The sequence below is a fragment of the Glycine soja genome, chromosome 6 (genome assembly GCF_004193775.1).
Source record: "Glycine soja cultivar W05 chromosome 6, ASM419377v2, whole genome shotgun sequence".
Taxonomy (NCBI): domain Eukaryota; kingdom Viridiplantae; phylum Streptophyta; class Magnoliopsida; order Fabales; family Fabaceae; genus Glycine; species Glycine soja.
Genome location: NC_041007.1, coordinates 9,440,000 through 9,545,309, shown reverse-complemented (window position 1 = coordinate 9,545,309; position 105,310 = coordinate 9,440,000). Strand labels below are relative to the sequence as shown.

General features: G+C 33.3%; 13 protein-coding genes across 16 annotated transcripts; 5 read left to right on the top strand and 8 right to left on the bottom strand.

The window, feature by feature from the left end:
* Positions 1 to 2,804: 2,804 nt before the first annotated feature.
* Positions 2,805 to 6,995, bottom strand: LOC114415443 (amino acid permease 3-like). Its single transcript, XM_028380117.1, has 7 exons — positions 6,849 to 6,995; positions 5,249 to 5,369; positions 4,930 to 5,163; positions 4,648 to 4,747; positions 4,328 to 4,542; positions 4,096 to 4,235; positions 2,805 to 3,876 (listed from the first exon to the last, which is right to left on the bottom strand). The coding sequence occupies exons 2-7, from the start codon at positions 5,367 to 5,369 to the stop codon at positions 3,223 to 3,225; spliced, it is 1,464 nt and encodes a 487-aa protein (XP_028235918.1). The 5' UTR covers positions 6,849 to 6,995; the 3' UTR covers positions 2,805 to 3,222.
* An 8,424-nt stretch (positions 6,996 to 15,419) lies between these two features.
* On the bottom strand, positions 15,420 to 20,532 carry LOC114415442 (chloroplast processing peptidase-like). 2 transcript variants are annotated; one of them, XM_028380115.1, is made up of 7 exons: positions 20,387 to 20,532; positions 20,021 to 20,256; positions 18,717 to 18,779; positions 18,578 to 18,646; positions 16,961 to 17,047; positions 16,260 to 16,327; positions 15,420 to 15,920 (listed from the first exon to the last, which is right to left on the bottom strand). In XM_028380115.1, the coding sequence occupies exons 2-7, from the start codon at positions 20,246 to 20,248 to the stop codon at positions 15,851 to 15,853; spliced, it is 585 nt and encodes a 194-aa protein (XP_028235916.1). In that variant the 5' UTR covers positions 20,249 to 20,256; positions 20,387 to 20,532; the 3' UTR covers positions 15,420 to 15,850. The 2 variants fall into 2 exon arrangements, with proteins under 2 accessions (XP_028235916.1, XP_028235917.1); XM_028380116.1 differs by lacking the exon at positions 16,260 to 16,327.
* Positions 20,533 to 23,859: 3,327 nt separating this feature from the next.
* On the top strand, positions 23,860 to 26,328 carry LOC114415441. Its single transcript, XM_028380114.1, has one exon. The coding sequence runs from the start codon at positions 24,122 to 24,124 to the stop codon at positions 26,189 to 26,191; it is 2,070 nt and encodes a 689-aa protein (XP_028235915.1). The 5' UTR covers positions 23,860 to 24,121; the 3' UTR covers positions 26,192 to 26,328.
* A 4,775-nt stretch (positions 26,329 to 31,103) lies between these two features.
* On the bottom strand, positions 31,104 to 34,244 carry LOC114415440 (cyclin-A1-1-like). Its single transcript, XM_028380113.1, has 11 exons — positions 33,939 to 34,244; positions 33,472 to 33,835; positions 33,228 to 33,364; positions 32,989 to 33,081; positions 32,673 to 32,806; positions 32,470 to 32,545; positions 32,302 to 32,378; positions 32,174 to 32,207; positions 31,816 to 31,965; positions 31,586 to 31,720; positions 31,104 to 31,479 (listed from the first exon to the last, which is right to left on the bottom strand). Exons 1-11 carry the CDS (start codon positions 34,116 to 34,118, stop codon positions 31,417 to 31,419), a joined length of 1,443 nt encoding a protein of 480 aa, XP_028235914.1. The 5' UTR covers positions 34,119 to 34,244; the 3' UTR covers positions 31,104 to 31,416.
* A 5,190-nt stretch (positions 34,245 to 39,434) lies between these two features.
* On the top strand, positions 39,435 to 45,300 carry LOC114415439 (replication factor C subunit 2-like). The gene is made up of 13 exons (XM_028380112.1): positions 39,435 to 39,662; positions 40,952 to 41,008; positions 41,092 to 41,170; positions 41,250 to 41,329; positions 42,081 to 42,203; positions 42,322 to 42,391; positions 42,475 to 42,548; positions 42,955 to 43,075; positions 43,190 to 43,252; positions 43,876 to 43,935; positions 44,472 to 44,597; positions 44,680 to 44,763; positions 44,905 to 45,300. The coding sequence occupies exons 2-13, from the start codon at positions 40,965 to 40,967 to the stop codon at positions 45,007 to 45,009; spliced, it is 1,029 nt and encodes a 342-aa protein (XP_028235913.1). The 5' UTR covers positions 39,435 to 39,662; positions 40,952 to 40,964; the 3' UTR covers positions 45,010 to 45,300.
* Positions 45,301 to 48,311: 3,011 nt separating this feature from the next.
* LOC114415438 lies at positions 48,312 to 49,213 on the top strand. Its single transcript, XM_028380111.1, has one exon. The coding sequence runs from the start codon at positions 48,563 to 48,565 to the stop codon at positions 49,082 to 49,084; it is 522 nt and encodes a 173-aa protein (XP_028235912.1). The 5' UTR covers positions 48,312 to 48,562; the 3' UTR covers positions 49,085 to 49,213.
* A 6,901-nt stretch (positions 49,214 to 56,114) lies between these two features.
* On the top strand, positions 56,115 to 60,773 carry LOC114415436 (metal transporter Nramp5-like). The gene is made up of 14 exons (XM_028380110.1): positions 56,115 to 56,223; positions 56,318 to 56,457; positions 56,780 to 56,858; positions 56,947 to 56,987; positions 57,160 to 57,238; positions 57,579 to 57,683; positions 58,117 to 58,226; positions 58,495 to 58,676; positions 58,962 to 59,031; positions 59,121 to 59,294; positions 59,374 to 59,478; positions 59,566 to 59,697; positions 59,812 to 59,907; positions 60,049 to 60,773. The coding sequence occupies exons 2-14, from the start codon at positions 56,329 to 56,331 to the stop codon at positions 60,379 to 60,381; spliced, it is 1,635 nt and encodes a 544-aa protein (XP_028235911.1). The 5' UTR covers positions 56,115 to 56,223; positions 56,318 to 56,328; the 3' UTR covers positions 60,382 to 60,773.
* A 1,692-nt stretch (positions 60,774 to 62,465) lies between these two features.
* On the bottom strand, positions 62,466 to 65,256 carry LOC114415435. The gene is made up of 7 exons (XM_028380109.1): positions 65,062 to 65,256; positions 64,796 to 64,843; positions 64,675 to 64,721; positions 63,341 to 63,407; positions 63,210 to 63,253; positions 62,928 to 62,985; positions 62,466 to 62,841 (listed from the first exon to the last, which is right to left on the bottom strand). The coding sequence occupies exons 1-7, from the start codon at positions 65,125 to 65,127 to the stop codon at positions 62,791 to 62,793; spliced, it is 381 nt and encodes a 126-aa protein (XP_028235910.1). The 5' UTR covers positions 65,128 to 65,256; the 3' UTR covers positions 62,466 to 62,790.
* Positions 65,257 to 66,926: 1,670 nt separating this feature from the next.
* LOC114415434 (SWI/SNF complex subunit SWI3C-like) lies at positions 66,927 to 73,237 on the bottom strand. Of its 2 annotated transcripts, none has more exons than XM_028380108.1 (9): positions 72,997 to 73,237; positions 72,360 to 72,878; positions 71,719 to 72,254; positions 69,523 to 69,886; positions 69,382 to 69,455; positions 68,835 to 68,962; positions 68,209 to 68,279; positions 67,888 to 68,072; positions 66,927 to 67,674 (listed from the first exon to the last, which is right to left on the bottom strand). In XM_028380108.1, the coding sequence occupies exons 1-9, from the start codon at positions 73,013 to 73,015 to the stop codon at positions 67,651 to 67,653; spliced, it is 1,920 nt and encodes a 639-aa protein (XP_028235909.1). In that variant the 5' UTR covers positions 73,016 to 73,237; the 3' UTR covers positions 66,927 to 67,650. The 2 variants fall into 2 exon arrangements, with proteins under 2 accessions (XP_028235909.1, XP_028235908.1); XM_028380107.1 differs by having other exon boundaries at positions 66,927 to 67,654; positions 72,997 to 73,236.
* Positions 73,238 to 76,261: 3,024 nt separating this feature from the next.
* LOC114415431 (N-glycosylase/DNA lyase OGG1) lies at positions 76,262 to 78,213 on the top strand. The gene is made up of 4 exons (XM_028380105.1): positions 76,262 to 77,065; positions 77,144 to 77,354; positions 77,468 to 77,696; positions 77,796 to 78,213. Exons 1-4 carry the CDS (start codon positions 76,383 to 76,385, stop codon positions 77,798 to 77,800), a joined length of 1,128 nt encoding a protein of 375 aa, XP_028235906.1. The 5' UTR covers positions 76,262 to 76,382; the 3' UTR covers positions 77,801 to 78,213.
* Positions 78,214 to 79,104: 891 nt separating this feature from the next.
* Positions 79,105 to 88,053, bottom strand: LOC114415430 (beta-galactosidase 16-like). Its single transcript, XM_028380104.1, has 18 exons — positions 87,815 to 88,053; positions 84,112 to 84,207; positions 83,879 to 83,991; positions 83,615 to 83,681; positions 83,320 to 83,412; positions 83,075 to 83,218; positions 82,708 to 82,802; positions 82,490 to 82,595; positions 82,291 to 82,375; positions 82,092 to 82,210; positions 81,739 to 81,900; positions 81,394 to 81,572; positions 81,200 to 81,291; positions 80,906 to 81,015; positions 80,703 to 80,795; positions 80,285 to 80,389; positions 79,911 to 80,056; positions 79,105 to 79,636 (listed from the first exon to the last, which is right to left on the bottom strand). The coding sequence occupies exons 1-18, from the start codon at positions 87,983 to 87,985 to the stop codon at positions 79,519 to 79,521; spliced, it is 2,094 nt and encodes a 697-aa protein (XP_028235905.1). The 5' UTR covers positions 87,986 to 88,053; the 3' UTR covers positions 79,105 to 79,518.
* A 3,118-nt stretch (positions 88,054 to 91,171) lies between these two features.
* On the bottom strand, positions 91,172 to 93,906 carry LOC114415432 (BTB/POZ domain-containing protein At1g21780-like). The gene is made up of 4 exons (XM_028380106.1): positions 93,703 to 93,906; positions 93,480 to 93,625; positions 92,362 to 92,477; positions 91,172 to 91,942 (listed from the first exon to the last, which is right to left on the bottom strand). The coding sequence occupies exons 1-4, from the start codon at positions 93,810 to 93,812 to the stop codon at positions 91,331 to 91,333; spliced, it is 984 nt and encodes a 327-aa protein (XP_028235907.1). The 5' UTR covers positions 93,813 to 93,906; the 3' UTR covers positions 91,172 to 91,330.
* Positions 93,907 to 95,789: 1,883 nt separating this feature from the next.
* Positions 95,790 to 103,138, bottom strand: LOC114415429 (F-box protein 7). Of its 2 annotated transcripts, none has more exons than XM_028380102.1 (11): positions 102,895 to 103,138; positions 102,493 to 102,579; positions 102,279 to 102,391; positions 101,594 to 101,710; positions 101,415 to 101,511; positions 100,714 to 100,787; positions 99,382 to 99,435; positions 99,194 to 99,295; positions 98,956 to 99,014; positions 96,736 to 96,946; positions 95,790 to 96,137 (listed from the first exon to the last, which is right to left on the bottom strand). In XM_028380102.1, exons 1-11 carry the CDS (start codon positions 102,914 to 102,916, stop codon positions 96,078 to 96,080), a joined length of 996 nt encoding a protein of 331 aa, XP_028235903.1. In that variant the 5' UTR covers positions 102,917 to 103,138; the 3' UTR covers positions 95,790 to 96,077. The 2 variants fall into 2 exon arrangements, with proteins under 2 accessions (XP_028235903.1, XP_028235904.1); XM_028380103.1 differs by having other exon boundaries at positions 102,901 to 103,138.
* Positions 103,139 to 105,310: the final 2,172 nt, after the last annotated feature.

The following is a 105,310-nucleotide window of genomic DNA, read 5'->3' as shown; positions in this document are numbered from 1 at the left end:
AAATAGAACCACTTATATGTTAATGTTGTTTTTTAAATGTGGAGTTTTTCATAATTAAGCTCATGTAGATAGAGCTTAACGAAGAAAACATAAAATAAAATCTTAAGTATCTTATTTGAAAAATAAACAAGTCTCTCAACTGAACATGCATGTGGATGATAAAATTAAAGATAAACCAAATGTAACTTCCACTAAATATATTTTCTTTCCACTTGTTAGTCGTTACCTTTGACCATTTTTTTTCCATCAAATCAAATAGAAACACTTATATGTTAATGTTTCTTTTTAAATGTGGAGTTTTTCATAATTAAGCTCACACACAAATAGAACTTAAAGAAAAAAACATAAAATAAAACATTGAGTACCTTGTTTGAAAAATGGACTGGTCTCTCAACAATATAAGCATACGTGTGGATGGTAAGATTAAAGGTAAATCAATGTGGCTCCCACTATATATACTTTCTTTGAACTTATAATCTTTAATTAGTGGAAAATCTCAAATTAAAATTTTAGATCATTTTTTGATGAACCTCATTTTAAAATCTTACATAATTTTTAATAAATCATAAGTGAATTTTACTTTTAAATATTTTATTTAAATATTTATTAAATTAAATATAATTAATTTTGTAGCCAGCTTTCTTTTTTTTTTCCCTCACCAAATCTCTCTCTTGTCATATCATCTCACCCACCCACCACCCACTCCTCATTTTCCCCACTTTTCTTCTTCCCCCCTTCCCTTCCACCGCCCCCTGTTTCCCTCCTTCTCCTCCTCCGCGCCCCCCTTCTTCTTCCCTCCTTCCCCGATATTCCCCCCTTCACTTTCTCTGTGATATATTTTTTTATTTATTTTTGTTCTGTGATTCTTTCTGTTGCAAAGAAGATCTGGTGTTTTTTTTTTCATGGATCTTTTGTTGGTTTGTTTTTTTGTTCTTCATCCCCTTCATTTATGCATTCCAACTGTTTTTTCTCTCATTTTCCTCCCTGTGTTTTACTGTGACAGCTTGAGCAATAGCTTTTTAAAAATGTGCGAATCTTCAGAATTCTTTCCCAAGAATTGGATCTCTAACATGAAAACCTTGAGGGATACTTTATTGTTGGATCTGAGGAAGATCAGATCTTCAGAATGAGATCTATCCCCAAAATCCAGCATTAAATATGCTCTTAGATGATTTTTTTATAACATTTTTTCACTCAGATGAAACATCTTCCATTTCTGTTATAAATGAGAGAAAATCTGTTTTTTACCTTTGTAGCTAAAAATTTACTTGTGTACAGTAATGGTTTGTAAGGTAGTATCTTCTTGGATGATATTATGTGATATCTATCACACAATAATAAACCTAAACCTGCTGGCGTATGTAACACACAAAAGCGCATTGACTTCCTGAACATTGATCTGCTTGTAGGGGCAACTGTTATTTTTCTTTTTTATCCGTGAAAATCAACGATAATGTCAAAGATAATGTCAATAGGTTTATAATGTATTAATGCTCAATTGTCAGTTCATTTTCTTATAGGAAGATATTCAATTTCTATTAGAGTTTTTAAAAGTAAGTTATGACCATATTAAATGTTTTCAATAGTACATATTAAATGCTTTGCTTTAAAAGGATTAGAGTACAGAGGAGTACTGAAAATTTTTCTCAAGAAATGAATATACATGTTTGCGCAAAATTGTAAATAGGCAGCGTTATTTATTTACATGCATTCTAGTTAGGCAATTACACATTGAATTGAATTGAATTGAATGGTTACTCTAGACTCAACTTTAACAGGTGGTGGGGCTACAGAATTTAATGAACATATGGCCCAAAGTTCAAACTCCATGGTCAGATAACAAAATTGCTTAACATGAGCCACTTTATTGCTTTTAAAACACTAGTTCATACAAGTTGGATTCTGCATGGAAAATAAAGGCACTAGTCATGACCGGAATGCAATGCACGTATGATTATACCATAGTAGCTAATCAGTATCAGTTATCATCCATCACTCCTCTCTCCTACCTAGTTTCAGATCACTGTATTAGTGATTAATGATCCATCACTTTCAAGTTGATCATAACGTAGTGAAAGCGGTTCAGCGAATCAGCGCTGTGCAATGGATGGTCGAGAATAATGAACCACATTCTCTTTATTTTATATGATCAATGATGCGGTTAGCGGTAGTGTTCCACTTTGCATTTTCACTGCTTCACGGCAGATTTTTTTACATTATATCATAAATTGTCATCATATATATATATATATATATATATATATATATATATATATATATATATATATAAAATATTTTAATCATTTAATTTGTTAAACTTAAGATAAAATAGGATTTAGGTCCTGTTAGAATAATTTTTTTCATAAGAATTTATAAAAGAAAAAGTAAGAAAAATAAAATAAAATAAAATAAAATAAACTTCTTTCATAAAATAAAAATAATTTAACTAAAAATAATTTATGAAGTAATCTAATTCAATTAATTTGGAAAGAGAGAAGATGGGTGTTCGTTATATATGAGATAGTGATGACATGACATGTAACAAAACTTAACTCCAATGCCCCCACAATCTGAGTGAATTTTACTTGAAAGGGACTAATACAAAATTTATTAGAAATTAAAATTAATATTTGTTAATTTATTAAATATTAAAATAGACTAAAATTAAAATTATTATTTTATTAAATTTTAACTTTAAAAAAATTATTAGGCAGAAAATATAAAAATTGAATATTTATTAAAAATAAAAAATATAGTTTTTTATAAAAAAATAAAAAAAATAGGTGAATTAAATGTCGAGAATGTACTACCTCAGGACAGATTTCATTCAAAGAACACAAATGACTCCTAATAAGATTCCTACATGGATAGTGGGAACCAAACTCATAATTTTGGAACATGAATTTGTTCCTTACCAACTAGACCTATATTGGTATGAAAAAAACATATTTTATTCTTAAATAAAAGTAAAACAGAAGGGAAAAAATGAAAATATGATTATAATTACACTAGATTTATATGCTTTTACTTCATTTCTTCCATTTTGAATTAGGTTGCAGAACGAGCTAGAGAGTAACAGATACACAGTAGAAAGAAGTGGAACACACAGGGCTGCTAGGCCATAAACAAACAAGATCACCATATATCCTTGGCTTCATAAGAATATGACCAAGAAATGAAATTTGGTTTCTGAAATCTCTATCAATGGCAATCATAGTTTAATCAATAGTTGGTCTTGAATGGCTTGTAAGTTCGAAGATCAATGGCAATCCCAGCAATAGAGCCAGCTGCAGCTCCTATAGTCATCAAAAGGCAAGTCATGCTAAGTATTTGGAGGCAGATCCACTTTGTGCTCCACTTTGGTATTCTCTTTTGAATAATGTACATCTCCACTGGGAAATACACTGTAAGGGGCCAAAATCCAAATGCTCCAAGAAGTCCACCTATGTCATTGAAGAATGGGAGGAGCATTGATATTACAGTGCTCAACATTACATATATTGTCCTCCAAACCAACCTGAAGAGGTTGAGCCTGTAGGGATGGAAACCAGGGATTGGAATTTCAATTTCTTTGTTCAGAAAATCACTATCTGGGAACATTTGCGCCGCGTGTTTCTCGACGAAGGCGAAGAGGGGCTGGCAGTAAACTTGGTATGAACCAACAAGGTGGATCACTATGGCAGCATTAGCTATGTCAAGGAGCCAGTATGGGTTGTAGAAGCCAAAACCAGTGAGAAGGTTTCCAGGGCTTGCATCTCCAAAAGCAGCATAACCAAAGCAACCACAAAGCATGTAGAAAATGCTAGTTACTGCAACACTGATGAAACTAGCCTTCTTCATTGTTTTTGACTCTGATGGAGGGGATTTCACTGTGTCCTGTTTCATCACATTTTACATTATTTCATACCTCAATTTATTTTTCATTTTTTAATAAAATAAAGTAAAGTCTGAGTCTCATACAAAACAACAAAGTCTTATTCAACTAGGTGAGGTTGGCTACATAAATCACACGGTATCATTGACACAGTTAAAAACAAGAGTTTCAGGAGTGTTATTAAACCTGAGTCTCATATAATTTAGCAAAATAAATTATACCTGAATTTCTATAAGGATGAGGGAGTATGAATAAGCAAAGGCTATGTCACCAAGAGCTTGCATGGTTCTCCAAACTTTATCAGTTTGGGTCACGGTACCAATTGTTATCCCGGTTAGGCTTCCTCCAACTCCTCCATTTTCTGTTACATGGTCAATCCAAGTCAGATTTCTGACCAGTGTTTAAAGATGAACAAATCATCACGATGGATATGTGAATAGAATCAATTCATACCAATAACTTTCCCAATACCAAGGCCTAGCCCAATAGTGGAGTATGTGAAGGACATGACAGCAGCTACAATGGAGAGCCACCACAGTTGATCGAAGCCCGGAATTTGTGAGAAAAGAATTTCCACTATACCAAATGAAATCATGTACATGTTGCTGTTAATGTGGCACGGATCTTTCCCTCCACTCTTGTGGAAACAATTAGATCTTTCAATTGCCCTGTTTGATACACAAGCCAAAAACAGCCCAATTATGCTATTTAATTTATTTTCCTTGGATAGTAATTAACTAGACATTTCAATATCACTACAATCTGAAACTTACATCATGCTAGTGGAAGCCGCTATAGTGTAACCAATGGCCACTCCGAAAAGGTTAACATACTGAACTAGCCCACACAGCTTGACCTTAAAGCCATTTCCACCTGAACAACCACAACCACATAACCAAGATTAAAAATTCTGCAAGAAAGAATTTTTTTTTTTATTATCGGGCAAATGTTAATTTTGTTAAAAATGTTAGTTGTCCCCTTTCCCTTCTCCCTTCAGTATTCCCCAACCACTAAAAAAAGAATTTAATTGAGTGAGTTAGGTGGGTGAATTTTACCAAAGTTAGACTGAATAGCGTCCATGTAAGTGTAGTTTCTCTTGCCAGTTACAGGATCACCGGTGCGGTAACAATCAGCGAGAAGAGTGGAAGTGTAGTAAGTGATGGCAGAAAAGATAACCATGACAATAGGACCAGCAATCCATCCAAGCTGAGCTATAGCCCAAGCCAGAGATAGCACCCCAGACCCAATCACTGCAGTTATTATGTGTGCACTTGAAGTCCACACCGTCCCTGTGCATGTCAAACACACCATACATGAGAGGAATTATAAACACAACATAAAGGCCAAAAAAAATATGAAGCTTGCTTTTAATACCGGTTCTTTTCGGGCGACCATCGTCGTCGAAACACTTAGAGATTCCGTGTTGATGCATGTCGATGGAGACGTTAAGTGTTTGTTGAAGATACTTGCTGCCAACGCCATCCTTCTCAACCATCTTTGTTATGACAAAGGACAACAAGCCAAGGAGTAAATGTTAAGATTCTAATAATGATGTGCAAAATGTCAAATTTTGTGCACACTGCAGAGTATATATTCAAGACTCAAATTGACAAACAGTTTATAAAATGAAAGGTTTTGAAGTTGTGGTAAAGAAAGACGGGTCGGTGGTTGGCTATATTATATGTGAGCTAGTGGAATGATACGTAAGAAACTATGTTTAACTCCAATGCCCCCACAATCTGAGTGAGTTCAATACACCTCCCAATTAGAGTTAGGAGGTTCAGGCAAAAATGGTGATCTTGGGAGTCTAAGAGTGAGGAAGAGAGACAAAGAGGGTGTGTGCTTATGCGTTGGAGTCGGAAGGACACTCTTCCAATTCAGAAGATTTGATTTGAAGAGTGTATGTTTATGCAACCAAGAAAGATGGTGTGGGGGATACATAACTGATGGGAGTGTGAGGATGGTGCTAGAATTAACATTTACTTGATGCAAAGTGATGAGATATTGAGATTCAAGGAGTTTATCACACTACTAGAATAATGGTTTTGGCATTTTTGTAAGAAAAATGTTATGTGTACAAAATTAATGTAATAAATTACATAAATAAGAGAGAAATAAGTATAAACATAATAAATAATATATTTGAAAGAAAAAAAAAACATAAAATGTTGTGATATAAAATATTGTATAAATTGTTATATCAACATCATAATTCTTTTGGCAATGGATGTAGAAGAGAGTTATGAAGTTGAAAGAATGATAGGATGTCAACGACCCTACACCACGCAATCATGTCTGTGTTAGCAGCTTCTGCAGTTTTAGACTGCTTTGACTCGAACCCTCCACTCTAACCCCACAGGTAATTTTTTGGTCACTAACTTATTTTCCCACTCAAATACTCTCGTTTCCTTCACAATTTATTTTTTTGGTCGCTCATTGACTCGCTATTTTTTAATCATCTTTCCCAGCTAAACGTGGCTGATTTTTCCAAGACAGTGGGCAAATATGAATATGGAATCTATATGATTCATTTAGATTCTTCAACATTTATGACAGCCAACCCAACTCCTCTGTTTTGCTTTCATTTTCATCTGCTAGATTAATATACCCTGTTCCTTTCTAAATCAATAGGAATAGGAGTATATATTTTTTATGCTATTTTTAGTAACATTATTTTTCTCTCATTTTCTCTTAATTACGTTACGGTAAAATTATACGGAAAGGACTGATTAAAACTCTTTTAAAAACAATGTGAATAGTGTAACAAAAATTGAACAAAATATACATGACCATTGGGAACAAATAAATAGTGAGACTGAAAATATAATTAAGCTTATCTTTAATGATCTATTTATGTTAAAATTAAAGATGTTGTCAACCAAAAACTTCTTCCTAACGCAAAGAAGACAATGGAACAGTTAGTGCAAGCCATTACCTAATTAGAAACAAACTAATTGAAACTTTCACTTTTTACCTTGTCTTGGAGGCTTTCTTTCTTTAATAAGCTGCAGCAGCAGCTTCTGCTACAAGCAATGCAAAAGAGCTGGAGTAGCTGTTGTGCCTCGCTTGAATTAATAGGTCCACATTATATATATAGGGGAACTCATACTCAGAGTTTCATTTCGTGCAATATCATAATCTTAATCTATCTCTTTAAAGGAGCACCCTAGAACCAAAAAAAAAATCTACTATTCAGTGCCTCCTCTCATCCACCCGTATTGAAACAGAATTAGGTTCCCTGTATTATTAATAATTATAATAATAGCCAAAATGTCACACTAAAAGCATTCTTGGCATGAGACTCTCCAATAAACTAATTCCAAAAGACAAGTTGCATCTTAATTATTTTTCTTAGATTTTGGTGTCCCTGATAATAAACAAGAAAATGATATAAAGGTCATTCGCCACATTCTCTTCGCGACTCTTCAACGGAATTGGATCCCCTGACATTTACCATTAATAATACGAAAAAAAATGCTCGAGTTTTATTTTTTTCAATGTTTTATCATAAGAGAAATTATTTTTAAGGGCTATATATAATTGTTACATTTGTTTTTAAACGACGGGTAGAGGAGAGGTAGTTAAACAAGTTGCATGATTACGATAAATTCCTGATATTTATTTTTTATTTTTACAGATAAAAAAAAACTACGAACAATCATCCTCATACATCTTATATAAATTGCAGGATTAAAAAAATATAATTTAAATAATTAAAAGAAGATCTGTCGTTACGAAAAGAAGAGAAACAAATCTTCTCAGGCGCAATGACTGGGAAACAATTAACTGCAATAAATTAATGAAGTTTTGGCCTTGTTTTCATGGTGTAGAATCATTTTTGTAAGAAGTTATGCGTAGAATCTAGCATACCTGGGCAAAGTGCCTAAGTCAATTTTGGTTTTGCTTTATTAATTATTGCGGTTACAAAAGATGAAGAAAGACTTATAGTTATGATGGTATATATGTAAGTGGAACCCTGTCAACAAGTCAGTTTTGTATTCCCAAGCCCAACAAATTATCTCCAATATCTTAAAGTTTCTGCGTTTTACAATTAAAGGAGGAAAACGGTTCGATTCGAAAGACAGCATTTTACAATGAAATTTCTGCCAACTAAAGCCATTGATTTGGGGAAGAACATCGGTTTCACTACTTTTAGTTATTAATTACAAGTTTTATCATCAAATTTTTGTTATTTTATAAATTTTATCAACTGTTTTTTGCCATAAATTTTATCATCCAACTTTGATAATTTCACAAATTTTATTATTATTTTTTTTACCAACTTTATCATCTAACTTTTAATATTTTATAAATTTTATTATTCAATTTTTAATTTTTTTTATATTTTATTATTATATTGATAACAAAAGGAAGTAAAAATAATTTTTCTAGATTTTTGTATATCGTTTTACTTCAATTGTAATTATAATTGACACCAAAAGTTAAAATTATTTATTTTTAATAAATAGTTTTTGAAACTGAATAATTTAGTATGCAGTTTTATAAAATCACCCAATTTAAAAAAAAAAATAAAGTTTGTCAACATGATAAAATGTGCAAAATTTAAATATTTGAGTGACAAAATTTATAAAAAAAAGCAAAAGAATTGGATGTTAAATTTTGTAAAATAATAAAAATTGAGTGATAAAATTTATAATTAAGTCAGCTATATATATAATTAAAAACTGATAAGACGCAGTTCGGTGGTTTACTGTTTTTACTTTTTACATACAAGAACAAAAATCCCATTTGTATTATTAGTGTTTTTACTTTAGTTATGTTCGCAGATTTCTCACGTCAATGAAGTGTAATCAACGCATGCTGTCTTTTCTAATTTAAAGTTTAATGGAATTAAATTTTGATGAGAGTAACTTTAAATTTTTAAATATTGTTATTACTATAGAAAAATATTACCCAATTTATTAGGACTGAGAAAAGTAATTAATTTGAGTTTTATAATAAAAAAATTAATACTTTTAATTTGATTCTGAGTAAAAATATATAAGAACAAAAATAATACTACTTATAAGTAGTCAGAGTAGTAGATATATAACTTCAAATAGGATCACAAACCTTTCAAAACTTGGAAGGACACAGATATAGCCGCCCTCAACAATCAAGCATACTCGGGGCCGAAAGCACTATAAAGCATCTAAGATGTTCTTTTGTAAGATAACATATCATATGTCAAATTATATAGGTGGGTTATACTAGCAAGTTTAAGTATTTTAATTATTTGTATATTTTTAAATTTAAATAAAATAAAATAATTATAAAATAACTCTCTAGAATATAGTGTATTCATAGCAAGTTTTAGCATTTTAATTATTTGGTTTTTTTAAATTTGGATTTAATATCACTTTTGATTTATTATATTTTATAATTATTTCACTTTAATATATTAAATTTTAAAATTTTTATTATCATCTTTTAAGTTTTTAAAATGTATCATTTTGTTTTTTTTTTCAGTTTCCGTCATAATCATAAACATTTTATTAATTTTAAAATTTTGAAATAATTGATTTAAGGATGAATAGTCATTTTTATCCTTAAATATGTACAAAGCTAACAAATTCGTTTCCGAAAGATAAAAATTCAAATTTTAATATTCAAAGGTGAAAAAATACGACAAATTCATTCATGGACGAAAATAACTATTTATCTTTATAATATAATGGGGACTAAAACCCACTACTATTAAAAAAAAACAAATCTCATTCAAGCGCCTTGCTCCCTTCCTTCTCTCTCTCCCTCACTCTCACCATGAAGGCGCAACCACCAAGCCCCTCAACCGCGCTGCCGCACCTCAGCTACCCCAACTCCCCAGAATCCTTGTTGTGCTCCCGCAACATCGACTCTTAGGATGAGCTCTTCGCATCGACATCGACCAAGCTCTGTCTCATGTGCAGCTACAATGACCACATCATCCCGCGTCCCCAAGACAAGTCCCTCTGCTATGTCGGAGTACATTGTGCTGGCGTAGCAGAGGAAACTATAGTGCGGACAAGAGACAATGTGGTTGTCGTAGCTGCACATAAGGCGAAGCTTGGTCGAGGGGGTTGGGGTAGCTGAAGTGCGGCAACACGGTCAAGGGGATTGGTGGTTGTGCCTCCAGGTGAGAGTGGGGGAGAGAGAAGGAAGGGAGCAAAGCACTTGAGGGACATTTAGTTTTTTATTATTTTAAAATAAAATAAAGATATTGACAATTTTTAAGAATCATTCTATCAAATTAATTATTTCAAAATTTTAAAATTAACCATAACATTTTTATGACGAAAATTGGAAGAAAAGAATCAAATGAGACATTTTAAAAATTTAAAAAAGGATTAAAGTAAAAATTTTAAAATTTAATGTATTAAAATAAAATAATTTAAAAATATAATGAATAAAAAATAATCTTAAATTTAAATAAATTAACTCTCTAAAATATAGTGTATACATCTTAATTTCTGTATAGTTTATACCAATGTAAAAGTGTTGGGTTTTTTTTTCAAACATAGTGATAATTACAATTATCAAACTCTTCTTTTTTCTTTTTTTCTCTGCATGCATTTTGCACTTTATTGGTAGTATATTATCAAAAACTCATATATATGTAAGGGACTAGTTCCCACCATTTTGTGATGTTTAGAGTTTGAACTTTATCCTTCTTTGTCAATAGCATAAAAGGTAAGAAGAGGTCATGTGAAATTTATTTCTGCATTTGTCTATTCTTTAAGTACCATGTGATATTATTGTGGCGGAGAAAACTAACCTTAATTAATATTGAAGATTTTTTTGGTCAAAAGTAAAATTAGGGAGAAAGAATTATAAGATGCATAAGGCCAATGCAATTAAGTTTGGTCATTATTGGTTTTTTTTTATTTGATAATGTTACACTAACATTATTGATATTATTTAGGGTTGAATTGGGTGGAGCCTCCCGCCATATTCCATAATTCAAATAAAAGTGTTGTAGCCACTAAGCTGAGGAATAAAATTGATGTGCGTTAACTCATTGGTAAGTACATCAAATTGTTAAGTAGTCGAAAGTCTGAGTGTCGAATTCACATGAACTTTGTACTTAGATTGATGCAAATCCAATTTACTAGCAAAAGATAAGAAATTTAAATGTAAAATTTAAAGAAAGTAAGAGAGAAAAGATAAGAAATTTAAAATAAAAGATTAGGAGATAAGATAAAAATTAAAGAGATAAAATATTAAAATAAAAGATAAGAAACTTAGAAGATAAAATAGATAAGATAAGAAAAGTAAAAGATAAAGATAGTGATAAAAGAGTGAATTCATAATGTGATAATGTTGGGACCTATCATGCCTTATTTTCCTAAAATGTATTATTTTAGATTTTTTTTCTATCAATTAGGTCAATTTTTCCTTTCCACGTCTACTAGAATATTTGCTCTTGATTCTCACGATGACAAGCCTATCTTATCTATCTCTCAAATGTTTTTGCAAAGACTCAATAGATAAAACAAAGTTCTAATTTTAGATGTTTGCTTTGATGCATGGACATAATGCAATCACTTTATGTCTAGCAATTATTTTATTAAGATATCATTTCCTTTGAGTTCTATTAGAAATTACCTTGTCAGACCCTAACTAATGGGGTTTAGCATCTCATTGTCATGAGAAACTTTACAATTTAGGGGCTGATGTAGATAGAAGAAGAGGAATGGATAGAGGAGGAGAAGAGAATAATGGACATAAATAGAGGGTTCCCTCTATTAGAAATACTCAGGCTTAAGATGTATTCATTAGAGAGCTCTGAGTCTTCGGGGTGGTCTAGGGATTGGTATCCCGATATATTTTTCTCCTTTGCTTCCTACTCCTTTTATAGGCATAAGATAGCTTAATTTTCACGCGATCTCGCGCTGAGCGCGGGCTTCCGCGCTAAGCGTGCATTTAGGCTTTCTCGTGGGTCTTCTTCGTGCTAAATCTAAGCTTTCCCGCTTAGTGAGGGTGCGTGCTAAGCCTGGATTGCGCACTAAGAATACTATTCAATTCTTCCAATTTTTCTTCAAGGTTTTTTTTTCCAATTTTTGTATCAATTTTTCTCCAAAGTATCTGAAATTTTCTTCTTTTAACTTTTGTTAATCAAAACTGTAAAGATATTAATTTCTTTATTATTTCATTAAAAAAAATAATAAAGTAAAGAAATTGTAATCATGCTTAACTAAAATTGACTATCAAATTAATTCAAATTTTACGATTATCGATGCAAACTAAAAGGAATTTGAACTTATCCTTTGGCGGAAAGGAAAAATAGAGTCAGAAAAAAATCATTTTTAGAAAAGACTCATAATAAAAAATAATAATCTTATTATAACATGTAATAATTGGTGTTTGATGTTAGATTATTTTAATTCAAGAGTGACTCGTTGTAATTATGGAATGATATTAATGAAAATATGTAGTTATTCTCTTCTGACTTTATTAATGATAACAGAAAAGGAAATTAAAAAGGGATTATATAAGTTATAAAATAAAGAGGGGGATTATTTCTTACTAAAAGATAACTTCTCTCTCTTTAATTCAGGTATTGATAATTCTTAATTTTCGTGTAAAAAAAGGTAAAGAAAGTAAGAGAGAGACACCCAATAACAACTAAATTAGTCAAGTTTAATATACAGAAAAGGTTATTAAAGAGGGTTTATAAAAAATTATTTAAAATATATTTTTGAAAATATAAAATTATCACAATAACCGAAGATAAAACACTTTTTTTTTATATTATGAATAAGTATATGTTTTAGTCTTTATAAATAAAATAATTTTTATTTTTAAATCGTCACAAATAAATTCTCATTTTGATTCATTATTTATAAAAATGTATGACATACAGTTATTGTCCTTTACAAAAAATTGTTTCTTTTTATCGCTTGTTTACGAAAATAAAAGTCATATATAATATATTTTTATAAATAAGAGACAAAAAGAAATACAATCTCCTTTATAGTATGCTATACAACATGTTAATTTACTGGAAAAATAAATAACAGCGATAATTTGTGAAAAAATAAAAGGATTATTTTAACACTTCTTTACAAATGAAAATGGTGATAAAAGTAATAATTGTTGTCCTTCTTAAAATAATATTGACCACCCAACTCCCCAATTCCAGTAGAATAATTCTCTGACGGAACATCTAGTATTATTCCATTTGGCATTGAACAATGAACATCTTTCACAGCTCCAATGATGACCAATGAAGTGAGTGGTAAAAGAAATTGTTCAGATTTACATCTGATGTTTGATTTGAACTTAGACTGGAAATATTATAGAATTAGTTTGACTCGTTGTGATTGGGTCATTTTTTCCAAGTGAATCATCAATGGTTCTAATTAACCAACTTGCATTACTACTTTTTCTTCTTCTGAATTACTAGTAATTTCAATTATTTTTTGCTGATGGACTTTTATTACCATGTCGATGGTTTTCACTTCGGCTGGAGGCGTGTTAATTTAGATGTACAGGTAACCAAGAATGAGGCCATCGTCCTATGCTATGATATTGCACCATGACTATGCGATACACTTTGCAATTTCATTACCTAAATTTAACAAATCACGCTAGCCATTCCAGAGGAACAATGTAATCAATGGTGATGTATAAGAACAATATTAATACAATCTATTCCACTGGTGTGGTCCATGTTAGCTATAGAAACCAGAGAAGATTTATAGACTTCAACTCATTTCGGCCTGCACTATGTCACTATGGTGCATTACTACAGAGGCATGTCTTCTATTCCAAGTAATAAGCTGCTTGATTTTTGTTGATTTGGGATATATAGGATTTTGACTCTTGTAGAAATAACATCAGATTTATGTGGGGTAGGGTCATAGGTGGATCAAAGGGGTAGGAGTATTTGACTTTTTTTTTACTAGGAGTTGATATCATGCTCTGCCCTTCCTCTCTATTTTAGGGGGACAGAGTACTTCTTTTCTCTTTGTAATTTGGATATTTCCTTATTACCAACTTGGACATGCCTCATGCTAACTTTGGTAGCAATAATATACTTCTTCACCTTTAAAAAAATAAAAATAAAACAAAACTAACTAAGCATATTTAAAGTAGAATGATTTCTTGTGGAGGATACACATAATCTATAAAAAAAACAAAAAAAAAACTTTTCCTCCCTTTTATTATGAGTAAATAGTCACTCTAATTCTTAAAACTGAAAAGCATTATCACATTAGTGTTTGAATCACAGGAAATTAAAAAAGAAAAAAAGAAAATCCTGAAAATGCAAATCAACAATCACACTGTCCAAAAAAAAATTGAAAAAAATAATCACTTAAATGATATTATTAGCATATGTTTAATGACTAAAATAACAGTAAATAAATAGGTTTAAAAACTTAACTGACACTTTAGAAACTTATTTGATATGTGGTTTGTTTCTAAGACTAACATGTTAATTCTAATTTCAAAGACTAAAGTGGTTTTTTTTAAAGCAGTAAAGTGGTTGTTTACTCTTCTGATCTTCTCATACCGTATCTTTCACATAATGGAGGAAAACTTTTATGGTCCCACCATAATTTTTTTTTCCTCTCCACATTTTCTGTCGGCAATCTCTTCTCAAGTATTTTCCTTTCAGTTTTCATCCATTCAAACAATGAGCGGAGGAAGGGTGAGTGCTTGGAGGGAATAATAGACTAATGGAGGGCTCTCACTCTTAATATCGAGAAAGAATAGTCTTTAACTATTGGCTGAAAAATAGTATGAATTAAAAAAAAAAAAAACAAAAACGGAGTACTTGTTGTTGCATGTAAAACCACAGGAACACTGCCACTAACCAAAGAAGTATATAATAGAAATGAGATTATTGAGACAGCAGTCAACTATGTTTGTCGCTGTTACGGACGGTACCTTAAGCACGTGGATTATGAGAGTTTTGCGAGAAACATACGTACTAGTATTCTATTCGCATTTTCCAGCAATATACGTACTGTCTTTAAGATAGCACCTTGCATAGGTTGGATGGCTGTGCGTCTTGTGACCCTGTCATGTTAACTGTTAAAGCCACCTTCACTCGTAAGTCATTCCTCAAGATTTAAGAAAGAATGTTGCTGACAGATTGGCCTTGTCTTTGTTTTATGCTCCAAATGAATTCAATGGAAATAGCAGAGTGTGTGAGTTTTTAGTCTTGATGTTGCAAAAACTGTCAGATTCCTAGGATAAATACTTTCCAACCCGAACACTTTGTGAATCAATTACTTGTAAAAAATATTTTGGCAAGTATTTAATTTATTATTTTTGTTAAATCCATTCTAGCAACTTATCGGATTTTCACAGCTCAGAATCATGCATGAGATCGAGAATAGTATTTGCTTTTATGAAAATTCTCACCTGGACATAAAAATAATTTAAATATAAAATTATTGATTTAATATCTATGCATTGTCATAATAAAAAAAATGGATTTACTACCCTAATTTTTTTAAGATTTCTACTTTTAACCCTTCAATTTTTATTTTTTGAGTGGTCAACTCCCTAATACTTTTCATTTAAAGTTGCCCTCTAGTTTTTGGTAGCAAATTCATGCAACAAAAAAGAACACAAAATTTAACAAAGAAGCAAAGCTTTCAGAGCACCCGTTTAGTAAGCGGGAGGTCTTGAGTTCAACTCTCAATGAAAGCAATGTTATTTCAATACTGCTAAAGAAACTTGGATACCTACACGAATATTTATTGGCAAAGGGCATGCATCGTTACTCAACTAACAGTGAACCCTTCAGAAATCACATGACATTTTTTCAGTAGATTCATTTCATGCTCTGAACGAGGGAAACCTCACTACATGCATATGAGAATCCAATCCCATAAAGAATGGCTAAATGATGTGCATCATTTATGGAACAGCTGGAGGGAACTCTTCATGGAAATCACATGACATGGCCTAGTATGCCGTCCCACTGGTCAGACCATAGTAAAAGAACACCAGTTCCTTCAATACATCTCAATGATATCTCTGTCAAATGTTTCTTGGTCTATGATAGCACGTGACATATCTTCCAACTATGTTCTTCACAGGAAGCGGTCCCCTATTCATCATCAGAGACAGTAAGGTTAAAGATGAGCAAGAGGTAAAAGATAATAATACTAAGTTTTAATTAAGATAAGCACACAGGATAGAGATTAATGCTTCACATTACAAAAAATGCTTCTATAAAACCATATTCTCTTATTTCACTTTATAAAAAACTCGTAGTTCCTCAAAACTAAACAGAGTCACTGATGTAAAAATTCATCTAGAAAACAGATCAACATATTATACATCAAAACACTCAGAAAATCACCCCTCTCCCAGAAGGTTAAAATTAATGGGAAAAGAAAAATGGAAGTCATTATTCAGTAACATGTAGGTAGCAGTAGTTACTTACCACACATGGGAGTCATAACTATTGTTACGATTATCCCCCAACACATAAACATGACCATTGGGCACATGCTGCAAGGACACGAGTAATATGAGGAATAGAAAATTATGAATCAATAAACAAATAAGCAAAGAATTAAATAATTCATTTGAATTCGAAGAACATAAAAGAGATGGACAGAAAGGGTGAAGGTAAAGGGGCGACCATCCTTAATCAGATATCATGGAGCTTTTTCAGTTAAACTGGAAAGCCTTCATGCTGACAACAGTGTATACCACATTATCTATTGGAATAGTGCACAAAGGGAAAGGAGCACAGTTGGCTATTAAGCAAAGCCATTTATCCTGGCAACTAGGGCAGTATACGAATTCAGACAAGCCAAACACTTGAAGTTCAAGCTTGACTCCTAAAAGAAAGATGTTCAAGATTGGCTCCCTTGTTTAAATGAACCAAATTTAAAGCTTGAGCTTTCCTTGCTTAAAAAATATGAAGCTTGAGCTTGACTCATATGGATCAATTATTTTCTTTTTTTATCAAATTTTTGTTTGTCGAGCTAGAATAATTAACCAATAACTTAACTCGTTGCAGTCCCTATTGGCAATTTCTATCCCCATCATGTTCATTAATGTGATCCGTGATCACATCATAATTATTGAATGACAAGTAAAATGAAAAAGGACAATAACAATTAACAAGAATCTCACAGTTAATTGCATTGCGTATGCTGGTGGCTCGGCTATGAAATCTTCCTGCTGAGCAACACCATTGATGTAGAGTGCCCCATGATTAACCTGCATTGGAAAATTCAAGTGAGAAAAACCAGATGCATGTGGTATTTGCCTATGCCATCAAACAAATTATTACTCATTGTCAGGACATGACAACAAATCATTTGAATTAATTTATTACCCGTGCTTGTCATCGTAGCACATGAAACAGTGACTAGTCTGTAAGGTTGACTAAATCACTAAAACAAAGAATAAGGATCAAAACATTGCCTCAGTTTCAAAGATATTATATTGATAAATGCTTTATATGCTTACATATTTTAGCGTTTATCTTACATTTGTCATCACTCAGAACCTTGTTTTAATCACTTTTTATGCTAACATTACTATTAATTAGGAGAAAGTATAGTGTCTTTAACTTTTAAGAAGTATTATTAGCTTTTGATGTTTTACTGTAGGAAAAGAAGAAGAATTGAAGATTTTGGAAAAATAGCTTTGGAAGTTCAAATCACACATCTTTGGAAGCACATTTTGAAGGCCTAAAGCCATCATTTTCTTCTTTGCTAGCTGAGGCCGGGATTGAAAGATTTGAGACTGGCCCGAGAGTGTTAGAAAAGCACATTTGCTTGCTGTCCACTTGAGGCCGGGCGCAAGAAAGCTGAAACTAGGCATGTGAGTGCTGATGTGACTTAAATGAGGCTGAAACAAAGGATAAAAGGCCCAATTGAAAGGGATTTCGATAGTTTTGGTTTGGGGAACTATCTAGGGCAGTGTGAGGGGCCAGGAAGCTCTCACTTATATTGGGATTTCTCAATTAAAATGGAAGCACATCTTCTTCTTGTTGTAGTTATGTAGTTAGGTTTACTCTTTGTTTTGGGGATTGATGTAACTGAACCCATCTTTATGTAGACATTATAATTATTAATCTATATTTATTTTTCATTAAGTATTCTCTTCTACTCTTAATGCTTGCCTTGGCTTGATCACCCATTGCAAGATTTTGTGGTTTGAATATGATTGGAAAATATATTTGAATCTAGAAATAGGGAAGAATACCTAATGGGTTTTGTTGCTAGAAGTAGAACAAGGTTTGTTAGTCATCTTTTAACTCTTGTTCCTAAAACAAGTCACTTGGCTAGGCTAGGCAAGGAATTGTTAGTTTAGTTAAGGGCCTTAGGCTCTTTCTATCCAAGGAATTGGGGTTTGAGTAATTTTATGTTGATGATAATAATTGAACCTTTGTGTGCATGAGGGGATGATTTGGTAAAGTCAACCCCAACACTTTTATGTAAAAATTAACCAAAAAAATTTCTTGTTATTTTGCTCTTTAATTTTCAATTTATTCATGTTCTCGTTTTATATTATTATCTTTGTTTTATTATGCGAGTCCCTATAAATATAATACTCGAACTTTCATTTTATATTATTTGTGAGACTTGGTATGCTTGCCAAGAAGCTAACATATATTTAGGAATTATTTCATGCCCCTGAATCTTGTGGACATATTCGTGTGCAATTTTGGCTTTATCAAATTCCCGAGTAGATACATAACATATAATGCCAAATGAAAGGGAGTATTAGAGACATTTATACCTCAACAGTGTCTCCTGCTTTTGCAACAATTCTCTTGATAAAAACAGCATCTGTGTTTTCCCCAGAGGACTACATAGAAAACCAATCAAATAACTGAACTGGAGATCTGCAAGTATCTATATATACCATTGCAGCATACCTGTGTTGGATCCTTAAATGTTACAATATCATGTATAGCTGGACTCCTGATGTAATATGAAGCCTGGTAAAAATTCCCAGAAAAGATAATTAAAATTCAAATATTAAAAAATGAGGAAAGAAGTAGAAAAATAGAGATAAGACCAGAAGATATCCATTGATCTAATTTCTGAAAGTTTAGCGACTAAAATATTTTTGAGAAAGTTTGTTGCTCAAAACATCTCTATTTGATGAAACGTGACTGAGTCAATTTCAAGCAGTTTTCTTTATCCTGTGCACTACTTAATTAAAACTCAAGAATGAGGTTAGAAAGAAAAACAAGTAAGGACAAGGCTAGCTAAGATGGGGTCAATCACTTTATCCAGAGACCTCTGTGCAAACTTAAAATGTTAAACAAATGGATAATGAAAAGATCAACTCACTATGACACTTAATGTAAAATATCTTGAAGGCTTTACCTTTCAATATGATAGTATCAACTGCCAAAATAACATTGAAAGCCTCAATAATATTACAAGTGCTAGTCATTTTAAACATCAAACTAAGGAAAAACAATCCATTTAACTGTTTTAAGATATTCGACCATAGTTGTATCACTTCAAAACATACAATCTTAATGGAGCAAACATCTGGCTCTTCTGGTTCTCGCATCAACTCATTGGCTGCAGTTTATTATATTCCAATCAGAAAGAGAACATTTCATTATTTCAACATCTCTATGCACAGATAAAGCACGACTTCATATGACTTGTTCCATCAGAGTGTATATTAATTACTCTCAGGCTTCATAAGAAAAGAGAATTTCCTCCATATGCAAGCTAAAGAGCACAATTTATTTTAGGGTATACAGTGCCTTGGAAATTGGAATGATTGCGATAATAGATATAGATATCAATATATACACGAAAACTAACACTTAAATAAAGGGTAATTTAAAAAAATTCATACATTAAATTAGGGCTAAAACAACCAAAAAAGATATAAAGGGAAGCAATATTGGATTTAATTCTAGAAATATAGCGACAGTAACATAAAGGAAGGAAGAGGCAGAGAAGCAAAAGACAAAAGTAGCAACAAAGGTATTCCCCTTAGATAATTCCATCTTGCATCTTCCTATTAGATGGGAATCTGGATGCAATTGTAAATTCAACTTGGCAGTTGGCACATCAAATTGTTCTAGTTCTAATTTCAAAGAACAACCAAAACCAGGATAGCATTCATTCCAAATGCTATTCCTACGTGACATCAAGCATAAAGGTAGATCGCGAGCCAAGGAAAGACACAGAAAAGCAGAATATTGTGCACCTTTTCGACAATAATTCGGTCGCCAACACGAAGGGTGGGGTACATAGAAGATGAGGGTATGAAGCGAAGCTCGGATAGTGTAGACCACAGAAGCACAACCACGAAAAGCCTGAAGAACCCATCAAGGCCGGGCCATCGAAGGAAGCCCCAACTCTGACATGGCAGCCATCGCAGCGCAGGATAACTGATCAGAAAGTTGTACAACGCAGAAGGCCTCAAGAAGCTCATGTTGCTAACTGCACACATATTATTCCAGGAAAATAATAAATGAAGAGAAATTCAACTCATGCTTCAATTAAACTAAAACTCAAAAGTCAAAACTTGGATTCAATTCAAAGAGGTGCAGAGTGTGAAATGAGTTTTCACCTTTGGATGAAATCACACGATGAGTAAACTGAATTGAAGTGAAGATGATGATCTCCGTGGAAGAACTCCCCAGCTTGTGTCTTTAGAGTGAGAGAGAGAAAGAGATATATAAATGGTGGAACAGTTGAAACTTAGGGAGTAAGTTTCCACGACAAGCTAGCTAGCCCACGCGCTTTCTTGCAAGCAAGGCCAATACTACTAATGTTTTTCCTCTATCGTTATGCCAGTCAAACGTCAAAATACAAATGCACTTTCAACGCAAAAACGGATTATGTAATACCAAAAAGGTCCAAAACAAACATGTTTTCCTTTTTTTAACAGAAAAAGAGGAAGTAAATAATTCAATTTTCAACATTTTCATAGAGGAAAAAAAAATTAGAACAACATCTTTGGTTTGGTCACGATAAATAAATAAGAATAATCTTGTAAGACTGAAATTCCTAGCATGTAATTATATATAATTATGTGTGTGTGCAACTGTGTATCCTTTGCACTGTAATCAGGTGCATTGCTACTGAGTAATCTTTCTAACATTTTATTAAAATATATTAACTAAAAACAGATACTGTCGTTACCTTTATTAAAAAAATGAAGTTTCTCTCTGCATGTAGTTGAACATTTGGGCAGGATACAGTTGCATTTTGGTTTTTAGTCAGTAATCTAGTTGCATTTGACTCTTGCGGTTGTCATTATTATTGGCTCTTGCTATTTGCACCCCCTTTTGGCTAAGTACATCCCCATACCCCCTTTCTACCTCCCAACTACCCATTATATCATTTTCCCCTTAAAATGCAAACCCCTTTTGCTTTCTGAAAATGTATTTCTGGAATTAAATATACCTATTCTAGAAATATATCTCCAAAATTATAATTTATAATTCCGAAGATATACTTCTAAAATAGGTATATGTTTTTTTTAATAAAATATCATATAGCAATTAAGATCATACAAAAAAAAATCATTGACAAGATAAACACTTATTTTACACCTGTGTTTGTTAGTTTTATTTTTATCATATTATTGAAATTCTTTAAATCCTATATAAAATCTTATTTTATTTTATCTTTATTATTCTTTAAACCTAATTTTAAACCATTCTCACCATATATTCATCATATAATATTGTTTTTTCATCAATAACATACAATATTTTGTGTTTTCCTTCATGTGACATTATGTTTCAAGTATGTTCATGACTAACTTCATCTATTATACACCTTAATTGTAAAGCAAAACTTTTGACGATGTTTTTTTTCCCTTTAAGTGAGTTCATTCATTTTCTAATCCAAGTCTATGTTAATGATTTAGACCTCAACCCCAACTACTTTAAAGTACTTTGATTGAGGTATGATTTATTATTACCGAAATATCTTTTTGGAAAAACATACACCATTTTAGAAGTGTGTCTCCAAAATTATAAATTATAGTTTCAAATATATATTTCTAGAATATGTATATTTAATTGTGGAAATACATTTCCAGAAAGCAAAAGGGGTGTGAATATTTAAGGGAAAAGGGTGTAATGGGTAGTTGGGAAGTTGAAGGGGGGAGTTGAGGGTTTACTTAGCAAAAATGGGATGTGTAAATAGTAAGAGTCTTATTATTGAGCTAGTTAAAATCTTACAGCCGAAGTCATGTACTATCACAACCCAACTAATTAACAAGGACCAGCAACCTACAAGGCGTAATAACATTTTTTTTGTTTGGTGAAATAGGCTTAATAGCATGATAATGAAGCTGAAAATGTTTGTACCATAAAATGTGGATCAAGAGCATATACACAGAAAATGCCAGAGTTAGACCTCCTCGCTTCACATTGGTGTTGAGTTCACACAATCACACTTTCAGCTCCGATATCATAGTGGGAAAACTGGCTGAATTATTATTAATTTGATACATCTTGAGAGTATACATACTTATTCAAGGAAATTAAATTTTTTGATCAATCTTGATTCTAATACATTAATTCCTGGAGATTGACGGGATTGAAACGGAAGGAGGAGATTGGCATGAAATGAGAGGATAATAGTGAATTGTTGGAAAGCATTTGTCGTTGAATGCATGTAGAATACTAGGTTTTTTTTTTTTTTACTGTACTACATCTTCTCTCTCCAAAAAATATGTCTGATATACATTAGTTTAGAAATTTTTTCCCCAACTACACCACCAGTTTCATGCTTTTCAGGGAAGTTGGGTTCTGGCACCCCGACTTTCCTTCTTCATTTTTTTTTATAAATAAGTTTATATATTATTAAAATTAAATATTATATTATATAAAATTATTTTTAATTGATTTTAAAATTATTTATTTATTAAATTAATTTATGTAATATTATTTTATAATTTAATTTTGTTATTAAGAAAATGATATTATTAAATTTAAGTATTTTTGTTATATTATTTAAATTATTTAAGATATTTTTTGAGTGAATATATGTTTTAAAATCTGAATTTTGTATAATAATATATTTATTTTAGTAAATATTTATTTTGTATAATAATCTGAATTTTAAAATTTTTAATTTAACTATTTTATTAAATATAATTATTTTGTTTATGTTATTAGATTTAACTACACAATTACATATAACAAATAAAAAATTATACTCTAATTTTATTCAATTTTTATATTTTTCTTTATATGTATATTTCTTTTTACAAAAAAAATTATAAAATAATATTACATAAATTAATTTAATAAATAAATAATTTATTTAAAAATCAATTAAAAATTATTTTATATAATATAATATTTAATTTTAACAATATATAAATTTATTTATTAAAAAAAAAGAAGAAGAAGGAAAATTTGGGTGCCAAAACTCGACTTCCCTATAAGTGGTATAATTTGGAAATTAATTCTCATATATCAAACATATTTTAGAGAGAAGGTGTAATACGGTAAAAAAAAACCTAGAATACTACCCCGCGGAGAGTATTGTCCATCAAAATGTTTTTGGTAGCACATTTCACACGTGAGTTTGTGAGTATTTTTATAAGTGTGTTTGAATTGCCGACAAAGTTACTGCCACACAAATGAAAGTTGTCATCGATAATCTAAACACGCACTCCATCAATTTCTGAATTTACCTAGATACTATAATACACAGCTTCTATCCTAACATGTGTAACTCTTATTATGTTATTTATCTAACAGGAACCAAATACCCTAAAGTACTTACTGAGAGTGTTAGATTCTCCTTATTTTTAACAGCACTAGAGAAAAAACACTTGAAAGAAAGATTCTCTCTTTTCACTTTATAAGATAATAAAGTAATTAATCTCCATCCTAAATAAATAAATAAAAAGTCAATAATTAATAGTATTACGTAGTAATTATTAATTTATTCCATCTTACTTTATTAAATATCTTCAGCTGACGTCACTGCACACGAAAACTAATTGAGAAAAAATAGTAGCTTAACAAATAACATCAATAAATAGACAAATCTTGATTGATAGAAGAAAAGAAAAGGACTCGTCCTTGAAATATGCTCACAACTGCTATACTTAACAAGTAACAACATACTAGAGCATCCTGGATTAATAAATAATACGATTTTTTTGTGATGAGCAAAAATTGCAAAAGGATATAGGATGGGCCCACTTCTATCATCTTGAAAAAAGCACCAAGATGCCCTGGTTGTCTAATAACCATTCAGCAGACGATGCCCTCTTCTTGCTATTTTTCCAGATAGTTGCAGAGAAACACTTGCTCACTCAGCCCCAGCAAGGATGAAGACACGCCACTTACTTAATGATCTGTGTCTAGTAGTGCTAGTGTTAGCCCTAGGTTGTGCAGCGGAGGAGGATTCCACTTCCACCGCCAGCATCATCTTCACCACACTCGGCAGAGCCTCCTACGCCTTCGACATCTATTCCCTCCCAGTCCCAGTTCAGCAACAACAACAACAACCTCTCTCCCCAAGCCAAGAACTTCTACTCACCGATGGCCACTCCGTTAATTTCAACGGCCACTTCCTTTCCAATAGTTCCGCTATTCAACTACCCAAACACTCCCCTCCTCTCCAACTCGTTTACGTCACCGAGAGAAACGGCTACCCCACCATATTCTACGACGCCATTTATAGTTCTTCTATGGTCTCAAACAGAATCCAAATCCCTCTCTTATCCAACCACCTCAGCGACGCTTCCATCAAAGACAAGCCCAGCGTCACCCCCGATGGACAATATTTACTATACGTGTCCAGCCACGAGAACCCGGGCGTTCCACGGGCCAGTTGGACCGCGGTTTACTCCACTCAGCTCGAGTCAGGCCTCACCCAAAGACTCACCCCTTACGGTGTCGCTGATTTCAGCCCATCCCTCTCTCCCTCTGGTCTCTGGACCGCTGTCGCTTCCTACGGGCCTCACGGTTGGGCCGGTGAAGTAGAAGATCTCACCACTGACATCTACGTCTTCCTCACTCACGACGGAACTCACCGATTCAAAATCGTTGAGCACGGTGGCTGGCCCACCTGGGTCGATGATCGCACTCTTTACTTCCACCGTCGAGGCCAAGACCACTGGTGGAGTATTTACCGAGCCATTCTCCCCTCCAACGCTCCTTTTTCAGTTGACTCGGTCTTCGTCGAACGAGTCACCCCACCGGGTCTCCACGCGTTCACACCCGCCACTTCCCCCGGCAACAACAACTTCATCGCCGTCGCAACCAGAAGGCCAGGCTCCAATTTTCGTCACATCGAGCTATTCGACCTCGCTAGTAACGAATTCACTGAGCTGACTCGGTTGGTCTCGCCTAATTCTCACCACCTCAACCCGTTCATCTCGCCCGATTCAACCCGGGTCGGTTACCATAAATGCAGAGGAGAACCCAACGCTCACAGTACCCCACAGTTTTTCCTCGAGAATGTTCGGAGCCCCGTCCCCGGTCTAACTCTCTTCCGCTTCGTCGGTTCTTTCCCGGTTTTCTCCCCCTCCGGCGACCGAATCGCGTACGTCGAGATGCCCGGAGTTTATGTCGTGAACCGGGACGGTTCGAACCTGCGTAAGGTTTCCAACGCGATGGCGTTTTCAACCGCTTGGGACCGGGTTCGACCCGGTGTCATCTACACCGCAATTGGAGAAACATTTGCTCCGGAGAGCTCGCAGGTTGACATCGTGTCCATCGACGTTGACCATGAAAACAGTGTGAAGAGGTTGACCCTGGACGGAAAAAACAACGCGTTTCCGTCACCCTCGCCAGACGGTAAATGGATCGTGTTTCGGTCGGGTCGATCGGGGCATAAGAACCTTTACATAATGGACGCAGTTGATGGTGAGAAGAAGGAGCTTCGAAGATTAACGGAGGGTCCGTGGACTGATACCATGTGCAACTGGTCACCGGATGGAGAATGGATCGCTTTTGCGTCGGACCGGCATGACCCGGGTAGTGGGAGCTTCGAGATCTACCTGATCCACCCGAACGGAACCGGGTTGAGGAAACTGATTCAAAGCGGGTCGGGTGGAAGAACAAACCACCCGTATTTCAGCCCCGATGGGAAGAGCTTAACGTTCACTTCGGATTATGCGGGAATTTCGGCTGAGCCAATCTCGAACCCGCACCACTACCAGCCGTATGGTGAAATATTCACCGTTAGATTGGATGGTTCCGGGATCAAGAGGTTGACTCATAACTCGTATGAGGATGGAACACCTGCTTGGTCCCCCAAGTATATGCCGCCGGTGAATGTGCCAAAGGGAGGACCCTATTGCTCTTTTGATGATTGTCATTGGCTCAACAATATGCCCATTTCTACTGCTTTCGGTGTGTCTAAGGCTAAGCCTCAGTGTGCTGCTCTGTAATCATTTTCTATGATACTACGTCGCTAAATGTGTGTTTAATAGGTCTCCAGAGACAGAGGACATAGGTTCAGAATTTGATTGACTTACAATATTATGTAAGGCAATATATAAATAAAAGGGTGAGTTCAAATGTCCAATAAGAGACTTAATCACAGTATGCAAACATCAAGGGTAACGACTAAGAAGAAACCTAAGAAATATAAATAAATAAAAACCCCAAGTCCAACGGCCCACACAATCTAAGAATGAAATACAGCCGTGAAAATGTCAAGAAACAGGGAAGGCAAAGATACTTTTGAGACTAAGTAAAAGAGAGATGTACACTACCAAAGAAGGTACCTAATCCAGTGGGTGATAAGAGGTAGACCATGCATGCTCTTAAGTGAAAAATCATAATTGATTCACTGAAATTTAATAAACACAATACCATTGATAACTGATAAGGAAGATGCTGTTAAGAAGAAGGGTGAGACAACAAATGAGGAGCAATGTCGAAAAACTCATCAAAAGACTCTTATCCTTCCTTTGTAAGCCATTTTGCTGTAAGCCATCCCCCAAAAACTATTGCTAGTTGCTCCAGCAGCATTGGTTTCCATTGCAGGAAACTAGTGACAGCTCTCTAAACTAGAGTTTATTTTTTGGCTTAAATATGTTTTTCATGTTTAAAAAATAGGTTATTTTTAGATTATCATCTCAAATCCACTTTTGGTTAATTACGTATCTTGAAAATTTTTATGTTTCAACGTAGTATATGTTGTTCGTCTCATTTTATTGATTGATGACTTAACAATCAGAGTGTCACATTATCAAGCCTAATAACTAACATATGTCCCATCATTTTTTATTATTTAAATTATTTAAAAAATTCAATTATCCTTCTTTCCCTTCTCTAAGAGAAAACAACCCCACGCCGCCACAACTGACTGCGCCATCGACTCTGCCCTCAGCGTTGAACTCGGCCTCGACCTCCCTTTCTCCTTCTTCCCCTTTAGATCTGAAGTTTTTGTTGATGGAAACGATGGCAAAGTCGGTAATCCTGGTGGAGGATCTAGATCAGTTTATGGAACCAGAGTCGGGAGCAACAACAACAGTTACCGCGTTGGGAATCCAAAGCTTCATGGACGGGATCATTAGCGTGTGTTGCAGAGAGGAGAGGGTGATGGTGTTCACGATGAACAACAAGGAGTGCGTGAACCCGAACCTATTGCAACCAAGTCGGGTTGATGTGCACATTCACTTTTCGGTGTGCGATTTCTCGACGATCAAGACACTGGTGAGTAGCTACCTTGGCATGAGGGTTGGATGGCAGTGGTGGTGCGGGGTTGGATGACAGTGGTGGCATGGGATTGTTTTCAGTTGGAGAAGGAAAAAAAGGATAATTGAATTTTTTTTAAATAATAAAAAGTGGTGACATTGATGTGTTAATAATTAGATTTGATGATGTGATACTCGTCTGTCACATCATTAATTGACAGAATGAGACTAACAGCAGGTACTACATTAAAATATAAAAATAATTTAGGTATGTAATTTATCAAAAGTAAATTTAAGATAATAATCTGAAAACAACCTATTTTTCATATATAAAAAACATATTTAAGCTTTCTTTCTTTATTGCCAAAAGTTATTGTTATGGAAGGTATATCCGACAACATCCAACTTGACTCAGCTAACTCAATGCCGGATTCCAACTTCCTTTATCATCGGATAAAGTGAGTTAATGAGGTAAAGTATCTTAAGTTGGTAGCTTCTACAAAGAAACAACCGACTTAGGGGCAACTATTCTGGAAGGTATATCTAGCAACATCCAATCGGGCTCGGCTAGCCCAGAGCCAGATTACCGACTTCCATTATGAGCTCTCACCGAGAAAGAATGGGTAAATCGAGTTTAGGATAATAATCTGCTTGATAATCACGAGAAAGACCATGTTGCTAGGTATCTTGTTCAAAAGTGTGCACCTCATGCAATGACAATTGGATACCATGTGATGCATGACAGCTGGATAAATGCTTTTCCCGCCACAGGCATGGTATAAAACACGTCAACTACTGGTGTGCTGAGTAACTTGATTCATTTTCCTTCACTTCACCTAAAATTAACACTTCAGCGTCGGAGTGTATGTAGGCATTCCAACGTCACTGTGTGAATCGCTCGGCACCACCATGCTCTGCCACTGTGAATCGCTGACCTTTCGGATCTAGATCAGGATCTTCCCTGAACTAGATCCATCTCCTTAACCGAACAGTTATAATGATGGATTGAATGAATGAAAGAAATGTGAATTAACTAACATCTTATTCAAATACAGTATTGCATGCAAATTAGATTTTTGTGATAAGTTATAATGGGATTTCCATGGTTTAATTTTCCTCTTGGTTGAGAATTCTGTAACGGGATTTTTGTGAATAGGCTTGCTTGCTTCAATTACAGAAAACTGTGCTTTTATTTCTTTTCCCATCTTGATTTCGTTTTTGTTTCTTCAAACTTTTGATTCCTTTTTGCACAACTTAGTTATACCGTGCATGTTTCATGTTTTACTCAAAAACAGCTGGGATGGGTGACTTCCCTTGGAAAATAAAAAAGACTTGCGAATGGCTTTCTAAGCTGATATTTCATCTCTCATCTATCACATTCGAACAAACTTTCCTCAATTAATACAGGAAGAGACACATTGATAGCTTTGCTATAGCTTTAATTCTCTATTGATTAGTGTAAAGGAAAACCCAAGTGTGAAGTCTTCCTAATTTTAAGCTTATCCACCACGTTAAAATAGAATTTTGGTTACTTTAATTTTGTCAAAAAAAGAAGAAGTTTTACTTTAATTGGGTTCTTGCAATATCACTGTTTAGATTAAAAAAAAATCTTCGCATTAAGAGTGTTAATTTTAATGGATGTGCTAATAGTTTGTCACATATTATAAGTTGATAAAATTAATATGATAAATTAACAAAAGAGCTAATTAAGTACAACGAAGAAACTTTAATTGGTTAGCCTAGCCACATTTATGTCCTCTTCCTTTCCTTCCCTCCCTATCGCTCACATCCAAACAATATGAAGACACGAGGCCACTTACCTTTTCTGTGGGTAGTAATAGTAGTAATGTTACTGTAACCCTTCGTTGTAGTGCAGCAGAGGAGAAGGAGGCTTCAACTTCCACCACTAGCATCATCTTCAACACAGTTGGCAGAGCTCATTACGCCTTCGATATTTATTCCCTCCCAATTCAACAACCACCCACCCCTGACCGAGAACTTCGACTCACCGATGGCCACTTCGTAAATTTCAACGGCCACTTCCTCTCCAACTTCCCCCCACACACTCCCCTCCTCTCCAACTCGTTCACGTCACCGAGAGAAATGACGTCGTTTATACTTCCACCACCACAAGGAGAAAAAGATCGGTTTTGGAATCCGTTACCGCAAACAGAATCCAAATCCCTCTCCTCAGCGACACTACTAGTACTAGTCAAGTTTCCATCAAAGGCAAGCCCAATGTCACCCCCGATGGAGAATATTTAATATACGTATCCACCCGGATTGATTCACCGAGCTGACTCGGTTGGTTTCACCTAATTCTCACCACTTCAACCAGTTCATCTCGCCCGATTCAACCCGGATTGGTTACCACAGATGTAGAGGAGAACCCGATAATCACAGTAGCCCTCAGCTTTTACTCGAGAGTGTTAAGAGCCTCGTCCCCGGTCTATCGCTATTCCGGTTCGTCGGTGAGTTCCCAGCTTTCTCCCCCTCAGGGGATCGATTCGCGTACAACGACATGCCGTAAGTCTCGTGGTGAACCGGGACGGTTTGAACCTGCGAAAGGTTTCCATTGCGAAGAGGCATTCTCGACCGCTTAGGACCCAGTTCGACCCGAAGTCATATACACTGCCATGGGAGAATCATTTGCTACCGGTACTTCACAGGTTGGTATCGTGTACATCAACGTCGACGATGAGGAAAACAGTGTGAAGAGGTTGACCGCGGAACGACGCCATGTGCAACTGGTCACCGGATGCATACTGGATTGTTTTTTCGTCGAACCGGCATGACCCGTGCACTGCAAACTTTGATTTGTACTTGATCCACCCGAACGAAACCGGGTTGAGGAAGCTGTTTGGAAACGAGTCGGGTGGAAGGGCAAACCACCCGTGTTCAAAGGCCCAATGGTGGACCCTATTGCTCTTTTGATGATTGTTTTTATCTCAACGAAATGCTCAATGCCACACGTGTCAGTGTGTCCAACAAGGCTCAGTGTTCTCTGTAACGGGACTTTGCAATTTGCATCATTTATTTTGTATTATCTAGGAAGCCAATAAACATCTGCTCTTGTAAGCCTTTACCTTAGCCTTATTGCACTGCATGGCTTGAGCGGGCTTAAATTATAGATTATATATTCATATCTTGGATTACTCAGGGAGAAGTAGAATTTGCTTAGGTGGGTTTTAAGGTAAGCAGTGCTGCTAATTATATTACATAATTCAAACATATTCACTAGCCCAGAATACCATGCTTACCATTGCACCAGCCCAAAATACCATATGCCACTCACTTTATGTACAAAAATTTGATAAGGCGTGTTATTAAATGCTTTGTTTGATGGGAGAGAGTTTAGGAAACTCATTGGGGCAAAGGAAAGTAAGTTTGATAATTACAAATTTCTTACCAATAAAGTCCACACATCAGTGATTGAGTTTGAACCCACATCCATATAAAATACAAGGCTTGTCTTTTCTTATCAATTGGACCAAACTTTAACAAAGCACTCCCATGTCAAATAAAGGTTGGTGATGATTACAGAGGCGCTTTTAATATTATTTTCCAATTTCCAATCAAGGTTTGCCTCATAATTTGTGTTAATAAGGTTGGTGATGATTATAAGTGGAGAACCACCCAAAATGCATACTAGGGTAATACACCAAGAAACTATTGCTGGAGTAGATAAATTGGAAAAAAAAATTAGGCGTTGGCTCCTTTTAGCCATTAATGATGCTACTGAAGCAGTAGCTTAGCTAATAATACAAGTTGCTTCTTGAAGCGTTATTTTTTTGTGAATTTGTGGGCATAAGAGTATGCACGTCAATAAAAGCAGATACAAGAATTCTAATTGAGATGGAAGGGTTGGTTGGCCACTACATTGTACAGTGTAAGAGAAGCATCTTCTCTGGAGACAAGAAGTTATATCAATCTAAGCCTATCCCAACCAAAAATTAGACTGTCATCTCTGCTCAATTCTGGAAAAATTCTGGGGGTATTGAAGGAGGGCAGTACTTCTTGGCCACATATTTGTACTGAAACACAAATAACTTATATGAGAAACAAATATTGGCAATTACGGGAGGAGGAGTAAAGGTAGAGTCCCCTCTTGTATAAGAGGCAATGAGGGCAAGTGTTTACCTTGTGCTGACTGTATTTCTCCCTAATTGCAGGCAAATTAGAATTGGGGCTGTTACAACAAAGACGGTGAAGATCCCTCACGCAAACACACAGATCAGAAGGCTTGTACAACGTGTAATGCTGTAATGTGGAAGTCTGTTGCAAAAAATAAAAATACTCAAGTCAAGTTTACCGAAACATAAAATACCAACAAGTTGGTGCCACATAATTCTTTGTTATTAGCAACATACCCATGGTTTCTTTGAAGGGAAAAGTATGAATTTGGCCAGGAAAATTGCAGAAGCGGCTATAAGTGATGGAGCATAACCAAGCATACTGTACTCCATGAGAGACAATTCGGCAATATAGTTTGTCAAGCACTCTAGTTGTAGGGAAGGGACCTGAAAAACCACGGAAAAAATGGGGGCAATACTTCAGAAATGGAATTCTTAGTAATAATAATTATGTGCAGTCACAATATAAATAAATGCAGTACAAGAACAAACAACAAAATGGTCAATATACGTGTTTGGACAAAATGGTCCAACATTGTTTGAACATTTCCTATTACACAGATGCATAAAAATCCAACTGAAGAGAGGATAATACCTCATCGACTCCTTGAGCTGCACGTACAAATCTTCTGTAAAGCATATCAACAAAGAAAAAAGTTTTGCATTAGAATTGTTTCAAAGAACTTCAGACGGTCAATCTCATAGTTATTTGTTAACTACTACCTCAAGAAACATTTTACTGTTGGGGCTGTCATTTCAAACTTGAGAAAATTCAAGACAGCAGATTCCATCTGCAAAACCTGCATCGAATGATTTTGCTTGAGATATGTGCACCTCAAATACATACATAAACAAATATAACTTGAAGCCGCAAGAGAATTCAACCCAAACCTCTTCTTTGAAGTATGTGTTATCAGTTATGTAACAAAATTCCTCCACCTGAGGCGCACAAATTTCCTCGTATTTACTGCCAACAAGAACATAAAACCAAATATCGTTACTGCATTCATGCATTTATAAATCAATGCTAGAAAGAAAAATGGTAAAAAACCCATCAATTAGAAAAATCAAGAGGGGCTTGTTAGCTTCCTTACGAGGCAATCATCATGGAGGCAACACCAAGTAATTGTAACCTTTGTCTGTTCATCACATTCCCTGAAAGATACCGATCAATGTAGTTTACTGTCAAATACAATGTATCAGGTACTAGTCTATACTCTTCAGCCACCTGCAATTAGAAATTGAGATTAGCATATAGCCATATACACACAATGAGGTGTAATACTGAACTATAATTTGAACAATGATGTTCCCAACAATAAAATATTACTTGGATGTCCCCATTTGCAATATAATAATGTTAACACTTCTGAATTTAACATGTGTTAGCTATCAACAAACATTAGTTACCTCCACAAGCCAGTCAATCAATATAGCACGCATGCTGGGGTTTATCTCCTTCTGAATTCTCTCCATGAAGTCTGTGGAAGGCCTTTTCTTTGCCTAAGATTTCAAAAATTGGAAACGATAAGACTACTTAAAACAATAATTATACTAATACTAATAGCTACGTTTGGCATGTTTTCTGGTCATGAAAAAATTATAACAACAGATAACACTTTAATAGTTCAAATGTAGCTTAGCTTTACCTCAGATGCACGAAGGTGCTTGTAGATATCACAAGCAAAGGTTGCACAGAGCTGAGGATCCGCGTAATTATTATCAACATTGACAAAATTTTCTCCCTTCTCCAACTCAACAAGTATGTCTCTACTACAAATGTTCCCTGCAAACATATCAATCAATATCACTACATTAGAAGACATTAATTTATTTTATAGATATGACCAAATAATTATTATTTTCTAGCAAATGTGGGGGAAAAAAAGAAACCTTCTGTAGAATCAGAGATGTTGAGATTGCTGAATGTTTTCCTCTCAATTGAATCAACGGCTGCAACATCGATGTTGTCCACATATTCAATGTCAGGGCTCTTGAAGGAGTCACAAGAAGACATTGACTCATCCATAGAAACCGACATTGCATCTGATTTACTAGGTGAAACATCCACCACCGGAGCCGGAACAGTAACGGTGGCAACCGGAGGAGGAGCTTCATCCCTTACAGGGAAAGAATTAGCCTTCGGAAAAATAGCTGCGCCAGTGGGTTTAACATTCGCCAATGTTGGTCTTTTGTTCCCTGAACACGCCGGAACAACCTCTTTCTTGGTCTTGGCAAATTTAGCTGCGCATGGAACCTAGCAATGCAAAATTCGCAAGAACAGTTAGTTACTGATTTTGAGATTTTTCTTTGTTATGCATTTTGTGAAATCGCAATTAAAAGGGTGAATGAATTAATACCAAAGAGGAAGAGTTGCGGTGAGCAACGGTGTTGGTGAGGTTGGAGAGAGGAGGACGCTTCTTGGCCATGTTTGCAGGAGCGGCCAAAGACGACGACGTCGTTGAGGCGGATACATGGCGTTTGGCCAAGGACGACGTCGTTGAGGACGAAAACGACGAACGACGATTCTGGGTCGACATTTTGAATTCTCTCTTATTCAAGAACGAAGCAAGGAAGACAGCGTTACTGTCTTTTGTGCTTTAGTTTCGTTTGCTTCTTTGTTTTCGAGACTTCTTTAGCAGAGAAAAGGGAGAGAGAGAAATGAATGCGAGTGTAATAAACTGAGTTTAATATATATAATTAAATAATGAGGCGGGGAAAAGGAAAGGTTTGAAATGGGGGAAGGGAGCATATCTGGGCCGTAGGATTGGGCTTGGGTAAGGAGCGGGGGACGCACGTGTGGGCCCCACTGCTGCCTATGTTTTCAAAATTGGTTTTAACAGCGCCCCTGCGCTTGAGGGATCTGATTGGCTGCTGCGACCACGTCAGCAGGGAATTCGAAGCTTTTGGGTTTTGATTGTTTGAATTTGAATTCAAACGGTCACTTGGATCTGTCGTTTGCTGCTTGCGGAGCTAAACGAGTCCCAATTCCCAACCATGATCGTGCCAATTGTTGTTAATATCCCCGATGGGATGGCAATTGAAAATATTTCCAATTCTGCACATTTCAAATTTGTGCTTCAACAGGCTGGGAGATTTAAAACTTCCCTTGTTTAAGGGAAGGAAATATTGAACATAATAATAACTTGTATCTTTTCTACGTAAAAAAGGTTAGTAAATCACAACGCGGACAGCTATTGAATTTGTTAATGTAACGATGGGAGTACAACAAATTTCAAATTGGATGTTCATTATTTCGAAACAATATGACTAGTTAAACAATTTTCAAATGCGAGTACTGATGTTCATGATTTGGAGGATTGTGTGAGAAAATCAACTTGGATGCCTCTTGAAAAAAATGTTAGTTTAATTGTGTAAATTCCCAATTTGTATTGTTTTATTTTTTGCACATGAAAAATTTAGTGTATCACAAGTTCACAACACAAAGTTGTTGCTCAGCATTTTTGGTGACTTAACCACAAGCAAACAAGAAAATTGATGACAATGTTCATGATTTTGAGGATTGTGTTTGAAAAAAATCAAACATATGCTCTCGAAAAAATTGTTAATTTAATTCGGCAACTTTTAAATGTGTGCTTCAAAAAGTTATCCGTCTTTAAATGCGATATAACAACAGCGTAAATAATTTTAATTTTATATTGTTATCTAATTAACGAATAAACATGTAGAATAAGTTTATTAATATTTACTATAAATTGATAATATAAAAAAATCACGCATTTCAAGAGAAGAGAGTATTTACCAATTGATATTTTTTGCACTTGAAAAATATTATGACACAACAAACAATCGTTAAACCAGAAACTTGTGTTTGAAAAAAGATCAAATTTATTGAGACACATCTTAAATTTATACTTGAGAGGATGCCTAAGTTTAAACCTTTGTTGTTTTTAGAGATGCTCGAATAATAAACTAAGGACATGTTCATGATTTGGAAGTTTGCTTTTGAAATCCAGCTTGCACATGCTAATCTATCGATACCTCTTGAAAAAAATATCAATTAATTTGGGTACATTTCAAATTTACACTAAGAGAGTTTGTTTATTTATTTTTTATCTATAAAAATTAAAGACAGATATTAAAAATATGAATCCTCTCATGCAAATTTCATATTTTTAGTAAGGAAAACACGTGCCTAGATAGATTAATCTCTTATAGATCACAGTACATAACTTTTATTTGTGAAAAATTATCCCATAATTAAGTTGATTTTTTGCTATCTCATGGATTTGTTTTTTTGTCCCCCCATGATCCTCTTGTATCTTTTTTCTTTTATAATTTAAGGAATTTGGCATTTGTTGCTCTTGGATGTTATTTGTTGTAATGTCAGCTTAGTTGGAATCACAATAAACATAGGTTTGTTGTAATGTCAACTTAGTTAAATATGTTTGTGTGTAACAATTTTTTCAAACCTAAGATCCACTAAGGAAGAAAGTTATTTATATTATTTTATATTTTTAGTGTTGGCAAATAATACAATGATATTTCACTTAGGAAATTAAGTAATCATTTGACTACATTAAATTATCTAATTTAATTAATCATCAAATATTAAAATAATTTTTTTAATAGATATCAAAATACTCGTTTGGGTGTGATCATATATGTTAAATACTAAGTCGACAATATATTAATCAATATACTAATCGAGATAAACATCGAGTAATACTCCTTAACACCCAACTAATATGAAGTAGTGTTTTATTTTCAATAAATATTAGAAGAATAGTATAATAATTTATTCCTCTAGGTTAACTCTAAAGTATTGTCGAGTTAACTTACAATTATTTAAGAAAATTATTTCTTCTTTCATCTAATTTTCTTGGTCGGGATATAAATTTTCATAGAACCCAAAATCATTATCAAGAGTTAATGGATTCCTTTTTGATTGATCATTAATTCTACATATATTTAATCATGTCTAATATCCATTTAACAAGTGCTCTAAATCATTAAGTGTCCAAAATTAAAACATAACAAATAACTAGTTAATTACTATGACAATCTTGGACCAAAGAAAACTATTAAACCTCTTTTTGAGAAATTTCTATTGACAGATTATGAGAAATTTAACCATTAAATTTTTTTAATTGAATCAGTTCAATGATAGCATTCAAATATGACTCATTTATATATGTAAATTAATAAATGAAATCTATAAATATTTATCCAATTAATATTAAAACATATATATTAATCTATCCAAATTATTGATATCATATTTATAATAATCTTATGATAAAAAAAAATTTAAATTAAAGTTAAAAAAAAACTTGTTTTTCATTATCATAATCTTCATTATGATAATAAATTTTTAATTTTAATCAAGGATATTATCAAAACTATTTAATCAAATAATAAAATATGACAATGAAAATAAAATAATATTTTATTATTAAAACTAAAATTGATTAATTCTGACTTGTGACTTGTATTATGAGTATACAAATTTATTCTTAACAAAAATGCGTCCAATGAGGTAAAAAAGAAAGAAGATTAAATAATTTAAAGATTTTATTAATTGGAATTAAATATGTATTTTATAATTTTTATTTTAAAATATCGAGATGTTAACTCATAAATAAATAATATACATTAATTAGGATCAATTGGAACTGCGCATAAATGTATCTCTCTTATGGGTAAAACAGTCAAGGAAATATCTCAAGTTTTATCTTATTCTCTTTACTCCTTTATAGCTTTTATCAGTCTTTTAAGGTTAATTTGTAGTAGATCGAAAATAGCTTTCTATCATTCTCCCTTATGGTAAGTAGGTTATGACAGCCATCACAGCATAACCAATGCAATCCCTTGACGCATTCAGGCAATTCTGACATATGCTTGGTAACATGTGTAATGCTCTTTAGTGTAGAATTCTAGCTATTGGAGCTGTCATTCCAAACTTCATTCATATATATCTTTTTAAGAAAACAAGGCAATTAAAAAAATTCCAGAGATGCAGATATGAATCAATAGATTAGAATATGATTACGGCAATTGAACAAATGGCCTAAATGTCATATAGATTTTTGAAGATTCATATAAATGAATATCTGAATCTAGAGACTTATATTATTTAGTGTTCTAGCATCAAATCAATTGTGAAGAGTGTCCAATTTTAATTATAAATTGTATATTTGTACCTGGTACGGTTATCTTAAAAAAAAGTTAAGTTGAGTTGGACACTTACTTTGAATGCAGTGATTGTGATAGTTGGAATGTTGGATGTAAACTATCTAAGATTATAGATGGGATCCAGAAGTAGATGATTGTTTTATAAAAGCAAAGCAACGGGAGCTAGGATGCTTGCTTTAGTTTTGTGGGATAAATGCTAATACCAATATTGTGTCAAATAAACATGTATTTCATTTCATATTAGAGGCATTTTTGTTGAGCTTTTGCAGGTCCGTGGTTCAATCCCACTCCTGTGGCTGCAAATTGTGTTGACTTATTAGCAAAAGTCTTTGTTATTGAAATTTGAGGAAGCTAGCTCTAAGTTGATGGTTGTGTTTTTGAGATCTACGTATAGTAATGTTGTGTATATTTCACTTATATTTCTTTGCTTAAGATGCTGCCACTAGTCCTGGATAGGCATTTCTCTTATATCAGGGAATTATAATCTCAATGACGTCAATATCTTAAAATCTAGCATTTATTATATTCTCCTGGGGGAAAAAATGCTAAGGCTGTGTAATGTGTCTGTTAAATTTAGATAGCTTTTCTCAATTAAACATATAGAACAACTTTCTCAAAGTTCCGTATTCTATTTATCAGTTAATTAGAGTCATACATTAAAGTAGAAACTAAAAATTATATTACTTTGTTATCTTTTTTTTTTTCATGACCTAGTGACTCATTCTAATTGAGTCAATCAGAATGATTTTTTAAAATATTTTCTAAGAATATAAATCTTCATATTTATCTTATATTTCCATGGTGAAAGATAGGTATCCTATATTTCTATGAAAAGTTATTTTCTAAATTAACTATCTCTTCCCTCTTTATTATTTCACATTTCTTTTTTCGTTTTTAATTAAAATAAATATTTCCCCCTAAAATTAATAAATGTCAACCAAACATGTTTATGAAAAAAATAGTCTTGTAAATGTAATTTCCAATAATGATATATTATATGTTGAAACAAACACTCTTTTGATTTGTGTTTAGGCCTTGTGCCTTTACTTTGTTATCCTTTTGTTTTCTATTCCCTAATGCAAAAGGTCTTTATTATTTCCAATTTTTAGACAATTAATGGTCAAAATATATTTTTCACACACAATAAACAAAGCATAAAAAATAAATTATTTGAATAAAAGTACATAACTCCGTTTGTTTTAAAATTAAAAAACATGTTTCTTAATACAAACATATGATCCAGGTTGATTTAAACGTGTATTCCAATTGTATTTAATTATTTAAATTATTTTTATTAAAAGTAATAGACAAACCCATTTTTTTTATTAAAAGTAATTCTATCAAACACTAAATCAAGAGGCTAATATAACTCTTAAAAGTTTGATAATGCTAAAAAAATTTATCTAAATTTATTCAGACAAAAGAAATGAACAAAAAATATTTTATTTATTTTTAAATTTTCAACTTTTTTTTCGTGTTTATTTTTAGTGTCTTATTTTTTTTTTCATCCTCACTTTTAGTTCTTTAATAGGGACTAAAAACAAAAAAAATTAAGTGAGTAAAACATGAATAAAAAAATTCAAAAAAAAAAATTATAAAAAGTTTAGAAACTAAAAAAATAAAATTTTAATCATTTTGGTAAAATAACATGGAAATTTCGGCGGGAAAAATACTCTCGGAAATGGTATTGGCAATTTGGCATGCTCTTTACCCAAACCCATTCCAGACCCTAATTTCAAATAAGAACTGAAAACCCTCACCCACCCTAAACCCCCTTCTTCCAAATTCCCAATTTCTTCTGCCGTTCGATTTCAGACTCTTCATTCGGGATTTGCCATAGCGATTCCTTGGTTCTCATTCATTCGTTGCGTGCTCGTTCGGCTGTTCTAGTCGTTCCAGTGAAGAGTTCCGTTTCAGTCATACAACCTGTATTTCTTTCTTCTCTCATTCTCTTAATCTTCCAATTCGAATGCTATTATTAGTATTTATTTCTTACTTTTCATTCATTATCTTCGTGCTTGTTTTCATAGCTGTTTTGTGAATTGACACATGACGTACAATTTTGTCAAATATTCCTACACACATTTAACATGCGATACTGATGAAGAGTATAACTGTATAAGTAATGATTTTGCCTGAAAGATGTAAATGCTTGCACTTTGCAAGGTTAAATAGTCGTGGCATGTTTTATATACTTGTTTGGGTATGTGATGTATTGATACCATTGACACTAATTACTAATTAGTAACTTTTCTTTCACTGGTGTGGTAGTGGTGTGGAATTGAAGTTGAAGTTAGCTAGCTACAAACACGAAGGAAAAAGAAATATGAAGACCTGCTTAATAAATAATATAACATTATGCAGTAATATCTATTTATTTGCGCTGGATTTGGGTATAAAAAAATTTCATACTTTGGTCTGTCTGAACAAGGAAGGGTTTTTCGTGCTGGTGTTTTGTCCTGGGATTATTTTCAATCTGAAGTGTTTTGGGCTGATTTGTTTTGCTTTCATGGTTTTACTACAATTTCATCATTTGTTTTGCTGCAAGAAGACTTGAATCAAGGGTCTGCTTAGTTTTTTGACCCAATTGTTTTTGTTTGAGGTTGGTATGCAGTGCTCACTGATGTTTCTGCACAGTTGTTCCTCTATATGTTGGTGTGTTTGTTTGGACATCTATTTCAGAATGTGCAATGCAAGGTCATGGGTTTGTTGTGGCTACTCCTGTTTCCTTCATGCTTGCTTTCTTCCTGCTCTTTGCACCTTGTTTTTCTTTAAATAGTTTAGAATTTTTAGACTCCACCTGTTTATGGTTGCTGCTTGCATGATTGCACTCTCAATACATCAGTTACACAAAATTTTATAAGATGTTTTCTTGATATTTTAAGAATCAATAGAAGTCACATTCAATTTGCTCTATCTTCTGTATCCATATTCTACTGCTTCCATTTTGGTTACAGTTTACTAACAACTTACAAGTTTACTATTGGGTAGGCTTAGCAACAGGTTCCTTAGAACTGGGTCTGGTTTAAGTTCTCACCAAATGAAGATTTTAACTGTTATGAATCTAGCATTAGCATTCCTCATCTTCATATATTATGATATGCATCCTCCATTCCTCCTAGTAGCTATTTATGTTACTATTTTTATGCATCATTGCCTGATATGTTACTGCCTTGATATATGCTGTTTTAAACTTTTAATTTCTTTTTTTTCATAGTGCATGAGAATTGATGGCGCCAATCCTGCAGAGCTCTCAGCCATGGGTCGAGAAATAGTAACATATTTTTGCTTTCAATTTTCATTTTTTTTCTTCTATATCTTATATTTTGCAAATCTAATTTGCCTGTTCTAACCCAGCCGGCCAAAGCAAGTGAAAGATGTTGCCCACCAAGATGAAGTTGTTCGAGTACTAACAAACACCCTTGAAACTGGAAGTGTAATTCCCCTTTCTAAATCCCTCCTCCTTCTCCTTGTCTTCTTCTTCTTCATTGAATCATGTCGATCTTGTATTACAGTGCCCCCACATGCTCTTCTATGGTCCTCCTGGCACGGGAAAAACAACTACTGCCCTTGCTATCGCCCATCAGCTTTTCGGGTATGCCTTTTTTGTATATTTTCACAATTAGCAGAGAGCTTGTGTGTTTCTAGCTGTTATGTCAATTTCTGAAGTCTGTCGTGTGACTTCTGAGACCTTAAACAACTAAATGTTTTGAATAAAAACTAACCAAGAATCCAGGATTTCCAACTTACATAATGGAAGCCCTATGAACTATCTGTTAAAACTTTCACTTTAATATATGGTCTGTTTCACTCTTCAAAACATTTCTATAAAGCTTTTGTCAGTACAATTAGATAACGAAACCATTTAGTGAGTAAAAAAAGGAAAGCAAATATGCTTTAAGGAATGCTAAGCCTCAAATATTGTCACAAATGTTATATGACCAAGTTTCTGAATGTTATATGTTGTGTAATTTACCTTTGAATTCTTGAAATGTTGAGTAAGAGAGATCCATGGACTATAGAAGTTTGTGCATCACTTGGATAGCAACTCATGGTAATAAATTTACCACAAAATTTATTTGATCAAATGGTAGGAATTAAAGACCTATAGTTATGCATTAGAGGATCATTTTGAAAACTTAATTTATCAAATGTCAATTTTGTTTGTTTTACGACTTGGGATTCATATGTTGTGAAAATTGCTGCTGCTTTCTTCCATAACCTAACCTTGTGTGCTAAAAGGCACAATGGCACATGGGCTTCTAAGTGTATACAAGCACTTTTAATTCATCTCCTACCTGTACTGCCATGCTGTTGCTGATAATTTGTATAACCATATATTACAGTCCTGAGCTATATAAGTCTAGGGTGCTGGAGTTGAATGCAAGTGACGATAGAGGGATTAATGTTGTTCGAACAAAGATAAAAGATTTTGCTGCTGTTGCTGTTGGTACTAATCAGTGTAAAAAGTGTGTGAAATCTAATCCTCTTTTGAGACCCCCCCCCCCCCCCTTCCTCCCCCCTCTTCTTTTTCTGCCTATAAGATTTGTATAACTTCATCTTCCTTTTGGTGTTTTGATATTTCAGTGGTTATCCTTGTCCACCATTTAAGATTATTGTTCTAGACGAGGCAGATTCAATGACTGAAGATGCTCAGGCATGTTTGCTATGTTTTTCATTCCTAACATTGCTTGTCTCATAAAGTCTTATGGTTTCAAACAACCTACAATTGCTGTACAGAATGCCCTGAGGCGTACAATGGAAACTTACTCTAAAGTTACAAGGTTCTTTTTTATATGCAACTATGTTAGCAGGTACCTTGTATTCCATGCTTTTACTTTGGTATTTTACTGTTTTTAATGTTTTACTTGTATCTTTTAGGAGCTAATGAGAATTATAGTCACCATGTTTTGCTCCATAAGCTGCCATGACAAAAAACTGCTTCACAACGTGACGCTGCTTTAATGGTGCTATTGTTTTCAACTAATAGTAATTGCTCTGCATAATAAACCCGAGTTTCATCAAATTTGGCATGTAAAGTTAATGTAGTATATTGATAAAACTGTAGTGGTAACTTTGTAAGGTTCATGCAATGTTTGCAGAAAATGACAGAGAATATTATATCAATTTAGTCTTTTTTCCCTTTGTTTTTGTCAATGCTTTCCAAGGAAAGGTGACACATTGATTCTATACATTATATGGTTGTCAATTTTTTCACAGGATTATAGAACCACTTGCTTCAAGGTGTGCAAAATTCAGGTTCAAACCATTATCAGAAGAAATCATGAGCAGCCGGATATTATACATCTCCCAAGAAGAGGGACTCTGTCTTGATGCTGAGGTGGGAACCTTGGTGCTTATACAATGTAGTGTTATTCTTAATGGTTTAAATCCTTTGTCTGTAGAGGTTTTGTTGACATCATAATGGATTATTTAAGTGCCTTTGCTTCCACAGGCTCTTTCAACCCTGAGTTTTATTTCTCATGGAGATCTTCGCCGGGCAATCACATACTTGCAGGTGAGAAACATTTCCTGTTATGTTTTGGGAATTCATGCTTTCATTTTTTATGCATATTGAAAGATGATGCAGTGGTGAGGTCACAAGTTCCTTGCTGATAGGAGAGGAGAGCCTCTACTATAAATGGAAGTTGTTTGATTGTAGTTTGTAGGAATGTAAGCTTTCATCGTTTATGCTTAAGAATAAAATTCAATGAAAGATGCAGTGGAGAGTCCACAAATACCATGCTGATAGGAGTGGAGAGCCTCTAGTTTAAATGGAAGTTGTGTAACACCAAAGATTTTGTTGCCTTAAGAATCATGCTTTCTGTTGAAACTTAGTAGAGCATAGTGTGTTGTGGTCGAGGCTACTTAATTGCAACCTGTTCTATCCTTTAAAAATATTTTTATAGGACTTGCCTTTCTGTCAGTTTCCATTTAGATTTTACTCACCTTTTATGCATAACTAATTTATTAGCATAAATTATAAAATGGAATTATCTTGTGTGCTATAATTTAATACAAATCACACTATGACCAGGAAATGTTTATTTATTTCCTAAATCATGGCAGCCATACTGAAAATAAAGGGATTGTATGTATATCCTATTTATTTTTTTAACTAACTTGGTGTTAACATTGCAGTCTGCAGCTCGCTTATTTGGATCTTCAATTTCTTCAGAGAATCTGATTTCTGTGTCTGGGGTAGGTTGCGGCACTAATTTCCTGTGGCTTGCTCTATTTCTATTTTCAAAGAAAACAATGATAGATTTAAAGTTCTTTATAACTTTATTCTGTATGATGTTTGCATGTCTGATGATTCACATTGTACTTGAGGATTGACATAATTATTAGCTGAAGGACAAAGACTTTGAATTGCAGTTTTGGTTTTATTCTTATCATAAGTGATTTTCACTCTGTCTTTTTTAATTATATGGATCAGAAGTTTTTTTCTGGTCCTAATAGTGTGGTGCCTTGATATAAGTTCACAAAATTGCAGTCTATTTTCCATTTTGTGAATCATCCGAAGTTAACGCTGCATCTATTCCTTCAAGTGGCCTCCTTTGTGGGGTCTTCTATCCAAGCTGTGTGCCACTTTTTTTTTCAACAATAACTAATTTTCAATCCAGTTGGTTATGTTTTTTTGTAACATCATTGCTGGTAATTCTGTAATAGAGGACCTCTTCCTTTTCTCCATTCCTGTTTCTCCTGACACTCTAAAATCTCAAATTATCTATCAGGTTGTTCCGGCAAAGGTTGTGGAGGCACTTCTTAAAGCTTGCAAAAGTGGTAATTTTGATTTGGCAAACAAGGAAGTCAACAATTTCATTGCAGAGGGATATCCAGCTTCTCAGATGCTTACTCAGGTCTTGATTTTGTTTTACTGGACCTGTTTCATTAAGACTTCAACTATATTACTGTTTTGAGATTTTCTTTATTTTTTTCTAGTTATTTGAGGCCATTGTTGAAGAAAATGACTTATCTGATGAACAGAAAGCAAGAATATCAAAGAAGCTGGGTGAAGCTGATAAGGTGCTCTTAACCCCCCCCCCCAACACACACACCCACCCATTTGTTTCTTCTGGTATTTTAACTAGTTGGAGCTTCAAAAATTACTGAAATGCATTTGCCTATTTCGGGTACAATTCTCACTTATTCCTTATGGGGTTGCAGTGCTTAGTTGACGGTGCTGATGAATACTTGCAACTTCTTGATGCGGTCAGCAATACGATTAAAGCTTTTCACAGCTTGCCAGAAGCATTTGCTTACGAATGTTAGATATTGGATAAATGTAAAGAAAAAGAATCACGTGTAATTCTGTATCACAAAATCAGATTTGATTACGTTTTTAACTTGCTTTATGTAGAAGTGGATTTTGAAGGATTCATCCAGCTTGGGTAATTGTACTCAAGTAAATGGCCCCGTAGCAAGCAATTGGATAACTGGCATAGGACATTCCTGCGTACAAAATTGACGCTTCTTCGGATTAAGTGAAGAGTATATAACGGAACGAACAATTTTACTGTTTTTGCACTCATATAAAGCAGTTAAGCACTCCTTTCATCTCAATTCCGTTGTTTCATCCCGAACGAATTCAATGCAACTTTTTAATCTAAATTCAGCTGCAATTCATTTCGTTTGGTTTTTAATCTAAATTTGGTGTAAATAAAAAATAGTATGCGTTCATCTTATCACGTCTAGTTAATAGAGAATAGAAAATTTGTGACAGGAATAATCATGACAGCTGATTAATAGGATGCTAAAAAATATTTGGTGCAAAAACTACTCAATATCATTATCAATACTATTCTACTCCTTTTATTTAAAAAATTCAATAATAACTTCCAATACTCTGAACTCCAAAGTTCCTAATTGAAATTATTCTTTCTACAATTGAATAACTGCTGTTCTTTTTTAACGTTTATTAGTCACCTTTTTTCTCATAATATCTTTAAGCCTTTTCTTTTCCTGTAACCGTGTCCATTAGTAATGTTTTTTTATTATCATGTTATTGACAGGAAATGCCCATTAGTAATAATTCTATTATATAATAATTGTTTTTCTAACTAATGGCAATGGAATTAATTAAAATCCCGATGTACCATTTGTATCGTTGCTTGTTTGAGCTCTTTGTATATCTGTTGCATTTAGTTTTACTGTAGTTCAAATATCTGGTGACCTTTTTTCATCAATTTTTTTTTTCCTTCACAAAACACTTTGCATTACACTAGAAGTTGATGCAAGTTAAAGAGTGTTGAGAAATCTGAAAACTCAATGAGGTCTACGAAAATAAGTAAATAACTAAATAGCCTAGCAACAATTTAGTTTCATAAACTAATAGAACCTGCATTTTGCCGTCCTAACTGGCACAAACTGAAGACTGATCTGCATCTCCAGCTACATGGTTTAAGTATTGCTTGATGTTATTATTCACAACATCCAAAGCAGCTCAAGATTCTGCAAGTTCAAAATAATAGATTGAATGCAAAATAGATCCATCACTTATCACAGCTCGTACTGAAAAAAGAGAGAATGGAAATTGTAACAGACAACAAGCAGCATGAAAAGCTTCCCGTGGTGAAACTATATGAACCCCTGCTAGAGCTACTGCTTTGCAAAAACAAGATCGATGGGATATTCATTCAATTGAGGTATAGACAACTTTGCCGTTGGATTTAAAATAAATGCCACGTTAAAAATAGTCATGGGCTCATGGCTTATCCCTGAAAGTATACCCATGTTTGCTTCCTTAAGGAAACAAACCAGATGCCTAAGGAGCGAGCATTGCCATATCTCATATTCACTTTCAGAGTCAGAGACTACTCAGAAAGAACCTTTTTTAGCAGTAAACATGCTCCAACTGGTTCGGAATAGGTTACTTGAATTTAAAACCTTTCCAATGCATGAACAAGTAACCTGTGCAAAGCAGGTCATGAACAAGTAACTCAATTTTTAATAAATAATTGCAAAATGCAAAATGAAAAAGTTGGCATAAAATGATGACATGTGTCCAAATTTCTGGACAGTTTTAATATAGATATAGATGACTAACAAGTTCAAAGTTGTTAACCATGATAAAAATAAAAACTTCAAATTTGGAAACATAACAGAATTCAGTGAGTGCTCCCACAAACACAAGGTAGTTAATATAAATAAGACAAATTAATAGAATTCAGACAAGTAACTCATGCAGTTCAAGGTGAGGAGTCAGTTATAATGTGTGACACACACATCTGGGTGCTCCTTCCCTGCCTCTGCACATAATGAAGGACAACAAACATAGTATATGACTATGAGTTTAAAATATTTGCCACATTCCACTTTCACAAGTCAAAGATAATGTTGCAGCCATGACCAGAAAATATCAAGTATCAGAGATAATGTTGCAGCCATGAGTGCACAGTAGTGACAGTACATGCACCCCCAATTTATATAGTATATAATTTGAAATTCGGAACTCATCCAGATCATGAGAAAAAAAAAAACACGGAGCAATGCATGACAGCACAGAGGGTGTATAAACTAAAGTCCTCTTAACAATTGCTTGTAACCTCCCAAGTCTCACCCTTCACAATTCATACACGGACACAAAATGCTGTTTGGCACGTAGAGGAGACAAACCAAAGAGGAGGAATAATAATGAAAAGCATTAAAGGACATTGACATCAAAATAAGTTGACTGAATAAGAAACAAAGAAACTTGTGAAGCTACTAATTAATTGCAGGGTCAGCACGCTGAATATTATTATGCTCTGGAAGCAGTAAATGCTCAAAGCGACATACATTAGTACAATGTTATTTTACCACATGAAGAAAAGTATTTATTAATGTTATTATGAGTCATTAAGCCTCTACCTCTTCTAGTAGACTAGTACTCATAACCTACAATTAAGGACATCGTTGGCCTACCACCTGACCTTGTCTTACTCAGCTGGTCTCAATTGGCGCCAAATACAACTTCCTTTTCCCTTTCAAATGTGAGTGGTGCCTACATCAAAATGATTATACATGGTCCAACTTGTCTGAGTTGTCTCAATGAAAATGCACCCTTATTGTCTACTAATTTGAATCTTATTTTACGCAAATTATTATTATTTTTCTATTTTGATATTTCCCCCCCTACAACTATCCTCTTTTGGAATATAATCTTGACACACTCCTATACTAAATTTAGGCAATCCTCATTCTACAATGGGGATTTCAACTTTGATTCATCGCGTTGTAGAAGAATAACCTTTCTACTACTCTCAACCCTGTTGGTTATACAACAATAATAACAAACTTTCAATTAGTAATTGACTACCACTCACCGAGGCAGCTAGAACGAGAATCATAACCTTGAACGTTCAATTGTTGCACTGGGTGGGACTTAGAGCAAACAAAAGACAAAAGCAATAACCAAAAATTGGAGAAATTTACGTCCGTTGAAACAGGAAAGGTCACTAGTCATTTTCAAATCCTGAGAAGAAATGTAGCACAAAATGTAGGGCCATGATCAGAATTCTCAAAATACGTTTCAATTTTTAAAAAATTGACACCAAAAAGTCCAGTACACAAGGCTTAGTCACATGGTATGTGTCTCACTTTTCTCCAATGGAGCCACTCAAGACAGGAGCAAAGTCAGTTACTCATGTCAAAATGAATACGTAAGTCCCACTGAGTCCCCACTAATCCATGCCTTTGATTTCGCCGGCACAGGACATAATCACCGCTCATCACATCACCATTTAAATACACCAAAGTTCTCACAAGAAACACACACACAAAACAAACCATTGCCTAGTTTTGAAAAAAGATTAGAATAATAATAATAGTAATAACATTGAAAAGAATGGGTGCAGTGAGTGTAGTAAGAGTGGATGATGATGATGGTGATTCATTTAAGAAGGCAGGTGCAGTTCCTTTTAAGTGGGAGGTAAAACCAGGACTCCCTATAGTGCAACAGAAGCTCCACCACCAGAAGCTGGAATCGCCGTCGCTGAAGCTGAGGCCGCCGCCGCCGGTGGGTGCCTACCTGCTTTCTCCGGCGGAGCCTCGGTCCCGGTCCTTCCGGTCCACTCCGAGGGACCGGTCTGATCGGTGGCGGTTCAAGCGGCCTCTTCTGGCCCAAGCCGAGAGCGTGTCGTCTGGTTGTTTCTTTTCGCCGTTTTTGAGGAGGCTGCAACGGAGGAAGAAGGTTCCGAAGCGAGTATTTGAAGAGGACTATAGGCCGGAGCTTGAGACGCTAGGTCGGTGGTCTTTGTCGTCGACGAAGTCGCTCTCGCCGTTCCGGGCCTCGACGACGTCGTCTTCTGTGGCGTCATCGCCCCGGCCCGTTAGCGATGCCGAATGGGCCGGGTTTGGGCTTTTCTGAACGAGTAGAGCAGTTACTTACTGGGTCATGGGTGGGCGTGTCTGCGGAATCGGAATTGCAAAGATTTTTCTTTTTCTTCTACTTTTTTTTTCTTTCCTTTTTTTTTTAATCTCAATGAAAAAAAGGTTATGCGAGGTCGTGTAAATATGAATTATAAATTCTAAATAAATAGAAAGAGCATCACCAGTTTTTTTTTTTTATAAAAAAATACATGTTTCACCTTTCTGATAAATGATAATACGGTTTGACTTCTCTTTAGATACCTTTCTTTATGATATTAGTTAATGAATAATGAATTAAAAATAAAAAACATTTATCGTGTAAAATATAGGAAAATAATTACCAATACAATAAAAAAATAATTAAAAATTTTACATTTTTTTATTGACAAATAAAACAAAACAAAACTTCTATAAAAAACTGATACTTTAAAATGATCAGATTTTGTGTTTGATTTTGCATTTGGAAGTGCAACGTCATGATTAAAGAATGAACTTTGATTAAAATACATAATAAAACAATTCTCATTTATTAATGGATGAAAAAAATAATCTAGTGTTAGTATTGTTTTTGTTAGTACTTAGTATAACTTTTATCTACTATAGTTTAAATTGTTAATATAATATTAATATTTGATACACTACTTTTAGTGTTATAAAACTATCATATGATATTTCTTTAATTTAATAATAATAATAATTCCGATCAACTGAATATTTCAACTTTAAATTAGTATTTTGACTAAATAAAGTTAATTTTAAAAAAATCTCTTGAATAAATAAATATTAGTTATATGTTCCATCTCTCACTCATATCTTCGAGATATTGTAAATGATTTTTTTTTAAGTGCTATGAGGTTTGAATGCTTTCTTTATCTTAAATTTCATTATATCCTTCTAAATTTTTTAATATAACAAAAATCTTCACTAGTTTGATAGTCTAAATAAATTTTTAAGTATGATAGAAGTGATTATAGTGATTTTTTTAGACCCAACTCATCTAAATTTTAATGTAATAAAAAATTATTGGAGAGGAGGAGTGTCACCACTTATTACATAATACTATAATGCATCAAAGAACAAGATAAACTTTGATCCTATGTCTTGTCAAGGTGAAACTTTAGTTTTTTCCAATAGTGACATATATCTCAAATATCCTCGCAACGGGGGATCTTTGGACGCAAACCTTTTAGGAGGAAAAACTGAAATAATCTAGAATTGGGTATGAAAAACGTGACTTGAAGTGGACTCGGTTCGGAACAGGCCAACTCAAACCAATGTTGGCCCAAGTCACCACTGGGCCTTTGTTCTTAGGCTGGTCCGAAAGAGTGAAGAAACAGTGAAATTTTGGGCTATAAGGAGTTGCACCTGTGAAGAATCTGACTATATAGTTTACCTACTCTGGCCCATTTTTTCTACTAATTCTAAACTTAAAGCTTAATAATAAAACACAATTATGATTTATGAATAAAAATATGAGATCTTTGAATTTTTCTCATTCATATTTTCTCTAAAATCCACAAATTTCACTGCCTATAGGCTAGATCAGGAATCTGCCCCATGCATTGGCCATTGTTTCTCATTTTGCAAATAACATAATTTTTGTTTTTATTGGTTTCTGGTCGTTGCAAGCTCTCATGCTCCATTTTCAGTAGTTTTCCAGCTAATTCAGCAAAATACAACTGATGTTACTGTTTGGAATACAAACCTGCCTCGTGAAGAACAATATTGAAGGGACCGTATCCTCGAATTGCCACAATGTCAGAACACGTGCCTTAGCACAAATGCACAAGTTATGATTATTGAATGTTTGCATTGATATACGCCTTCAAGATAAACATTCTCTGCTCCTTTATGTTGTCATTTTAATATTTCCTCGATGGGATGCAAAAGATTTTCTATAAAGGCACGCTAGTTTCTTGCTTAATATGTAACCAATTTACATATGATTAACTTTCATCCCAGCTCCATGTAAACCAATCAAAATCAAGTTATATAACATTGAATTAGGCTTATATTTATGTTACTCTAGAGCGTTTGCCATATCAGATAGAATCGGGTTTCAAAGAAGATATAAGCAAAACATAAACAAAAAGATAAAAACTGATTACTAGTTTTAATGTTAAATTGAATGTTCATCTCCCTTTTTGTAGTGTTTACATACACAATGGCATGCCCTTGGTTGCTGTGCTTGTTGAAATGAATCTGTTGTGATTTGATGTATATAATAAGGGTGTAAGCTAGTGTTATTTGAATCTCCTGAAATTGTGGAGATGTTGTAGAGCAGTGACAGGTCCTTGTATGCATATAAAATAACCTATTATCTTATGTTAATACAATTTGTATCAATTTATACTCCAAAATTTGTTTTTTGTATTGTCTGTAATCGACAACATTTTTAATAGATGGTTTTAAACGGTGGGACAATGACTGTTCCCTTATCCATTTATCTGTTTATTAAGAAGTCAACTTGGCAGGACCAATTATCCAACCAAACCATAACCAGTTTTTGTAGTAGCCGAATCTAACTTCGTAAAAGTAAACAAGTCCAACCAAACAAGCATGCGCCAGAAGATAGCACATATTGATGTTGTTGATGTCTGTGTATGATGGTGGCTACAGCAACATTAACCATTGTTTATGGCTCCAGTAGAAGAAACCACATTGCTATAGCCACGCCATAACTTAATGCTTGGATTCCTTTCACACCTATCATTTAAAATGAAAATTGTAATGAGACGTCATTTTTATATATTATATTTTTAAAAATCTGAATGAATCATGCAACATATTATCGATGCACACAAGAGGATCAGAAAATATCAAACATTTCACACTATATTCTGTGTTGTGCTACCGTGTCCTCTGCAAAATGTTAAAGAATATGTCATGTGCTGCAAGTTGCAAATTAGCGGCCATATTGCTAACTAGTAAACATGCATTTTGCAGGCCACTCATAAATTTTATTTTAAACCAGAAATTAATTTATTGCCAAATTAAACAGTACATGTTAGAGTTTTCAACCTAACTAATTCCTCTCATTCCTATTGTCTTCTTTTGCTTTCATATAGGCTAATCAATTCATCTATTCCGGACAAATGGGTGAATTTATTAAACAATATGATGAATCATAGGTCATGCTAATTAATTAATATATTATATAAAACCGACTTTGCAATAGGGGAAGGAATAGAATCAATTTATCGTTTTGTTTTGTTCATGAAAAGGACTCAGTCTTCAAGACATAGAACTATTGTTCCACATAACATATTGAAATTGTCTATGACCCTACCAATTAACAATCTGATGCACAATTGGAGTAATTCCTTACCGATTTGAAAAAGACAAATTGATTTTTGCTAATTAATAAACAAATTTCCAATTCAAGACAACTACTAAGAACAGTTGCCTATCAATAAACTTTCTATAGCGCTCAACTGCTAATGACCCCTAATTCGTCCTAAAGGATTACATCAAGTTTTATACTAATCACTGTAACTTTATCTTATATTCTTCTTTATGTCGATGGTCATTTTAATTGCTGCTCAATTTTCATCTTCTGTAATTTATCTCTTTTAAGCAAAATCTTTTGTCAATATATATATATATATACATATATAAAGGACTGGGGGTATTTAATTAATATTTTATCTTACTACATTATTAACAAATTATTAAAATAAGTCTATTTTTAATTTCGTGTCAAAACATTATTAGATAATAGTACGTTATATTTATATTACTTCATGTTTAAACTTTAAACTCATAATAATACCACACGTAGAAAATATCTACATATCATATCGTTGTAACTTAACACCTACCTTCTCCCACAATGAAATTATAATATTAATTAATATCTTTAATTTGATGTATTGTACTAACTTGTATGTATAAAGTTTTTATATTACCATTGAATCTGGTGGTATTAATATATTTAATGAATTTACTATGATTAACAACTACACGAGATATTCCGTAAAAAAAACTACACGAGATATTAAACTCATTAAATAATACAATAATACATTATTGATAGCACAATATTATTTTATATACACTGAGAATATATCAAATATGAAAATATAAGATGAGTTAAATGATTAAGAAAGAAAAGAAGAAAAAAATATCATAGATTCGATTATCTCTGCAAACAAAACTAATATTTTAATAATTTGTTGATAAAAAAGATATATCAAATATTAAATTTAAAATTAATTACATATTGAATTTTTTTTTACACAATTACATATAAAACTTAATAATGGAATAACTGCGAAATCATGAGACAAGTTTGTGAAGCCTTTCATAAGACGTATTATCTAAAATAAAAATATGATGCAAGCCGGGGGCATGCAACACGGCTGCAAATTATCGTTAGAGAACATTATTAGCTTGTCAAAGAAACCATTTACTATCCACATGACCTTGTGTTGATAAGATTTTCGTTTTAATTAATATACACGGTGTTATTTATTCAAGTATTATACCTTCGAATTATTGGTATTTATGTTGACTAACCCACAATATCTTCCCCTTCCTTTCTCTCATCGCCAAACCAACCTTCATGTTATCACAAACTAAGCTCTATCTGAACCAACTTTCCTTACATTACAAGACAAGATTAAATTCTGTTAAATACCACATAGTACGTAACATTTCCACTAAAAAAATACTAACAATTAATAATTAATAATTGTCCATAAAAAAAATAACAAATAAGTGTTTACAGTGCACAACTTAAAAACAATGGTAAAATATTTCTATATTAATTTATAATATTGCATAAAAGGGACTACAATATAAAGGTATGTAAATATTGTAATATCCATCTTTTTCTTTTAACCACTACAATTAGGGCTTGGTGGAATCTTGAGGTATCATAGTTTCCATCCTTTGGATCGATTATAGGATTAATCCTCGGTTCAAGGCTTAATGTGAAACAAAGTTACTTAAAACTCTTCATTTCTTTTCAAGAATGTATATGTAGAAATCGAGTCCATACCTTCTAGTAAACTTAGCATCTGTTCCCAATTAAGTTACGCCCATTGAGTCATATCCATCTTTCATCATAAATTTCCAAAAAATTATATTTTTATTGGGTAAATGACCATTTCAATTCCTAAATTTGTAAACCGATGACAATTTAGTTATTGAAAGAACAAAAAATTATGACTTAATCATGGAATGTGTAAAAAGTGTGACAATTACATTTTACGTATAATTTAATGACAAATTAATCTCTAAAATTTATAACTTAATGTCAAATTTATCATAAAAAATATAATATAATATTAAATTAGTCATTAAACATTACAAATTAATGACAAAACGATCTCATGAAACTAACAACAAGATATAATTGTTACAATTTTTATACATTTACAGACTAAATTAGAATTTTTATTTTTTAGGGACTAAATTATTACTAATTTATACATTCAATATCAAAATGATCATTTTTTTTAGAGTACTTTACACTCATGTTGATACGAATATTACATTGTGTTTTCCTCTTATATTAAAAACATTGTTTAGTCTATTTAACTTAATATAATTTAAAAATATTATTGATAATTACTCTTTATTCCATGTGAGATACGAGTAATGCATTCATTTGATATGAGCTCATATTTTTTTTAAAGAAGATATGAGCTCATATTTAATAATAGTTATATTTTTTATTTATATTTAATATTGTATTTTAAGCGATTTAATCAAGTGAGTTTGGCGGACTACTAAAAAAATACAATATGAACTTAATTAATGTGTGAATTTTATTATTGATATTTTTCTTCTTCTGAATATTCTATTATTAGTATACTTAGACATAATGAGAATCCTAACAAAGTTAATAAGAAATTCTAAATATAGTCTCGAATTTATCAAGTTACATAATTTTCTCTTTTCCCATTTGAAAATTTTTTCATATAGGAATTAAATTCCTCGACTAAGAAATAATCATGAATTTACAATGCAGTTATTTATACGAGTTGCTCAAAAATAAGATCGTGTTGTTTAATAAAAGTTGTCATTATAACATATCAGGTGACATTATATATATATATATATATATATATATATATATATATATATATATATATAACATTCTCAGACATGATTCAAGCTATTTTTGTTAAATTAAAAAAATTCTACCCTCGCCACATTTTTCTCACAATCAAGAGAAAAAAAAAAGAAAAAGAAATATAAAATAAGATAAATGATATCAACGATAAAAAAAAAACATAAATAATGTCATAAAAAACAAAATATCAAATATAAAAAAAAACATCAAGTTACTCCAAAAATAATTCTAGAAAAGTTATTCCTCAATTTTATTATTTATCATCTTAAAATATAATAATTAAGATATGCAATAATTTTGAAAAAAAAACAATTAGGTGAAAAGATGATACGTGCTAAAGAGAGTAATGAGACATGTGTGGAGTAAAAATGTGCCAAAAGAGAGAAAAATTTAATAAAAATAAATTTGACCTTTTATTATGTATTATGCAGTGAATAAAAAGTTTTCTCTTGATTTTGCAAGTTAATTATTTTTTTTTCTTTTTAATTTTTGTAATAAGCATGTAATGATTAATTTTGTAGTTGTTATTTTTTACTTTTTAGCATATCAACCGCTACACAAGAAGAAGAATGTTTTTAGCATTATACTTTTTCGCTGGAGTTTGACTGATGCTGAATCAACTACTATTTGATTTTTCTCTTTTATAGTTTCAATTCATCTTGGTCCTTTTATTAAAATTAAATGCTCAATTTTTTTTTTATCAAATTCTTTTATTCAGTTTAATGGGCCAATAAAAAATAATAGCAAATTTTGTTTGTTCACTGTGGTTTTGTCCATCTGAACTTGGATTAATTAAATATTTAATCTAATATCTAAGTACCTGATTCTACACGAAAAGAAAAAAAGAATAACAGATTAATAAGTGTTCTAAGCATTACATTACTTTTTTCACGATTATTTTCTTTAAATAATGAACAGAACTATTAATTAAGGTGAAGAAGATTAAAATGCCCTCTGACTCATGCTTGCATTGAAGACAGGGACGTGGCTGTTAGCTGGCTCTTTGTAAGAGGCATGAAGATGGAACACTGACTTGTTTGAAAGCCAAAGAAGTAGTAAGGATCATCTCTTTTGACTATAAATATGTAAACTTATAAGCATACTTTTATTCATTCAATCACCTTTGCACTGCACACACAACACTGATAGAAGGATCAAGGATGGCTAGCCTGACACAACATCAACCAAAGGGGGTTAATGGAGGTAGCAGCCGCATAGCAGCCGTCAATGTCACACCTTCTAATAACCTTTCTACACCATCTCATCATGATGCCTCCTCAAATCATCAGGTCCTTCTCCTTCTTTCTCTTTATTTATGCCTTTATTTTTAAGATTTTTTTTTCTTTTACAAAACTGAGAGACAGTTCTTCATGTATTTTACTTTTGCTTTGCATAATAAAAATGTGCGGTAAAAGTTTTCATACATTAGATAAAACTCTAACTTTAATAAGAGAATAAAAAATATCTAAAGAAGTGCATTTAAGTTGTGTCTGTTTTTACATATAAGTTCTCAAGTCACATTTTTTGGTGCACTTATGTATGGGTGACTTTTAATTAGCTTTATCCATTTGATATATACATTTTTAACATCGATGCATTAACATGACACAGAAACCTGGGTGGAAAAAGTTCCTGTCATATGTAGGTCCTGGCTTTCTGGTCTCCTTGGCTTACCTTGATCCTGGAAACAGTAACTCTCACTCTATAATGTATATGTGTCTTTCTTTATGACATATAAGTGTATTTGTGTGCTTATTGGTTATTTGTCATTTACGCAGTGGAAACTGATCTTCAAGCTGGAGCTGACCACAAATATGAGGTATAAAAATTAAGCAACGAACTAAGAATACAAACCAAATTACAGGAAATATGAATGTAGAAACCATAACATCTACATGCACATAATTAAAGATGTATTGATATAAGTTTTTGTTAGCTTAAATAAAATATATAAGCTATAAAATTCAAATTTTATGTTGTGTTGTATTCAGCTGCTGTGGGTAATACTTATTGGACTGGTGTTTGCGCTTATAATTCAATCATTGGCTGCGAATCTCGGCGTAACCACTGGTAAGATTGAAAATGAACACTACAAAAAGCATGAGTAATTGCGTGCTTCTTTGAGAACTTAAATGGCCATAGCACAGATTGATAATTAATTATATATTACTATAATTGAATTTATATATACTGTTTTGCAAGTTCTCACCTAGTTTGATAATTGCGATTGTACTTGTGATATGTAACCAATCTAAAAATAAAACCTCACTAGAGGAAACATATGAGCCATTGACACGAGTGGAAAAAATGAGAGAAGTCGATAGTTGTATAAAACATATGTGAAGATTATGAGATATTGAGATATATACTTTCTCAATGAGGCATAATTATTGTGATTTGAATTTTTCAGGCAAACACCTTTCAGAATTATGTAAAGCTGAATACCCATTATTGGTCAAGTACTGCTTATGGTTATTAGCTGAGCTGGCTGTCATAGCTGCAGACATACCTGAAGGTTCTAATTTGTTTTTCTATTGTTCCATCACCTTGTTTTCTCTCCCTTTCAATCAAAATCTTATAAGAATAATGTCCTACAATAGCTTTTCATAGCAATTTTAAAATAAAGAGAGAGATTTCCAGGAGGAAAAAAAATAAAATGAGGTAGGTATAAGATAATTGAGGAGATAAAGACAAGAAAAAGAATATCTTAACAGTTATGATTAAAAGTAATATTATTCATAAGTAAATAACAAGATACTATTCTTAGCAGCTTTGGAATTGCTTTCTTGTTTTAAAAAAATAATAATTACGTTTTTTGTTAAAAGCTTTTTCATAAAGTTGACAATTATATATATATATATATATATATATATATATATATATATATAAGTTGAACCAGACTATATACTTTGATGCTCATTAATTTTATCTAAACTTGATTGTGACAGTGATTGGCACGGCCTTTGCTTTGAACATACTCTTCCACATCCCTGTATGGGCAGGAGTTCTAATAACTGGCTGCAGCACCCTCTTATTTCTTGGTCTGCAGAGATTTGGGGTAATTTAGCTTTTTGTAATAATTAAGAATTATGAACATATAATATATCTCATTTAAGATATTTTAATCTCATAATAATGTTTTCATTTTCTTTGAATCATTTATCTCCTTTCAATTTTCTTTTTATGGTAAGATATGTTTGTTAGTTTGCAACAATTAAAGATTAACAAAGGAGAATCCAAATTTGTCTTATACTCAAATTTGTTTCTCTTTGCCTTTAATTAAGATCAGTTATTTACAATTTTTTTGGATGTTATTGTTTGGACAGGTAAGGAAGTTAGAGCTGTTGATATCAATCCTAGTTTTTGTAATGGCTGGATGTTTCTTTGGGGAAATGAGCTATGTAAAACCTCCTGCATCTGGTGTATTGAAAGGAATGTTTGTGCCTAAACTCAGTGGTCAAGGAGCCACAGGCGATGCTATTGCCCTTTTGGGTGCACTTGTCATGCCGTACTCTTCTTTAACTTGTTACTTTTCTGTCTATTTATTTATTCTCATTTTCTCCCCTAAAAAATCACTTAAATGTGACACACCCTTTAACTTAATTACTTTTCTGTCTTTCTTTAAGGTACTGATACATTATTAATTTTTAAGCTAAATTGCTAAATATTGTTGACTAGCAAAATGTTAACATGTTATAATTTTATTACCATAATGCACCCAAGTAAATTAAGTTCACATAATAATCTCTTAAAATATTCACTGCCTGAAGTTTTGCTGTTGATGAAAATGCAGGCACAATCTTTTCCTCCATTCTGCTCTGGTGCTGTCTAGAAAAGTACCCAGTTCCGTGCGTGGCATCAATGTAAGCCACTCGGAAGATAAAGAAAGCTATAATGAGTGACAAAGTATAAAATAAACTCAATATGATGATGTATTCGCTTGAATACGCAGGATGCATGTAGATACTTTCTCATGGAAAGTGGATTCGCACTGTTTGTGGCATTTCTGATCAATGTTGCAATGATTTCTGTGGCTGGAACTGTTTGCTCTGCCGACAATCTTTCTGCAGAAAATGCTGATCAATGCAGCGATCTTACCCTTAACTCTGCTTCCTTCCTTCTCAAGGTTCTTAATTTAATTCACTACATAAGTTGCCATAGTAAAATCAAAATATTAAGTTTAATCCTAGGTTTATTGCTTGTAGAATGTTTTGGGACGGTCGAGCTCAACCATTTATGCCATAGCACTGCTCGCCTCAGGACAAAGTTCGGCTATCACTGGAACCTATGCAGGGCAATACATCATGCAGGTTATTTATGAATGTCATTAAACACTCTTTTTCTTAATATTTGGATGAAGGATTTACTGAATTCAAGTTGTTGGTTTGGAGCTATAGGGTTTCTTGGACATGAGGATGAAAAGATGGATTAGAAATTTTGTGACTAGGTGCATTGCCATAGCACCTAGTCTTATTGTTTCCATCATTGGTGGTTCTCAAGGGGCTGGTCGGCTTATCATCATCGCATCGGTTTGTATATTCTAGAACTTGTCGTCTTCATTTTTTTTCTTGTTTTCATTAGCCCTGCTAATAAGTGTTGTATATTCTACAAATCATGATAGAATACATTGTAACTTGTTTCAGATGATACTTTCATTCGAGCTCCCATTCGCATTAATTCCACTCCTTAAGTTCAGCAGCAGCAGTACCAAGATGGGACCTCACAAGAATTCTATAATTGTGAGTTGTATTTTTCCCTCATCTATATATAAGTATTTTTATCGCATTACATAATAGTAGCCACTAGCCATTATCTTAGAACAAGCTTAGATATATTCTTAATTAAAGGTTGAAAATAAAAGTGACATGATTTTGGTGCAGATCATTGTCATCTCTTGGATCCTAGGCTTGGGGATCATTGGTATCAACGTGTACTACCTATCCACCGCCTTCGTGGGTTGGCTAATTCATAGCAGTCTACCAAAGGTGGCAAATGTGTTCATAGGGATCATAGTGTTTCCTCTAATGGCACTATATGTTGCTGCAGTAATCTACCTAACCTTCAGAAAAGACACTGTTAAGACATATATTGAGACAAAGAATGAACCAGCAATGCAAACCCACATGGAAAAGGGGTTTATGGCTAATGGTCAATTAGAGTTGAGTCAAGTTCCCTACAGAGAAGATTTGGCTGATATCCCACTACCACAATAGGGTACCAGCTGGTCTATAAATTAAATGCATCACCAAAAGGGGTTTTTCTTTCAAGTCATTCTAAAAGTGAATGTAATGTTAGGACCTTGAGAATTCTCCTCTCGAGTTGTCACCCATGTGTTTGTTGTGCGTACTACATACATAACTACTATATAAGTTTTATGGTTATTATGTTATAGCAAAATTTATAAGAACCATTTCAGTGTAAACCCCATAGTTTACTGGTCTTGAAAAATTTTGAATAATAAAACCCCAATAGTAAGTAGTTTTGTCATTTTCTACGTTGTAAATGAAGGCATGACTGAAGATAAGATCTTACAGTCTGTACTTGTTGTATTACATCCATTTTGTCTGAGTAAATGAATTGTGTTCCTCTCTTCTGTTTTTAATCCCTCACCTGGAGTTTTATGTTTTTAGGCAAACTTTGGACATCCACTAAACAAAATTTCACCCTAGAGAAATGACCAGACCAATTAATAAGAACAGATTGCACAGCAGCATAGGTATTGAAGATACAAGTTACCCTGTGTGGTAAATGCTAATCTAACTTAAAGGGATTTCTGAAGAAAATAAATTTTCTTGGTATCTAAAGTCCATTGGAAAGAAAATAGAACAATGGAACATTAAATGCCACTTGTTTCCTTCAAGCAACAGTGCAAATTCAACTGCAACCAATTACTGGCTCTATAATAATTTACACGACGAATTCAACTAATTTCCTCTTCATTTCTGAAGTCAATGACCATTATGACCATACAAAATTGCACCATTGAAGTTCCAAAACTTATATATCTACTCCCCTAATTATCCCCAACCCCAACTAGAGTTACTGATTCCCTGATACATATCACAACGACGAGCAAAATTATGTTGATATAATTTCACTAACAAAGTTAGTTGAGATAATTTAATTTTATTAATCTTAAATAAAAATATTTTTTCTTAAGATGTTCCTTCATAGAATTTGATATATGAATAAAGAATTATTAAAAATAGAATCACAATTAAATGAATGAAGTTTTGAAATAGTATCATTAAATAGGATAAAATTAATTAAATTTATTTATATTTAAGTCTTTTAAACAAGATATTTTTTTTCCTTATATTTAAGTTCAAAGAGAATATGCATGAATCAGAAAATAAAATCTCAAATTTCACTGTAAAACAATTGGGGTGAATATTAATTTTGTTACTTACATTACTTTGACTAACCCTTGATGCCTTACTTGTGGCAGCGCAATTAAGAAAAAGTGGGTTTTGAAGGAGGTGGAAACATTCCATAAGTGTATTGAAGGGGATCAAAATTCTTTTTACACGATTATTTAAATATTTAAATTTTAATAAATAATTATTTAATAAATAATAAATTTAACGAAAATATTTATTATTAATTTTATGTGTAAAACTAAAACATATGATCTATTATTAAAAGAAAATTAAGCATATATCAATTCAAAAATAAATTTTTCTTATATATTTTTCTTTATAAGTATTTTTTTAATTTTAATTTTTTTCTTATTTATATACATCAATGCTTTTAAAATCAGACAGATCATTAAATCAATCAAGATACTAGTTCAAAAAGCAGACAGATCATTAAATCGACTAAAATACTAGTTCAAAATTCATTGGTTCAACCATAATTGAATCATTTTTAATAAGTACTTGCTAAATTAATTAAAAAAATCTTGCAAACTTACTGAGCAATAATATTTGAATTTCTCTCACTAACTCCCTATGTTTTCTTCCTTTTGATTCAACAAAATACACAACTTAAATCAACATTTTTATATTCCTCCCATTAAATCCAACTATACAATGACATGTAATTTTTTATTTATTAATTTCACGATAGAAATATTTTACAATCGAACATTAATTTTCTCATTAAATAAATCATTTTCACTCATATTAACGCAACGAACTATTTAAGTTGAATTTTTTGTTTCTCTCCACTTTCCTACTAGCTCTTTGTTTAAACATTCTCTATCCTCTTCACTTTCCTCCACAAATTTAGTATTCGCAACATTCATATTACAAAATTATTATAATTTGAAAATTTGACATTAAAATCCAATCACTGCTTTGAGTGGTCGAATGTAATTACAGTAAATTAACGACTCATTAGAAACAATATTAACCCAAGTTTGCATACCATAATAAGAATAATTGAATACTTCAACCCGTCACACCTATCAGCTGAAAATATGATTATCTTGCAGTAATAAATGTCAATCGCTTACTATAATCTGAAGTGCAAACGTCAGTAATACACTGTTGAATTTACTTTGGAAAAAAATAAAGTAGAAAAATAGTCAGCATACACTAATTAAAAATCACTGCAACTCCACAAGGTTGAGCTATACGGCAGTTCTACATACTAAAATTTGATATTTCATAAGCACTTTCTTACCACATGTTATTGTCCATCACAGCAGAAACAATGCCTTTCAATGTCTCCTGCATATAACATTGAAATGTGTGTGGTTATTTATTTATTGTTTCTTTTACTTTCCCATGAGGAAGAGCAAAGCACTAAAACATACCACAGAATGGTCTTTAAGACCAAGTGAGAGCACCAATGGCCTGGAGGAGCCAGACAAACTGCAAATCAAGAATTAGAGAGTCAACACTCAACATGATTTCCAAAACGAATTATCAAATTATATTTATACATGTACAAGGGTCATATATTAACAACTTTTTTAAAATATCTCTTTTAAGGGATATTTGAAACCCTTACTAATTTTGAGAAAAAGTTGAACACTCCAGAAGATGAGTAATAAAACTCAAAAAAGTAGATTTTCTCTTAAGAAAAGAATACTTACCTCATGTGCTCAATCATCTGGCGTGCACATGCTACTAACATTGGCTGCATCAATGCATTCAGTGAACAAGAAGCACAATTTCATATAAAAGATCAAGGAGAACAAATATTTTCATACATAGTCAAGCATACCTCATCCCGTTTGCCAAATATAACAGAAACGTTGAATGTTGGATTAATTGACACCCCTTCTTCCTTTCTGGCATTGTAAAGACATATATGCAACTGAGTGAGCAACCCTTTCTTGTCGAAGCATATTGCTATTTTGAAAGTGCATGACGATCCAGAATTTTAAGCTGACGAATAAATCAAGGATTCTCTAAGTCCTAGTTCTCATAAGAACTTTTCCATGTTTAGTTTGTTTGTTGTAGGGGTGTCCAATGAGTTGGGTCAACTCACGAACACAAATGGTGGGTGGGTTTGATGGGATTCAGAAGAATGAAAAGAACATGGAAGATGTATGTGTATCCAAAGTAGAAAAGAGCAGACAAGGAAAATCAGTTAGAACAATTCCAGAATCAGTTAGGCAGCTAAATTTAACAAGAGCATGGTCCTGAATAATAGGAGAGGGGTTCATTCAGATTGTAAAGTTTGGGGTACCAAGCAAGAGACTTGGTTGTAAAAGGTAAAACCCTTTGTTGAAGGGGAATCCCAAGGGAGTTGGGAAGATAATTCTCTCCTTTGATCATTGTTTGTGATTCAATAAACCCTTACAAAATAGCTCCTTCTCTTTCTATCTTCTCCATTTCTTAATTGTTCTTCTCTTTCTCTCTCTTCTTACCACTAACAGAGGAAAAACTAAGATATTTCTTGGGTGGATGAAGGACTGAAGGGAATTGCTGATTGTGAACACTGTGGCTTGCGGGACTGATTGAATTTATATGTTAGACACTAGACTTATCTCTCTTTTCTATAGGGAGAATTTCACAACTGAGAACTATGAAGCTTCATCAAGTGGGTAAGTCCCTTGTACTTATCATGATTGATAGTGAGACAAGTCATAATTTCATTGCTTGGAAGTTCATAAAGCAATTGGGATGAAATGTATCCCCAACCACTCCATTTGGAGTTAGTTTAGGGGATAGACATCAAATGTTTCCCATGGGCGATGCCAAAATTTGAAGTGAATGGTATCTTTAAATGATATTAGAGGAAATTTTGACTTATTCAAGTTAGGAGGAGTGGATCCAATTTTAGGGGTGGCATGGTTGGAAGCCACAGGTGACATAAAAGCTAACTAGAGATTGCTACCATTGTCCATTGCCCATTAGGGGATGGCTTTTCCAATCAAAGGTAAACTGAGTGAATGGCTAACAAAGGCAATAATAATATCTCATAAAGCTATGCATAAGGTGTTAGAAGTGGAATTATCTTCAGTAGTACTATTTGTTCTCTCAAAATTTCATTTGTCAAGAAATATAAATATAAATGAAATCAATGATATTGCACAGAAGTCAGATGCAGACCTAGCATACATTATTGTCCCCAGGGTTCCTATTTGAGTGGCAATAACCTGATAAGTAGTCAGAAAATTAAGTGATGTCACCATGAAAAACATAGATCACAGCTCCACAGCAGTGCACTCACCATAAAATGATCTTCGTATCTCGAAATGATTATCTCTGTTTCATTTCCCTGACAAGTAATCAATTTATCAACATTTAAATAAAAATAGATTGAAGTGTAGTGTACTGCATTTCATCTCTTAGGAGAGGGTAGGGGAAAATTAAAAATATAGAGCAATTCTCAGCGGAAGAGGCAGTGCCTCAAAGTCAATCGAGGAAAAAGTAATTAAAATTTCATCTGATAACTAAGAGCAGCATAAAGAAAGAAAAAGGACACGAATACCTTGCCTTGATTTGGCGAGAGAAATTGAGTTGCGACACAGGGAATTGTGAAGTGCTGCTATCTGTATTCATCGATTTGAAAAGTGCTTCTTTGGCGGGAATCTGTTTCTTGTTGTGGAGAAGGCGCGTGTTGGGAAGGAGAGAAGAACACGAAGAAATGGGACAAAATGCAAATGGGGGTCTTCTGGTTGCTAAAAATATGGGCCTACTTTATAAAAAAAAATAAAGAAAAAATTTAAACTCAATCAAATATATTTTTAGTTTTGAAAATAAAAATAAAAAGTAGTCAAACTAAATAAGCTGTCATAGTGACAGATAAAAGTGAGATTTTTTTGTATGTACAGATGAAACTATAAAATTGTGATTAATAAACTTTAAAATGTAAGTATATAACTAAATTAAGTTTTTTTTACAGAAATAACTACATATAACTAAATTAATTATAAGTAATAAAATTCAACGTTAGGAAAGCATAATTCAAACTCTAAGAAAACATAGTGATAAAAAAGTAATTCAAACATACATCTTTCCTCTGATTCAAACTCTAAGAAAACATAAGAAAAAAGTATTCAATAGTATGTTTGGATAGCAAATGAGAGTTGATTCTGCAATAAAAAAAAGTAAGAATTGATTCTAGTTCATAAAATCATGGTGACACCATGAAAAAATTGAAACAACTATTTGTTGTTTCACTCCTACCATAATCAATTATGTTAGAACTAAATCTTAACCAAACATGTTGTCACTCTCTTCAACTTTATCCTTTTTACAAATAGGCATTTTAAACTTTACTTTTATTCCGATTAATCTTTAAACTTTATCTCTCTTGTTAATAGGTACCATAGACTTTATCCTTAAATTATGCATATATAATTCCTAAATATATAATTCGAAAGTGCTTAATTTTTTTGTCTATTTCAGATTCTCTAATCTGAAATAATAATTAGATCCAAAAAAAAGAAGCTAAGGATATTTTTGACCATTTGAGTTTTCTATGGGATGCAGGAAGCAATTGTCACCATGAGTAAATTCGTGCGCAGATAAACTTGTCAATCATGGATTCATGGTCTCGCACTTAACTCTTTCACTTGGTGGGATTCCATCTCCCTTTTGTATAGTTGACTATATGTACAACAGACTAGGTTGTCCTAGCTATAGATTTTGTCGATATCAGCTTTTTCCATGAATTTTGGTACAGTCCCCCATTTTCTTGTTTCATCTTTTTGGTTCACTAATATAATCTTAGCCAGCTGAGAATGGTAGAAGTAGTGGATGCCAACATAGTTGGGATGTACTCCTCTTCCACGAGACCATGACTGCAGCTGACTATTTATGGAAAAAAATTGCCACCATGAATATGTTTTATTTTATCCATAAACCGCAAACTTTCAAATTTGCTTTTTTAAGTCATTTTCGAGAGATGATAGCTGATTCTCAATTATTGGTTGAAGACGATAGTAATTTTGGGAGCTTGTAGTGTTTACTTGCTTGAGTAGTGCCCCATGTGCACAAGTGTGTACCTTTTGTTGTTTCTAAAAAACTGCCCAAGTAAGGAAGGAGTTCAGCTTACGCCACACTGGCAAATGGTCTTGAATTTTTTTTAATAATAAGGCCTTTAAGTAGTTGTGTCAATTCATCCACATTAACTTCGAAGGTACAACTTATAAAAAAGTTGCATTCTGTTTCTGTACTCGTTGTTTTGCAACCATTTTTTCGATAGAACTATGCTACTTTCATCTAAATTTTGTCCCCCTACGTGGAGCTTCATTATTTTATTCCAAGTGAAACATTTTTTCGATTTTTAAACGCTGGATACTAACCAAATCCAGAATACAGCCTCCAAGACAAAAGTCACCATAGCGTGGTCCTTATTCATCCAAGTAGTTTTAGTGCAATCTAACCAAACAAGATTTGTGCCTTAATCTATTTACAAGATACCTAAAGACCACAAGAAAGAAAGAAGAAAGAACTATGGAATATCAAATGCTACTTATTTCCTTTAAGCAACAGTTTCACAATCAACTGCAACCAATTACAGGCTCTACAGGCTAAATAACTTTCTTGGCACATCCACCTAACTTCCTCTTCACTTCTGATTACAGCTTTTAAGTTCCAAAACTTAAATCTACTCCTCTATTTAACCTAAACCAGAGTTAGTTCCCGATACAGGCCTCAACAATGGATGATTGGTAGTGGGCTGCACATTACTAGGGGCATTGAACATGGCAGTTGAAGAAGCTGATTGTGATTGTTGTATCATAGATAGGGGCAATCTTTGCCCCAACCCAAACATTGAAGGTCGTGGGGCAAAGGACATATGTGGATGAACTGGTTGGTTGTTGCCATAGCCTGAAATGCTGGGTTGTGAGGAAGAAGCAGAGATTATTTGTTGCCTATTGTTGCCATTACTAGCCATTGAAGTACCAACACCCGATGCATTCATTGTGGGTGTGGCTCCCACAGTTCCAAGACGTGCTGACATCATGCGGGACCGATCAGCAGCTATCCTTTGTTTTGTTCTCTCCAGTTGTTCACATTCTTTCATCAACAATGTTTCAATTTCTGCAAACTGTTTCAGCTTCAATTCCAATCTTTTCAGCTGTCAATAACAGCAAGCCACTAACACAAGTTAAACACATCAAAATACTAGCTCTGCACCTGATTTTGAGTAATCTCCAATTGCTTAATTTATTTTATTCTGTAGAAAAATGTTTAACTTTGTTTTTACAAATAAATGCATACCATCCAGATAGAAATGGACACAAGAAATAAACTATATTTGATATTTTAGTTTAATTAACTGGAATTGATGTCAAAAAACAACAGTGATACCTGATGATTAACTATATTAGCACATAACCTCTGAATTTCTCGTTCTTCGTGATCGGAAAATAATTTTGCTTTCATGGCTGCAGCAGAAAGGCCAGCTTTAGCCGCATCTTTAACTTTCTCAGCAGAGAGTGGGGTTGTCCTACCCTCATATATACCCCATGAACCATGTACCTTTGCCTTATCCTCTGAAATCAAAACAAGCATTTTTTATTAGAGGCTGGGGTAAGGTTGTATATCAGCAACATAAAAAAGCAGCAACCATATATGAAGATGAAGAAAAAAAAATAATAAAAATATTATTTGATACAATTAGAAACTGACCATTATGATTTGAAACTGCTGTTTCTTGATGAGGGCCACCATCTCGACAATGTATGCTTTCTGAATTTGTCCTACATATGTGAAAAATATTAATTTTTAGTACAAAATTCATAAACTAGCAACTATAAAAAAACGACAGCTGAAGTTGAGATTAACTTTCCCACTCTATCCCCCAATCCATTCTATTATAGGAACAGGATAAAGACACAAACTAATGTTCTCTTTCCTTCTCTTTTTTTTTCTTTTGTGGGAGTTTCATGTAAGGTTCAGTTCCACTGTATAAGATTTTTTTTTTAATAAATAAAAGAACAAGGGTAAGGCTGCGAGCCCTGGTGCAGCGGTAAAGTTGTGCCTTGGTGACTTGTTGGTCATGGGTTCGAATCCGGAAACAGCCTCTTTGCATATGCAAGGGTAAGGCTGCGTACAACATCCCTCCCCCATACCTTCGCATAGCGAAGAGCCTCTGGGCAATGGGGTACGAAGTTTTTTTTTTAAATAAAAGAACAAATTAAAAAAAGGAGCACAAGCAGAAGATAGAATGTACAAAAACAATGAGGAACAACCACAGAGAAATCACTTCAATCTTCATCAAATAAAACTACAAGTGCTATGACAGGCATACTCACCTATTATCATGTCCTGGTGCTTCCAACTGTGACGTGCTGCCAGAATTATCCTCTGACAATACTGCTAACGCTGCATGGGCACAAGAAGCAGCTACTCTTGGTCCAACCGCAGAGGCTAAAAAGGCAACCTTTGGAATGCACCAACGAAAACCAAATGTGTAAGAATTTCATCAAAAGAACTGCAGAATATATAAAAGAGAGTTTAATTTGTTGTGAAACTGATACGGTATCTAGATACAATCTCTTGGTCAGCACATCACCCTTTTATGCTTTTGTTAGGAAAGTGTGGCAATCAATAAACTGGCTCCGTCAAAGAGAAGCAATGTAACTTGTAGAAACAAGTTTTTTTTTTATATTTTTTTTATAAATAAACATGAATAAATTAGTTAAGGACACAATGTTAGGTGCAGTACTATAACCACATCCTGGGCTGACACAATGTTAGGTGCAGTACTATAACCACATCCTGGGCTGACACATGTTTCTAAATTTCAATTGCATGTCATGATTTTAAAATAACTTAGGCATATCATTAGCAGTCACCCACCAAAGCCATAACAGGATTTCCAGAATTTGCAAAAGGAAGCCGGTGGTCAGAATCTCTGGTTTGATAGACAGGTCCTGTTACAGCATAGATACCAAATCAAAATCATATAACAGCAAGTTGATTTAAAAGCATAAGATATACCTGCAGTAACTCCATTTGAGTAGCAATGCAGTCTTCCACTATCATCTCTATTTATTGCATTGGATGACAAAGACAAACTTGGAACGTTAATATTTTCTAATTTTCCATCTTCCATGGGTAGACGGAGAAAATGAAGAATGCATTGTGCTTTTGACTTGGTACCAACATGCTCAGCTATTTCATTCCAATTCTCATTGTAAATCTCCATTGCTTCAAGAAGCAGCAAAGTTTCTTGATCAGTCCAATTATCCCCATCTAGTTCACCATAATCCCTTGTCGAATCCACCCTTACAAAATCTATACTTGAATGACCAATGACAAATCTCCCGTCATGAAAGCAATCAGTGCAGAGTAAAATATCAACCTGTAACAAGAGATGCTAATTACACATGATGAAAGGGGTGTTCAAAATTAATCAGCAGCCTACTTAGTTGAGACTAGGGTCATATAATGGGCCCATGGTTTACAAATTTAGTACAGCAAATCAGGTAAAGAAGCACTTAACATATAACATTAGTTTTGCTTAAAACTTTAAATAGTCAGCTTTAATCAAGCACACAGACTGTCACACACTCAAAACAGTAAACATTTCTCAGCTGTCAGATCACTCATTTTAATGGCTAAAAGACAGATGCTCCATTCCAGTCTCAATACAACTTAATTTCAAGAGACAACAGCAACAAATGTAATAGTGTATGAAGGGTCCCAAGATGCAACAAATGTAGTTATAGATTAGATATAATTTCTCTCTGACACATTCAAAATGATATTTCTCATCACTGGCCACTATATTGTCTTTCTTTCTCATTGTCTATTTACATTTTGTCTGTCCAACTCCTAATCTCTTTTAGGGCCCTAGTACACTACGTCTATCCAGAAGTGAATTCCAAAGAAAGAATGAAAATAGAATTCTCCAACAATTAATCTTGAAGCTGGCTGCCAACCAGTGTAAAGGGATACAAATATTTCTTGAGTAACATCCTTAAATCTTTGTTTCTACAAACATGAAATATCAATAAAAGCTCAACATATATCTTTTAATAAATCTCACCCAAAACAGAACAGGAAGCCTAGGAAAAAGTTGGTGAAGCAGTTTTTTATGTTGTTTGTTATTTATGTATGTATAATCCCATTTTAGGTCTGATTGGAGTTGGGTAATGGCCCTTTATTTGAATAGTGTGAATATTAATATTTTAACACTAGTTGATATTTGGCTAGTAAGCATCAACTTGTTACAAATAAGCACACTTAACAAATATAGAGGTACATGTAAACCACATAATGTAGAAGGCATTTCAAGAACAACAACCAAATACTTTTATATTACCAATCTAGGTCAAGTACTAATGTAGTAGTATAATTAGTACAAGCTCCACCAGATAACCCAATATACTACTAACATAATAATTAATAAGACTCCTAAGACAATAAAAACTCTAGTATTCCAATAAGTCTGCATGATGCATTTATCCTATCACCAAAAATAGTTTACATCAGTGATTTTCCCTGTAAATTTATTAATAAACTTCCACATAATTACAATGACAACAATCTAACCAATTTAGAATTTGCCTACTGACTACTTAGAGGTCCCTTTCATAATACTAAGCAAGCATGACAAACAAACAAACAGATTCAAGAGGTAGTAACAAATCATCAGTGTAGTATGTTTCCCTATACATGGCATCCTCGCAATACAGCAGTAGATGCATTCACAGATGACAAACAAAATTTCACTTGTTTTTTGTTTTATCTTTTGCTTTGTTTGTGTAATGAGCCTGAGTGAAGGGAGAAATTATTCAGAATGTCAGGTGAAATGCAACATTTAAAGAAATAGTCATGCACTGTCATGCATTCATAACACATTTTTGGGATTTTTATTTTTTATTATAGTAATCAGTTTTAAGGGCAGTGGAGGGGATATATATTTCTAGAAATGGAGAAACTAGACTTCGGTGCCATAAATAATCTTTCAACTGAAGAAGTTCATCGTCTCCAACAACTATATGCATTGAATGCTAAATGAGGGTAGCTCTCCATACTCATGCAAGGTGGTCATATGATGTTATTCAATAACTGAAGCCCTTCATATTCATACTTTCATCCAGACCATCATTATCCATATGATGAAAGCAATAGACAGCCATTGGACCATGATATAATAGTATTATATTAGAAACAAAAAAACCAGTGTACCTCCTTTTGAGACTGATAGTATACAACAGGAAGAGGACAAGAACAATAATTGCAATGATTCTCCGATAGATGCTCTCTTATTCTATCCTCCAGATCTAAGACATCGGCACTATGTGCAGTCAATGACGAATAAATTTCGTCTGCTTTCAGCTTACAGTTGGGCTTGTCAAATTTGATCAAACTGTCTATGGATTTCAAAGCCTCCGACGGCACACGGACCTCTCCACTCGGCTCATCCCTCAGGCAAGACACAGCATTGGGAGACTCATGACTTGGTATCCGAACACAGTAATTAATAATTCCCCAATGATCAAGGAACCTAACAATCCGAGTCAAATCTTCAACATTAACCCCAGCCAACAAACCCTGACAATCAGAAACCGTAATCCTCATCCCAGGGTCCTCCATGTGCAAAGCAACAATGCAGTTCCTACATTCCATGTACTTCTCCGGAGTATGATCCGGCGATTTCCCTGAAAAGAAATGTGGCACCACTTGCCTCTCCAACCTGTGCACCGTGGCAGGCGAAAACCAATCTGCTCACATAAACCCCAAACCAAAATCAAACATCAATTTCAAAGTGTCCAAACCTCAACCACAAAAATGAAGCCAAACAAACACAAGACCGAAACTCAATTGACCTGAATGCATTGGAACTACAAGAACCTTAGTTCCAAAGCGCTTAACAACGCCACGACCTTCCAAAATGGGAGGGGGAGTGATGACGAAAGAGGAATCACAGTCGAGAGCGAAGTTATCAGAGGGAACAGACGATAGCGCTTGAAGCTGGCCGTGAGACACGTTCTCGAGAATCGGAGCATCGAGGGCGCTTTGTGCCTTGTTGTCTCCGGACTCGAGGGCTCGCTCCAGAGCAACAATTGCGGTGACGGAGGAGTGAGGGCGGTTCACGGAGCGCTTAATCACCGCGGGGAACTGCGAAATCTGAACGCCGTGGTCAGAGAGAACCTCAGCCTCCACGTGCGGTTGCGAATTAGGGTGGTTGTGGTGCGTCTGATCCTCCGAATCGTAGTCGCGTTCGGCGTGGTCTTCCTCCGCCGCATTGGGGTTTTCTTCGTCGTCCTCCTCCTCCTCCTCGTGCTTCTGGTGGCGCCGGCTGATTTGCGAATCTCTCTTTCGCTTCCTCCATCTGGTTCGGTTCTCTGCGAAAAAAAACGAAAAGAGAAATTGAGAGAATATTTGTGACGAGACGACACGAGAAATCAAGCGTAGGGTTGGCATTGGGGGAGTGAGGGTTTTAGAGAGGAAGTGAAAGACTACCTGAAGGAGAAGCTGGCATGGCAAGAGGAGAGGGGTGGGTTTAAGGGAGTGTGAGAGAGAGAGAGAGAGAAATTTGAGTGTGGGGTCGTTGATTGGCGCAAAGGGTTGGGATTGTTGTTGGCAGAAATATTTTTGAGTTTGATTTGAGGATCGATCTCTCTCTCTTTCTCAGCTGGATGTGTGATGTGTGATGGGTGAGTGAGGCAAAAATGGTTGGCGTTTGGGGCAAAACAGTGTTGATGTGCGTTTTTGTGGCTGTTGCCGGAATCAGAATGGGAGCTGTAGGGTAGAATTCTGGGGGGTTTACTTCCTTCGCGCGTGGTCTTAACGTGCATTTCTTATTAGGCGGTGCTGCGCACGAATGGGTGGAGATGCTGTATTTGCGTTTGCTTTTAGTATCTCCGTCGCTTTTTAATGTTTTACTTATTCTACTAATAATCAATTTTGTTGTTTAATGGATAATTCACTAATAAATATGTCTTCGAAACATAAAATTTAATCACTCAAAGCATCTCTCAAATATAAAAATATAAAATTTAATCATTCAAAAGATAAGAAGTACTACAAATATATTTTATTGACGTTTGTCCATAACAGTTAATAAATGATTTATGTGAAACACATGAATAAATTTATCATTAAAATGATTATCAACATAACCATATTAATTAAATTTGACAAAAATATCATTTTTGAACCTATATGTCAATCAATTTTTATTGGAAAAAAATATCAATATTTTTTTTTTACTTAAATGTCAATACGTTCTATTGAATCAAAATGTCAACATTATTGGATCAAAATGTCAATCATTCTTTGTTAAACTAATTTGTTAAATCCAAAATTTTGTTTTATTTAAGGATAAAATATAATTTTACGATAAATCTTTATCATTTTTATATCACTTAAAAAAATATATTGACAAACATAATTTAAAACAAATATAATAATAATGATGATAATATTGATTATCAACCATAATTTATCTGTCACAATAAAAGTTATCAAAAATAAACATTGTATCAATTTACCAAAATAAATATCGTAACAATGTATCAATCATTACAATTTTTTTCAAATTATAATAATTAATCACAATCTACTATAAATAAAAGATAAATATATCTCATATTTCACTTCTTTGAATATTGGTTATTTTATTAACGGCGATGGACGGAAGTTAACGATCAAATATATTTGTTGCACTTTTTACATTTTCAATAACTATATTTTCATCTTTTAGGGATGAATTTGTTAGCGAATTACACATTTATAGAAAAAAAATGACTATTTACCTTATTCATATTCCTAGAGAGTGATAAAACGAAAAGTTAATAAAATATTATATAACAAATATGTCTCCTCCTCTTTGTTTTCATCCTTTTTTTCTATTCCCTTCACCTACAACACACAAGTGAGTTTAAGGGTCAAGTTTAAGAGAGACTGGGAGAGAAGTGAGGCTTGAGAGTTGGAGGAAGATAGTGGTGGCGACTAACAGTGACACAAGTAGTGATTAGTGGCGATGCAACTGACGGCGCCAGTGGTGATCGATTTTGAGATGGGAGAACAAGATAATCATGAAAACAAGGGTTTGTGAAAAGAGTATGTGACAAATATATCTTTATGTTGACAATTAAAGATGACTATGTTGACAATTATTTCAGAGACAAATTTATCCATTTGTATCACACATGCTATTTTATTAAGGTGACATGCGGAAGTTAATGATCGAATATATTTGTCGTATTTTTTACACTTTCAGGAACTAAAAATTATATTTTTATTTTTCATGGACGCATTTGTCAGCAAAATACACATTTAGGGACAAAAATAATTATTTATCCAATTAAATGTAGCAATATTCAAAGTTTATACGTTTGGATCAATTTGCGAGGAATGATTCGAGAGTTTTGTAACTCAACTTAACTCTAGCATTGTCACTTTTGGTACTGATTGCGAAAAACGAAAACAAAAAATATTACTAAAAAACATCTATATTATATAAGATCAATTTTTATTTTCATATAGTTAAACTCATTATAAATTGATATTTTAAAATATATAAATATTTTTTTTATCATATTATAAATGCAAAATTCATCATATTTGTTGATAATTAATAATGAAGTTTCTCTTCTCAATCACTTCAAACCTAAGACATTAAAAGATTGAGTATGGATTCACTTAAACTAACCAACAAAATGTTTGCATTATATTTTAGATTTATGGCAAATAATTTAATTTTTGTAATAATATTATTTTACTTATTAATAATTTTTAAAGAAAAATATAACCTTTAGCTTAGAATTAAAAATAAAAGATAGTGCATTAAATAGAATAAAAAATATGTAGTTTAAGATATGAGAAAAAAAAGTTGTACATTTCTCAATGTAAAAAAAACACTATCATTATTCAGGAACTAAAATACTAATTAGGTCAATATTTTATTACCAAGGCGAGGACTCCACCCATCAAGGCATACCACATCCTTTAGAAGCTGAAGCTTATCAAGCAATATGTTGGGTAGTTGATCTTGGTATTCATAATATCAAATTTGAGGTTGATTGCAAGTTAGTCGTTGATACTATAACTACCGGTGCAGCTGTTCATCAAATTTCCAAGTTTTATTGTCAAAATGTAGAAGTAAATTTTTTAAACTCAGTAGTAAATTCAGATAATTTATAAGTTAATTAGGATGGATGAATTATTATAAATATTTTAATATCATCTTTGATTCTCACGAGATAAAAATAAAGTTGGAGCATCAGATTTTTATGTTTATGCATCTAAATCCTTGATTGTATTTCATTATATATTTATCCTTTGATTATGAATTAAGTGATATAATTTTCTTCTAGTAAAAAAAAAAAAAATTTCAATGACATCCCTCTCTTTGAAGTGAAATATTGACAAGGGTCCATTTTGATTCATTTATTTGTGATGATGATTATATCTATTAAATTACTTTTGATTATTCAATGAGATTCATATCATTTATATTTTCTAAAAAATAAATGTTTGTGTTAATATTTTTGCAAAGAATTAAATTTTCACTAATGTGTGATTGATTGGTCAAGCTAAAACTGATGATGATGTTTTGTCTTGTATAATTTTGTTTTTTCCTTTTCTTGGTTAATAAAAAAGTAGAAAATAAAAATAATGAAAAGAAAAAGAAATAATAATAAAAAATTCCTTGATGTGGGATAGATGAAAACAAGAGAGAGAGTTATAAATGAATCATCCGTAAAATTACTTGACAAATGAGCTAAGGTGAGTGGTTTTTATTTATTTATTTAAACTACTGAGAAAAAAAAAACAATGTTTCATCATCCCCCGATCCGACCCGTTACGCTGTCCCTTCCTCCAGACCTGATATGGCCACATGAATGAAGTCGTTGCATTTGAGAACCATCATCCAGTTCCCGGCGATGACGAACAAGAGAAAAAGATCCCAGAAACATACCCCACCACCTCCTCCTCCCTCAACACCCCCAACTCCACAAACCCAAGCCCGCCACTCCCTCAACACCGCAAAAGCCCGGGCCTGGGCCCCTCTCAGCCTCACCCGCCACGAACTCTCCTTACCCCTCACCTTCCCCACGGGCCAAACCTTCCTCTGGAAAAACACCGCCCCTTCACAATACACCGGAGTCGTCGGGCCCCACCTCATTTCCCTCAAGCACCTCCAAAACGGCGACGTTTCCTACTGCCTCCACTCCCCCTCCCACTCCGACACCGCCGAAACTGCCCTGCTTGACTTCCTAAATGCCACCGTTTCGCTCGCCGACTTATGGAAGACGTTTTCCGCTTCCGACGCAAGGTTCGCCGAGCTCGCGCACCACTTAAGCGGCGCCCGAGTCCTCCGGCAAGACCCTTTCGAGTGTTTGATTCAGTTTCTGTGCTCTTCTAATAACAACATCGGAAGAATCACGAAAATGGTGAATTACGTGTCCTCCCTGGGAACTCACGTGGGAGACGTTGGAGAGTTTCAGTTCCACGCTTTCCCTTCTTTGGAACAACTTTCCTCCGTCTCAGAGCAACAACTCAGAGACGCCGGTTTCGGTTACAGGTGAGGTAAACATAACTACTACGATGTGTGTTTTGATTATTCAATTTGTGATTGTGACTGTGATTGGTCTGTTACTAGGGCTAAATATATAATTGGTACGATTAATGCATTGAAATCAAAACCCGGTGGAGGCGAAGAATGGCTTCGTTCTCTTCGTAAGATGGAGCTTCGAGATGTTATATCTGCACTTTGTACGTTACCCGGTGTGGGTCCTAAAGTGGCTGCTTGCATTGCTCTCTTTTCGCTTGATCAGCACCATGCTGTTCCTGTTGACACACACGTGTGGCGGGTAAGCTTACAAAAAGTTGTTATTTATTCTTTACTGATTGATTGATTATTGCATATTGTAGAATGTTATGATTGAGTGTTAATTTGGATGTTTCTTTTTTAAACTTGGGTAAGATTGCCACCAAGTATCTCTTACCTGAGCTTGCAGGTTCCCAGTTGACACCCAAGCTCTGCGATCGTGTTGCAGAGGCGTTTGTAACCAAATATGGCAAATATGCTGGCTGGGCGCAGACTCTATTGTTCATAGCTGAATTACCCTCACAAAAAGCCCTCCTACCTTCACATTTGTTGACTGTTAAACAACGCAATGCTGCAAAGATAGAAGGCAGCGAAGAAGAAGTTGGTAAGAAAAGCAACTTCAATCTTTCGATCTTGACATTATAAATTAGGGATTAGAGCAACTTTCAGGCAGATATTTACTAACTTTTCTTTTTTCAACTAGAGTGAGATCTACAGTTGGTGTGGTTCTCATGATATAAATGGACAAGATGTAGGTGTGACATGCTGTTGTCAAGAATTCATTAAGTAGAACATGGTGATATTACGCTGGTTATTCTATTACTCGCACTGTTGATTGCTCTTCGTTTGGCTTTTATTTTTGTTCTCTGCATTTTATTAGCTTTGATTAATCTATTGTAAGTTGTAACCAATAGTTTACATCTTTCTTCTTCATTAGAAAAGAAAAAGAAAAGAAAGATGTATTTTTCCTCATGTTATTTGACTTGGAGTTTTACTTTCCCTGTAAATAATTACTTCACCTAATTTATTATTTACTTTTTAGCTCCTGCTGATAAAAGTACTTATCTTTTGCTCATTTGGTTCTTATTATATGTGTAATGATCACATTATCTGTTTGAACATGTTCTTTTTTTTTGTTTAATGAAATATTGATGTGTAAATATGCACTTCCTCAAGTGAAATGGTAATTTTGAGTTTTTGACACTTCCCTTAATGCTTTTACTATAAATTGTTGCATGCATGGTATTAAATGGTGGCAACCTATTTTTTTTGTTAGTTTTTAAGAGCTATGCCGGAAGTTACTTTGTGAAGGGGTAATATTCACACGGGCATTGGTATTGAAAATTAATATGATTTGTTGGGTTCTTCATTGCAACTTTCTTTGTGTATGTACTATTACTTTGTGTTACTTTTTTTCCTTTAGCTCATAACTTGCGCTCCTTTGAATTGTACTGTTGCCACTAGTGCTTCTACTTTCATAATTGAAATCCTGGATAAATGAACTTTCTCCTGTGCACTTCTAATTGATTATATTTGCCTGATGATCTAATACTAATATAGGAATCTTATGTAAAACCCCAACATCTAGGAATGGCGTTATGTAATCCATGTAGCCGACTTCACCTAGTGGGATAAGACTTTGTTGGTGTTTATTTATTGTCCCCTCATAACTTACACTCCTTCAAATATTACTGTCAAATCCTGTCTTTCCTCCTTCATAATTGGAATCCTAAATGAGTGACTTTCTCCCATGCACTTCATGCTAAATAATATTCGTGAAGCTTTAGTTTTTAACTGTGTTGAATGGCGTTGTGTGACCCATATATGCAACCTCACCTAGTAAGATAAGGTTTGTCGTTGTTGTACGATCAAATACTATATATTATTATAAGGTTCCAAGTAGGTTTTAGGAACTGGGGTATGTTACTTGAATAAATATGTTCTGTTGTAAGTAAAAAAATTCTTCATGTGCATGTAGGAGAGTAATTAAATTATTAGGTACGTTGGCAGTGTAAATCAGAATTTGAAGGTATGAAGAAAATAAAGAATTAAGTATTCAAACACATGTCTGTTATTTTAGTTTGAAAAAGTTTTGTACTATAAGGAAATGATCGTTTAGGACGCCTAAAAGTTACAGAAAACCTCAAGTTCTATTTGTTTGTTCTTGTTTATATCGTGTAATTTGTATTACCAGTTTAATGATGACAAGTATCATCTGCCAAGAGAATGGATTCTTGTTGACAAGGACAATCAATGAAGATATTGAAAATTCCTCACAATTTTGGAGATGTCTAAATATGTATCTAGGGGAAGGAGAATGAGATACAGGGCCATGCTAACGTATTTCTCCTTTAGCTATACATCTGGGATCTCTGCATCCACGTAATAAGATAGAGCATTATTGTTTACTCATGATGTGTGATCTTTCACTGCGATGTGATGTAAACTGTGTCTAGAGTGATCCCTAATGGGTTCCCAGTTTCTTCTTCTAGTAGAACTAGTAGGTTCCCAGTAGATTTTAGGAGGGAGCGGGGTATGTGATACCTGAATAAAAATGTTCAATTGTAAGTAAATAAATGCTTGACATGCAGACAGGAAACAATTGTCGGGTAAATAAGCAGTGTAAAATCTGAATTTCTAAACCAGAAGAAAATATCTGTTACTTTTGTTTGAAAAATAAAAAACTAAAAGAATGTTTAGCAAAAGAAATTATCTTTTATTTTTCACAAATATGGTTTCCCATTATGAAAGTGGCTACACAATTATATAAAAAGTGTGTTTATTTTTCTATTTAATTGAATATGGTAGAGGTAAATACCATTTCTGTGATGGAGTTCCCTGTGGTGTGTGGAAAGATACCCAATATCGACCGATACCTTGACCATTAATCCAAGTATATCCCTTTCCCATAGAACCAAGGTTAAGCACTACAGGATCGTTGCCCACTGGTGCATCAAATGTGGTCTGTCAATAAGTTTAGGTAAAATATTAGTGCACCGTTAAAACAATATTGTATATAAATGGTGAGCAGTTGTGAGGGTAAAGTGATTTCAATCCATAATAAAGGGTAGTGACAAACTCGAGCATAAAGGCCTTTCAACAAGTTTGGTTGGATTTCCCTCAATATCCATGTTCGGTTGAGGAAAAAATGGAACAACAAATTTAAAAGATGATAATTGATAATATATATACCTTATACCATGTGAGTGGCTTAGTGGAGCTTTGGAAACTTTCCCACTGAACTTTACTTGATCCACTAGCTGTGTAGATTTGCAATTTTTCTCCTAACAACCCAATCTTCATGCAAAAATTCAACATTAGCATGCAATATACAAAGTTTATTTTAAATGGTTATCAATCAGAGTTGATGGTTCAAGCACACATTTCTTATAATTTGAAATTTTAAGCAGTTGGTAATGATAGTATATAGGGGTAGATTGAATAGAAATTTGTTCAGAAGAGTGAACATTGTAGGAAAAGCAATGTATGTTAACTAAATCCTGAGAACTACATTTATGTCAATAGAATTTATGATAGAAGAAACATGATTAATAATTGAGGTCTCATTGCAGTCTACTAAGTCAGCATTTCAGTATTTAGAGATAATCACCTGGTATCCCCATGCTTGATTAGTGAAATCTCTGCCTTGAACTTTCAGACTACGCAAACCAGCAACTCTGCGCTCTAGATATGCTCCCGAGTTCTTCATGCAGAAATAAATATACATGAAGATTATTTCAATATGTTATTTTTAAGCGGTTTCATTTACTTGATGATGAATAAAAAAGAAGTCATAACAATTGAGACAATTACCGGCAATCCAACTGTTGCACTAAGGAAAGAAATATTGTTCATCCCGTTTATAAGATTGAGTTTGTTCTCCATGACAAAGGATAAATTTTTGTGACTTCCATGTATAGAACCTAAAGTTAGCATCTCAACTTGTATTAATGCATTGAAGATAAAAGAAAAAAATGTGCATTATAAAGAGATATTTGGGTAATAATCATGTCTATAACCATATGGATACAGTTACTTCTATCCAAAAAAGATGTTTTCCTTCTATCCTAAAACATGGGATCCTCAGGGTTGAGGTTTAGAGCTTGCCTACTAAATTTCCATTGACGAATGCATGCAAAACATGTCCGTGGCTGTATGCACTAAGAATGGATTGAGCATTGGGAGAGTTGTCATAAAGCCTGCATGAACAAGATGTCAACAAGAATCTCAGTAAAGAGTAATGATGGTATAGCAAGCATCTTTAAATGCAGCTGGCATAAGTATGTATGTTGCCATTTTACCTGAATGTGTACCACAAATAGTCAGATGTATCTTTTGTTGTGCTGATTTGATCTAATAGTGTATTTGCTCTTAATGAAGTATCACCAAAGCTGGGGATGGCTTCTTTGTACACTTTCCATGTTTCAGCTGAATTGAACTGTAACTGCGATTTCATTGCTCTGGCATTTTGAATGCGTACCTACAAAGTGCATAAAATATGAATTGCCTTTTACTAGCACCATTTTATTTATATAACGTTAATACAAAGAATAATGATCAAAGGATGATAGCAAAAAGAAGAAACTGCCCAGTAGATGTTGTCTTAAAATAAATGACAGTATATATATTGAGCGTTTGATTTTTACCTTGGCTGTGTTGAAGGCTACATTCTTGCAGTCTGGTAGAATACTGATTGAATTGGGAGGTAATTGATATGGAATATTTTGAAATTGGATTGTGACACTCTGATCTTCAGTATTTTCCAGGAAGGCAGCACATTCTATTGAGCTCCTTTTGAAAACATAAGCCTGAGAAAGAGTGATGGATTTTGTTTAGAAGATCCATCTTTTGGAGTGTTTTATAAATTTGTAGTTTGCGATTCAAATACTAGTACGGACTGCACGGTTATTCACCTAGTGCTCGATTCCCTTTTTTATGCCAGTTAAAAAGAAGATAACAATTGAGGAAAATAACTAGACGTTCTGTTTAGTTTTCTTACGTTTTGTTGTGTGCCCAAGCTGAAGCTAGTTTGAGTTCCATGAAGTATAGAATTTGAACATGACTTGATTGCTGCATGAAGCTCCTTAAGATGGCCCCATTTTGGTTCCCTAACCAAACCTGCTTAACTTAGCATAGTCAATCACGTAGTGATTCAATATCTACAATTTTACTTACATGGAGAAAGGAAAGGAACGTACCATATTCATCCAGTGGAGCTTCGTCATAATATGCCGTTATTACGAAAGCAGAGGCTATTCTGTCAAAATTGGTTCCTCCATGGTACTGCAACAAATCCATCATGATACTTAAAAGACAATAATGTCTTAAATGCTGGGAATAAAGAGAAGGAAAAGACAAGAGAAACGGTTACAGAAAGGTGGTGGGCAGTGATGATACCATATAGTAATTGACATAGCTTCCTCTCTTTGCAATGAACAAGGCAACATTATATGCAATGTCTTCAGCAGATCTTATGTACGGCACTTCACCAAAGACTTGGTAACTACAATTTTTAAGGTGAAAGGAATGGCATTAGTCTTCTGAAACGCTTTGATTACCACACTTTTAAGAAAAATGGTTTGTAAATTGTAATGCAGAATTTCACAAGAACGTACAAACTTGTCCAATTCTCTGTCCATAGTGAAGGCTTGTTAGGCGAGTTAGGCCCCTTGAAAGTTTTTCCGCACTGCATGCCATTGCATGTGTTGATCTGCAGATTACATGACTTCATTTAGAGATGTCATAATATAATGAGCGCTGCTTACGAAATTATTAAGCACGAAATGATGTGTTCACATTTTATTAAATTTAAGTTCAAAAAAATGAGAAATTAAAGGTAAATTTGACGGAATTCACATGATAAGTTATCAACTTATCATAAACCGTTTTCGTCACATTCGTGCGGAAGTTGTTCGTACTATTAAGTATTTCCCTAATATAATAACTAATCCATGGAAAGTAAAATAATTCTTAGAGACTAACCACCGGATCAGGAGCATTATCTTGCTTGCACATTACCCAAGGCACACCAGTTTGGAGTCCCACGGCCATTTGGGCAGCCCAACGAATATAGGACAATCCTTTCTCGTGAAACGCCCCTTCAACGTTCCCATATTCGTTCTCAATCTACATTGACCATAAAACATTTATAATTTATAAATACAAATAAAAAAAAAACTGAGTGATATATAATTGACAAGTCTTTGTTGTTGGTTTGAAGTTTAAACCTGCGATAGTATGATTGGTCCTCCTTGTGAAGCAAAAAGATTGGCTGATTTCATCAAGTTGACTATTTTTGCAGAGAACTTTTGCATGTGAAACTGCCATTAATGAATAATCCGTTAATACCAAATTTGAGTGAAAAGTATAGCTGAGAGTAAATTGTGTTAAGTTCTAAGGAGACATGACCCAAATACTTAATAATTTTTAGAGCAGGATAAAGCAACTAGAGACAGATGAACTACCATGCTTACGTAGTTCAAATTACAGCGATAGAAGGGTCACAAAAACTAGAGTTGATACCTTGAATTGCTCATTGTCAGATCTGAATACAATACCCGGAATATCATGTAACCATAACGGTAGACCCCTGCACCAACAAAAACCGCGAGTCAGTTTCTTCTATTACGTAACCAATTATCATATTATTTAGTATCATCAAAGTTCCCAAAAGTAACTTAAATGAAAGCAAAATATGAATATGTTTTAATTCATAGCATGATAGCAATTCCTTTGTGTTGGAAAATTCGTTAGCATAAGTAACAATAGCAGGAAAGGGGGACTTACCCATAAGTGCATTCACTCTCAATGTATGGTCCAATTCGGAGGGTTACATATAAACCTTGTGCTTGAATTTCCTTAATGAATCTCACTATATTACGCATTCCTCTAAAGTCATACTACAAACCAAGTAAAAAAAATCACCAACATTATTCAGCTTGCAAGCAATGAGCTTAAAAAGAAAATACAGGGGAAATGACAACTTGAAGATTAATGTAGACGAGTTTGAGTTTGATCACCTGGCCTTGTTGAGGTTCGTGAAGGTTCCAAAATACATAAGTTTGTATGACATCTAATCCACCTTCCTTAGCTTTGGCAATTAAATTAGGCCACATCTGTTAATTAAGAACAAATTGCAATTCACTATTTAGAGATGTGTCTTTCTTCATATTGCTCTTGCTTACCCCTTCAAGCTCACAACTGCTCAATACCAACATTCCTGGCTTCATTTGAATCTAGTTGGTTTTAAATTTGACTAAATTACTATGTGAGCTTCTGTATTATACATTAATATTAATATAATGTTTTTTAATGTTCAAATGTAGACACTTTTATTCCGTTCATTAAAAAAAGTTATAATTAATGTCGTTTATGTTCTCATCATTCCTAATAGATTCATACTTGAGCTGTTAACTATTTGATGTTTTGTACTCAAATGTCATTGTTTAACCTTTTTAACACATTTGTGTGTTTAGTACTATACTCTTTGATAATTTAATTCAACTTGCATTAAATGATTGCCCCCCGGGTGTCAATAAATAAAGCTAATTCGTAAAATTTGGTTACAAAGTATACATGAATGAATATAATGGCTCAATTAATGAACAATTATTTTTTTCACGTGAAAATTAACGAGTATGTTAGAACAACATTATAAGCTAGCTATGGTCGACCCAAGAAAAGAATTTTTTTTTTTAGTGAATTCCAAGAAAAGCTAATTATTTGATTTTATGAATTTATATTTATAATAATCAATATATAATAAAATATAAAATATAACGAGATTCTACATAGTATTCTCATTTTTATAATAATAATTTCGTTGGTATTAGTATTGGACCCAATAAGAGAATTTGAGAATCTGCATACAAGTTTGCTACACATTAGGTGTCAAGAATTAACAAACTTAAAAATTTAAGCACGTATTTTTTTTAATTATATCACTATATAATATGCTTTTCCTCGTAAAAGTTCTTTTAGTTTAAAGCACGGATAATACACAAAGATCACTTATCTTAAACTTAATTTCAACTTTTTCCCTAAAAATAATGAGACAATTAATAATGATCTAACTCTATATTATTTTATCATAAAAATTTCTAACATTATGCTATGAACCAATAATTTTAAAAACTTAAATTGTTTATAGAGGACACAAATGATTTCATTTTTTAAAAAAATGACGTTTCTAACACGAGTTCTTGTAACGTGATTTACCTAAGTTTTGAACCTCCTCTGATCCATTAAGCATAATAAATATGTGAATTATTTTAATATTTTAAAAGTTATATATCATTATTATCTTTAACATCTTAGCAGTAGGCACCATCCTAAACTACCATAAAAGTTTGCTACAAATTAGGTGTCACGAATTAACAAACTAAAAAAAATTAAGCATGTATTTTTTATTAAGTTTAACTCTATATAATATGCTTTTCCACACAAGAGTTCTTTTAGTTTAAAACACGGATAATACACAAAATCACTTATCCAAAACTTAAATTCAAGTTTTTGCCCCTAAAAATAAAGAGACAGTTAATAATGATCTAACTCTAGATTATTTGATCATGAAAGTTCTAAAATTTTACTATGAACCAATAATTTCATAAACTTAATTGTTTATCGAGGACACAAATGATTCGTTTTTTTTATATTTTAAAACTACAACTCTAACACAAGTCCTTGTAACGTGACTTACCTAAGTTTTGAACCTTATTATCAATCCATCAAGCATAATAAATATGTGAATTATTTAATATTATAAAAAGTATATATTATTATCTCTAACAGCTAGGCATTATCCCAAACTATCATTTTTTTATAGGCAAAATATTTTTAATTAATGCAATCTGTATCACAAGAAGTGTCACACAACTGTAAGACAGTGCAATTGCCAATCAGCCAAGCACTGATTGCCACACAAACTAGCTATCATATCCCGTCTTAGTTTCCCTTTCAACATTATGTGAGAGTTAAGACATTCTTCAACTTTGAAGATTTATTTCGTTAGGTTTGAAGAAATACTCGCTGCATAGTTGTGATTTTCTAAAAGTTAACCTTCGACGATAATATGTGAGTTGCTTTAATACATGTCCATACCAGTCATAGGTTATTTTAATATCGATAAAATAAAATAATAATTTTATAAATTTAACATTTTTATCATTAATTTATTTATAAATTATAGATTTTATTGTTTGTTATTATATTATAAGAGATAAAAGTGAAAAAATAATTAATATTATATTAAAAAATTAAAATAATAATTATTTTGAAACTTATTGTTTTTTTACATGATAATTATTATGACATGTAAGGTGTATAGATTTGATTTATATGAGATAAAAAAATGAGTTTACTAAAATTCTTAATCATTATTGAAATTCAGGAAGTGTTTATTCCACAAAATCTTGTTGGATTTTTTATATTTATGAGGGATAATACTCAAATTTTAACTTAAAGATATTTATAAAATAAATGTCATTAATAATGTTATATTAGCAGGAAGATCAATCAAATTTGTGTATTTTATTGTGCTTACATTCGAGTCTAGAAGAGTACTACTCTTTGGTTCAATTCCTCTAATTAGAGAGTTTTGCCCCGAGTGCTTTAGCCCACTAAACAAAAAATACATATAATTGACTCCAAAGGAGTCTAGAGGACAACTAAGTTAGATTCAGTGTGAAAAAAAAGCCCAATCCTACCGGCTTGACTCCAATGAGATCCGATCCTTGAATAAAAAACTAAAGGAGATCGAGTCAAACCTCAAGAATGGAGTGAAAGATCGGAGTTTCTTAAAGAAATTGTGTAAGTCCCAAAACACATAATAGTCAAACTGTATATAATTAAAAAGAACAAACTAAAGCGAGAACGATCTATCTCTCAAGGAGTCAAGGGTCTCCCTAATTAATCCCCATGTGAACTGATACCTACACTGCTACACATAACATAAACTGATGCCATTAAAAGTACAAAAAATGATTACGTAGTTAAACAAAGCACGAAGAATTCATGTCCATGGTTCATAAAATAGAATTAGAAGACCGTGCAAGTTGCTTGTATTATTTATAATTTATAACACTAAACAGAAACAGCTTGTCTTGCTAGATCATGTCAATCTTGATTCTTTTACATCTATTTTTGAAAAATGATATTTGCACACTCTATCATTTATACACGTAACTGATATCCATAGTTTTTCTTTTTCTATTTTCACTCTATCACATTATATATAACTTATCGTATTTATATCTATATTTTTATTTTATTTTCCTCTCTTGACGGCTGTTGAATAACTTGTTGGGATGTCAAATAACAAATTAGGTTAATTTTTGTTAATTTTGTATAGCCATTAATAACTTTTTATTACTCCTCTTTTCTCTCTCCACCCATGAAATTATTTGAAATTCTATAAGGAGGGTAAAAAAGTGTAAAACAAAAACAACGTGAACAACCATAGCTGCTGCAAGAGTATTCCGAATAATGGAGCACTGTTTGATATTTCTTACCTAACAAAGACAACGAAAACCAAATGACTCCCTCGTCTGTTTATATGTTTCTAACATTTATCATCTTTTTGTCCTCAACCCCAGAAACATATATACAATATGAACTTTAGTAGCCAAAAAAAGGAAAATCATAATTAACAAATAAGTGTGAACTTATGGCAAAGACATAAATTATATAAGATCAAGAAAAGAAAAGAACAAAAAGTAAGGGTACCTGAGGTGTGCTACGAGGATAATGAATTGAACCGGAGAAAAGAATTTTATGTTGGCCATCAATGATTAAAGATCTTCCGTCGTAGGTGACATTGCCACCATAGACGGTGGTACCAATAAACACCGTTGAAATGAAAGCAAAGGAAAAACACCACCACACTTTCATCACCATTTCACCTCCCTGCAGTTTTAACTTTTTGGAAGCGGGTGCGTTTCTATCGTATGGAGACTATAGCTTCCTTTCAGACTCTTTAATATATATATATATGTGTGTTTTTGGAATTGTAATAGTGGTCTCTATATTTATATTGACTAATGACTAGGTTAGGCGAGTAGCTACAAGTGAAAGTGATTCATATAAATTATATGGAATTAAAATAGTAACTATCTATATACAAATTGCAAGGGAATTAAATGATATATATATATATATATATATATATATATATATATATATATATATATATATATAATTTACCCCACAGGCCCCGAGGACAAGGTTTCACGTATAAAAAAACCAATTTGAGGATTCTTTTTAAATGCATTTCATTATGAAATAATTAATTATTATCTACATCATTGAGTATAAAAAAAATCGTATTTTTAAATAATATCTTGATAAAAAGAAAGTAGTTCACAAATGGCTATTTTTCATAAGAGTTTTATTATTTCAACGTTAAAAAGTTGAGATATATATATCTTTTTTTTTTATCTTTTTTCGTATGCAATATTTTTAAAAATTCTTAAAATAAAATGAAATTTTTATTGTTAGTAGTTGATTTTCGCAGAGTAATTATCTTTCCTGTTAACAGAAAGGAAGGTGATCAATCATAATGCATTTTTATGAAAAAATGGTTGTTGTAGCTTGGCTGCTTTAGTAACCGAAAGAGTCAGAAAAAGTTGTTAGTTATCCTGGATAAGTAACTTCATTTTTAGTGCCACTATGTTTATATTTTCTATATTAATTGCGTCAGAAAAAAGCAAGGCCATAGGTATCTAAAACCGTGATTCATTTTATCGTTTGGCAAGGGAGAAAGTGAGAGAAAAAATAAATATTATTTATAAAATACTTTTTTGTTTGATTGAAGAAAAAATTTAACTTTTAAAAATAAAATTTTCTTTTCTTTCATTTTTTTCCAAGCAACCAAACGGACCATAAAAGAAATTCAGCTTATAACTTAATATTGTATGAAATCTTCCTCAACTTATTTCTTTCAAGACAAAAAAACAGTATCAAACTCATTATGGATGAATAAATTAATATTGTATGAATCTTGATATATAAAAGTTAATTGGTGAAAGAATGCGATTTTGAAATATGAATATATAGAAAGGGATCAATAAAGTAGGACCTTTGTAAAAAAAAAAAAAAGAGGCAATAATTACTAATCAATTATTAACATTTTAACCCTTTTTTTTCTTATTTTATATAGTAGGGGAATAACATATTGCATTATGAACTCGGAAAAAAAGAAAAACGGATTGCATTATGTCACGTTGATTGTTGAGGGAAGAAATGAGAATGAGTTGTCATAATAACTGTTCTTTGTACACTAGTGGTACAACACGACTAATAAGTAGACTTGATAATCAGATGTCCAACCTTAAAATTAGTTGTTTTGAATTATAAGCTCGTTTGCTTTTATAACAATTTTAATGAGTATATTCTTTTAAACTAATAAATTTCAAAGTATCATTATCTCACTCAACCAAAAAAGTTATATATGATGGGACAAATGTATTATCCGCTGCATAAATAGTTTGAAAGATAGTTTTTGAGGAGTTAGCTAGCTAGGGATTAGCGTGCAAATATTAATTTCCTTTTTTAATACCTGTGTGATGGTTTTAAAATGGAAAATATTTCTTAGTATGAAAAAAGTTAAACAAAAGTAACACGAAAATTAATTACTTATCCAAATTTTCATCCAATCATTTTACATATTTTCACCCACTCATAGTCATCAAGTCCCTAATTAACTCTTGCATTTTCATTACTATTTATATACCCAAAACAATACATACCAAATAGTTGCACTCTTTAACAATACATACCAATTGAGATCGATCTCAATTGTTGGTTTAATTTTAGATCGAAGGTGTTGTTTAATTGAATGATGAATTAGATCACCAAATGCACACCAATACTGCCCCCTTTTTTTTTAGAAGAACCAATACTGCACCTATTCTATGCAGCAGCAACACAATAATAATATTCAACAGATGAAAGAAAGGATAAAAAAAGATGCTGCAACGTTAAAAGCTATAGGTAGATTCGCATGAAGCTAGATAGTGGGAAATGGTGACAACTGTCACGTGACAAAATAGCGATTGCGAGCACTGCATATATATTTGATCCCCACAAGAATTTCATATCTTGGGTTCTCTCTGGCTTTACGAAAATGCCATTTCTTTTTCTGTTGCCTTGCATTAAAGGGCAAAATCTTTGTTGTAGTGTTTTTCTGAACTACAAAAACCAGTTGTATTATTCCATTTTCATTGGTTTTCTACACCGAGGAAGTTACTCTACTCTAATGCACATTGCGTTTGATTTGAGGAAAAATGAAAAAGAGAACAAATAAAAGGAACGTTTCTTTAATTTTAGTATCTTGTATGATGTGCTCTTTAATTTTAATTTGATTAGGTTTTTACTTTTTGTTTTAAAAAATATTTTATAAAACAATTTACAGAAATTGATTTATAGTAAATAGAAACGAGAGAGAAAGCCATAAAATTGAAAGTAACAATGTGAGTGTTAAAAAAATTTAAAATAAAACTTAAAAATATGTTTTTTTGTTGTTGTTGTTGAAAGCAAGATCTTTTTATTGAAAGAGTCTTTTGTGAGTGAGAGAGTGTTTATCATTTCTTCTAAATCTTAAATAAAAAACTCAAATTTATAGGTTGATACAGTAGTCAAACAAATATTTTAAATTTGTCCAAAAAAAATTTGTAATATTTATTTATAATAATAAATATTTTTCAAACATTTCCATTAACTTAATTTTAATTAAAATATATTTACAAAACTCAAATCGTCCAAAATTAAGATAGTAAATACTCATCCTAATTCACACTTTCTCTGGTCTCATATAGAAAAAGAAAAAAAATACATTTTTTTTTATTTTAAATATAAGAAAATTTCAACTAATTTTATTTCATTTAATGTTATTATTTCTAAAATATCTTTATTTAATTGAGGTTTTAATTTCAATAATTTCTTTTTATTTCTTATATCAAGTTTCAATGAACGATAAATTTAAAAAATAATTAATTTTTAAAAGAAATTGATGTAACTAAATGTAATTAATTAACTTTCTGGGTTAGCATGAATAAATTTTTTTTCCTTATACCCTGTAGTAAATGCTCACTCAAATGCACTTTCATTTACCCTTTTAACCTCCAGGCCTTCAGGCAGAGGACACTTAAGTATTATGAAAAGTTACACTGTACAATAAAAAAGTAGAAACAACAAACTTTATTATACACATCGATATATCATATACAGGATCCATGAGTTAACCTATATCGGGTTCGAAATTGAAAGCACCTCCTGAAACATCTCCAGCATTAGCTCCCTATCTGCATGCTGGAAAAAATTATTTATTTCATCTTTAATATCATGTATCTTACCAAATTGAAATAAGAACACCAAACATCCTTTCTTTAACTTGTGCAATTGATAAAGCCAAGCCTCATTTAGCATCTCAAGAACATTTCCTGTGCTGAGATCTTCCAGGAGGCTTTCCTCACAGATGTCTTTGAGACTTCCAATGTCATATTTATTAGCAGCTCCAAGCAATGCAAGCCGGTGTTTCCAGAAATCTTCTTGCTTGATTGCTCCATACAAGTAACTTAGAAGAGCCGTGCAGGACTCGAGTGACATGTCTTCTATATGGATCGTGGAGGACTCTTTTTCCTTCAGGTTGTGATGAAACATGCTCTGGAACACTGGGGAACTTGCTGAGAGAACTGCCTTATGAGCTCTCAACGTGCTTCCATCGGCTGTCATGATAGTTAGGTCAGCATGTATAGCCTCATCAAGCATACGAGAGAGGCAACGAAGAATGCTACTTTGAAATGCAATGGATTGAGAATTTCCATCAGATGGCCATACAGGACTAGTTTCTCCACCCTGAGTTCAAAAGAAAAAGATCATAGGTTAAGCAGCAAAAATCTGAAACTAGTTTAGAGGTCTGGGGATGATTCAGTCTATGGATAGTGCATACGCTAAGCAAGTAACTCGAACCAACTTCATGGGTTGGTATCATCTGCAATAATAATCACCATAGTTTATACTTATAGAGGAGTGCTAACAACAAACCTTCTAATACATTTCTTTTAATACAATATCAATTATTAATTAAAATTTGTTAAAAATTAAAAAGTAAAAAGTGATTTAATGAAAGTGTGCTTAAAAGAATGTGTTAAAAAGTGTGCTGATAAACAGTTATATGGTTAGAGGAAAACTAGTATATTGCTCGAGAAAATATATAACCATTTAGCACATCAATATAATATAATAATAAAATAAAATCATGTATAGGAACTCACATTAGGAGGGCATATCTTTAGGTCTAGAAACTCAACATCAATGATGAAGCGACCAACAAAAGTTGTATCCACAGGCCAGACAAAGTCGTCATGTGTCCTAAGCAGCTTTTCTTGAACTGCAGAATTACAAGCAAAAGGAAATGAAGTTGCTACCTGGGTCAACATTCCACTATATAATCTTGAAACTGCTATACCTATAGGTAATTGCAATTTCAAACTTCTTTTTTTCCAATTTGTGTTGCAAAATGCAAATTGCAATATGCAATTATCCCTATTTCTTCTTGGCAAACAAGGAGGTGAAGACAAGGAAGACCTATCGTCGGGCTCAGAACTTCAGGTGTAAATGAAAAAAAAAAAGGCCTTATTGATCAAATAAACAGATTCGGAAATACGGGTTGACTCGAATTAAGGGGCCAGGCAAGATTGGCGTAAAATTTTCAGTAGATTTGTTAAATGTGTGAAAAAAAACCTGCATAGTTAGGTTGAAACTTCTCAAATTTGTAAAATCAATTTGTAACTATATTCTGCAGATCCTGCAACTTATGATAATTGGTAACCATAATTTTGAAGTCCCAAGTCAATGGTGTTGGTACTGATGGTAAAATCATAATTAGCCTTCCTTACTGAACTAATCTGGCCCTGATGGCTAAATCATAATTTGTCGAATAACTTAAGCAATTTATCTTTCTTAGAAGTAACCAGAGGACTATTTACCCATTTACCACTAATTCTGACTCACCCTTCAATTTTTGGGATGCATTCCCCAATAGCAGTCAGCCAATCACACAGCAGTGAATGAAAGTGATTTCCCTAATTTCATGCAATAGCCAATCCTTCACCAATGACCAAACCATTCCCCCCCCCCCCCCCCCCCACAGGAAAAACACATAATTTGACTTAAAAAAAAAAAAAGGAATAGAACTTTACCACTGTGCTTAAAAAAAGTTAATCCTTTTCTCCCATGTTTTACAAATAAAATGAACATAACAAACACATGAGCTACATAAAGAAAACATAATATAAAAAGATGATAACAAATAACTAAGGTTTGATAAGAGGCAATTAATTAATAAGAAAGAAGAAGGTTGATGCATAGTATAGTATTGTACGCTACCTACCAGGGGAAATATGAAAGCTGCGGGATGATCCGGCATTGGAGACTCGAAGAATGAATCGAGCAAAGGGTGGGTTATCCTTCAAAACCTGCGAAGGTTCTGGAAAAAGATGTATGTAGAGGTACCTATTCCTCACTATTGAAAAGTACCTGCTCAAGTTTTTTAAAGTGAATGAAGATCATTCAATTCAAATACACAAACGCAAACACACACACACAGTACGCACCAGTTCCAGATTCCGACCTTGAAGGGGTCAGATTTTTTGTAGGAACAAAGTCCGAAGTTGTCGATTTTCCACTGGGCTAATCTGGCAAGCGTTTCCACCCTATCGCCCATGCCTTATGACATGACAAACACCAAACCTCTGCAATGCAACGTTGGACTCTGTCAATCTGTATTCTGTATAAACCATTTTGACTTCCCAACCTATCTCATATATACGTAAGAAAAACAATTATAAATTCTCCTGTAACATCTACTAACTCATTATAGAAAAAAGTAAGAATATGCTTAGCAACGGTTTAACAATTTTAAATAGAAAGTTTTCATTATAAATTATAAAGAAGGAGGTTGTTAAACAAGTATTTATTATAAAGATTACAAGAGAACTTATAAAAAGTAATATGAATAATATAATTTTGTATATTTCAATCAAAATCAATATCTTATTCTTAATATTAATTTTATAATTATTATCGAGAGAGAATGGTTTTGGAATCATTCTTATTAGAGTACATCATATTAATTATCCTTGATGAGTTTCCTTGGCTTCTTTAACCATTATAGTAACTTTCTTTTGTTGGAGGTGTACAGGGTAATATATTATAAGGGATTTTTTATGTAATATTTTTAAATATTGAGGGAGTTTTCAACCATCTCCTAAAATTATTTGAATAATTGTTACAAAAGAAAATAAAATTATTGCAATAATTCAGATACTCTTATACCTCTTTTTTCTTACATTAAGCTACTCTTTAAATCTTTTTCTTTCTTTCTCATTATATCTCTCATTTTCTCTCTCTCTCTTTCTTGATGAAATATACATACCGTAAAAGAGTGCCAAACAATCTTTTCTTTTTTGAATACTGAAAAGTAGATTTGATTTGTTGATGCTTGTTAAATATCATACGCGAATACTCCAGTTGGCCATCAAGAAAATTCAGGAACATTATTTTAACACATTTTATTATTTAATTAATTATATATAAGTTTCATTAAATAAAGAATAAACTCAGAGTGTTTGATAAAACTTACGTAAAGTTTATTCAATAGAAAAATTTATTAAAAATATATATTTATAAAGAGTGCGTTGTATTTCTCTTCTTAACAACCGTGATATATCGAAAGAAAATTTGTGGATGCTTACTTTGTAAGCAAGGTTAATGGCGTTTAGCATTAAAGCATCTTTCTTTCTCTCCTTTTTTTTTTTTTCTTTATTAAAAGTGAAGACTGAAGCAGATAGCGCTGCCTTTAGAAAAGGCCAATATGCCCGAATGCACCCACCGCTATCAATTAATTACACTTCTAGTTCTATGCCCAACAATTCAAGGGTTAATTTAATTTTAATACTATTTAAAGCATTATTTGAAGATTATTTGTGACTCTTTTTAGCTTTTACATTACCATTCTTGGTCTGCGTCAGTCAGATCTCAACTAATTGGACACGTGACCTTTGTCTAACCGCTAACGAGATGCCTTTGCTTGCATGCTTGTTTCACCTTTCCATTGTAAAAAAATAAAAAGGTTGGAGCGATGAGAACTTAGCTCTTCTTTGATAAACTGAATTTATAATCTATAAATAAAAAAATTATGGATGAATTGCCCCTCTATTATATCAGCCTTAATAAATTATTTAAACATTTTCTGATCAAGCATTTATCCAAATAACTTTTCATATTAAGCATTATAAATTACAACAATTGAGTTTATTTAACATTTTTTACTAAAATAAGCACATTTTTTTTGTTTATTATCCAAATAGAGTCATAGAAGACCAATTTTGTTTCATCAAATGCATGTGAAGGCATACATTCAGTCCCCTTTTGAGTGATTTGGATTTGAATGTAAAATGCCTTGAGATAGCTAGCTTCATATCTGTTTGAGAAATTTAATTTTCGTTATTTGTGGTGTAAATGTTTTCATATGACACGAATGTTCAGCTTCTTCAGTCTCACTGTCGCGTGTATTTCATTTGCGCTACACGTACCCATAGAATGGTTTCCTATCCAAGATGTTTGGTTGGCAGCATGTCTCCCCAAACCCAGACAAACAGCATTGAGGTGACTTCACATTTCTAATTTATCACCCAATTCGTATATAAAGACGTTAAACACATCTTACACAATTCTTATATAGTTTTATTACTACATGTCCTCAACAAACGAATCCATGATTTGCAAAACAAAAATTACGATTATTCCCGTTATCCAGATGCATAAAGCAGAATAAAGGGATAATTCCGCAACTCGAACCAAATCAATCTCATCACGCCATACTTACACATAAACATACAAATATATAAATTTACAAATTCTACGACTACGACCTTAAGTTATGGATTATTTACAATGGACCAATTCTATTCTGAGGCATCATAATAATTCAACCAGGTACAAAATAATCCATCTTCTCCACCGGAAGATTCAGAACAGATGTCTCCACCTGAAGGGCAAAAGTTTAAGGAGTATTCAGATTTCAGAAAGAGGTGTGATTAGAGCCACAATGGGAAACATTAAAACAAAGAATCTCTTCTTTTAAATAAATAGTTGTTAGCCTTTCCTGTTGTATTATCACTTGTGTTAAAAGTGTCAACATGCTCCTCAATAAACAAGAGATAAAAGTAATTTAAAAAATATGAGAAACATGTACGACTAAGATTAATGTCATCCAATGTCACCTAGATATATGCCAGTAACTAATGGATGCTCTTACAACATTTTAATTTTTTAAAACACGTTGGGCAACGTAACTTCAATTTTAGTAATTTCAAAACACAACGTACAAAATTGACCAAAATACTAAAGAGTTAATGGACTTTATATATATGACCTTTATCCCTTTATTAAAAATATAGCATAACCTAACCTAGAATTTTGGGAATTTTTTTACTATACAACGTTTAAGACAATATTAGACAAAAACAAAAACCAAGATGTAATTTTATTGAAACCAGGGGCCGATTAAAAGGTTAATTGCTCAATTTAGTTGCTGGAGCCTGAAGGCTAATAGAAAAAGGCTAATAATGTGAGAAAAAATGTACCTCTTCAAATGGAACAAAGACAAAGGGAGTCATGCCCCTCTTATGTGAGACAGCTGGTACATCTGGGTTGTGTGTTTCATCATCCTGCCATCCTTCAACAACTCCAAGAATGTCCTCCTCGGGTGCACTTGCCTCACTACTGTTTACACCACTAGTGACAAGTGAGATCAAATCCATCCGATTGTTAGCCCCTGTTGTTGTTCCCCTTAACCTATACCACGCGTAGATCAACATAAGCATAGTGCAAAAGGAAAGTCCAATTCTTACTGACAGTAAAGATTAGTTTCAAAAAAATACGAATAAAGAATTATAAAAGGATGCAAAATCCAACAAATTGCATACTTTCTCTTCTCTTTCTCTAAATGCAAGCTAATTTCACAGGATACAAAACTCTCATGTTTTTATTTTCAACTTTTCACTCAAGAACTGTTCCGGTCATGATCTTCCCCCACTTTTAAGAGCCTAGAGCACATTTCAAAGTGATGTAACACAAAGATCAATTATAATTATATTTTGGTTTCATGGATTTATTCTAATTCTCATATGGTGTAATTAGGGTCAGGATTGATTATCTTACATGGGAAGGAATTCACCTCTTGTAGAAGCATTAGACACTGATATCATTTGATAACCTTTTCTAGAAAACAAATTTAACAAATCTAATTACTAAATCATGTGATATTATTTTGATGACTAATCATACCAAATTTTAGATAACTTGGACATTCATGAGTAAGTATCTCATAGTTAACATTTACTTATATTTCAAAAATATATTATATGCTAAAGTAAATTTGAAAGATGAATTATAAGCTAGCTTTTATATTTTATGGAGTTTTGCAGGCTTAATATACTTAATGGGAACTTTTAATCCAATAGTTGAATTGATGAAATTCATCATCCATAAAAATGTTAATAAATGGTGGTATGACTTACTCTTGGAATTAGTAGATCTTCACTCACTTTAAATTACATTATCTCTTTTGTTTTATTTGTAGTGATCAAACACATTCTTTTTTGCTTCTTGTTGGTGCATGTAGCCAACCTTACCTAGTGGGATAAGGCTTTTGTCGTTGCCAGTAGTCACTGAACAACTAATATTCAGGCTAGTAGTCACCGAATTACAGTATCTGTGTATTGTGTCTCAGTTTCATTATATTCTTCTTGAATCTGAGTCTTTGGAAGTGTTGTATCTCATCTTGTAGGGGTATTGTTCATTTTTGCCATCTCTATGGTAACATTATTGGGGAGTGGGGACGTTTGCCTAATTCTCCAACAAGATTGGAATTTTAATCTAATTCATGTGCTTTGTGAAGGGAATCTGACTTCCTTGCAAAAACAAAGTTGAACTAACTCTAACTAGGTGTTCTCTGTCGCCTCTTTTCAAGTATCCTATTTTTCTGCATGTAATATGTCAGTGAAGCTGGTTAGATTTACTTAAGATGTGAGCAATGAATTGGATGGTTAAGATGTTGGGCCTATTAGAACCCATATACAAAAATGTCCTTGGGAACTATTGTAATTTGCAATTCGTTGTAGGCTTTAAATTCGGCCAAGCCTAATGTGAACCTCTCAAGGTTTTGACCTAAATTTTCTTTGTTTCACTTCTAAGCTACCTCTATTGATTATTCACTTACTGTTCTTCTGTTATTACTACTTTTCCTACGTCACACAGATCCTTACCTTCAAACTCAGTACAAATGTCAAAGCATTACAAAATGCCTCAGAAATAATACATGAATGTTAACCAACACAATGGTAGTTATTCTTAAAAAGAACTGTTCCACTGCTCAGGACATTCTTGCCCAATAACAACTTATTCCATCCTTTTTTCACTCCCTTCACAAGCATAAACAATTATGCCTTTTTATTCCATAATCCATGCTGAAAAGGATACTCCTACTCTTTCTAACTAATTATTTTTTTGGCATGGACGAGTGGAGGGAATTGTTTAATGAGGTATCCATCGGATATAGGTGAACTCCAATATCAAAACATCTTTAACTTATTACAGTGAAAACATTTCTCTAAATTCAACATCCCATCCTCCACTGTTGAAGATAATTTTGACGAATATTTTATCTATTTTCTTACATAGCAAGAGTATAGAAGCACTTCAAATCCCAACCTAACAAGATAAGGAATGGAAAAGATTTCATTTCTGGTTCTTGATGTTAGCTTTACTACAAGACATGTTAATCAAGCAAACTCATCAAATACCTTAAACGTATCCTCAAAACAGTGGGTCGCATGCCTGGATACAAGACTGCAGCTTCAACCTGCAGTAATAGTATCAATTGCAAATGCCTCAACATCCTTGAAGAAATATAAATATTATGCAATAAACTTCCTAGTGTCTACTCAGATTTGCAAATAATGAAGATTAAAGAGGATAAAAGGAGATGCAAATGTATCAGGAAAAACTCAACTACATAATTAGACAAAATAAGAATATAACCTTGTCATCTGACAATGTGTAGTGGCCACCAAAAACACAGTCTATTTTAGATGATCGGAAATTCATGCACTTTGCCACATCCTTGATCTTCTGAGATGAATTCTACATAACACAAAAATAACTTTTCATACAATCAGATAGAAGAAAGCATATATATTAAATGGATTCAGACAGCACTGAATTATAACCTTGTAAAGGAATCGCCCAGATGGAAAAAATCTCAAGTATCGGAAATAGCAGACCTGCAGAATATGGATAAAATTTATATACAAAAAATAAAAACGTGAATGAATGACAGACTAAACAAGATTTATGTACGACTTGTTGCTACAATAACATTATATTCATATACTGAAATTTGAGGATAAATATATATAAAACCCACATTCTTATACAATTTTAAATGGACTCAGGGAATCTTCCTAGATGCACTGGTTTGTTGCCAAGAAAAAACAGAAGGAAAAAAAACACACAAACAAAACAATGATTTCCCCTTCTAAATTTAATTTTACAAGTGAAAAAGAGGCATCCAATTGCATCCTGTATATCCAGATTAAGTAAACACCATGCATACAGAAAATAAATATGAAAAACACAAATACCAAGAGAGGGATGAGATCAAATTTTACATTAAAACTCTCAAGTGCTGAGGATGAAATTAGAAAGACAAGAAAACTCCAAAAGCATTCCACTATATCAAGGATAATACAATACACTCACTAGTCTTCTCCAACAATTATAATGATAAGGAGAAATCTCTAATTCAAATACTATAATACTATACGGCCATAGTACCAAGAAGCATACCATTCTTCAATTCTTAACACTTAATGGACAACAAGAAGCGCTAGCAGCTATCCAATTAGCTATTGAGGCTACATGGACTTAAAAAAGCATATTGCAGGCTTATAGACTTATACTTTCATTTCAAGTATAGTGCAGTTAAAATTTTACAGAATCCGGTACACACACATGAAAATGCTAGGCTTTAATATTGTTTAGGATTTATAAATTCACATACAAATTTACAGTGTCGAGCACTAAGTGTTTCTAACTTGAAAAAATACTTGACATTATAAACTGATGTGGCTATATTTCTGAGTAAGGACTAAGGAACACTAAGGGCTGTTTGGTTTGTTTTCTGTCTTCATTTTAGTTGATAATTTTTCATTTATAATGACAAAAATATCCTCTTGTATTCTTTTTCTTTCTTGTCTTCAAGTTTTAGTAAAAGAACTTGAAAACAGAATACGGAATGGAAACACGGTAACAGTATGGTAGTTATTAATGAAGATGTATGAACTGAAAATGAAATCAGAAAATAAAGCAAATACCTTCTGAAAGTTCCATTTTTTTTATGACTATGCACACTACTACAAGCATTTTATTCCCAAAACATGATATTGAAAAATAGTTGAAACGAGTTAATCACATGCCACATGACGACATGATAACAAAGATTAACAAAAGCAAAAAAGAATGTCTATTTCCTAGCAATACAAGTAGATATTGACGCATACCACATGTACGGGATTAGTGATTTTCCACTCAGCAACTCCAGCTCGAATGTAAGTATTTCTACTCACATAAAGACCTGAGATGTGGGAGCACTGTAAGACAAAGAGACCTAGCTAAAAACATAACATAAAAGGAATAGGAAAATCATGTACATCTACTTTTAGCGTGAATTTGAAGTTCCTTTTCCTATTTTTCTTCTTTTCTTTTTTGACCTTTTGTAGTGAAGGTATCCATTAGCTAGGAATATGGCCAGAATACTCTTTATAAGGTTCGAGCAATCCTCCTCCCTTAAGCTAGCTTTTGGGGGTCCAGTCCTTCTCTAATAAAGAAACATAGTCTATCAAGTCTTAATGTTGTGCTACTAGCAAATATATTGGTCCTGTAAACTTCGTGCTCCAAATGTCCAGTCTTGGGCATACAGGTAGTGTGCTGAGATGTCTCACGTTGATTTGGAAAAAGGAATATGGCCAAAATACTCCTTATAAGGCTAGGGAAATCCTTCCCTTTAAGATATCTTTTAGGGCTGAGTTAGGCTCAATCCATTTCTAATAATGAGAACCCCACCTTAAAATATGATACATTTCCATACAGCATTTGTTCAAAGCAGAATAAAAAAATTCAACCATCAAGCAGCAACCCAGCATTGCCAATCAATCTGAGGAGCAGGAAATAAAGTTATGCAATAAGAGATGGTTGCTCTTACCATCAGTCCGCAACCTTGGTCGTAACAGCCACATTTTCCGCCATGAGCCATCATATTTTGATTGAAGTATCTTATAGTTTTCTACAATTCCAAATAGCTTCATAGAAGAGACTCCATAATTAGAAATGTAATTTATATGCAGTAGATGTTCCATATTCAAAACCTTTTATTGAGTTTACCTGCCAAGCCTTCAAGCATGCATTGCGCCAAAATACAGGGTTACGAATTGTGTACTTCCATTTTCGACAAACACAAGATGCCTTCCCCAAATCATATGGAGTCATTCGAGCAAAAACCTATCAAATATATTCAGTAAATCTTTCATAGTTTGTTCTTGTATACAATAATAGACCTTTTAGCATATGAATTTTCATGCAAATAATTTGTTCAAAAATTAGAGAAAAGGACTTGAAGAGAGGTTCGTAGAGGTTTCAAACAAGTGAAAGATTTAGGTCATTAGCATTCTGGTTCTTATTTTAAGAACAGTGCCTGAGCTCAAAACTGTAGGACCAATGACAAGGCAAAATCTAAACTATCATGTTATTTTACAAAAGTGGTATTGTGTGTGTGTGTGTGTGAGAGAGAGAGAGAGAGAGAGAGAGAGAGAGAGAAAGAGAGAGATGATTTCAATAATGTAACAAAAAGCCTCATAAGTTTCCAGCATAGCAAGAAAACATTTGTTAACATGTTCTAAACTAATTTCATAACCATGACCAAACTGTCCCACATCAGATACTTAGACCACACATACCATTAGCACATAGTAACTAGTCCCATTGTCACTCCCACACAATATACTTCCACCATAAAAAAAATAGCCATTAAGTCAATGATCAAAATGTATAACTTGATGATATGAAACACCTCAAAAAGCAGCTCATCAGGTAAGGAACGATGTATAAGTGCAGGATCCACGTAAGGCCTCCTACTTGCACTCCCAACAGGCGCAACAGGTCTCACGTTAACTCCATAAAGATCTGAAACAAAACGCATAGCAACAACGACAAGTGAATGCCACCCAGCCACACAGAACAGATGATTCAACACAACAATATATAAATTGGAATGTGACACATACCGAGCCATGGCCTCCTCGTAACAAAGTAGTTAACAGTCTTCAGCCTCAAAACTGACTCGAGTTCAGAAGAAACCGCTAACGCAAAATCTGTAAAAGAACGAACACACGCATAAATACTCCAGTTTGATCACTCGTTCATAGAAAATCAATTTACAAAACACGAAATGAACTCAATTGCATATTCAGCTGAATCACACATCTTTAATTTTTTTTTTTCCATTTGTCAAAATTTCTAAAACACACACCAAAATCAAGAAAGTTGATGACAATTAATGGATACTCAAAACCAAAAATGATGAATTGGAATAATTAATCGTGTGGGAAGAGATATGTCCAAATCAAATTCAAAATCTATCTAGAGAGTCGAAGAAGAAGAAAGCGAAAGTGCGGAGTGAAATTGACCTGTACCTGAAGCAGAAGCCATGGGGGAATGCAGCAACAGAGTGAGGTTCCTTCACGAATTTCTCAGACAAATTGAGAAGAACGACGGAAAAAAGGGGAATGAGTTCGGTAACAATTGCAGAATACCTCAAAACGCTGCCGTATCGACGTAGGCCATGTACGTACGGTACGCGCCCCAATACTTTGGCGGGTCCTTTTAATGAGATTGAGAAGCCTGACCCTGACATCCAACTCACTCCTTTGCTTCTTATCCAAAGAAATTCTTACCATTTTTATTTTATAGTTCACTGACTGCGTCTAGATAAATCCAAGAGTGACAGGACAGGTTTTAAAATAAATGTTTTTCAATAATAAGTACTGTATATTTTTTATAAATACTATCATTTAAATATTTCTAAAATAATTTCTAAAAATGTTGAATTTTAAAAAACTTACTTGTTGCATCAAATTATGCCAAATTTAAGTTTTAAAATAATTATTATAAACCTCAATAAATTATAATTATAATATTCGATTAGATGTATGCAAAAGTTAAATTCCTGTTAAAATATAGAAAATTTGGCTCTGTTTGTGCATTACTTTTCTTCTTTGGAGTTTAGGGTGTAACATGGTATCTGTGTGGATCCTGCAAAGCTCGAAATTTTATGTTCCAAAAACTAAAAATTAGAGAACTACTAATAAAACACGAGTTCGTGGGGAAGTTTGCGGGAGTCGTGTCACGACACGTGTGGCTTTGAGGCAGCTGCTTCAACTGCATCTTTTCTCTCTCTAAAATTAGAGAACAATAAAACACGACTTCGTATGTCTTATGCTGATGATGATTAATAGCATGAATTACGTGTGGATTATAACTTAGACAAGCCTAGTTTGCTTAGTTATGGGTTGTGTTTGTACTTTGTAGCCCTGCTTTATTCATCTTTTTAGGCTTGAGCCTTCGAATTTTTTCGGCTATTGCTATATCCACTCCCCATTATTACTAATACACTCCCTCTTCCTACTTTCTTGATTTTTTTCATCTCTAAATTACCCTTGTAGGTACGCTCCTCCTCCTCTCTTTATCCCTCGAGTACATACATCCCTCTTTTTTCAAGAAAACACAAATCTGTTCAATTGTTTTTGCAATGTAATCGATGCTCCATTTTGTTCATGCCAATGTGGGATGCATAACATAACCGACCCTTTCTGCCTCAAAGACAATCCACACGAATATGGCATACAATCTATCCTGCTGGGAAGAACAAATGGTGATGTTTTTGGTTTTTGAAAACTACTATGTATGGTTGATTAATTGCACCAACTACACAATACGAGTAGCGGATGCCACCGTTGGTGCACACATTACTCATCCCTCCCTCGTTAGATATAGTCAAATTCATTTGTAAAGAATCATATAATTTGTATTAGTATTGGTTCCAATGTACATTATTTGTGCCGAAGTTGGAGATGAAGATAGGAGAGGAGAACAAAAAAGAAGAAGGAGACACGAGGTTAAAGGCACAGCGATGCAGGAAAAAAAAAGTAAAAAAGAAAGGGAGAAGGCAACAAAAACTGAGAACAGATTGATGTAGAGAGTGTGCCTCACTGGTGCGATGCCATAGCCAATAACTCTAGTCCTATCGCAGTGGAGTTTGGGATTTGCTAATTATTATACGAATCAATGTTTTAGTGTTTTAGGTCTAATGCGTTTGGTCGTTGGCTCATTAAGAGGGATAGTGGGATAGAGAGAGTGTATCCAAGGGAGATGAGGGGAGTGTGTTTACTTACGGTTACGGGGATAATTTAGGGGGAAAATAAAAAGGAGCGTGTAAATAGCAACTGCCATCTTTTTATTTACCATAAAACATCTGCCAAAAAATGGAGCCCAAAAAAAAGCATAGGCAAAAGGAAAGCTAAAACCAGAGAGGTGTGCAATTAAAATGCTATAAACGCCAGTGTGAGGTTGATGATGCAATCGTACAATCAAGATCAATTTATCTTATGGCTGAAAAATAATTATGGGCAGAATTTCTTATAATGTTGGTGTACTTACCTTTGGAAGCTACTAAGACAAAGTAATCAATGATTAAAGATTGGGATTTCCCAAAGGTAATGGGATAAGCTATCATATATTCTTGATGGAAGGCTTTATTATGTAGAAGTTTGAGAGAAGCAAGGTTAATGGGTGCTTAGATGGTGCCATGGTGGGAGGCTTCGTTTTGTGAAAGTTTGGACAAAACTCATTTAATTAATATCCGACCCCCATTTGTGTTTATGAGACACGCCTAAATGAGAACATGGTAGGAACAACTAGAGAAGCCAAAAGGGATGACAATTGACAAGTTTAGAACACAAAACATTTTATCCTAGCTAACCCCCCTTTTCGATAAGAAGGACTATATTTTCGACCAAGCCTTCATCATACAGGGTTTTTTCCCCT

Excerpts from the sequence above, each read along its gene's own strand:
- LOC114415443 (XM_028380117.1), bottom strand. The coding sequence starts at position 5,369 with ATGGTTGAGAAGGATGGCGTTGGCAGCAAGTATCTTCAACAAACACTT. Across the intron at positions 5,164-5,248 it reads TGGTCGCCCGAAAAGAACCG|GGACGGTGTGGACTTCAAGT; the intron begins GTATTAAAAGCA and ends TGACATGCACAG. Across the intron at positions 4,543-4,647 it reads GCGGCTTCCACTAGCATGAT|GGCAATTGAAAGATCTAATT; the intron begins GTAAGTTTCAGA and ends TGTATCAAACAG.
- LOC114415442 (XM_028380115.1), bottom strand. The coding sequence starts at position 20,248 with ATGAGCTTCTTGAGGCCTTCTGCGTTGTACAACTTTCTGATCAGTTAT. Across the intron at positions 17,048-18,577 it reads AAGCAGGAGACACTGTTGAG|GTTAATCATGGGGCACTCTA; the intron begins GTATAAATGTCT and ends TTTCCAATGCAG. Across the intron at positions 16,328-16,960 it reads CATACGCAATGCAATTAACT|CATGTGCCCAATGGTCATGT; the intron begins GTGAGATTCTTG and ends GTGTCCTTGCAG.
- LOC114415441 (XM_028380114.1), top strand. The coding sequence starts at position 24,122 with ATGAAGACACGCCACTTACTTAATGATCTGTGTCTAGTAGTGCTAGTG.
- LOC114415440 (XM_028380113.1), bottom strand. The coding sequence starts at position 34,118 with ATGTCGACCCAGAATCGTCGTTCGTCGTTTTCGTCCTCAACGACGTCG. Across the intron at positions 31,966-32,173 it reads CAGCTCAAGGAGTCGATGAG|GTCCCTTCCCTACAACTAGA; the intron begins GTATTATCCTCT and ends GTGGTTTTTCAG. Across the intron at positions 31,721-31,815 it reads TCCCTTCAAAGAAACCATGG|ACTTCCACATTACAGCATTA; the intron begins GTATGTTGCTAA and ends TTTTTGCAACAG.
- LOC114415439 (XM_028380112.1), top strand. The coding sequence starts at position 40,965 with ATGGCGCCAATCCTGCAGAGCTCTCAGCCATGGGTCGAGAAATA. Across the intron at positions 41,330-42,080 it reads ATCGCCCATCAGCTTTTCGG|TCCTGAGCTATATAAGTCTA; the intron begins GTATGCCTTTTT and ends CATATATTACAG. Across the intron at positions 44,764-44,904 it reads AGCTGGGTGAAGCTGATAAG|TGCTTAGTTGACGGTGCTGA; the intron begins GTGCTCTTAACC and ends ATGGGGTTGCAG.
- LOC114415438 (XM_028380111.1), top strand. The coding sequence starts at position 48,563 with ATGGGTGCAGTGAGTGTAGTAAGAGTGGATGATGATGATGGTGATTCA.
- LOC114415436 (XM_028380110.1), top strand. The coding sequence starts at position 56,329 with ATGGCTAGCCTGACACAACATCAACCAAAGGGGGTTAATGGAGGTAGC. Across the intron at positions 56,859-56,946 it reads TTACCTTGATCCTGGAAACA|TGGAAACTGATCTTCAAGCT; the intron begins GTAACTCTCACT and ends TCATTTACGCAG. Across the intron at positions 57,239-57,578 it reads GAATCTCGGCGTAACCACTG|GCAAACACCTTTCAGAATTA; the intron begins GTAAGATTGAAA and ends TGAATTTTTCAG.
- LOC114415435 (XM_028380109.1), bottom strand. The coding sequence starts at position 65,127 with ATGAATACAGATAGCAGCACTTCACAATTCCCTGTGTCGCAACTCAAT. Across the intron at positions 64,722-64,795 it reads GATACGAAGATCATTTTATG|GTTATTGCCACTCAAATAGG; the intron begins GTGAGTGCACTG and ends ACTACTTATCAG. Across the intron at positions 62,842-62,927 it reads GTCTTAAAGACCATTCTGTG|GAGACATTGAAAGGCATTGT; the intron begins GTATGTTTTAGT and ends TGTTATATGCAG.
- LOC114415434 (XM_028380107.1), bottom strand. Across the intron at positions 68,280-68,834 it reads GCACCAGGACATGATAATAG|GACAAATTCAGAAAGCATAC; the intron begins GTGAGTATGCCT and ends TCACATATGTAG. Across the intron at positions 68,073-68,208 it reads AGCAGTTTCAAATCATAATG|AGGATAAGGCAAAGGTACAT; the intron begins GTCAGTTTCTAA and ends TTTTGATTTCAG.
- LOC114415431 (XM_028380105.1), top strand. The coding sequence starts at position 76,383 with ATGAAGTCGTTGCATTTGAGAACCATCATCCAGTTCCCGGCGATGACG. Across the intron at positions 77,066-77,143 it reads GACGCCGGTTTCGGTTACAG|GGCTAAATATATAATTGGTA; the intron begins GTGAGGTAAACA and ends GTCTGTTACTAG. Across the intron at positions 77,355-77,467 it reads TTGACACACACGTGTGGCGG|ATTGCCACCAAGTATCTCTT; the intron begins GTAAGCTTACAA and ends AACTTGGGTAAG.
- LOC114415430 (XM_028380104.1), bottom strand. The coding sequence starts at position 87,985 with ATGGTGATGAAAGTGTGGTGGTGTTTTTCCTTTGCTTTCATTTCAACG. Across the intron at positions 82,803-83,074 it reads ATAATGCTCCTGATCCGGTG|ATCAACACATGCAATGGCAT; the intron begins GTTAGTCTCTAA and ends TGTAATCTGCAG. Across the intron at positions 81,292-81,393 it reads TATTTGTGGTACACATTCAG|GCTTTATGACAACTCTCCCA; the intron begins GTAAAATGGCAA and ends TTGTTCATGCAG.
- LOC114415432 (XM_028380106.1), bottom strand. The coding sequence starts at position 93,812 with ATGGGCGATAGGGTGGAAACGCTTGCCAGATTAGCCCAGTGGAAAATC. Across the intron at positions 93,626-93,702 it reads AAGGTCGGAATCTGGAACTG|GTACTTTTCAATAGTGAGGA; the intron begins GTGCGTACTGTG and ends AAACTTGAGCAG. Across the intron at positions 92,478-93,479 it reads CAGCTTTCATATTTCCCCTG|TTCAAGAAAAGCTGCTTAGG; the intron begins GTAGGTAGCGTA and ends GTAATTCTGCAG.
- LOC114415429 (XM_028380102.1), bottom strand. The coding sequence starts at position 102,916 with ATGGCTTCTGCTTCAGGTACAG. Across the intron at positions 99,436-100,713 it reads TCACTAATCCCGTACATGTG|GTCTGCTATTTCCGATACTT; the intron begins GTATGCGTCAAT and ends CATATTCTGCAG. Across the intron at positions 96,947-98,955 it reads GTTTTGAGGATACGTTTAAG|GTTAAGGGGAACAACAACAG; the intron begins GTATTTGATGAG and ends CGCGTGGTATAG.